Source organism: Astyanax mexicanus, chromosome 16 (genome assembly GCF_023375975.1).
Source record: "Astyanax mexicanus isolate ESR-SI-001 chromosome 16, AstMex3_surface, whole genome shotgun sequence".
Taxonomy (NCBI): domain Eukaryota; kingdom Metazoa; phylum Chordata; class Actinopteri; order Characiformes; family Acestrorhamphidae; genus Astyanax; species Astyanax mexicanus.
The window spans coordinates 18980756-19104914 of NC_064423.1; the positions used below are offsets into that span (position 1 = coordinate 18980756).

The window sequence follows — 124159 nt, forward strand, 5'->3', positions numbered from 1 at the left end:
TGGTTAACCAGCTTGGTAATGCAGGTCACACCGATAAACTAGCATGGTCACGATGGTCATCCAACGTGGTGATACTGGTAATGCTGGTCGACCAATGTGACCATTTGATCATGTTGGTCAACCAGCTTGGTGATGCTGGTAATCTGGGCTATCAGCTTGGTGATGATGGTCATGCTGATCAGCCAGCTTGGGTGCCTACACCTTATCTCTTGCTTACAGGTAGTCTTAAAAACATAATGATGTATAAAAACATTATAATAATGATTGTGTTGTGCAAATAGGGTTATCATTGTAAAGTCATGCCAATCTGCCTTTAAGTGTTTTGTGAAGATACCCTTCTTCCACAACACTGAATTCTCAAAGGAAGACTACAGTAAGATGTGAAGTGCAAGTTTACTTGAGCTTTCAGACTGACATATTTACTCAATCCAATCTCTCAGATCAAGTCTTAAATGTCATAATGTACCCCAGAGTGAGCTTTATCATGGGTATGATCTTTTATTTCTCATAATATAAAGTGGTGGGCAGAAACTTCTTGTCAGTCACATGCACAATCTGTCCTGGAATTTTTAATAAAGCGGTATGACCATACTGACATATTTTGTAACCTTTGTTTTGTAACTCTTGAGAGATTTGAAAGTTTTTGTTATCTATTTTTATATCCTAAATTGTGACTACACCTCAGTCATTGCTATTACTCTCAAGTACATGAGACACATTAAGACTTTTAAATGAGATTAGCATTCTGACCTACTGTCTGCTGCTGATGTGCAGCACTGTATCAACTGGTTTAGTGCAGATCCTACCAGACCTCCAAGTGTATAAGAGCTTTTCTTAGTTTGAGCAATATAATCAACCCCAACCATCTAAATTTAAATTCCCATGCATTCGTGCACCACAGGTTGACAATGCCTGGTTAGATAAGAGCACTGCTCTGTTTTTTACTATCTAATATCTGAGCCTGTGCGCAAGAACTGTATTTCTTGTATCACACTGTGGAGTGAACAGCTTTCCAAAGTAAACAGTACTCCAGTGACCTCAAATCCGTGTTCAGTCAGCCTGGTGTTGCAACTGTGACGGTTCGGTCTGACGCAGATTCCAGTTTATGAGGATGTGAAGACTGCCCTTCAGCTAACTGAGAAAAGAATATAATGTGCCTTACTTCTGTTTGCATAATCTAACCCTTAGGCAGTGTAAGACTGAATGTGTCTGAGGTTCCTCTTTTGTCTGCATGGCCCCTCCCGCTTCCCTATGTTTTCCCTTGCCCATATAAAACACTATAAGCCAAAAATGTTCAATTTCCAAACAATAATTTATTGAAACAGCATTGAATTTGAATTCACATGAGGTTTGATCACACATCATTTATATTACTCTGTTTAAATTATGGCAAATAATTTATAGCCTACAGATTAAAAAAAAACAATGAAGTAGTCCAGTCGTGGTTTTCGTATATATTGAGTACTGAGTCCATAAGACATTATCATCATCATCATCATGATGTCTTGTAACACTGGCCTTCTTCTTTCTCTTCTTGCAGTCACACAAAGCAGATGCTGCAGTCCACGTGCCACATTAAGGCAGCTGAGCCTTCTTAAGTCCAAACATATGAGCATATGATACTGCAAGCACACGTATCTCACAGTTCAGTTCAGTAGAGTACAGTAGAGCACAGCAAGTCAAGAGAGTGACCTGCAGCAGAAAGAAACCGCACACCATCTTCTGCAGCTTGTCTGCCCCTTTTGGGTTTCTGTCCACGGAGAAACCGTCAGAGCGCGCGCCCCCGCGCGGAGCTCCTCCAACACGGTGCGCCTCCATCACGGCTTTTCCTCCTACTCCTCCACCTTTTTCCTCCTCTCCTCTCCTTCTGCTTCTTCTCTTTCCTCCTCCGCCGCTAGCTACCTCCCTCGCGCGGAGGACGGAGTCAGAGCTGCGAAGTGAAGCGCACGCGCCCTCCCTCTCTCTTTCTTCAGCCTCGTTGGCTGATGCAGAGCGGTGACCAAAAACACAAAAAGCCCCCCTTTTGCATTCTCGGGTTTTTGCAATGGCGGTTGATCGCTCGTTTTCATTTTAATCTTGTTCCCACGCGCCGCTCACTCGGCTTTCAGCGCTCGCGCAGGGACAGGCAGGGCACCCACTGGTTCCTGCAGCGGCTCTCGTCGCAGTAGTTGCCCACCTCTTGCAGAGCCTGGCACTTGAGAGGCTGGCATTGAGGATTCTGTATGGAAAGAAATGCAAAGGAAAAGGGCGTTTAGTCAAAATGCTCTTCTTGAACATAATATTGAAACTGTAGCAGCTATTATTCACTAAAAACTAGCTAGAATAGCATATAAACTCCATATTCGTGTTGCTACAATGGCGATGCCAAGGAGTCTAATCACAAACACACTTGCTGCTAACTAAATAATAGTAGTACAAACAGTGCAGTGTGAAGTATGAAGAAAGTCGACACTTACGTTCACTAAGATGCAGTGGAAGTCTCTGGGCTCGCCGTTGCTGTTGTTGCTGCTGCCCCCGGTGCTGTTATTATCCACATCGGCCGGCTCGCCCAAGACCTGCGCCAGGCGCCGCAAGCCGGACACCCGCAGGATGTTGATGTCGTTCTCGCAGCAGAAAGCTTGCAGCAGCGTAAAGTGGATCTGCAGCGCGATGTCGTCCTCGTCCTCCTCGTCCGTGGCGAGCACGCACAACACCACGTTGTCTGGATCACTGTTGTTGAAAAGAGAATAAAGAAAAAAAGGCAGCGAATTAATTGCTGGTCTACAGTGCACACGATTTGTAAATGACGAAATGAAAATGAGTTTCTTATACTAAAGTTAAGACAATGTCTTTTAGGATAAGTATACTTACACATTCATCAGCTTTGCAGACTCGTAAACCCCCACGGTCAGACAGTCTTGTCTCTGGGCTGCTACCAGCAGCTCTTCTAAGGCTTGGCTCACTGTGTCCATTCTAGAAGAAAATGCAAAAACTTGATAAGCAAAACTTGTAGGTTTGGTTGTGGTTGCTTTCAGCAGAAGCATGCACTCACTGACTATTAAACTGCTATAAAAGTATAAAAGCACTGATGTAGCTACAGGCTCCTTTCGAATGCATGCAATGACTAGGCTACGACTATTGTAAGACTATGCAAACTCAAAGCAAGACCAGAACTTACTTCTTGTCAGCCATATCGCATCCAACGACTTCTTCCAGAGTCATGTTGTGTTGAGGTGATGATGAATAATAATAATAATCCAAACGTCTCAAGAAGGACTCCCAAAAAAGTCACAAAATCCAAGCGCGAGAGTGCCGGCGAAAAGGCAAAGTCGATAGTAATCCAATGAGTTCTGCTATAGCTCGAGAGTATCCTGCTTCTTAGTCTTGTTCCTTGCGCTCGTCAAGTGTCTTCTGCCGGGTATCAGCGAAACTCAACGCATATATCTACCCCGAACCAGGCGGGGGTGGTCTGTTCCAACGCACCCTTTTCCCATTGGCCAACGAAATACTCCGCTCTCTGGTCATTGGCTGTTGGTGGAGACTCCTGTTCGGAACCCACGTGGGCCGATCAGTTCCCCCCCCCCTCCACCTCTGTGTGTGTCTGGTTGTTTATACCACTATCGAGTCTGGTGGAATTTCCTAAGTTTCCCTTTCACCTTGAATGCAGACATTGCTGAAAAGAATAATAATTTTTAAAAAGTTTCATCGTGCATATATTGTTATTGAGCGTTGATTATTTACGTAAAACGTCTATCATCGTGTTTATCATACATTAATGTATTATATATTAGATTAAAGGTTCATTATTTAATTCCCATAAAATGCCAATAATCTATAGTTTAGAGATGATTATGAGTAGTAGATTGTGATTAAACGTCAGATGACCTGATTCATGTGATATAGTAATGCATTGCACTGTTACTGCTTCAAGTGTGTCATTATATTAAATAAATCAATAAATCAATAAATAATGTGTATGCTAAACATAATGTGCCATAACATGTTTTGCACTGTTGTACTGTTGTAGATCTCCCCTGCATAGCTATTGCTTGTATTTACACTTCGCGCGAGGCTCAGGCTGTCCCAGTACAGTGCGCATGCAGAGCCTCTAGAAGGTGGTGGAGTTTATCCGTGTTACCTGGAACTTTCATCACTCCTCGTTCTGGTTTCAGCAGCTCTAATTATGGGCGCCTGCTCTACAATGTTGTTGATGGTACAGGTTGTTGTTGTTGCTCTGGTTGCCTCTGCATGGCCATACATAAACAAGGCCAATTTAATAGCACAAGACTTAATACATTAAAATCATTAACTAACTGCACTATTTATTATTATTATTCTTTTTTGTTTTTTCATTCTACACGTTATCAAATCCCATGCAACATTTAAACATAATGTCTTAATTTTGATATTAATTGTAACAATTGCTAGTATGATTTAATAAACACGTTTTAATTTACAAGATAAACAAGCAAGGACACGTTACTTAAGTTTCATGACCTTAATTCATGGCTCCTGATTCCCCCTAGTGACTGTTACATGCCACCTTGCAGCTGCAACTGTTTTATAAAACTGCTAAATATAAATAAGGAAATAAGATCATTTAAAAAAATAACAATAAATGGCTATTTGAAAACTAGACGTTTTTTGCGCGCAAAATAAAAAATATAAGATGTGAGCATTTTTGTCAAATATAAATATAGTTTATATTTCAATTCAGGTGTGGACATTTTTAGTCCGATACTGCCACCTGGCGGCGAAGAAATATTAAGCATTTTCAAATGAACACTAAGTAATTTAGAATTCGGTCTGCACACATTTAATATGACATTGGGAACATATATTCCATTGCACTGGGACCGAATGTGCAAAAATACGATTACTGCTATAACGTTTATTCACCACCACTTGACTGTACTTAGTGGTAAATAAAAGTTCTGCCAGGAACAGAATCAGATGTATTCATTTGGCATCCCAATGGGACAGAATGAACCATCACACTGCTGGTTTTAACGTGTTTAACCCTCATCATTTGCAGTTCAGTCTAACGCTCTTTACATTGTTTTGTCTACAAAGAGCTGCAGACTGCCTCCTACAGCGGGCAGGTCAGGGAGGATTACACAAGTGAGCAGTGCTCACCTCACAGTCAAGGTCTGGAAGCTACGTGAAAAAGTCAGGGGCGGTTGTCTAACTATTGTCGTTTCTGGGACCCCCTGCAGAATCCATTCAGCTGCAATCCACACCATTAAACACCTCCAGAAACTGAGATTCAGCTCGACACCTCAGCTCAGCCCTGAAAAACACTCACATCCTGCAGCAAAGCAGAGTCAAAGAGTTTATTAGGTTTGATTAATGTATTTAACACGGTGAAAATGCGCAGGTTTAACACGTTAATTTCTACGAATCATTAAAATGAATAATTTGTTAATTGTCTTTTAATAATGAATTGTTAAATTGTCATTTCATTCACTTGTTTTCTTTTTGGGTGGTTTTATTATTTTATTTGTATGCTTTTATCACTTTGTTAACTCTGTCTTATACTGTTCTTTATTTTCTAATATATTTTTTTGTGTCTGTTTGGTTATGTTTATCATTGCTCATATATATAGCACATTAATTCATGGCTCCTGATGCCCTCTAGTGACTGTTACATGCCACCTTGCAGCTGCAACTGTTTTATAAAACTGCAAAAAAAAATATATATATATATATATATATATATATATATATATATATATATAAAAAATATATATATATATATATATATAAATATTATGCTAATATTTTTATTGTTCCTTTTTTATTGTTCCTTTTTCCTTTGTCATTTTTACTACCATTTTTGTGTGCGGTAACATTTATTAAATTTTATATTTCTCATTTTCGTCCTCTTTTTATGTGTTTATTTTCCTTTTTTAAAGTGGGGATCATTTAAAAAAATATATATTTTCTAATATTTTTTGTGTCTGATTATATTTATCATTGCTACTATTTTTTTTAAAGTAGAGGTTATTCTTTTCTTCATTTTTCATTTATATCATATATATTTTGTCATTTTTGTTCCTTTTTTAAGAGGGTTTTTTATATATTAACTATTTTTTGTGTCTGGTAATATTTTATTTCATTTCCTGTTTTGACATTTTTTTTCCTGGTATTGTTTTTTGTGGTAATGTTAACCTTTAATTTTTAACATTTAAGGTTTTTTTTCTATTTTTGTGTGTTATTAGTATTAATATATTTATTTGCTGCTGTTTTTGCTCTTTTGTGTGATTTTACCTGTCAAGGCCACCGTAAAGTTTAGTTGGCTGTCGTTTATCCAATAAGCGCTATTGTTCATCAGTGACGTCTGAACTTTTAAAATCAGCGTTCTAAATTAGCTTCACCTGGGCTCGTGTGGCGACACAGGGAGACCCGCCGGGAGGCTCTCCAGGTTGGTTTACAGCAATCGTATTTTAATCTTGTACGTTTAGGTTGTAGTTTAATTATCTAAGGGTTAGGCCTAGTCTTAGACAAGGGAGAAATTGTATTCACAATGTTGTGTGTGTAAGATTTGGCTATATCCTAGTCTGGGGGAAACTGGGCCTAAGCTTTGTAATTAGATCCTCCTTTTTCTGAGCCTGAAAATCTGTTTAATGTCTTTAACTGCAGTATGTCTTCACCCCTGTTCTCGGAGATCTTCCACTGTGAGGAGGGTTCTCACCTGAAGGACTCTTTCTCCTACACTGATGATGGACTGAATGATAGTTTGGATGGGTAAGATATAAGCAGACTTAAAAACAGTCCTGGTACTTTTAACTTGTTTAAATTGTGTTACGAAAGTGTGCCTCTCTGAGTATTTAGCACATGCAAGGTCTCTTTTTTAAAAGCTTAAAATAAACATTTATTTTTAGAAGTTCAGCAGAGCTGACTGATGTATTTGAAGAAGAAGGATGTGAAGGCGAAGCCTGGACTCCACCACCAAGTGAACTGAAACTGAAAATAGCTGCTCAGCTTGAGCACTACCTCTCTGATGAGAATCTGGAAGTCGATGCATTTCTGTTAAAACACATCCAGAGGAACAAGATGGGTTATGTCAGCCTGAAGTTGATGACCTCTTTCAAAAAGGTGAGTTCAGAAAAAGAAGTAAATGCAGGATATTAACTATTATATCTTAACATTGATTCAGGCATTGGCTGTTATGTATATGTACATGAATATATATTGGCATGGTACCACATTTCCTCTTTCTGTGCATTTTTACAAACATAAAAGTAGCATTTAAGTGCTGCAGAGCATTCTACAGCATATATAGCTTGATGTCATTGGTCTGAATTGTTGGGATCATCACTTTTCCTCTCTTTTGGTAGATCCGAGAGCTCACACGTGACTGGCGTACAACTCTGGCAGCAGCATGCACCTCTCATCATCTTGAGGTAAATGAGGCAGGAACCAAGGTGCGACGGAGAACCCCGGTTCCTGAATGGCTGCTGTGCATCCCTACCACCAAACTGCTGTTGGCCTGGAACTTCCAGGACATTATCAGTTCCACAGAAGTAGAGAACAGTGGTTCATCTGGAGCAGAGCAGCTGCAGCAAGACTTCATGGAGACCGCCATGTCTATATTTGGTTCTCATGGTACCATCACTTCCCTGCGCATCCTTCGTCCAGGAAAAGAGATACCTGCTGAGCTCAAGCGCTACACCAAGAAACACACTGAACTTGGGCGTAAACTGTGCGCATTGGTGGAGTATGAGTACCTGGATGGGGCCCGCAAGGCCTATGAAGTTCTCAAAGCAGAGGAGCATCTGAATGGAGGGAAAGGCATTCGGGTGGTGCTCCTTGGTAGCCGTGGCACAAGGAAACCAGGAACCAGCCAGGTTCACACTGAGGAAGAGTCTGAGGAAGGCACTGAGAATGATTATGACGATTCCAAGAAACAAAACAGGAAAGCCAAGAGGCATCTCTGCTCTCTTGAAGATTCAGCTCTGTACAGCTCCTCTGAATCTGACTTTGCCCCAGCATCACCCCGACCTAACCGACGGGTCTCTCGCCCTCAGGCCATGTACGGCAGCCCTCTGGCCATCCCACGGGTGTCTAGCTTTCGCTCAGACCCTTTCAGAAACCCACTTGGTAGCCCTATCGGGAGCCCCCTCATACCGCGTAAGCTGTTCCCTGTAGGCCATGCCAGCTCCCCAGTTGCCACAACACCAATTTTCAGTAGCACTCCTCCCTCGACTGTCAGTTCAGCTTGCAGCAGAAGCCGGAGTTCAGGAGATTACTCCCAAGACAGCGCAGGGTACGCAGGGAGCCCCTGGGTCCAACGCCGAAGAAATGCTGCCCAGGTAATTCAAGCAGAGAAAAGCTGGCCTATGTCTCCCAGTCAGATAAAGAGGCCGCTTGGTGTGCTGGTTGTGCGCCAGCCGATGGGACCCGACGGCACCAAAGGCTTCCACAACAGCATTGGCAGGGGAAAGGTGCTGTTTCCACATTGATGAATTGATTTTCTGCTGATTGTTTGCTTGTAGGTCTAAGATCTGCCATGCATAGCACTTGTTTTCTTTTAAATCAGTGTTTCAGTACTGACCTCCGCATTAATTGCTTATATCAAAGTGTAGAAGCTACTCTTTTATACAAAAAAAGTTTTGTATTTGTTGAACGAATTAATAAATAAAGATGACATTGTAATCAAAATGTTGCAGGCAGTGTGTTGTATTTTTTTTAAAGTTGACTTGATACTTTACTTCATACTTTAAAGGTGTTTTTTTTTCTCAAAGTTTCTATACATTATTTCAAATGTGTGTAAGTAAACAATTCCTCTCCAGAGAACCAAAGTATTCTACTTTCTGTGCAATTAAGAGCACAATTCCTGTTTATTTCCTAAATGTAATAATTCAGCAAACCAATTAAACACTTTAAATGTACAATTACATCTGCATGTCACCTTCAAGTTTATTTTGGGTTTTGTTTTATTCAGTGCGACTATTAAGCAAATACAGGAATTAACAAAAGTGTGTGTGTGCATGTGTGTATGCACATGCGCACACACACCGCTTTGGAAAAAATTAAGAGACCACTTCCGTTTCTAAATTAGTTTCTCTGATTTTTGATATTTATAGGTGAAGTTTGAGTAAAATTAGCATTGTTTTATTCTAGAAACTACAGGCAACATTTCTCCCAAATTCCATTTATTTGCAGGAAATGAGAAATGGCTGAAATAACAAAGATGCAGAGCTTTCAGACCTCAAATAATGTAAAGAAAACAAGTTAAATTATTGGAAAATTATTTGCAACTAACATTTAGAGCCTGATGATTCAAGATCAAAATAACCTTTTTTTTTTCTTTTTTCTTTTAAACTCTGAATACTCTCGCCACTGTGTTTACATACAGACCCATAAAATATACTACCACAATTCCTGTTTTGTCAAACAAAGTGGAGAGCTCAGAAACTGAGCCAACCCAAGCAGCTTTCATACACACACAGTTGCTGTGACTGTAAAGCGACTAGTAACATTAAAACATAATACATGAGCCGTCACAGAATAACAAAATAGTTTATTAGATATATTCAGAATAAATAGACCAACTGACCATGTTTTTTTGAGGCACCAGTTAACTCTGTAAAAAATAAAAGATAGCATACACACACTCCTATACCGAGCAGTAACAAGACGCACGCCCTGATATCACAAGAACTGTGCCATGATGCATTAGCACATTTCACCTTTGCATAAAACAAAGAGGAAGATATTTAACAGTTGTTGTTTTTTTAAGCTGTAATGTTCAAAATAGGACGGTTAAGACACTATCAGAATATGTGCAACAGTTACCCACTTGAATGAGAGAGCCTTTGTGAAGGACTAAATGCAACAATCAATCCTGTATGTATGACTGGACAACCATAATCATTCCATTTCCAGATGATACCTACACACATTAAAAGAAGATTTATACTTGCATAGACTCGGTTCCAAATACTAAATAAAAAAAATAAAATTTTGCAACCCAAATAATTATTCACTGCCACATTCAGGCAAACAAGACTTAAGTGTCCTGTCTTGACATCAAAGTAAGAGAAAAAAAACTGAAATTAGAGAAAGCTCCAGAATTTATTTATGTTTGCAATCAAATCAGCAGTGAGACTATCCCTGCTCAGTGCGACAGTAACTTGTAAGTTGTGGTAAAACTGTAACAGATTTTCTAAGATTTAGCTGACCTGGCATTAGATTTTTTTTAAACAAAATGTAATTGGAAAATGTAACAAAATAAAAGAGTGTTGCTGAAAAACTTACATGTTTACGTCCTTCCCTGGACCACTGTTACTGTTTCTTTGGGAAAGTACACCATGTATAGAAATACTCTATCTTTTTCCAACCCTGATCTTTATCAGTTGTACTATGTGGTTGATTACCATGGATATTAATATGATCATGCCGGATTCAATTATGGCACTCCTGTTTTGGCAACCAGACTCTATAAATAAAATAATAAAAGCATTACTTGACATTGGCATTCATTTTCTATAATGTATTGTATTACTTTTCTGTAACAAAAATGACTTATACTATGGTGAAAAAACAATTATCGTATTCAATTAAATTAGCTTTTGATTGTTTTGTTATTAAAGGGAAGTTAAAGTTATGGTTTGTGGTAATCAATCGAATGCTAGAGATATTGAATTTGGTATAGAAGTTGAAAACACTTGAGTATTCCTTTATATATAAAACTGTAAAATGGTCTCTACAGGTTCCCTTTCCTATCTATCCTAAAGTAACATTTGCTGGAACATTTTTAAAATTTAAGAATTGGTTGGTTTTAGGGTTTGAAACAGAAATAGAACTGTATGAACTAAAAGTGACCAGTCTGTAGTGCATCACATTAAGAAAATAAACTTCACATATAACTGCTCACAGCCTAAGGCCACCCTAGTTAACCATGCTCTTCCACAACTGCTCCATCACAGGCTCTGTCAACAGCTTGGGAACATCATGTTGAATCGCATCTGTGCTTACTGTACTGAAAGGTAGCTGTAAAGTAAAGATACACTGCTGACTGTAAAATATGTACCGAATCAACTGCAGACTAACCGCTTCTTATACAAAGTCACTGTCTGCATTTCTCTTAGAATCTGCTCGGGCCGACAAAGTTGGGAAACATAAAAGCCCTGTTCTGCTTTTCATACTGTAGTTCCAAACACAACACCATCCAGCTCCTGATCGTCCACGTCGTCCTCGCTGAGTGAGAAGTCTTTGTGATTGGAAAGGCCACTAGGGCTGCAATTGGAATCTCCATCAGTGAGCGATGTGTCTGCAGTGGGTTTGCTTAAGTCAATAACAGGTCCCATTCTTTCTGCCTCTGCCATTTGGGCCAGCATGCTGTCTAATAATGGACGGCTTTTGCAGATGTTGTCCAGCAGCTGACAGCGGTGCTGAAGCTGACTGATTAGGGAATCCTTCTCCTTCACCATGTGCTGGAGTTTCTGGATGGATTCTTCTGACTGATAAAGCTTTTCGTGGAGGTAGGAAATTTCCCTTGAAAAAAAAAAAAATGGAAAAACAAAATTAGTTGACATATTTAAAGTGCTGATATGCAGACTGTTTTTCCCCTATAGTCTTTCAGGGTGGTTTTATAACGTGAAATGCACTGTGAACACATACTAAGTAATTACTATTAATGTCGATACATTTCTAAAAATGTTTAGCTTCTTTTGGTGAATCTGAGTAGCTTCTGGTCTAAGTATAGACACACCTCTTCCCATTCAATATTAAAGATAATAAAGCTATACAGAAACACATACAGAATTATTTTGTAAACAAAAATAATGTTTTATACTTTAGATTCTTCTAAGCAGCTTCACACTGTGCTCCAGCTCATCCCAAATCACCCAATTTAGTTAGGTTTAAGTCAGATAATTGTGGAGGCCAAACACTTTTTTTATGTTTACATGTCATTTCTTATGTGCCTCTTAATAGTTTTGGTATCTTTAGCATTAATCTACAATGTCAAAAATACAGAAAGAGATCAATACAGAGATAAAGAAATGCACTGAATGAGAAGGTGTGTCAAAGCTTTGAACTAGTACTGTATCATAGATTTTTTCATAGAAGTCCATTCACAGTGAAGATATACATGCACAACCTAGTTTGGCAAAATATCATCCAAAGATCTCTTTACAGCTAATTTTCCCCATTGTAAGGTTATAACTAGAGCTACTGCTTGTCTTGCACAGTAAATACAGCATAAATTCCTGAGTATGTGTGGGACCCCTAGTTCCTTACACCACCACTGTAAAGAAATGGTGGGTAAGTTTCTAATTGATAAATTATGATTTGTATTTAGTGACTGTACATGACTTAACATCTGAATCCTTTTAGCATTAGAAAACTAATCACATACAGCTCTTGTGATGTGTTTCTTTGATTTTACCAAATTGAAAAACTCTGGAATATAAATCAAGAAGATGATAGATGATAAGTCATCGAATCAAGCTGAACTTATTTTTTTTTTGCACCAGGAGTGGCATAAAGTAATCCAAAAGCAGTGTGTAAAACTGGTGGAGGAGAACGTGCCAAGATGCATAAAAACTTGTTTTCTTTTCATTGAGGTCCGAACGCTTTGCATCTTTTTGTTATTTCAGCCATTTCTCATTTCCTGCAAATAAATGCTCTAAATATAGTTTATAGAATAAAACAACAATGTTCATTTCATTTAAACATATACCTATAAATAGCAACATCAGAGAAATTGATGAAGTGGTCTCTTATTTTTGTTCCAGAGCTGTAAACCACCGAATTCAAACCAACTCTGAAGCTATAAACTACTAAGCTAGCTAGTTTACCACATTGTTTGAATTGTTTAAGAATGTCAAAATTAGGCCCTGGATAGCCACGGGCCTGCAGAGAGAGAGGTTGTACTGCAGATATCTTGTTGGGCTTTGACGTTAGCTAGCTAATCGATTAACCTGCCTGTGTTAAAACTGATATGGCCCTACGGATGCTCTCTTTTAACCTACCGGTCCTTGTTCTCGGTTATCTCTTGTGTAGTAGCCCTCAGCTGCTCGTCTTTCCGAATCAGGCTCTCCGCTTGTTCCCGCACGGTGTTCTCGGCTGCCTCCAGCTTCTGCTCGAGGTCCGCGACTCGCCTGTGCAAAGCGGCCAAATGCGCGTTCGCCTCCCTGATCTGCACCGGCGATGGAGACGACATGTCACAGAACGTGCCGAGCCGTGGTTGGAAACCTCCGGGGGGTCTGTCGATTAACGGCGACTCGCTAGCTAACGCTAGTTCTTTTCCTGGCCGCTGGGAGGAGGATCCGCATCTTCACCAGCACATCTTCTGCTCTTGTGGGTTGACAGCTTGCAGGGTTAGCTAGGCTAAGCTAGGTTAGCTGAAGTAGCTCGAAAGCTAGTTTAACTAGCTATCTCTCAGCATGCATGGTTCCAGTATTTGCAGCAGTTCACCCTGACAGCTGGCCCTGACTCTACCAGCCTCAAGCACGGTAGTTAACTAACTAATTAGGTTTCCTAGCTTGCTAGCCTGCTCAGTTACAGACCCAAGTAAAGCCACATTTACTCCACTTTCATTTACACGAACTTTAACTTAGCTAAGCTAGCACAACAAGCTAAAGCTATCTAACGGTAAGATAAGGCAATTGGCTAGCTGGCTAAATGGCACAGTTCTGCAGCTTTTCCCAATTGGCCTCTGAACACAAAGTCTGACAACTTAGCTCTATCAGTTACGTTAACTGGGAAATACTCTAAACTCTTAGCAGCGGCTAGTCTGTCATGGTTTAGAGTCGCTCTTCTGCTTCTCCTGCTCGCCGCTCCGCTGACGTGTTCATGTCGCTAGGGCTCCCTGGCAACAAGCAAGCAACCTGTGGCTACCGCGGCCCGGAAGTGAAGCCACCCCATCACAAAGCCTACTGTTTATTTTGTGATTGTTTTATTTAGTGTGTGAGTAAAAAGTTAGGATGTATTTTCCTCTTTTATACAGTGCCTCTTACATTAATTTCCTATTAGTTTTAAGCAGTGATATTGACACCAGATTATGACATTAAATGTAATATTGGGTTTAAATAGCTCAAATATGCAACCTCTAATATGGACACATCCAGACAGGCCGGCTACGCATCTCAATAACGTGAGAAATATAGAGGGAGAACAGAGAGGAAGGGAAGAAAGGGGATTAGAATGGTTGTATAAAACACAGGGACTGCAACCATGGATGGACACCTCGAGGCAACAGCTCAGGACATGGGGGAAGAAAGAGAAAAAAGTAATGACAGTCTGTAAGTTTTTTGTAAGAATGTGTAACTGTTCCAAACATGCAAAAAAAAAGTACTTTTAAAACATGCATTGGATTGCATTTTTTCCAGAGTGTATGAATCTGGTGATTTTAGGTTTGTTGCATTCTGTTTCATCTCTTTAGTTCTAATTCTGTTTATTGTTGTTTAAAGATGCATAAATAGGCAGATTAAGGCTGTGTTTGCCGTTTTTATATCTCAATGTTAGCAGTGCTAGGATTGTTCAGGTAACTAGAAAAAGCTGTTCTGGTCAGAAAAAAGGTTCCGCGACCTACCAGACACCCTTTTTTTAATCTTTTTTTTTTTTTTAAAGGGTTTTATGTGTCTTAACCGGGAAATTAGCAGATGTACATTGATGCCATGTATTCTTATACTATGTCTCCTTCCAACTTAGTATTACTACAGCTACTACTATTAATTTAGAAATAAAAAAAACATCTTGAGGACTGCTTCTTTATGGATTTATTTAATGTGAAATAATTTGTTCCTGATCATTAGAATTTAAATAAAGTAAAAGAAATAATAAAAAAACAAAGAGACCACTTAAAAATACTAAGTTTCTTTGATTTTACCAAAAAGAAAACATCTGGAATAAAATAAAGAGGAAGATGGATGATCACAAGCCATTAAACAAAGTGGAACTGCTTGACTTTTTCCACCAGGAGTGGCATAAAGTTATCCAAAAACATTGTGTAAGACGGGTGGATATAAACATGCCAAGATGCATGAAAACTGTGATTAAAAACAGGGTTATTCCACCAAATATTGATTTCTTAAATCCAAAAACTTTATGAATATGAACTTGTTCTTTGCATTATTTCGGCTGATAGATTTGCAACTTTTTTTGGTATTTCAGCCATTTCTCATTTTCTGCAAATAAATGCTTTAAATGACAATATATATTTTTTTAATTTTGGAGAAATGTTGTCCATAGTTCATAGAATAAAACAACAATCTTAATTTTACTTAAATATATACCTATACATAGCAAAATCAGAGAAACTGATTTACGGGCTCCAGGGCGATAGGGGGCGGTATATGCCCGGCGAATACTACTACGACCCGCTCTAGAAGCGGCAGCGCTGAAACCTCGCGAGAACTGAGAGTGTCCTTCTTGTCTCCAAGATGGGTTACTGGGAGCTCGAAGAGGGGAAAGACTGTGTGGAGAAAACATGGATTACCACCAAACTGGGCACAGCCGTGGGTGAGCGAGGCTCTTGTAGATATCTGTCACAGTGTCTCAGTTTAGTTGGTGTGTGTGAACACGTCGGTCGCGGGAGGTTTGTGTATGAACTCTGTGTTCGCTAGCTTTAGCTTAGCTAACTAGCTGGCTAACGTTAGCTTCCCACTGTCAGCCACTGGGGTCAGGTTAGGGTTATTCAGAATATTTACTCAGAATATACTGCAAAGCGACATTACAGAGAGACACTTAGAAAAGACCTACTAACCGCATAATGAAATGAACAACAGTCGGTACAGCTGCTTGGAGGAATATAACGCTAACTAGCTAGCTTACGTTAGCTATTTGACTAACTAAATGTCAAGAACAAACAGTTAGGCTAGCTACCGAGTTAGTTAGCTAATTTGTAAAATAGTTAACCTACACGTGTCTCAGTTGCGAGAAATGCTAATTTAATACCCTGCTGCCCACACTAGCTTAACTATCTTACTTAAAGGTCTTTGTATTTGAATCGAATTACATGAATATCTTGATGTCGTGATAAGGACAGCTGACTGCTGGATTTCACGTGTAAACAGGTTGTCATTAGCTGTTAACCTACCATTTTTGCCCAGTAAAACAAAAGGCTAGATTACTGAACTTTAATCCAGACATAGCTGGGTGCCTTCCTGCCTCAGAACTTCTCTGACTAGGCAACATTTCTTAGGTTTTAAAAAGCTTAAGCTTAGTTGGCTTGGTCTGTCTTTATTTATGAAAGCCAATTTCCGCCCAAATAAAGGGACCTCTGCTAAGTTATAATTATTAGATACTATTTCATAACTGTAAGATAATACCTCCAGACTCAACATATCGTAATTATGACTTAATATCTCACAATTAACTTACTATCTTAAAATGACTTAATATCTCATAATAATGACTTAGAATCTCAATGATGTAGCATCTCATAATTATGATGTATCTTATAATTATGACTAAGTATCTTATAATGACTTTCTATCTCATAATTACATAGTCCCCTCCTAAAGTATTGGAGCATTGAAGTCAGTCCATTTATTTCTACTGTAGACTGAAAACATTTAGGTTTAATATTAAAAGACAAATGTGTCAAAAGATCATAATTAGTATCTCATAGTGTCTCATTAAGACTTAGTATCTCATAATAATGACTTATTTTGTTGGGTGATATTTAAAGACAAATAAGAATCAAAAGGTCAACATTTCAGTTTTAATTTCCAGGTATTTACATCTGGATCTGATACACAGTTCAGAAGTTAGCACCTCCAGTCTGATTCCACTCTTTTTACTCATGAATGAATGCAGACGTTTAGTGATGTGTTACAATTATTACAGTAAAAGGATTTGCACCAAAAAGTATTTTTCACTTTAATCTATTTTAATCTGTTCCAATACTTTTGCTCACAAGAAAAATAGGTGGATTTAGACAAAATGTGCTATCTTCTAAACTGTGTATCAGATCCAGATATAAATACCTAAAAATAAACCTGAAATGTTGATCATTTGTCTCATTTTCATCCTTTAATGACATACCCAAGTGTTTTCAGTCTACATCAAAACTAATGGGTTCAGCCTTACTGTTCCTATACTTTTGGAGAGGACTGTATCACTTGACTTAGCATGTCAAAGCATTTTAAGCAGTAGAAGTACAGTCTTTGAAAGGTCTTTTTTTGAAAAAATATACTATTATTTAAAAAAAAAGAGGCAAAGTAAAAAAGTTTATTCTTATCTTATAAGAACAGGGGCATCTAACAGTCTAGTACACCACTGCTATCTAGTGGGTGGGTTTAAAACACAACACTAAATGATCTGCTGTCTGACACCAATCTTAACATCTTAAAACCTAAGCAAATCTGCTCCTTCCATCACTGACAGAGGAATAATGTGGAACATTTAATTCTGTTTTTCTTTCAGGGCTTGTTGGCTCAGCGTATCATATTTTGGCATTCCAGCCTGATACAGCAGCTGAAGCACTGACGAGGGCAGCAAATGCTACAGCTACAATGGGTATGTAAATATATTATCTCTTTTACCCCAAGACAAAGTTAAATTAATATTACAGTATTAAAACGATACAGTAATGATTTATATAAAGCCTATTGCTGTTTACCTTTTCATTCCATTTCTGTCTGTGTGTTCCCTATCAAGGACGGTTAGTGGTACAATTAATGGGTGCACTATTACATGGTTGAAATAACTGCCATTGTGTTGATTTTACGAAGATATAAAACAGTGTAACAGATTTGTAAAGTGTGCAAGAAGTACTTTGGGTCTTTGGGTCAGGATGGTCTATAAGGGTGAAGAGCAGGAAAACTGTCATGGCGCGAGGCACTAGGGGACCCAAGATATACAGCTCTGGAAAAAAATAAGAGACCAATTAAAAAATGATGAGTAGTTTCTTTGATTTTACCAAATTGAAAACCTCTAGAATATAATCAGGAGGAAAATGGATGATCACAAGCCATCAAACCAAACTGAACAGCTTGAATTTTTGTAAGACTGGTGGAGGAGAACATGCCATGCATGAAAACTGTGATTAAAAACCAGGGTTATTACACCAAATATTGATTTATGAACTCTTAAAACTTTAGAAACTGAAGTGGTCTATACATTTTTTCCAGCGCTGTATTTGTATCAGTCGAGGTGATTGATTACTAAGTAATTAATAGGATGCACTTTCTGTCACCATTTTAGTATGTAGTTCCTGTCTCCTGTCTCGATATTAACAGATTTAACAGAAAATTGGTGTCTCTCACACTTAAAGAGCCTAAATAATACCAAAAAATGAATTTCAGAAAGGTTTTAAAATTTGAAAAAATGGAATGCAACGATAAGCCTTAAAACTAGTTGATTTTATGTCTTGAAAGCAATGTATTTACATATCTGCTTGTCTAGTCTACAGCCCTGCCAATCTGCAGTGCAGAGGCAGCTTGTCATTTAAATAAATCCCTCTTAAACACACAGTAGTACATACAGGCTGTCTAAATCTTGCAGTGATTTATAAAAAAGCCATTGAAAGGCTGCTACACACAGTGTGTGAAGGAGAGATACCGCAGGTCCTTCCTACTGACTGCTGTCGGATTGTGGACAGCAGTTTACTATTTCTTACTATGTGCAATAAAACTGTTTACATATTGCTGCTGTAGTGCTCTACTCTGTGCACCATCACTACGTACAATATTACCACTTATTTTTTATTTATTTACTGTCAACCTAAGTGCAATATCACTGGTCTTACTTACTGGGGAATGTTTCCTGTAATCTTAGTTTTTCTATATTTGTATTTCATTTTATATGTATATATGGATTTCATATATTATTTGTATATTTCCTAACACTTCTTCTGTTCTGTCCTCTGTGTTGCTGTAACATTCAAATTAAATATTTTTAAACAAAGCTGAAAGTAGACTGGATTCAGGAATTTAACAGGAAAGCTTACAATCTGACCTCATATTTGGTCCCAGTTTTGTGAATTAAATTCCAGTCAGTATAATATTGATTATAAATTGTAATGTACACTTGACTTTACAGCAGGACAAAGAACAGATTCAATGTGAACTTATTTCATGCTATGATAATAAGAACAGTTGAAATCTGACATTTTTAGCAACCATGGGGGCGATATTTGGAATGGCCACTTGTCTGAGTGCCCATGCTCGGGATGCTCCTGATGACCCCACTAACTACCTCATTGGTGGATGCGCAGCAGGCGCCTTTCTTGGAGCTCGAAGTGAGTATTTCAGAGATAACATCAGGCCTTTGAGAACTGTTAAGATAGTGCTAAAATATATTCTTTGTAACAAGTTTATCTGCATCAGCTAGGCTTTTTGTTGTGCACTGTAGACTCTTCTCTTGCCTCCCACACTGTCTTGCACTGCTCCTGAAAAGGAAGTGTAGTCGTGTAGCACCTGTATTAAAGTTGCCATAGCTGCAAAACTTGGACTGCATGTGTGCAATTTACTTTGGTTAAACTGTCTGATGCTAAATGAAAAATAATGTCGTGCACTTCTCTCTGTGTGTTCTTTTTCTTCCCTTTATTTATTTTTTATTTTTTTAACAGCCCATAGTGCTATGACTGGCACAACAGCGTGTCTTGGTCTGGGGGTAGCGGCATGGCTCACTAAAGTGGGGAAGATGGAGGGCTGGAGGCTCAGTGGGCCACCCAAACTGTAAAGCCTTTACTTTGTGGTTTTGTGTTAATATTGTATATTACTTAAATAAATCTTTTGAAGGTGTCATTATTTGATTAGTGTGGTCTTGTCAGTTTGTAGCTATGAATGATATTAAGACTCATTTAAAAGCTGGCTAGCTAAAATGATTCTATTAGCTCAAATTATACCAGTAATACATCTGTAAAAATCGACAATTGGCTAAGAAGTGTTATAACATTTTCTAAAAAAAAAAAAAAGAGGACTGATCTGTTTCTGTGCACCGTTTCCAAGTGGCTCATATGAATTTGCACCTTTAAGCTCCCTCTTATTCAGTGTTTTCCCTTTTTTCCCCAAAAAATGTCCTCTCTATGTGGCAAATGCTACTTGTACCTGGGTGATGTGAAGATTTAAAAAAATACTATTTTTTGCTCTGGGATTATGACTGAATTGTAAATGTTTAGTTGATAACATACAAGAATAAATTAGAATATGGGCACTTTAATTGATCAATAGAGGAGTAAATGGTACAGGTTTGTGCACAAGATCCTGTGTACATGCATCTTGAGTATAAGGATTACATTTGGGTATGGCCAAGCCACATAAAACATGCAAGTGTAGTCATAAACCAAGACACATTTAAACAGATTTAAATCCAATCAAACCACTTAGGAGGTATTTTATTATAACATTTTACCAGTGTAAACATATCTCAAATGCATTTGACAACCAAGATACAGGCAATACTTGCATTTAAGTACCAAGTGTAAACGTGTCTGCCGACAGTGTTATTAAGAATCAATCCAGACTAAATTATATGACATGATCAATTGTAAATTAAACAGTTGAGACTGCTTGTATTTTTTTTCTGGTCGCATGGGCAGCTAGTTCATTTTGGACATTATCTATTTTTGCCACAAGATGGAGATACTGCTCAACAGTGAAACACACTCACTTTTCCACACAGTGGTGTTACAGCACAGCCCACAGCAACACACATAGAATAAATCATAATTGTTAACACAATCAAGCATTGCATTTACATGATTTGTAATTTATTAAACCATCCTTGGCACCCTTTGACAGCAGGCATTTTCTTTTTGCACAATGTTTCCAGCTTAGTATTTTATGACTTATTTAGATTTAGAACATGATTCTAATCTTATATGGACATTTACTATCTATACTGTAGCCCATTAAGAAAGTTTATCTATTTATGTGTCTAATTACTTTGTATTACATGTGTGAGGTTTTGGGCTCATCCATTCATATGCACACATTCGGTTCAGGGTGGTCTGGCATACACAGGGTCTTGAGTAGTGCTCTGCAGATGATGTTACATTTGCAGGTGGTTTACATGAGTACAGCAGAGCCTCAGCTCCATTATCAGTTGGTTAGAGGAGTTTCCAAGGTGTTAGATTTTTATTGGCGTGCCATTGAACTTGCTGGACCATTTTTATAGGCAATTACTAAAGCATTTATGGTCGGGCTTGTAAAACCAAATTAATGAATTAGAGAAACAGCTGCTCGCAGTTTACATCGTTTCATCAGGTGGAGAGGGAGGGTACATTTGTGGAGAATTTGATTGGTGTTTTTTGGCTTCCCCCACATAGACCGCCCCAGTGCTTGATGAGAGGTGGGTGGGTGTAGTGTAGAGCTTTAAAGAACTTGGGTACTGTGAGGGCAGTTATTTAATATTTTGAAGTTAAACTAAAAACTGTATGTCCAGTCCACAGCTGTTCCTTGATTCCTAGAATGTATCTGCACAACATCCACTAAGAAGCTTACTCTTAAAACTCGATTAATGCAGCATCATTTCAATTTCAAATATCATAAGGAGTACCATATTTTTCACAATATAAGATGCACAAATTTTTCCAAAAAATGCATCTTGTGTATGACTCTTACCAGTCAGGTTGTAAGGAGCAGTAAATAGCCACTCTGCTAAAGTGCAGCTTTACACAGGGGTTTCAGTTCAGTTCTCCAGCACTGGGACTGGAGTAGTATTAGCATTACCCGCTAACTGCAGCGCTAGCTCTTTCGCCGTTCAGAGGTGAGTATTATCAGACTGCAGCCTGTACGTTTACTGTGCTTAAACGAGCTTCGTGGGACTAACTGCTAGCTAATATCGTCCTGCCTTACCGAAACACTCAGGGTTCCTCATTGTAACGATGTTGGCTAGTTGTTGGCGTTAGTGGTTAGCCGCTAATGCTAGTGCTGCTGCACCCAGCCTTCTAAGAAATCTAATCTTACTGTAAAAAAACTGAATCGTTTTACTCACCCAAATAAACAGTTTTCAGGAGAGAAATCGGTGTAGATTTACATCCAGTGCGCGTTTGGCTTTAAAATAAAATGTTTTTTTTGTTCTTAGTATTGCTTACTTAACTTACTTAACTTAAGTCTCTCTACCCAGCAGCAAGACCTGCTGAACTAGAAGGAAAACATTGTGACAGCCCTGTTCCTTACTAGTGTTGCATAAAGCGCCTTATAATCTGGTGTGCCTTAAAATAGAAAATAGACATTTATTGATAGTGCACCTTATCTGGTGTGGGTTGTAGTGTGAAAATTACAGTAGCTTTTTCCTTTTTTTCCCTGTACAGTTCATGCTCTTATTAAGTTACATTCAGAAGTACATCCTGTAGATTGACAAACAGCAGGTTCCGTCTCTGTATCCGGTTGTATTTAACTCATAAATGAGCATAAATTATCCTTAAAAATAAATAAATAGAAACATAGAACATACAGTCCTTGGGAAATGTGAGTGCCAGTTATTCATAATTTTAGGTTTAACTGAAAACTAAATGTCCAGTCCACAGCTGGGCCTTGATTTCTAGAACATATCTGCACAACAGCATCCGCTAAGAAGCTTACCAGATCTTCTAAGAACTTGATTATGGCACCATAATTTGGGATTGTGGTTCCAAATGTTATTTGGAGTCGCTTAGAAGACACTTTTTTTTTTAGTTTGCATTCTACAGTTTGGCTCCCTCAATCAGTGTTAATCCATTTCCAAGTATTTTAGTGTGTGGAATGTGAGGAACGTAACAACACAGCCGAATGGGTGAAGTCTTGTCATCGCCGCTTTTCAAGAGTTGATTTTAAAGGTGCTGACATTTAGCGGTGATTCATACCTTTCCAGCCAAAGGATTTACATTTATTTGATTATATCAACTTTTGGAAACAAATGGGTGGATGTCTGGATGGTGGAATTTTCCTTATTGTGATATGATTATGTTCTCCATTTTTCACTGGAAATTTCTCTGTTCACATTTTCCCTTCTTGAAAAATGAGGGCACTGGCATCGGTCTAAAATAACCAGCTCGCTTTTGTATCGTACAGCACACACTCCGGTAGTCTGACTCCCATCTTCTCCCATTCTAATGAGTTTGCAGGAATAAAGGGGCTGATGTGGGCTTTCTCCTCGCTTTCCATTCGTTATTGATTAGCTCTCTCTGGCTTGATTTCTCTTTCACAAGGAAGCACTCGTAGACAGAGAGCAAAACACTGCCTCGTTATTTATGATCATCACTGGCTTCGCTGTATTTAGTGAAATATTCTGTGCTAATCTTTCATTAGTTTTTACAAGACTTAATTTCATAGATTGATTAACCAGTCCTAATGATTAGCCAGTTTATGTGTGCATGGGATAAAAGTTGCTGTCTATTTTTGCCTCCATCTGCATTATGTTATTGGCCAGAAATGGCTGGAGATCAGCCAGCTCAGCCTGATCGCCCAAACCTTTTAATCTCGAGAGGCCCTGTGTCTCCCTGGAAGCCCAAACGCAGTTAGCATCGACCCGGAATGTGCGTCAGGATGGCCTGACGCAAGGGCATCATTCTTCGGAGGTTGGCCTCTGCAGTTTTTTATTGTTACTAGATGTTGGGCATTACAGCGTGTACAGCAAGGGAAAGCATGAAACTAACTGCAAGTGCTCTTCATCACTTGAGAGTCTGCGGCTTGTATGCTCGCCTAATGGAGCAAATGCTTAGACACTCGACAAATATCTTTGATATCAGTGGATGCTAAAAGGTTCCTGCATAATGGACAGCATGCTGATAATGCACTCGGCACCCTTCAGGAGAGAGCAGCTGTTAGTGGACTTGCATATACAGGGAACAACTGTTTTCCTGTGCTCTCCAATGACATCACAATGACCAAATATCTGTACCCATCTCTTATGACATCACCATGACCTACAGCTCTGGAAAATTTAAAGAGACCAATTCAGTTTCTGAATCAGTTTCTCTGATTTTGCTATTTATAGGTATATGATTCAGTAAAATGAACATTGTTGTTTTATTCTATGGACAACATTTCTCCCAAATTCCAAATAAAAATATTGTCATTTAGAGCATTTTTGTGCAGAAAATGAGAAATGGCTGGAATAACAAAAAAGATGCAGAGCTTTCAGACCTTAAATAATAATGCAAAAAAAAAACAAGTTCAATATTTGGTGGAATAACCCTGTTTTTTAATCACAGTTTTCATGCATCTTGGCATGTTCTCCTCCACCAGTCTTGCACACTGCTTTTGGATGACTTTGTCACTCCTGGTGCAACAATTCAAGCAGTTCAGCTTGGTTTGATGGCTTGTGATCATCCTTCTTCCTCTTGATTATATTCCAGAGGTTTCAATTTGGTAAAATTAAAGAAACTCATCATTTTTAAGTGGTCTCTTAAATTTTACCAGAGCTGTATATCTATAACTCTCTCTTACTGTATATTATCACAATAAGTGTCTGTAGCCATCCCTTATTACAACACAATACATACTTGGGAATCTCCTAGGACAAACATCCCAATATGAATTTGTAGCATTTTCTTATGACATCACAATGACCATGTTTCTAAACTTGTCTCCTAAGACATCACAATAAGTGCATGTAGAAATCTTTTATAACATCAGAATGACAAAGTATCTTTAAATAATAAATAAAAAATCTATGGCAATAGATTTATTATTTATTATTTAAAGTTAGTCAGCTTCAGACCTATATTGTGATGTCATAAGAAACTGCTACAGGTACTTACTCTGTAGCAGTTTCTTATGACATCACAATATAGATTTGAAGCTGACTCTTATGACATCACAAAGATCAAGTATCTGTAGTTGTCTACTATAGCATCATAAGCATCGCCATCTCTTGTGACCCCACAGTAAATATCTGTGGCAGTCTCCTATGACATCATAATATGTATCTGTGCCCATATCTTATGACATCACAATAAAAAGCTGTAGTTGACTCTTATGACATCCACATTAAATAATAGTCTGTAGATGTTTCATATTGCATCATAATTATCTGTCATCTGTTTAGACCTCAAAATAAATCTGTAGCAGTCTCTTATGACATCACAATGACCAAGTCTCTGTAGTTGTCTCCTATGTCATCACAAAAAGTATATTTAGCCATCACTTATGGCAACATTTGTAGCAGTCTCATATATCCTTTGAGATTATAATACTCTACCTATCTCTTATGACATCACAATAAAAAAATCTGTAGCTGTCTCTTATGACATCAAAAGTATCTGTAGTTATCTCCAATGACATAATAATTATATATTGCCATCTCTTATGTCCTCACAGTATCTATAGCAGTTACTTATGACATCACAATCACCAAGTTTTTAAACCTGTGTCCTATAACATTGCAATAATTGTCTGTAGCCATCTCTGTTGACATCAAAATAATTCTCTTATGGCATCAAAAAACATTTTCTATGATATCACAATAACCACATAACATAAATAACTGTTCTAGTACACAGTTGTATCAATTGCCAGTTGTATTTAACAAGATGATGTTATCAACTTAGATCTTTAAAATGCACTGCATACATTGTCTCAGATTAATTCTGAAGTAGATGATACTAACAAGAACATTTCTAATAGAAATAAAGGTTTTGTATAGCTTTCTACATAAGACACTCTTCAGGAAAATATTATTTTGCTGGTGATATGTTATCAAATAATGTCAATTTTGCATTAAAATAACTGTAATTGTATCTCTTTACTGTAACTCAATATAACAAATCATTTTCTTCTAATACGATAAGCTTGACATTATATTTTGTTAATGTTAAATAAGGTTAAATAAAGGTTAAAGAAAGCTTTGCATGGAAATATTGCTTACACAACCAGAGGCGAAATTAAAGGGACTAAAATCCCCCCCAGCATGCAGTGGGGCTTAAACTATTAAACTTCCATACCAAGAAAATCCCACCACTAAATAATTTACAGTGCTGAGCGTAGGGAATTCAATACACTCCAGCCAAACATCTCAAATTTGTCCGTTTACTCACGCACACTAACCCACACTCTGTCACGCAGACAGAGGCACATTAGGATGTACAGTCAGCAAAAAAAAAAAAGCCATATGCAGCCCTGACAGTAACTGACAGCATGCTTTCTGAAAGGCTTCTGTTCTCACAGGAGGTAGAATATTTTGTAGACGTGCAGGAAGACTTCCTGTACAGTGCTGTGTCTCAACAGCAGTGTGTGATTTAGGCTTTCATTTCCCTAATCAACTGCTGCCATCACATTGCATTGACTCCAGTCATACAGCTCTTGTTCCTTTGATTTTACCAAATTGAAAACCAAGCTGAACTGCTTGATTTTTTGCACCAGAAGTGCCATAAGGTTACCCAAAAGCAGTGTGTTAGACTGGTGGAGGAGAACATGCCAAGATGCATGAAAACTATGATTAAAAACCAGGGTTATTCCACTAAATATTGATTTCTGAACTCTTCTGAAATAAACTTATCTTTGAATTATTTGATGTCTGAAATCTCTGCATCTTTCTTGTTATTTCAGCAATTTCTATTCTTTCTATAGTTCTAAATGACTATTTAGGAAAATTTAGAAAAAATATTGTGTCTATGTCAACCCGTGAATTAGTATCATGGCCTCGCCCATCTCCGTCTCATCCAAAAGGAGCTAACAGCTTTGGGAACAGCATGGCAGTTCGTTTCTGTATTATTTATGCAAATAACACAGCAGTGTTATATGCTTTGCCCAGTAATTCAGAGCTAATGAAGAAATGGTTAGAACTTGTCTATAAACACCACCAGTGAAGTACAATTGAGATTAGGTAGGAGTTTTTTTTAGAACAGTTCTGTTTGCACTAATTAAAAGGAAAAATCCACACCGGGGTTTTGTTCCAACTGTCTGGGCGGCTCTGCTGCAGTTCAGCCAACAAAACCCTGGGGTGGATTTTTACTTTCTGGACATTGACTACCCACCTCTGTGTGTAAGTAACTAGGTTTACATAGGATCTCTGGTGGATTTTGTATTTTACAGAGACTCTAAGACTAGGTCAGTGGCCGAACTGCACTTAGCAGTTCATTACACATGTTGTAATGTAACATATAACATTGCAAAGACTGTTATTAGTGTAAAAATGTCTCTCTGCATTGCAGTGCTGTTTAAAACTTTTAGCTAATTCATGAGCACCTTTAGAATAAAGTCTATGAGTTTACTGCCAGCACACTGCAGGAGCAGAACTATTTCCTCTATTAATTCCAATGTAAAAAAACCAGATAGCTCTGTTCAGATGTCAGTAATTCAGAAAAATATATTAAAAACGAGTATGTTTTTCTTATCTTAAGAGATTCAGATGGGTATTTTCAGTGTATTTTCAGTCCTGGCCTCAGCAAAGAGTCCTAATATAATCACCGCCTGTGAACTGGCAGCTTTAGCAAGTGCTTACTTTGAAAATGCCAAATTGAGCCTCACCGCAAATATAAACATCAGGCTACTATGAACGTAGCAACAAAACATAAATCGCACAATATTTGTCAACTAACAAGAGAGAGAATATGGTAAAAATTGTTCCTCAGCGTAGCAGATGTTCGCTTTCAGTTTATCTTCAGCCGCTACAGTATTTATGTTGTTTCCACATTTTTCTGTCGTTAAAAGGCTTGCTAAAGAATCATTAGGTCTCAGCAGATGTATGATCTCGAGAAGCATTTGTAAAGCTAACTTGTGGTGCTCCTGTGGCGACTGCTGTGCGGCAAGAGAACAAACTCGATAAACGATATACAAATGCATGAGAACCTGGCACGCTTTCTTTTACACAGTTTGAATCTGTTGATTAATTGTTGTGTCTTTATGCTGAAACGTCAGCTCTCATTTCAATCTCAACTTTTGTTGAAAACAAATTTGTGGAACCTTTTTTTTTTTTTTTTTTTTTTACCCAGTGTGGGTCTTTTGGGAGCATTCCACAAGACACTGGAAAGAACAGGGTCTATAATCCCATCCAGCTGTTTCTTTTTCATTTTCATTAATTCACACACATGACCAAGTCCCTTCCATCAAGTTTATCAACAGTTTAAAGTTCACTGCTCTTGGGAATTGTAAGGCATTGATTTATTGCATTTATTCTATTTAAGAAACATGTAATATGCACCTGTTTAAATTGTGTGTAATTTAGAATAAGTACTCAAAATATAATTAAATTTCAGCTTATTAATGTGGCAGTAAACAATTCCACCCAAAAAAAAGGAAAAAGAATGGAAGGCAGAGGGAAGGCAGGATTTTGTACATATTGTACTTTTTATTCCACAAACGCTCAGCATAGTCTTGATATTTACGACCTTTAGAAAGGAAGTTTAATCAAAAACAGAGATTTAGAAGATAGAAGTTTTTTTTTTAAATGTCTTTCTGAATGTTCTTTATTATACATTCATGTCCCTTGTTATTTGGAGAGGGACATTCTGTATTTGCCAATCAAAAAAAAAGAAATGTTATGTGGCGTTTCAGCTGAAAATCAAGAGTTTTAACAAAGATGTCTTTAAATAGTAATTTCTCACAGACTAAAAGGTTATTGGACAATTGACAGTTGACAGCCTCATTCAGACTTGTGGCCAGTTCCTCTCTGTTACATGAAAAAAACTAAAGGTTAAAAGTTTTACATTTAAATAATATTTGCTGTCCAAAGATGTGTTGATAAACTATCAACAATTTGCTCCATTAATAAAAAAGGAATGCGCTGGCAAGCTCAGCCTGATCAGACTGCTAGAAAACATCTTTAAAAAAAAAAAAAAAAAAAAAAAACTTGCCCAGTTCTGGACCAAGATTCCTCAAGCAGCTGCCAGTAGAACTGGGTCAATGATGTTTGTTGATGACATGACAGCTGATGGAAGCAGCAGGATGAAGTTTATAGAGCTTTACTTTCTGTTCAGATTTGGTCAAATCCTGCAAACGTTATAGACTGGTGACCCACAGCACACTGTAAATGTCTTTAGAACGTTTTTTAGTTTCTTGAGCCTATGAAAAATCAGTCAGCTGACCTCATTCTTTCAGCACATACTGTTGCTGAACCCAGACCTGACTGACTGCAGCAACACCAGATCATTTGCTCAGTTAAAGCTCCGGAAAAAAAAATTAAGAGACCACTTTATTTTCTGAATCAGTTTCTCTAATTTTGCTATTTATATGTTCATGTTTGAGAAAAATGAACACTGTTGTTGATTTTTTATATAAACTACAGACAACATTTCTACCAAATTCCAAATTAAAATATCGTAATTTAGAGCATTTATTTGCAGAAAATGAGAAATGACTGAAATAACAAAAAAAGATGCAGAGCTTTTAGGCCTTAAATAATGCAAAAAAGCAAGTTCATATTCATAAAGTTGTAAAAATCGTTTAGAAATCAATATTTGGTGGAATAAACCTGTTTTTTAATTACAGTTCGGCATTCATTCCTCCACCAGTCTTACACACTGCTTTTGGATAACGTTCTGTGGACTTTAGGTTTTTTTCCAAAGCTGTAAATTTTGGTTGACTTTTTTTTTTTTTATTCAGGTAGTGCAGTTAATACAAAACATTTACTAAATCCTTTAAGTCTTAAATTAAATCTCACTTTACTTTCTAGCTTGTTTCTAAGAAAGTTGATGGCCCCCAATTGGATGACACAAAATGCAGCGAGAAGTTCAATAAGAACTTGATGGGGAAGCACCAATGGGAAAACTCTCTCTTCGCCTCAAACTCTGGGTCATTGTGGTTTCGCGTGCCTAAGAATGACTTCACCTCCTTATTTGTACTTTCGGTGTAATTCCAGCAGCATTATTCAGCTGCGATGGTGACTGCTATCTCACTAATAGACCAAACCCAACACTCTGCCTGCAGACGGAAGGCTTCAGGTTCTCAGCCAAGCACAGCTGCAGACCCTTCCTCTCAGCACTGTTTACAGTCAGCGTGATTTGAGGGCAACAGCTTGCTACACAACCCTCTACCTGATCCTTAGTTTTCTGGCTTCAACCCCAATAAGAGTTTGCATAGAGAACGGGTTGTCCTCATTCAGTCTCTTGACCCTAATAATGAATGTATAAACTAAAAACGGGGGGAGAATCGAGTGACTTGGAATAGCGAGAAGGAGAAATCACCATTTTTCCATTCACAGCTGCCTTTTACTGGGATTTTCTTGCCTTAGAACGAATGTTTGGACTGGGAGTTTTCATCCGTCATGTAACAAAGCTCTCTCATTAGCAGCAAGTTAGCAAAGCCTTTTTGGACGGACTGCGTGCCAGGACAAACGCTTCGACCTGGGTGCTGGGTTTACATTTGGGTTGCGCTAAAGCAGACCACACAAAACGAGAGTTTTCATAGCACCCCAGTGAGGCTAAATTAGATCCTTGTTAACACACACTCGCAAAGCAGCCAGAGGCAGCTATTCGCTAAATCCTCGTTGGGCCCCGCTGTTACCTTCTTGCTTGTATAAGCACTAAATAAAAGCTTTTGCTGGCTTTTTAATGTAATAAAAGCAGTCAGCACTTCAGTTTTTAATGCTTAATCTTATTATAAGGCCTTATTTGAGCATATGTCCAGGTTATATGATCTCTCTCTTCAGAGGGCTGCTGGAGTCGAGTGTATACACATTCAGAAGCGCTCACAGCTGTCCAACAGTCAACAAATTACTCTTCAATGTCATTATCAGAAGAAGAGAAAAAATATATACCTGGCTGAGTGCCATGCCCCAGTGTTTTGCCATCCTCTAGACTTATTCTCCATGGGAACCAAACAAATACACTGTTGCACTATAGAATGAGGATAGATGACAAAGATCCAGACTTGTTTGGTCAAGCTTGGCCAAAAGGATAATGATCACCTCCCTTTTACACGTGTTCATCCAAACACAGCCTTCAGAGTAAAAAAAAAAAAAAAAAAAGACCTGGAAAAAAATTACTTTAAATGTATTTAATTCATCTTGAAACTCTGATGGAATTCTTCAGATCGAGCTTCAGTACAGAAACGATCCCAGACTAAACATGAGAATAAATGTTTTTACCTTTGGTTGAGTGCTAGATTGGCATTACAGTCCACCGTGTGCTGAGTTAACAAGCTCTAAATTAACTTCAGCAGACTTTTTCCCCTAACTCAAGAACTGCACATTTAAAGGAACACTTCACTTTATAAAAAGCAGTCCGGTCATTTTAACTCTTACATTTCATCCAGTGATGTAAGTAGTTGGAAGTTATATTCTTTCAGAAATCAAAAATTAAGTAATTTGTTAACATTCAATTAAATTGTGGTACACTGTCCCTTTTTCTATGCTAATTTAATTAGCATCCACTCATTTCTCATTGCCGTTTTCGTTTCATTTTAAATCTCACCTTAAAAAGGTGTGCCAAAGGTCAGATTGTTACAAAGCGCGCTCCTGAAACTATATACAATAACATATGCCTGAACCCACACCCTGGAAACATGATCCCTGGGCCGTCACAAAGCACTCTGCAAACTCCACCTCGAAAAGTAAACTTCTAGCCTTTGCTAATGGTTTAATTTTCTCGCTGAGCAAATGTTAGACAGTGTTAAATTAGCTTATGGAGAGGGGTTCGGATCATCACCTTTAAGAAAAGCGTGTGTTATGTTAAGGTTTTTATTAACCCTTCGTCTTTCATTTTTAACAGTTAGACAAGTCTGGTTGAAGGTGGAACACAAACACAGCAGAGACAACTCAACACATCGTTGGTTATGGAGCTGTAGCCTTGGGTCTTTTTTAATAGCCTCAGGCCTGGCCTATCCTAACCCCAAATCTGCATTATTGGGTGAACTTTGAGTGGGAACGTGTGTTTAACATTTTTTAATGTCTTCTTAATGATAAAACTCTCATATCTAGACAACAATGAAATAAACAAGTTTAGTTATGTATGATTTATGTTGTCACATGATCACATTCACAACGGCTTCAGTCAAATAGTTAAAGAGATGCTGGTTTAACAACAGTTTGATTTTCGTTTTAACTTTTTTTTGTTTAGTGATTTAGAAAGTTTCATAACCACTGGAGGAGCTACAATATGTTTGTCTAAATACAGCACTCAGAAGTAGCCAAAAATGTCTGGTATGAGCCAAACACACCATGCTACTAGGGCTGCAACTAATGATTATTTTGGTAGTTGACTTATCTGATGATTATTTTACCGATTAGTGGATTAGACAATGATTATTTCTGCCATGTCTTTCATCTCTAAAAACGATAGAAACAGCTGAACATGAGATTTAAAAGGCATTTAAATGATTAGATGTTGTTTAAACATGGAAAGTACTGATATTTAGTGATTAAATATGTAATCTGTTGTGCTTGGGCACTTGTGCTTGGAGACACAAACTAAGTTAAGTGTAAACTGTGAGCAAGCCATTTACCCATCTCACATTGCGCTTCTGTCGGTACTGTTACATATTAACAATTAATTGACAATAAAATATATAGTCAACAAATAAAAAAAAATCATTGTCGATTTTATCGACTAAACTTTGCAGTAAGGTGTAGTCCTGTGGTAAGACTCCTAAAATAACATTTGTCAACCTGCTCAGAATGGTTTAAAGGTAAGATGTTCCATATAAGAGGGTCATCCTTTTTTGTTCCTTTGTTTAATTCTCATATGTGTCTCCAAAGTCTCTAAAGTATCACCCATGTTAACTGAAGTTTCCAGTAAATCTCTCCTTTTTTTCAATGCTTAGAGGTCAGTATGTAGCGTGTCTCAGATATATAGTCAATTCATTTGGTTATCATCATAGACCTCTACAGCAGAAGAAGCTATTAAATGTAATGTATTAGGTTCTATAAAGTGGACATTTCAAAGTGGACCATCACAGTTAAGTGTTATGTTTTTATGTCTCGATTCAGTCGAGTTCGGCACAACAAAAAGTATATCCATAATGTAAAGTTTTTTCACATCACTACCAATACTGTGAAGAAATGAAGAAAAAGCTAGAAAATACGGTTTGCTAACATTTTCTATGTATTTCAGAAGAGTCAATATATTAAACACGCCTGTTTGAAGGGTAGTCCACTGTCACATTTGCTTATAAAAAGTCTATTGATTGTAGCGCTTTGGGCACGCAGCCCAGATCAGTAAAGACTGCCAGTGTCGTATTCAGCAGAATGCAGAGCACAAGCTCTGAGTTTTAGCCCCAAACAGCTTATATTTATATATATATATATATATATATATATATATATATATATATATATATATATATATATATATATATATAAGCTGTTATATGTCTCCCAAATTCCAAATAAAAATATTGTCATTTAGAGCATTTATTTGCAGACATAACAAAAAAGATGCAGAGCTTTCAGACCTCAAATAATGCAAAGAAAACATGTTCATATTTATAAAATTTTAATAGTTCAGAAATCAGTATTTGGTGGAATAACCAAATAACAATTGCAGTTTTCATGCATCTTGGCATGTTCTCCTCCACCAGTCTTACACACTGCTTTTGGATAACTTTATGCCGCTCCTGGTGCAAAAATACAAGCAGTTCAGCTTGGTTTGATGGCTTGTGATCATCCATCTTCCTCTTGATTATATTCCAGAGGTTTTCAATTTGGTAAAATCAAAGAAACTCATCATTTTTAATAAAGTACCTTTTTAATTCTGCATCAGCGGGATTGGTTAAAAAATGACTCTCACATTTGTCTCACTTTTTTATTTTCTGACAATCTGAAAAATGATATAATCCTTGACATTAAACTGTGATCTGATCTGAACCACGAGTTTTGTAATTTGTTATGCCATCAAATGTTTTTCCCCTTGAATTTCTCAGTGAGCTGCAAGCTGGAAACCCCTTTAAGTTCAGTGAATAAATAATGTATAATCATTTTGTGGTTACACACTAGATGAGCATCCAATCTGTTCATCTGTGTTTTATATCAGATTGATACACTTCAAATTCAGACAAAATACAACGTCAGTTCTAAATCAGTCTTAAGAAGAAGTTTGAATTAGCTTAATCTAATTCATTTTTTAATCCCTTCTTCTTTTGCTTAACATAATTATTACATATTTCTTATCCTTTTGAATAACTGATAAGAGACTTTAAAATGAATCACAACCCATTAACTTGAAGTCTAAACCATCTGCAAATGTGCAGTTGAGGCAGATTTTGTGCGTATAGACATTTTATAGGCATGTTGTATTCTTTGCACATGCATGATTGTGTATTAAAATAAATGTAATTGTGTAATGTATTTGCCTTTGAAGTGATCTGGTTAATGGCAAATATGTAACGATTCCAGTTTTTCTATTCCATCGTGTATGAGTTTATGGAATTGAAAGTACTGACAGTACTGAAAAAGTAATGTAAATAACTGTTACTTTTTTATATTTTGGGATGTATTTTGAATGTTCTGAATGTGTCAGTTCCATACTAATAATCACAACTACATTTTGATAGCATGCTGTTTAGTTATAACAGAACAAAAACTCACAATACAATAATGAGTCTATTTGGAATTACACTATGCTTTCCTAATGGCTTGCTAATATACATCAAGGTAATTCTGTCAAAATTACTCCTGTAAGTGACTTTGCATACGACATTGAAAGATCTTAAGATATCAGCTGCTGTACAGGACAGGTATAAACATTTATTCACACCTTTCCTAAAGATCATACTGTAATAAATTACTGTAATTTTCTTGGTCACTTGACTGGAGGTGGAGCCTATTAGTCCTGCATGTGTTTGTGAAGGAGGGAGGAGGTAAAGGAAGAGTAAAGAAGCTCTCTCAATCTCTCTCTCTCTCACAACACTCCCCACGTCCCCCCCTCCCATCTCTCCTCCTAAACCATCCCTCTGCACCAGCACTTCAGCACTAAGCCAGCTGGAGACTCGCTTTTTTTTTGCACACCAGTTCCATTCACCCCACGAGAAACTGGTCTGGTCTTGCTGTGGACGGAAATGACTTTCAGCTTTTGTGGAAAGTGTTTTATTTGTTGGGCACCAAGTGGCAGCGGCTCTTCGCTCTTAATCCACTGAGCAGACAGGATCAAAAGGAGAAGGTAACATTCTGGTCTCAGCCCAAAGAAGAGCTCTGGGTTTGTGCGCTTGTGTAATCAAGGCTCGGGATCACGTACCTGAAGACTTGTCCCTGAAGGACTCTTTAAAAAAAAAGAAAAAAAAAAAACACTCAAAAAGTGATGAAGACTTGATGTTTGATTCTGTTTATCGGATCCATCGACTAAGAGGAAGAATCTTTGGAGTTGGTGAGATTTGTTGGAACTTTTTCTTGGAATTTTTTTTTTGTCATGTTTGGATTTTGGAATATTGCTTGTCAGAGATTGTGTGAAGGGACACACGTACGCAAGTGTGCTGCCATCAGCTTTTCCTCATTTTAGTGAATCACTGCGGAGGAATTCTTGCGGAATAAACAACTTTCCCAAGCCACACTGCCATCGTTCTGTATTATATTTCATGGGACATGAGCAGACTGGCTGAAGTTGTATGCATAATTTAGTTTTAGATATCTTCTAATAATACAGATTTAAAGTTCTGCATTAGTTGGCATTTGGTGGATTCACAACATAGTTGTTGCTATCTCACTGTATTATCATCTTCACATTCTAAAATCCTAACATCACAGATCTCAGATCTCTGGTATTCCAGACTATTTGGACTAGAGGGGGGGTGGCACTAAAAGCAAACCATCTGTGCAAAAAAAAAAAAAAAAAAAAAAACTTTTTTTTTTGTTTTTATATTTTTACCCAGAGGAAGACACTATTGATTTAAATGCCTGCGTGACTTATTGCACAATAACTTCTTAGCAGAAAGATGGGGATTTGGGGAGCTTTCTTACACACCCTAAGCCCCTGGACGTCGGATGGTCCTCTGAAGCTAAAAGAATGCAGCACTTTCGGGGGCTAACCCTTGAACGTCCCGCTCCGTAAACTGACTTCTGGACAAGACTGAGAAAAAGAAAACAAGAAAGCAGGAGAGAAACGACTGACTGCGCTCTGTTGTGTCTGTCCCCCTCCTCAAACGAAAGGGCTGGAATATCGATTAATGCCATTTTTACCCAAAGGTCAACTGAAAACATAGACACGCTGACAAGTCTGGATAAGCCGGGCAAACGGTAAGAACACATCCTCTTTTGTCATCTAAGCTGCGGCTTAAGTGCCAATATGTCACTCCAGGATGGGCTGATGTACTGAAATTAAACATCAGACAGTTTGTAGTTAAACACATTCAGTAATACATTTATCAGAACGTTTAATTACATCATGAAATATATAAATGTGATGAGAGCTACTGTTTATTGGGTTGATGATATATATATATCTTATATATATATATATATATATATATATATATATATATATATATATATATATATATATATAATTACAATTTTGCATGTCATTTTACATCTGATAGAAGCAGGTGCTTGTGAAATTCCAGAAAACAAAGATGCAAATCTATGAGGTTCTTTGGAAGAACATATCTATTGTACTTCCTTCTGGCGCTTTGCCAAATTACCATGTCAATATTTACCTTAGAACATATATCCACATGGATGTAATTAATATTTTGGTGCTGTCATGTGAATAAAAAAAAAAAGTAAATATCTTCACTTCCAATGAACAGACCAATAGAAATGCTTCATTTTTTTAATAAAAACGCTAAACATTATTATTATTATTATTAAATATCGAAATTGTCAGTTTTAAGAGAGATAATGTTTTACACAACATTGACAATATGCCAACAAAAAAATATATATATAATAAATAAATCATTAAAAATTGAGTCAAAATACGAATTAAATATGCTGTGGTCAGTCATGAAGATGAAGCTGATCTTGACTGACACTCCTAAAAACAGGGTTCTTCAAGGGTTCTTTAACCCCAAAGACAATAAAAAACCACAACCACTCCATCACACAACCAACCATGTGTTTGTATATATGATTCTGGTGCTGGTTGAACAGATCTAGTTCCCTATGAAGGAAAATCTACTCCACTTGTATCCTATCAGAATGTTTTCCTCTCGTTCGCTCTCAGTGATGGACCAGTGGCACTCTGTAAGTGCTGTAATCTACATGACAGCAGATAAGGGATACGTGTGGCCGCTGTTCTCTCTCACACGCATCACCTCATCTATTTCTGTTGAAGGCGAGAGGAACATGCGGCATATAGGAAGCGAAGGCATAGCTGAAGTCCACCCATGCGAAACCTACTTGGAACGGTCATGGCCCCCCCATTTCAGGCAATTACAAGAAATATGTGTTGAATGTTAAAACAGCTACAGCTGGATTATTCATAAGTGAACTCTCTATATACTGGAGAGATGATTCATAATGCAATTAAGCAGTTCATGATGGATATGGATGCATTTATGTTACATTTTAGATCTAATTTCCTTCAAAATCATAAAGGTTGATTAGAAAACTTGTATAGAATAACTTTACTACAGTGCAGGAAGTTAAATCTATATATATATATATATATGAATGAAATGGGATGCGGAAAGTGAAGGAAGATAAAGTACTCCCTACAGAATGTAGCTAAAATCTGTGAAGAAAGTACAGAATAAGCTGAAATTGTTTATTTCAAAATACAGCCGTTGGTAATAACCAATGTTTAAGAACCCATAAAGATGAACACGACAGTTTTAAAGTCTTAAAGAACCATCTTCAACAAGAGCGGATATCCCATTAGAAAAGAGCAGCTTAATGCCTCCTCCGCTCTTTCAGCAGGGAAGAGTTATGGCGCTATTCAGTTAAGGAGAAAAGATGAATAAAGTCTATACAGGCTTTATGGCCAAACTCCAAACAGTTCCTCCCGTTCCTTCTAGAAGAACAATGACTTGATGGGATGGGGGAGATTGGAAGGGATATGTCAGAGAAAGCAACCTATAGTTCTATATCATCACTGTTCAAATAAACATCTCCAAAAATTCCAAGTTTTAATGGAGGCCAATGTAAAAGAGTTTATTCCAAGTAATTTTGGAGCATTTCACCTTGTCATTTTTGACACAATATGAGGGATTAAAATAAAATAAAAATGTAAAAGTAAAAATGAAGATATATGTTTTATTTGGACTGTGATTATATTGTTGCTAACAGACAAAAACTTTGTTTTTCCATTTTTCTGGTTTGACTTTGCAATGGAAATCATAATGTCACTCTGCCGTTTGTTGCTGACCTTTTTCACTAACTTCCTTTTTTTTGGTAAGATTTTTTTTACAGTAACAATATAGCAATAGCAAAATGTTGTTTAGGAGATTATATATTAACAAACACTCTGCTATTAAATTAAAACAGACACTCTTAAAATCAAAGATGGCAAAAGTTGTTCTACTGAAGTGTTTCCAGAGCAAAACCATTTTAGATTCCCTAAAGATCTCTTTACGGGTTATTTAAAGAGCACATTTTGTAACCAAGGTGTGTGAGAGCTGAAAGACATTTACAAATTTAAAGTTTTTATACCAATTAATGCTTCATCCCTTGCCCTCAACTGTTATTTAGAAAAAATTATATTTGTTGTAAAAAAAAAAAAAAAAAAAAAAGAAGATGGTCCTAATATTTAGATTGTAGTATAGTGCTTGGTCTCAGAATGAAGATGAAGGAAACAAATCTGAACATTAAAATGCTTCCTCTTTAGATAAGCATTCCCTCTGGTATTCATGTTCTAAAATAGTAAAACAAAAAAAAAACTGCTCCAAATTTCTGAATAAAATTCTTTCAGCCTCACTCAGACCTTTGATTCCTCAGAATTTACATTAAAGTAAAAATGTTACTGTTACTACTAAAGAGGTAGCAGTCATCTAAATGGGTTATGATTACCATACATTTATAAAATCTTTAAAAAATGAAATTAAAAATCTGATTTTAAAGAAACAAACTAATTATCAAAAACAAATAGTAAAAAACTCCTGCTGCCATACAGTATTAAAGGTGCGATGACCGGCATTTAGAAAAGAAAGACAGTCTCTGTTCTCTGTTGTTTAAAACGCCCAGGATGTCTTCTTTACAGTACAGGATCTTTACAGTATTTCAATTAAGAAAGAGTAAGAAACACTTTTGTATTTTTACAGAAGAGGGTTTTGCTAAGGATAAGAACCTCTTAAAGGGTCAAAGCACCGCAATATGAAGTAAAGTTATATACCTATTAAAGATTTTTAAAAGCCAAGAATCATTCAGAATCTTGATTGATTGGAGATGAGTTTTTCTATTCATCGAAAAATATCTGCATTTTTTAGTTGATTTTTCTACATCATTAGAATTTTGCAGTTGTTCTTTACACTGTATGAAGAAACCAACATATTTGTTCCAAAATGACTCGGAATAAAGTCTCTGTTTCTTAGAAATTGTCTGGCTTTTTGAGTTTACATGTTCACATCTCTGAACTATCGCTTTAATACAACATTCAAGTCAACTGTAAAAACACTGCACCTGATATGACATTCATTGCACAGTAGTACTGAATACATCACATTGAATACATCACACAAAGACATATGGTGCATAGCATGCTGTCCTTGCAAATCCCATAAATGTTTAATATATTTGCAGTATGTGATGAAGCCCCTGTTATTTACATTCACTCCCCATTTAACCTGACTGCGCGAAAGCAGATGCTGCGACAAAAAGCTAGACATAAACATGTAATATAGCAGTCAGGAAGGCTCGAAATAAATAAACAAAGTTTCGAACGGAACCATTCATCATATGGCCCATAAACAGTGGGAGTGGTGCCTTTCATCCGAGCGACAGCTGTGTTTTTTTCGCTCATTTCTATACGGGCGTCTCCTAGCGGCTGGAAGTAGACATGGAACAGTGTAATAAGCAGCAGTCGGCTGGACCATACAGGGGTTGGACAATGAAACTGAAACACCTGGTTTTAGACCACAATAATTTATTGTCCTGATGGAGAGTTTTGGTGAAAACAGGAAATTTTATGTTTTTTGGATAGCACCTGAACATCCCTTTCAGACAGCTTCCTCTTACAGCGTCCACAGTTAATCCTGTTGGATGTGGTTGGTCCTTCTTGGTGGTATGCTGACATTACCCTGGATACCGTGGCTCTTGATACATTACAAAGAAAAAAAAATATTTTATGTAGTTTTCACAGTACATTGTGCTGTACAATGAACAATTCTTACTGTAGAACTTGTATACAGCATGTTACTGTAATCTGCTAAGCACCATGATCGAAATTCAGTGTATAGAGAATTCTACGGCAAATATATTTCTTCTGTGAATCACAGTAGAGTCATGTTGAGCAGGATTTCTCGAAAACAAACTGATTATCAAAAACAAAAGATCTGCACTTGCCCCTCCTGTTGCCATACAACATTAAGCTGCGATGGCCAGATTCAGAATAAATAAAGACAGTGTCATTTGTTGTCTAAAAAGCCAAGGATGGGGGGCTCTGAGTGGTCCAGAGGGTTAAGCCTTGCCACTATTATAAGGAGATCGCAGGTTCGAATCCTGCTAGCCATCAGTTACCGGAGCCCTGAGAGAGTACAATTGGTCTTGCTCTCTCTAGATGGGTAGATGGCGCTCTCACCCCACATCACTCCAAGGGATGATGTCCGCAGCACAAGGCATCTGTGAGCTGATGTATCGGAACCATGACGCTGTGCTTTCCTCCAAGCTCGCTGTGAATCTAAACTCTAACTTGTTCCCAGTGTTTCTCACTTGTAGGAAAAAAAACATATACAGCACTGCAACCCATTTTCTCTACTGGAATATACACCCTTTGGAACACTGTTTAGTAGGGATGCCACAGAAGGCACTTCATAATAGCACTGTTTTCTATATAAAGGACATAAGACTACCCATATATGGGCACTAATAAGATACATTATCAAATTTTCATAATTGGAAGGCACAAATCATAATTTATTGCAAAAAAGATCACACTAGATTTTCTAAAAATGGCAGCCAAATAAGTGATTCTAAGGCTCTTTAACCACTGGGGCACCAGGTAGGCTGTTGACACCACCCTCCCACACAGTGATATTATCTGACCTGTGAAGTGTCCTGATATGGAAGCTATTATTCTCTGTGCACAGTTTATAAAGAAACCAGCATAGAGATTGACTAAAAGCTCTTCAAATCCTCTCCAGGAATTACCTTGAAACTACACTTCCTGCCCCATGATTGTCAAAGCTGTTTGACGTAATGATCTATTTCCAGATAAGCATTTACAAGAATGTTTAGGGAAGAAAAAAAAAAAAATTATGCAACATTACCTCGCCCCAAACACAGCAGATCAGCCAAGACATGTTTGCTAATGGCTAATGTAGCTTCAAGTAAAGCAAGCTTACAGGCTCTTATTAGCAGTATAAACAGCATTCCTAAATCATCACCCACTTGCCTCAAACCGCATCAACTTGTATTGAATTTTTTTTTTTTTTTTTCTAAAAGCTTACAGCGTTTAACCAAAAACAAACACAGTCCATATTTGTGAGAACATCTTTCAACTCATTCTTAATTAGAATTCTTCGTTCGAATCAGACAGTCTGTTTTTGTTACAGTGTCTAGGAGACTGATAAATGTAGTGACTGTTCATTTCATTTTTGATGCTTTTTTTAACTTTTAACATAGGTTGAATCTGACAGTTGTTCTTTATATTTTGATTGATTTTATAATGTGTAATTTTTTTTTTACAATGAATGGACCAATACAAATGCTACAAATTAAAAGCGTGAATTATTTTATATATTTGTTTAGTTTTTTGCATTCAAACTGAAATTTAAGCATTTTTTTCTTTTTCTGTAAACATGTCGATTGGAGGATACAATTTTTTTTTTATGACAGCAATACTACTACTAAAGCCGCTTAGATTAAAACATTCTTTATAATTTTAGAGTTAATAGTAGAGGCTAAACTACTCTGACTAATGCTTAATAGGTGGCTAAAAGTAAACATGTTGGCTTTAGGATTTAAAATAAGTAAATTGGTAGCTTAGTTTCCATTTCATTAAAATAAATTTTCTAGATATTATATTATATATATAATAAGTTATTTTAAATACACCTGCTTATAAGGCTGCTTGCGCTCTTATCTATAACAAATTGTCAAAATCTAGGCTTTAATCGTAGTTACTATGTTTTGATGTTTTTGAATGGCTGTTAAAAAGTGGAAAGTGAAAGTAAAAAAAAAAAACACAGACTAGTCTATTTGAGATTTGAGATATTGAGCATAAAACTTGCATACAAATGGTTTGAGGGATGCTAGTGGAGGCTCCACTATAATAATTCAATAACTCACTTTCTGTTACTTTGACTGATCTCCAAAAGATATGAAGTTAAATATAAAACATTTGTCTCAACATTTTAAGACTAAGATTTAAGATTAGGATATTAGTATAAAATATATTTTGTATACAATACAATTTAATAGTGGGGAAAAATGAAAGAAACATCATGCAAAAGTTTGAGCGTCCCAAGAGATTTAGCCTCTAATAAATTTTACCAAGGTCTTAAGCCATAACCTCTTATGCCCTGTGACTTTTGTTACACCCTAAGGATTACTGTTCAGTAACTACATGCAAAGCACTGTGCACTGGCTGAGCTGTTCCTAAATTATACCAGTGAGAAAAAAACATAAAGCACTAAGGGCTCCACAGAGTTTAAAAGGGAGAGCCGGGTGATGCAAATTTGAAAAACTTCATAAATTCTTTGACACCTCTAACCTCTAACAATCAGCAGCCACGGTTTCCTCTAAGCAGCTGCCGAGCACTAGAATAATAACTAGAATAATTGATGCCCACAAAGAAGAAGACACAACAAGATCAGTTTCTAACATTATATTACATTACATTACATTTGGCAGACACTTTTGTCCAAAGCGACTTACAATAGTGATGTACACAAGTAATAGAAGTTAAAGGTAAAAAACATCTTTAGACAGGGCCTAAAGGAGGTCGAAGGGAAAGAATGGGATAGAGGAGTAGAGGAGGGGAAGAAGAAAATGAGGTTAGAAGTAGTTAGTGGTGTTAGGGGAGTAAGTGTCTTCAGGAGTTTCTTAAAGATAGCGAGAGATTCTCCTGATCTGGTAGTGGAAGGAAGTTTGTTCCACCATTGGGGAACTCTGTATGAGAACAGTCTGGATGCTCTGATGCTCTAAGACGGCCTGATGCTCTAACCGCTGAGCCACCACTGCCCCTTAATGTAATTTAAGAAATGGCGGTTAAAAGTTAAAGTGTGAAATTCAAGTTGTGGCCTGTAAAACCAATATTTTTTTGAGAGACTTGCTAACAGGATTGTTGTACTGCAAATGTTCTTCTGAAAGATTTAATACACTCTGGAGTGGTGGAGCACTGTTCTGCTGTGCAGCAACACCTGCACAAATACAATCCCCATGCAAGAGTTATCAAAAGAAATCATTTCCTGCATCTTAGTAAAACATTCAGCAATTCATCAGAATTTTTCTTAGAAACATGATTTTTGTCCCATATTTCACAATGTCTAGCAGATCCCATGTGGTACCACCTATCTTACATAGTGCTTCATTTACACATCAAATATAGCTAGATACGTGTTCACAGGTACTAGTTTCATTCATTCATTCAAGTTATAGACTGTTTTTAATTATCCTAATATTTTGTGAAATAATCCTTTTGGTAATGCGAAAAGAAGTCTTTTCATTGTATATATTTTGTAGACACTATCAATCTATTGTTTTTTGTTGGAGGATTATGCTGTATCTATTTTCTAGTTCTTTTAACTGGCTGGTAATTCTAATATTAACCAATGATTTGTCGTTTTTCGTACTGGCTGTGAAACACCTTTACCAGGGCCCGTGACATCGCCAGCCCCGCCCCCACGACAGAGATCCCAACCGACCGACAGCTGAGTCAGTGCTTTAGAGTCAGCTAAGCACTCAAAACCCAGAAAAAACAGCAAAACAACAATAATCAAGAATTTAAATGACCTTTTAAATGGTAAACATAAGCGTTTTTCTGGGATATAAAGCATAATTCTGGCTGTGCGGAACTGAGGTGCACAGCTTTGGACAGGATGTCTGTGCTGCGTTTACATCACGTACCCAGCCATGTGGTTACCTCGTGTTTATGCCCACTCCCCCTCCCCCTCACGCTCCACCTCCTTTCTCAGCAGCAGACAGAAAAAGCGCTGCTCACTTAGAACGCTGTGTATCAATTTCTTGAGTCAAGAATCAAAACACTGCAACATGACATGTTTGTTTTTATTGCCTTAGGTAACATCGCATGTCCCGCGATGTGACGATATAAACGATAAACGATATATCGTGCAGCCCTACTTAAAGGTATACTTTTCAGAACTGTACCCTCATAGGTATAATACTGGTCTTCAGAGTGTCAGCTGTAGTTCCTCTGAAGTACAAAGTCTTTCCTAACAGCAGGAAGTACAGATTTGTACCATTTAACCAGCAAAAAAGGTCGTTTGGTATTCTGTATCACTGTACTAATAAATAATGTATATTTTAAATATATATCACACTTTTTTATTTAAAAGCCAGACAATTTTGGATCATCAAGTTCTTGACACATATTCAGTTGATGATTATGTTTATATTTTTTTACAATCTTTACTGGTACAAATAAAGACTTTTACTGTACCGAAGGTACTCTACATTACCTTAATAGATAAGCATAATATACAGCCCGAGCGACAAGCTCTGTACTCTTTTAAGTACAAATCTGTACTTATATTTCTTAATGGTGATGAATGATTTTCTTCGTCAGTGCTCCTCTCTTCAGAGTGTAAAATCTAACCAAACATTTCCAATTAAATTCTCTTAAAGTCAAGTCCTGTTTAAACATGAAAGAAATGTGTCATGGTGCCCAACCTACTGCTACTGCCAGATATAATCCAGTGCAAAATATTAAACACCAATTTAAAGCTGAAAAGAAAACATGGCTTTTCTGATTGACTATATCTGGAATAAGTTAAATTATTTGGTAAAACTTTACATTACGTGTTGACTAACTAACATGAATTAATACATTAGTTGATGTGAGGTAATACATTGCTTAAAACAATGCTTAGGTAATGTTAATTAAACATGAAACAGCATTGATTAATGTTACTGTCCCGTGAAATTTAGTTGAATTTACGTTACAAGTGAAGCATTTGTTCATATAATTAAGTGTTTAGTAATGGTTAACAGATGTTAATAATGCTTAACAAAGGCATTATTGGCTTTCACTTTACATCAGGTATATTTATTTCACTGTTAAAGCACTGCTTATGTATTACCTCATGTCTTGTTCATGGTAACTAATGCATTAATTCATGTTAGTTAGTCAACACTTAATGTAAAGTGTTACCTATTTTTTCTCAACGGGGTTTATTTTTATTTATAAAGACGTTCCCTGTTAAGGGTTGCCTTTTACTCAGTAGTAGGGATGAAATCAGAGGATTATTGGTATTATGTAGCTCACTGAGGAAGCTCCAGTAGAGCCAGAGAGAAAGAGGGAGTAAGCAGGATATTATTCACCTCTTACACTGATTACATTCTATGGGCTGCACCCAGACAGCCCGTTGTCAGATGAAAAGACCAGCCTGTCACTCAAACAAAACATTTCAACATGTTCTCCTGAGCACAGGATCTCCGCAAACTCACTGTGATGGTTTGGTGCACGCTGATGTTTATTATTCATGATTAACGGTGAGGTAGCATCAGAGGAATGTTTTGAGCGTAATCATTTGTCTGTGAGTAATAAGAGATTGTAAAAGCTAAAAGCCTGACAATCTGTGAGAGAGCATAAACAGTTACGAACACTGACAGAACAATGAGACACAGGCATAGTTACACTTATTCAGGATTCAAAGCCATGTATATGAAATTGTTATTAACATAACCTTTTACTATGGCTAGTTTAAACTGCATGGTTTTGTATTATATTTGGTGACTGATATATAATATTGATTTTTGTCATGCAGTTGTTTCAACACTGAAACAGATTTGTATATAGATGCCAAGCATTGGGTTACAAATTTCACCCTTATTTACAAAACAAAATGAATACAACGCTAATTTTAATTAACTACCTGACAAAACAAATCCAGTTGGTTTGGGATCACATAATGTATTTAATAACATATAAGGATCCATAAGGTGCCGTCTACCCAAAAAACTCCATATTTGGTAATGTAAAGGTAAGTTTGTCAAAAACGCTCTTTAATCTGTTTTCAGTGTTGTTGTGTGGGCAAATAAAACTAATCTATATGAAAAAGCTAACGTGAATCACAAGTTTTTTCCACAAAAACAATATTGCAATTACACATGTTTATTTTCATTTGTGTGTATTGGAACAGCACAAAAAAACAGAGAAAAAAGGCAGATCTGACATAATTCCACACTTAACAATTGGCACCTTTTCAGGATTGTTGGTAAGTAATTTTGAAGCATGTGATGCTTGTTTAAACTCACCTGTAACAAGTGTGGGCAATATAATAAACATCACACCTAAAACCAGATAAAATTGAGAGAAGTTAACTCAATCTTTGTATTGTCTATTTGTCCGTGTGCCACACTAAGCATGGAAAACAGAAAGAGGAGATGAAAACTGCATGAGAATTTGAGAACCAAAATTGTATCAACAAAAAACAAGTCCATCTTAAGAGATCTTAATGTTCCTTTGTGAAATCTAAAAATTACGAAAGGATTCTGGGTCGCAATGTAGGGACCAGTGTCAGAAAGCTGGGTTTGCATCCTATGTCATGGGTCTTCCAGCAGGACAATGACCCCATACATACATCAAAAAGCACCCAGAGATGAATGGAAACAAATCATTGCAGAGATCTGAAGAGGCAAGTAATGAGTATGGATCTGAATCCCATTGAACACCTGTGAAGATATGTTAATGGTACAGCGGGCTCAGCGCTGCCACTACGATCAGGAGATTGCCAGTTTGAATCCTGTTTATGTAGCTGGACATCGGCTACCAGAGCCAGAGACAGCACAATTGGCCTTGCTCTCTCTGGGTGCGTAGATGGCCCTCCCCCCCCTTACATCACTACAAAGGGTGATGTCACTCAGCACAGGGCGTCTGTGAACTGATGTATCGGAACCGAGTCGTTGAGCTTTCCTCCGAGTGTGCTGTGATGCTACTAGGCAATGAGTCCTAGTGAGTGGGTTGGGTAATTGTCCGTGTAAATTGGGAAGAAAATAGGTAAAAAATTAGAAATAAAATGATAAAAAGGTCTCTATGACTAACATTTTACTAAAATTCTACAAAGGCATCCTCAAAGAACCACTCGAGCACCCTTGTGCAGTGTGTACACTATTTTTAGACAATTTTTAGGCCACATGTTTTAAAATCACAGTCTTTCCTACTAAACGAAACACTGTGAACTCTCAGTTTCACACCATCATTCGAACTGAACTGAACTGACAGTCTACGTGACTGACACTGTAAATTGGTCGGCATTAACACTAATCCTCTGAAGCTTACAACAGCACTTCCATCCCACACTCCTTTTATGTTGCACCTGAGTGAACATATATTCTTGAATTAGCACAGTAAGAGCTGTAATGGAATGTAATGAGGGGAAACTGCTCAGTTCTTACTCCCTGATTTAGCGGGAGGACTGTTTCACCACATGACACACACGATTTGACAAACCCAACTCTGCAGTACAGTCACGCAATTATATTGCGGAAAAGTGCGCTTTCCAGTCATTTCTTCAGCCTGAGAAAAAAGTGTGTAAGGAAAGGTTCTGAGGCGCCAAGGTGCCCACTTAACCAGACGATTTGTTTTACTTTTGGTTTTGTTTTGAAATGTTCCATAAATACATATGATGTTCCTTAGATTTGGTCTATAACGGGAAATACACGTATATTTCACCCCACTATTGTGCTGCCTTGTCAAATCGTGCCTCCCTAGTGTTTATTTAAGGTCTCTGTAAAATGTGGAATCAACCGGAGATCCGATTTAAAACCACAGTTACTTACACAAGCTAGCTAAGTTTAACTAGCTCTGTAAACAGAGCTGTTAACAGAAACAGAGCTGTTAGCACCACCTTTGCTATAGCTCCTAATTCTTTAGCCCGGCTGGGCGATCCTGAACTGAGGTGGGCGAGGCCATGAAGTGACTGGTTGACATAGACACCCTAATGTCTCTCTAATCAACTCGTATTTCTGAGGATTTTCTTTTATTAGGTTCTTTCTCTCTGATATAGCAAGAGGACTGTTTTACCACATGACACAAGCGATTTGACAAACCCAACTCTGCAGTACAGTCACGCAATTATATTGCGGAAAAGTGCGCTTTCCAGTCGTTTCTTCAGCCTGAGAAAAAAGTGTGTAAAGAAAGGTTCTGAGGCGCCACTGTGCCCACTTGACCAGACGATTTGTTTTATTTTTGGTCTTGTTTTGAAATGTTCCATAAATACATATGATGTTCTTCAGGTTCGGTCTGTAACGGGAAATACACGTATAGGTTCGTCGGCAGTGCGATATTTTTCGAAAGCACCTTGTGAACAATCGCATGGTTTCCTTATAAGGGGACAAGGCCACTTAATGGTACAATTTATGTGGAGAATATCCTGTCTGGCCTTTTCACAATGTCAGCTTCATGAGCCATCGAAACAAAGGAACTTCACTGCAACTGAAGAGGCAGACCTATTAGTCAGATAGTGTTTAGACAAAACTGAAGGATCAGTCAGTCACATACACACACACACCGCTACACACACACGCATACACATCGCTACACACACAGACGCCAGTGTTAAGTGAGCATTCCCACACTGTGGTATGAAATACTGCCTTTCTGTGGTTTTATGCACTGGGTCCAGACTTCTGTTTCTGATTGAACTGAGATTGGTTGGCACATATTTCATTTTAATACCATTAAATCTACATCTACAAAACACATGTTGGATACAGAGGATTAAATAAATGGACAAAATTAAACAGAACTTGTTTTTTGTTTCCTCAGGGTCAGATTTTACATAGAAAAGTCTATTTACTCAGTGGTCATCTTTGCATCTCAGCCACCAGGCAGTTATTTCAAGAGACACAATCATAAGCTACAAGCTCTGTCAATGAGAAGGTGCCAAAACACTTAAACTGAAGGTCAAATTATCGTTTTAAAAATCACGTTTTATTTTAATGATTAAATACTGCTGATAAACCATGAAAACAAGTTTTAGTTTTAGGCCTCTGCGCTTGTGCAGATCTCCACATGAAAGGGGAGGTTCCTCCACTAGCACCACAATCTGGTCAAACTGTTTGGATCAATTTGTTGAAAGGTGGTACTTGATGCAATGTTGTTTGTCATAAGAACATCCATTCATTTTTAACATAACTGATAATAGGGCTGGGATATATATGGGAGCTGCCGGAGCCCTGAGAGAGCACAATGAGCCTTGCTCTCTCTTAGCCTTGCTCACTCCAAAGGGTGATGTCGATCAGAACAAGGCATCTGTGAGCTGTTGTATCAGTAGGAGTCGCAGTGCTTTCCTCCGAGTGTGCTGTAATGCTACTGAGCAATGCTGCATCAACAGCAGTTCTAAAAGAGATGGTGGCTGAATTCACATATATCAGAGGAGGCATAGTCTTCACCCTTCTGGTGTTGAGGCATCACTAGTGATAGTGGAAGTCCTACTGAGTTTTAGCAGAATGACCTTTAAGGTAATATTAAAGTATTAAAACATTACAAAGTAATAGTATGCTATTAAAATCAAATAAGATTTGATATGATTTTTAAATAATTTAAGTCCTAAACAGCCTTTTTTTAAAGTATGATCTACTACGATAACTATTCAAACATCCTCAATGTGCCCTTTTATGGAAGGATCATGCATGTCTGGTACAAGTCATAAAAATGATCAGTTGTTGGCAAAGGTGGGAAGCCTTTCAGAACTTCAAACAACAGCCGGGAACATCGTTTTATTAACTGTTATCAAATGCAGTAAATTGCAGGATGACATAATTTTTTTTTTTGTCTATCCCACTTAATGTAATTAAGCTTTAAGCTTTGAGCTGTGCTGCGTGACTGTAAAAAAGTTCCATATTCCTTATCTCTCATCATCCTCACACTAGAACAGCATCTTAAAAATGCTTTATTATACTTTGGGAGGTATGATATTGGTTTTAAACTTGGGGAGGAATCTTAATGAATGAGATAAATATCGCTATGAAGAAAGATAAATGTCCATTCCAAGACCTACAATGAATGTAGAGAGCATTAAAAACATCAGGCCAGCTTTAAAGTCTTATAGCATTTGCTTTATGATCATGGGAATGAAAGACCTGAGAGTCCAACATCAGAGAGACCTGGAACCGGACCTCGTCCTATTCAAATATAGCTTTGACCCTGGTTCAGGACATTCGTCTCACAGATGCTTTCTAATGACTAATTCACTTCACAGCACATGAAGTGCTTTTCAGCTGTGACACTTCCTTCAAGGCATCAAGAGCACTAAGCTCCAAAGTGCATCTCCTAAAACGCTGAAAAAAACACTTGTCCAATTCTCTACGGTTACATCTGAGCCACTAATGGAGATAAAACTGTTCCAATCCCGTTTTAAATTAATAAGAATAAATCCCTGCAGTATTTTATATGTCAAAGTTCACTACGTGACAGGTTGTGTAAAATCTTTACAAAGTATGGAAGAACTGAATGATTTCTGCAGCTGTTCTTTAAAGACCTGAACACAAGAGACATTGTCCTCAAACGTATGTCACTCTTCATGCTGCTACTTCCAAGCAACGACATCTGAAACCATTTTTACTCTCAAGTATAGCTAGGACGCTCGCAGGACGCTCATATCTTGTCATCTCTTTGGGTTTTTGGTTGCTTTCCATGCTCTTCTGGTCATGAACCAAATCTTAACTCAAAACAGTATGGATTAATACAGTCTGGCAGAGCACTTTGAGAGGCTCCAGGTCTGGAGAAGTTCTCTGCTGGATGACTTTTTCTCTTTGGTTGAGAGTTTGCCCCAATGAATTCTCCCTTGAAGATATTAAGATGTATTAAGACGTGTTTTCTGCCTAAAATGTGAAGCGCTTGTCAGTTTGCATGGACAATTTTAGCCAGACGCCACCAGTCACAATCCTTACCACTCATTCACTGTATTGTACTGCCTACTGTAGTTGGTATCAAATCCATAAATGGCGTATTCCTGGAACACACATGACACTGTGGATTCCCATAGCCTTACCTCGAGCATGCTGGCCAGTGTTCAGTTTTACTCACAAGAAAACACCTCAAAACTAATTAGAATGTAAGAAATTATCAATATTGTACTGGGTCTCACTTTATAATAAGTGTCTCTAATAACTGTGTAGTAGTTATGCATTAACACTCCATGTTATAACAGTTTTGTGTAGTAATTGGTTAAGTATGGCAGTAATTGGATAAGACATTGCAGAATAGTTTGTCCATCTTTTCATAATGTTAATATTATTTTCAATAACATGCAGAAAAGCTGTTGGAGATTAATATATTTATACACGCCTTATTCTACACACACTCTATGCCTTTTTAAACACAATTTAAAATTGATGCTGACACGTGTGTAATTACATAACCTGTAGAACTGTATTAATCTGTAATAATGCGTAATTTATCAGCAGTTCCAAGGTTATTACATGGATTGTACACAGTTATGAGAGACGCTAATCATAAAGCGGGACCTTGTATTTTCAAAAACACAGTATCGGTTCTTATTTATCAGTTTACATGTATTGGATAAAGTTTGTATTAGTTGAAAAAATATTTCACACTTCTACTCAGGGATAAAAATCTTATGTTTGGACTGCAATTGAAAAAACAGGAGGACCAGTGAGTTTCTTGGCTCCCTCGGTCACATGATATCACGTTCAGTAGCTCCTCCATTTCCACTCGCTATTGTGTTTTAAGGGGATCTCCATGGAAACAAGCACCCAAAGTGTAATTACGGTGCGTAGCAGTGGACAAATGGCTATTTTATTAAATGGGAGGTGATGAAACTCAGAGATGTCAATCCAGACGAGACTTAAATTACCGGAGGACCACAGGGTTTGGTGAATAACAGTAGGTAATTCAGCCTGTAATGCATTCTCGTTCCGAACGGGAATAAAATCACAGAGGACCACCTATAAAAGAGAATATTACCCCAGAACCCCCTGAGAAACTAATCCTGTCCCAATAGGGCAAATGACATTTATTTCAAAAATGTATTTAAACAATCACAATATATCACTTTGTTTACAGCATCGCAATATATTGTGATATATAAAAATGGTCACTACTCTATTATGAGATGTGATATTGAATTGTTTTGTATTGTATTATATTGGCAAGTTCTTAGTGGGGTAATTCTCCTGGGGTAATTTCTGCATTTACACACCACCAGCATTTTATATGTGATTTTGATTATTGTAAAATAGTGATAAATACAGACAAAGAAAGTACACAATTTATTTGGCTACTATATTGGCTTAAGATTCCCTGTATGTACCCATCAACAATAAAAGGCAAATTGTTTTACACACTTTTTGTCTGTGTAAAATTATCTGCAATAAAGTATTTTTCCATTCATTATAACATTATATTTTCTCTAATAAAGTAACCATATCACAGAGATGAGGTCTTGTAATGACATCCACAATATAGAACATATTCATACATGTGTGCTGATGTTTGCAGCAAGTATAAAAAAAAAAAACAGGTTTACAACGCAACAGACCCGTTTAGGAAAAGAGCCATAAATCTGCAAATGCCCCATTCGACAAGAAAACTACCCCCACAAGACTGTGGCACAGCAGACCGACCTGACAGGGGAGACGACTCAAAGAACAGCACTAATATACTTTTCATGTGTGCGCTGACAAGCTGCCAAAGCAGTATTCCATGACTAGGATAACACCATAATAGATTATACAGAGGCTCCATCACGCTTCCTGATTCAGCGTCGCAGAAATAGTGAAGGAGTGCGGCAGTAAATAAGAACATGCTGGGACTACAAGTGTCAGACACTTCATTGGGTGCAAACAGGGGGCTAGGGACACCGCGTCTCCTCCATGAAGCCACACCTGTAAGAATTCAGCAGCTCACGACCGGAACGAGTTCAGAGGAGAAGCAAAATATTTGTGGATGGCAAAACCACTTGTGATAACATCTGTGAATGAAATTGTTGAATGATGAACCTGTCTACACAAAGCCTTTCAGTACAGTGGAGTTCAAATTTTACACTGCACATTTAGCCGGCGCTGTGTTACATAAGTGACAAATGGTCCAATCCATGTTCTTAGTAATAACTGTGAAGCAAATTGTGCAGAATTGTAGTAAAATAAAATATATAATGTAATGAGAAAATGTAGGATACTTTGCTTAGAGTCGCTTAAATGCTTAAAAGTTAAGTTTCCTTTTTTAAACTCATATAAAAACACTGATCTGGACTATGTTAATATAGATAACTGAAATATTATACACCTTGAATACATGACAATGTTTCACAGGCTTGTGAAATAAGTATAAAACATATTCACACAGCTTAGATTTCCCACCATTTTCCTCAGGCCGGGTCGGGCTAAAAAAAATATTCTGTGACATAGGTGTCTGTGTTTTAATGCTATATTTATTTGATATAAATCTATGGTGTGATAATCACCATATAGCAAAGTATTAAATCAATCTATGTTTACAACAAAAAAAGGTGCACAAGTGCACAGTGCACAATTCACTCCATATTACGCACTTGATCTGCAGCGCTGTGTGGATATTGTTCGGAAATTTTTTTATTGCGATATTGTGGTAAATTTTTTATTCAAGTCTGTTCAAATTTTTAGTTCTATTTTAGTAATGTTCTATTCCAGATTTTGGAAAGAATTACTCAACTAAGTGCTTTAAAAAATGAAGGTCAGTCAATCCGAAACATTTCAAGAATTTTTAAAGTATCCTTAAGTGCAGTCGCAAAAACAATCAAATATTATGATGAAACTGGCCCTCATCAGGACCACCCCAGGAAAGGAAGACCAAGAGTTTCCTCACAGGATAAGTTCCTCAGAGTTACCAGCCTCAGAAACAGCAAGTTAACAGCATCCCAGATAAGAGCCACTTAAATGCTTCACGTTTTAGAGTTTTTTGGGTTGTTTAACACTTTTAAGTTACTACATAATCCCTGTATGTGATTTTACATAGTCTGGAATACCTTAATATTAATTAATAATGTAGGAAAAAAAGAAAAACATTGAGTGGCTGAGCCATTTTTAAATCTTCATACACATAGTTTTCAGCAACTAGAGATGGGCAATTAATTTAATTTAAGTTTAATCATTTAGTTTTCAAGTTTCAAGTTTAATACTAAATTATTTTTTTCAAGTTTGTTAGACATATTATTTAAGTTCATTATTTTCATTGTTCATGTACCGTCCCCAAACGAAGTCCTGTCTGAACTCAAACACTGAGAAGATTTTTTTTTAAACAACAGTCATGTTTTTCATTCACAGTCATGGTTTTGTAATATGTGTTGAGTGAAGAGTTTGGCCTCTTACATTTTTTAAGATCAGTTAAGGTAGAAGGCGGTTGGAGAAATGTAGTCAGTAACAACATCGCATTCTCTGATGTGAACTAGGGTTCGAGTCCTTGTCTGGGCAAGCACACCATGATACATCTATAAGAGTCCTTTAGCGAAGACTTCTAATGTTATATTTGCCTTCCTAACATGTGTAACATGACTATATAAGAGTTTCAGACAAATGCCAAAAGTATCCCCTCACTAGGGCGCCAAGTGGTCGGTAAATCGCAGGTTCGAATCCAGGTCGTGTGGCTTGCCATCAGCTGCCAGAGCCCTGAGAGAGCACAATTGGTGTTGCTCTCTCTGGGTGGGTGGATGGTGCTGTTTCCCTTTATCACTCCTAGGGTGATGTTAATCAGCACATGGCGTCTGTGAGCTGGTATATCGGAACTGAGTCGCTGCACTTCCTTCCGAGCACAGGAGACATGTACTAGTCTTCACCCTTCTTGTGTTGTGGCATCACTAGTGATTGGGCATATACAGCTGAGTAGCTGCTGAATGGAAGAGACAATTGGCCTAGCTAAATTGGGAGAAAATGAAAAAATAGAATAGAGGTAAATTTATATAAAAAGTATCAAAAGTATCTATTTGCCTGCACTGAGTTTGGATGGAGCTGCTCAGCCATGGAAACCCAAAAATGCTCTCTATGCTATATCTGTTTAAAGCCAGATGAAACTGAGTCCGCAGAAAGTTGGTGACCTCTGCGCTTCCACTTTGTTATAATATCACTGACAGTTGACTGTGGCATCCATTCTGCGAGCGACCCATTCTTTCATTGCTTGGTTTTATACACCTGTTGCCATGGAAGTGATTGAAACCTGAGTTCAATGATTTGGATGGATGAGCGAATACTTTGGCAATAAAGTGTACATGGAAATAAAAATGAAAATGAGTAATACACTGTTTGCCTTAATCTTAATTACATAAACCTAAGCACATAAGCACGTTTTAGAGAAAAAAAGTACAAATGATAAGCTATTGTTGTAGACATTATGACCCCTGTTTTCTATCTGCACCTCTGTAGAGTTATCACATTTTTGCACACTACATCATTTCACATCAAACAACGCTGAATGACGTGCTTTGCTTCTCAACAGCTGAACTATGTAAAGAGTTTAAAGAAGCGGTGGACTTCCCCACTACATATTTGCCATGTAACAAGTCAAAGGAAATTGTTTCTGAAGCCATGTGTCAGACAGTGGGTTTAGATCACAGACAATAATAGATATCAGATGGTAATTTTTACCTGTATGACGAACATGCCCATGAGTAATCTGTGGCCTGATGCCCTCACAAGCGGTTTTCATGGCTGTCCAAAGAGTGACCAAACGAAAGATACAGCTGGTGTATATATATATATATATATATATATATATATATATATATATATATATATATATATATATATATATATATATGTACACATGCAGGGGTGGTAGGGAACGAGCTGGAGAGCTGGAGCTGCACAATATTTGTAATGCATTACAACATGAACCCCCCTCTATTCTCTGTTGCAGAGTGCCAATGCTCTTACTCATTTTAAGATGAAGTTATGGAAGTGTGCCGCCATCGCCTTGACGCTCTGTGGTGCTGCACTGTCCATGTTCCTCTCTAGAATCCTGCTTCCCCCAAAAGATCCTGCTCCTCTTCGCTTTGAGCTTTCATCTATTTCTTCACCGCCATCACCGCTATCGTCATCACCATCACCCACATCTCCCATGTCCTCAAACAGCTCCTCTTCAGGGATTGGTGGAAAGCTTCGGAGGGTCAGATCAGCGAATGGTGCCAACTCGGTCATCTCGGAATGTAAGTCGTCTGAAGTTTTCTTTTTTTCTCACTGCTCCAGCTTGAATAACAGTATGGCATGTATGATGGTTTGATGTGATAAGTGTCTGTTTACATACTGTTGCTCTCTAAAATCTCGGAATCACATATTCAGTGTTTTTAATTTTTTTAATTGTCATTTAAAAACAGCAATTTCGCTTAATATTACATGTGAACATTTCATTCACATCTATTAGGGATGTAACAGTTCGCAAAATGTATGGTGATGGGCCGTCTCAATACGTACTGATACAGAAAAAAATACAGTACCGGGCAAATTTTTGGACGCACCTCTTATTCAATGTGTTTTCTTTCTTTTTATAATTTTTTAGACTGTAAATTTAATATTGTAGACTACATTAAAGCTATGCAGGAACACATGCAGAATTATTCTCTAAAAGTGTTAAACAAACCAGAATATGTTTGATACTTTAGATTATTCTAAGGACCACATTTAGCTTTGAGGACAGATCTGCACACTCTTGGTATTTATATGTCAATGACTTCATGAGGGAGAGTCACCTGGAAAAGTTTTTTCAGTGTCTTGAAGGACTTATTGGGGGTGCTGAACAATAGTCACTGCTTTTCCTTCATGCTTTGAAGCTTCAGCTCATCTCATATCACCTCAAATCACCCATCTCAGTTGGGTTTAGGTCAGGGTCAGGCCAAACACTTAATTATTAATCTACAGTGTAGAAAATACATTAAATAAAGAAATTAAAAACACATTGAATGAGAGGGTGTGTCCAAATGTTTCATTGGTACTGAATAGGGGTGTGACGAGATATCGTGCCACGAGATCTCGCGAGATTAAATGTGACGATATTTCTTGTCAAGCTTAAACCTGTCTCGCGAGAGAAAAAAAAACAGTTTAATGTGGACTTTTTAAGAGGGATCTGGCAACACAGTAGCAGCGAGTGTGAGAGCAGCTCTCAGCAGAAGAGGAAAATGGGCGGACCGCGGTCCGGACCCAAACGTTGTCCAATGCGGACCCAAACATTGTCCAATGCGGACCCAAACCGATAAACTACTGAGAAGGATTTAATTGTGCGGCGCAGTAAACTCACAGACCAATCACGTGTGGGGTAAGATCACCAAACGCTCTCTTCAGTCAATCAGATCTGTGCAGACGTGGTAAGGAAAAAAAATAAGTGCAAACACACCGCTCCTCACGCAGGATCGAACCCGTGTTGTCAGGTTCGCGGTACCGCGGCCGTAAAAAACTGCCTTTATAAGGAGATAGGGAGCCCGAGAACAGGTGGAAAAACGAGAACGGGCGGAAACTAGTCACGGCGAGCGCGACAGAGAGACAGGGGATAAATGTAAACAAAATCTGTCCAGAGAGGCATTTCTTCTTCTTCTTCTTCTTCTTCTTCTTCTATATTTTTACATCATTCAGTTCAAACAACCTTACAGGATATAGCACTTAATTATTTAATATAATTAAATACCCCTGATATAGAAGATGCTTCTGCTACTTTTTAGTTGTGTGTCTGGCTGCATTTTGGCTCCAGTGGAAACAATAAACGGTAACAGAGTGACCAACAAGACACAAACCATATATAAATACTGTAAGTAAATCCTACATGTGACTGTTTCAAAGGCAGTTGTACTAATCCCTTAGCTCTGTACTGTATTTAAAAACATGTTCTGTCTCTGTTTACACTTCAAGCATAGTCTTAATATGACTGGTTATGGTTATGCATAGTTAAATTACAAGAGATTTAGGAGAAAAAAAAAACACAAACCATAGTCTTGATATGACTGGTTGTGGTTTGCACTTATTGTTTGCACCATATGAGACCTAGAAAAGTTGTATTTTTATTTTTTATTCTTATTTCTATTCCTTATAGAATCAATGTGTGAGAGAAACCAGTCTGTTAAGTTTGCGGTATATGATTTTGTCCAAAAAAAAAAAAAGTTTTCTTTAAAATGTTATTTTTAAATCTCGTCTCGTTATCGTGAACCCAATATCGTGTCTCGTCTCGTCTCATGGTATTAGTGTCTCGTCACACCCCTAGTACTGAATGAAGTAATGAAGTGCCTAAATAAATGTGCATGAAATATTAAATCGCTTAACATATTGACAATACAAGCTGTTATGTTAGCCCACATACTAAAAGATGTTTATTTTTAAGGAAAAGAAGAACAAGTATTCTGATTATTATTCCCTGTGAGTTTCCTTGTTTTTTATTATTACAGGTGAGAGCAGAGTACCAAATAATTCTAATACATTGACTTTTAGTAGTCGAGTCCGAGTCAAGACCAAGGCTGGGAAAAAACGAGACCGAGTCTAAGACCGAGACCAGATTAAGATAAAAAATAAATAAATAAATAAAATTCCACTCATTTTTATTCTAAAATATTTAAAAAACAATCACAATTTCCCCTCAAACAGCTCATCATTAAGGTTAGCTAACTCATTGCTAAGGTTAGCTAGCTCGTTGCTAATGGTAGTTCTCTCCCTGGTAGCATTAGTATTATAGCTAGCTTGTCGCTAAGGTTAGCTAGCTCATCGTTAAGATTAGCTAGCTCGTTGCTAGCTTTAGTTCTCTTCTCAGTAATATTAGTGTGTAATTTAGCTTGTCGCTAAGGTTAGCTAGCTCGTCACTAATGGTAGTCCCCTCCCCGGTAGCATTAGTATTTTAGCTAGCTTGTCACTAAGGTAAGGTAGTCCGTTGCTAAGGTCAGCCAGCTCTTCTACTACCCTCAGTTCACTTCCCGGTAACATTAGTGTGTAATTTAGCCTGCCGCTAAGGTTAGCTAACTCATTGCTAGCTTTACTTCTCTTTCTGGTAACATTAGTGTGTAATTTAGCTTGTCGCTAAGGTTAGCTAGCTCGCTGCTAAATTTAGTTCTCTTTGCGGTAACTTTAATGTGTAATTTAGCTTGTTGCTAAGGTTAGCTAGCTCGTCACTTAGGTTAGCTAGCTTGTCACTAATGGTAGTTTTTTTCTCCGGTAGCATTAGTATTTAGTGAGCTTGGCACTAAGGTTAGCTAGCTCTTCGCTAGCTTTACTTCACTTCCAAGTAACATTAATGTGTAATTTAGCTCGTTGCTAAGGATAGCTAGCTTGTCAATAGCTTAAGTACTATCCCAGGTAACATTAGTATTTTAGTTAGCTCATAGCTACAGTTAGCTAGCCTGCTGCTAACGTTAGTTATCTTACTAGTTTGCACTTACTTCTCCTTGTGCTTTCTTTATAGATGTCTGGAAATATTTATTGTGGTCCCTGAGAACACAATGCTTCACATAAGTAAAGAGTATAACTCCAGCAAGCCGGTTAAAAAGAGTGCTCATTGATTGGATACTGAACGAAGGCAGGAGTAGCTTGTTTTCCTCTGTTAGCCAATCTGTGTACAGAAAAAGTATTGATTCAGTCTGTTTGAATGAATAGTTGATGTTCTGTAACAAAATAAAAAGGTCAATTTTCCAATGAACTTTACCTCAGACAGAGGACTCGGACTCGGCTGCTCTCGTCCACAGTCTCCGAGTCCACCTCACCCCAAGACCAAGACAAGACAGATTCCAAACACTCTCGTATTTGGTCTCGAGACCGGTTTTGAGGACTACAACACTACGGCTAAACTCCTACTATCGATCTGTCTGTCTAGAAGGCTGTAATGCTTAAGTGCAGCATCAGCACACTTAACTATTGTTCTCTCTTCCTTCAATATCAATCTCTATACCCAGTCCAAGTCAATACAATAATGCAAGTGGCTTAAAAGAATGCATTGTATAACTACAATTATGTTTTCTTAATGAAATACAATATATACTTAACATAAATGGATTTTCCAGCCCAATGGTTTAAGAGACTGAACAATGCTTATGCTAATGCCTCTCCTAATATTTATTCGCTTCTGTCTTTCAATAATGAGGCGATATGCTAATGAGCGCACACACAGAGACTCAGGAGTCCACACACTCACACAGCTGAGACGAATTTATGACAATCCAATTGACAAGCATGTCCCCTGAGGCAGAGGAGGGATCAGAGAATTACTGGTGCTAAGTGGGTCAACTGTGGCTCAGTGCGCTCTTTGGCCACCTGTCCGTAGATTCAGGACCATAGCACGACGCTATAACACTACATGCAGGGCTGAATTAATAAATCCTAGGCTTCTGGACACCCCAAATCAAAACCAAGACCAAACCTGGTCTGGCAAAAAAAAAAAAAAATCCAAATCCAAATTAAATAAATTAAATTAAATATAAAACAACAAGTTCCAATAAACTCGTTTTGAGTGAATATGTATGTGTGACCCTCGCATAGACTAGCATAATAATACTCTTCCAGCAATTGCCCTTTCTCACTGAACTCTTTTTAGAAGTTAACACTTTCACTTTACACTTTCCTTCCCAAATACAGTAAACACCAACTTTAAATTTAAGTTAACAATAAAATGCTTTAAAGTTTACTTATTAAGTAAATTCCCACTACATGTGAAAAACTATTCCAGCACTGCAGTCCTTAGCCAGCATAAAGTCCCCCAGCAATTTGCAGTAAAGAAAATGCTAACTTGCTCTTATTACCTACAACATTTTGGCTAGGCAGCCAATCATCATATACAACGAAACTAACCACCCAATGGAAGGTCACCTTGGTGGGCAAGACTACACACTGATGAAGAGCGAGGGTTGGTGGGTTGTTTGATTGGTTTTTGGTGCTCTTCGATGGTCCTCAAACTGTAGTTACTGCTCCGCTACAAGCCACTTATGCTTGTAGTTATTACATATTTTGAAACGGTTCTAAAATCTGATTGGCCACACTGTCAAAAAAATGGTAAACTACTTGATACCCATGTATATTACCTTACATATCACATAATTGTTGTATCATAGTAACAAAAAGTTCATGTTGTGCCAAGGATGAGGAAAATGGGGAGCTGGGGGAGCTGTAGCCTCCTCAGAATTTACGATTGCTAATCTGAAAATAGCATATAATTTTTTCTTCTTGTTTTGCGTTTTTCTTTACAAAGTAACTTTACTTTGTATTTAGTTATATTTTCAAAATCCACTGTATCTAAACATTGTTTTTTTTTGTTTTTTTTAGAGCTCATAGTATGCTATTCTTTCCCATTTGTTGGCTGCTTTTATTAGTGTACTGACACTACACAAGTTGTCGGCTTGTTTTATGTCCCAATGCAGCAGTAATAATACTTCCAAATTTAAGTACCCCAACTCAAAACATCTTCCTCCATCCTTGTGTGATGCCTAAAAGAAAATAAAACTTTTATTGCTTTTAGAACTTGGAAAGTAAATTGGGATATTATAAAATCCTTGTTTGCATGTAAAACTTTGCAACTAACACTCTGTCTCTCTGTGCTGTCACCCAGTTGTGCACATGTTCCAGAGCTTCACCGAGGGCGAGCTGAAGCAGATCGTCTCCACGCTGATGGAGCGCAAATCACGGCGGGACACCAAGCAGGGCAAGAGGACTAAACGCGCCAAGAATGGCAACAAGGCGTGCTCCCTGCAGGAGGAGGAGGTGACGATTAGTCAGCTAGGCCTGGCCTACATCAGCGACGAGACTATCCCTTTCCGCTACTGCAGCGGCAGGTGCGTGGCCAGCCGCCGTAACTATGACCTGACGCTGGCGTCCTTGAAGCGTAAGCACGTGCTGAACCGGGAGAACCTCAAGAAAGCCAGGCACAGCCCCTGCTGCCGGCCTATTGCTTACGAAAAGGAGATCTCCTTTCTAGACAACGAGAGCAAATACCACACCATCTACGATGTTTCAGCAAGTGAGTGCGCTTGCGTATGATCCTGATGGTGGAAGCTCTGTAATGGGGGATGTGAGGGGATGTGAAACTACATCTTTTTTTTTTTTGAGATTGAAGACCTGTAGACCTGTACGATAAAAATAGGTAGAAGAAGAAGAAAAAGAAATAACTTGCATGGAATAAGGAATAAGCAGGGCTACGGTCACCACAGAGAAGGAAAGTGTCTGTAAAATAATGCTTCATTGCCTTTCCTGGACACTGTTCTAAATGGAATTACTCAGTCATTACACTGCAATCAGAAATCCAAACCCTCAAATCCACTGCTCGGTTAATCAGCACTCACCACAACGAGGATAACATCAAAACAAAAATGGAAAGCGTACGGAAAAATAAGAGACTCCAGCACAGAGCAGAGGACAGTAGAGCTCGTCACGAGCTGCTGTTGATCCTGCGATCCTTTTCGAGGTCCAGATCGACTAAATTGAAATATTTAGCGAATCCTAAATATTTTTGGGTTGTATGGTTATAAACACCTGCAGTAAATCCCTAAATCACTCATGTATGAGGGCTATGATCAGCTTAAAGAGTTCTTCTCTCAGATTATGGAGATGCACTCGCCGCAAATTGTCTGTTTGTGTTAAGAGCGGCTATAAGTAGAGGTTTGACACAGCAGCACATTCCAGTAACCACATGCTAACCTTGACAACACCAAGAATACAAAAACAGCAGCACCCGGAGACACATCAGCACCATTCGTGAAGATGGATGATCCTGAGGAACCGTACCCACAAGTAGATATAAACAGTACGTATGGAGGAACTTACTGTAGATATGGAAAAAGAATACCAGAGGTTCTTAGAATCACCTTTAACTGAAAAATCTTCCAATGAGGCAACATTTGAAGAACACTATGAGATTTTCTGACATTGAGGGGGTTCCCAATGCCCAATGTGATCTACAATTATATTTACATTCTTACACTATATTGCCAAAAGTATTTGCTCAGTACTCACCCATTCAAATAATTGAACTCAGGTCTTCCAATCACTTCCATTGTAACAGGAGTTTAAAACCAAGCACCTCATTAGCGACAACATTAGTGAAAGAATTGGTCATTCTCAGGAGCTCAGTGAAGTCCAGCGTGGCACTGTGATAGGACTCCACCTGTGCAACAAGTTCAATGGTGAAATTCATTCAATTCAATCAAAGTCAATTGCTATAGACCTCAAAACCTCACATGGCCTTCAGATTAGCTCAAGAACAGTAGAGCGTAGAGATGAGCTGATACTTTTGGCAATAAGTGTATCTAAAACTCCAGACATCCATGCTCAATATACATTTAAATCGTTTTACACAAGCAGGTGACTGTAGCTAGAAGTTAGGTGTCTTGTCCAATAACTTTAACTGGTGTTGGGCTCACCCAGTCAGGAAATTGAACTCTAGTCTATAACGGGAAAGGTGGGGCTGTTATCCACTATGCTACACCAAATGCCTATGCTTCACATGTATGTTTGCATCACTGACAGAAAGACACGGCAAGCACCAGAGATCTGAATCAGTCAGGAAAGAATAAGAGTTATTATTCACAATTCTACACCAATGATTCACATGTGCACAAGTAAAATGTAGGTGGGAAGCTTTGAAAGCCTACTTGATGTTATCAGAAAGAGTTGATATGGCACAACAAATCATCAATCGTTTTTTTTTTTTTGTGAAACAGATTCACCATTTAGAGCACTTAAAAAATGTTAACACTAATGCTGTTTTCCATTTGGATTTGGATGTTAGTTATACTATATTTTAACACTCCAACAAGTCGAAATCCTTTTTGTTAATTCAGAAAATCAGCTATATTTTAAAGGGGTGAGTTTCCCACAAGGTTCTTAGCATTTAATTAAAATTAATCTTAGATGGTCAAGCAAGTTTCACACTGAGCACTCTTTCTCCTTGTTAAGATGTTCTTGATGCTAAGAAGCTCTGGGGAAACTGGGCCCAGTTTATTAGCACTTTTATCCATATGGGTGTCATTAAGTCATATACACACAGTACTGTACAATTTCTATCGGTGGACACGCTTCCATTCCGTTTCGTTTTGATGCACAAGTTGCCAACAAGTTAGGGTAATGTTGTAAATTCAGGCGTGACACAGGGCTGCACAATATAACTGAATTTATTTATAACTGAATTTATCTGATGCAATTTTTAATTTCAATATTCAGTAATGGTCTGGGCTCTTATGGGTTGATATCGCAATTTAAAGCTCTGGAAAAAAATTAGGAGACCACTTCAGTTTCTGAATCAGTTTCTCTTTGCTATTTATAGGTATATGCAACATTTCTCCCAAATTCCAAATAACATTTTGTCAATTAGAACATTTATTTTTCAGACAATGAGAAATGGCCGAAATAACAAAGAAGATGCAGAGCTTTCAGACCTCAAATAATGTTCAGAAACCAATATTTGGTGGTATAACCCTGTTTTTTAATCACAGTTTTCATGCATCTTGGCATGTTCTCCTCCACCAGTCTTACACACTGCTTTTGGATAACTTTTTTCCACTCTTGGTGCAAAAATTCAAGCAGTTCAGCTTGGTTTGATGGCTTGTGATTATCCATCTTCCTCTTCATTATATTCCAGAGGTTTTAAATTTGGAAAATCTAAGAAATTCATCATTTTAAGTGTTCTCTTATTTTATATATTTTTCCAGAGCTGCATATCACAGAAAAGAAAACTACTGCAACAATTGTCTTTTTTCCCCTTATATTGTGCAGCCCTAGTGTGACATCATTCCCAACAACGACATCCGCTTTCTAAGACACGTGGAACACAGCGTAATGCAGTTTTTACACAATGCAAACAATGTAACAGCATGTAACATGTAACAGTAGCCCTTGGCAGGACGGCTAAACAGGTAGGGAACATAATTTAAACACCTGTAAGAAACATTCACTTACAATCTGTTACCAGTTAATAATGTTCTTTGTTCTAAAACCAATGTACAGCTTTTTTTCATTGGAAAGGAATGAAACTAACAATTTTTGTTTGTTTTACTTTATTATTTTGGGATATTATCCTGAGGTACAAACATAAATGTTGAAATATTGGTTCTGCTCCAAACAAACTGATTGAATGTGTGTTCTGCAAAGCACAGCTACAAATATGGCCTCAAGTCTTTCTGAAGCCTGGCCTAGTAATAGGATTAGCATTTTTTTAGCTGAAAAAATACCAACCGCTGCAGTGTAACCACTCTATGATAACAGAGTATCAGATGATAGACTGATGGGATCCCAGTTCAAAACCAGCACATCGGTTATGTACATTAAAAATATATACAACAAAAATGAAAATAAATAAATAAATAAATAATGGTGCTAGTAGATGTTTCTTTTTTTGGAGTGATGCTGTCGAAGGAACACTTTGGCTTTCATACAGAACAATTTTTCCGTTAAAAATATGAAGAACTCTGTTCTTTTTGGAATCAAAGGTGGTTCTTCTCTGGCATCACTCTAAAAAATCCAACTGAAGCACCATCATTTTGAAGGGTGTAAGATTTCTCTTACAAATTTGACGCCATGCTGTCAGATCTGAGCTGTACCCAGGCTTTAAAAGAATCGTCCAGCTGTGCTCTGAGCCCCACCACATCCGTCTCCCAGCTAAACTGTTCTTCTGAGAGAACTATGAGCTGCGCTTTGCCAATTTTTTACAGCCCTGTCTAATAGAAAACAGAATACAAAAGACATCTCTTTTTCTCATCAAAAGAACACAGTGCTGCTGTTACGCTTTTACCAGAAGAGCATTCACAGGAGATAACAGACTGACACAGGCTTAGAAATATAGACCTGTTCTGCTGACTGCGGCTTTTACAATGCGCTATGGTCACTATATTTATCCCTACACTCTTAAAAACAAAGGTACTTTAGATTCAGGTTTTTTGACTGATGCCAAAGTAGAATAACGTATGCTTCCACAAAGCCTAGGGCTGTAAGAAAATATTGAAGATATATTGAAGAATTGCCATATTGAAGTATTGGCATGGTCTCCTCCACCAGTCTTACACACTGTTTTGAATAACTTTATGCCGCTCCTGGTGCAAAAATTCAAGCAGTTTGGTTTGATGGTTTCTGATCCACCATCTTCCTCTAGATTATATTCCAGAGTTTTTCTTTTATGGACCCAAAGGTGCGTCTTCTGTGGCATCACTAAACAGCTCCAGAAAAAAAATAAGAGACCACTAGAAAGTGTTTCTTTGATTTTACCAAATTGAAAACCTCTGGAATATAATCAAGTAAAAGATATCTGATCACAAGCCATCAAATCAAGCTGAACTGCTTGAATTTTTGCACCTGGAGTGGCATAAAGTTATCCAAAAGCAGTGTGTAAGACTGGTGGAGGAGAACATGCCAAGATGCATGAAAACTGTGATTAAAAAACTGGTTTATTACACCAAATACTGATTAATGTATATGAACTTGTTTTCTTTGCATTATTTGAGGTCTGAAAGCTCTGCATATTTCAGGTTATCTCTCCAATAAATGCACTAAATGACAATATTTTTGTTTGGAATTTGGGAGAAATGTTGTCCGTAGTTTATTGAATAAAACAACAATTTCCAGAGCTGTACAAACAAATAAACTATCTAAGGCACTCTGTCCCAAAAGTGAATTTTATGGATCCAAACCTATTTGTAGGCTATTATATAAGTGTCTGCAAGTTTTCAGTTAAAACAAGCAGGAGTTCACCTGATTCCACTTGTTAAATCAGATCACATGTGCTCCTGCTTGGTTACATTTCTAATCTTTACCACTGACATGCCTTTGGCACAAGCGATAATCCAAAGTTCCAATCCAAAGATACCACCAATACTGATAACGATACAGATTTTTTTAACCAATATTTCTTAAAACACTGAAGACCTGTACGTGGGCCTACATTTAAATGTAGTTACTGAATAATAAATGGATTAAAGTGAAAAGCCTTTAAAATAAGCATCTCCTAACTGAAGCACTTCACTGAAACTAAACATCTAAGACAGTGATCATGCTCAAAACGCAGATTTGAATCACTATTTTTATTGTTCTCAATATATAGTTTTTTTTTTGCTAATGTCAGCATATTGAACCCCATCAATAAAATCAACATGCCTCCTCTAAAATAGACAAAAGTCAAGTGTGCTGTATCTGCGTGTTGTATTTGAGTGGGAAATCAGTGGAGGAGCAGGTGCGAGGAATGTCACAGGAGGATTGTGCCTGAGTTAGCCTCAACAAATCCATTCCATTTGTGTAAATCCTATAACAGACTACTCTAATCCACTTAGCGCCTTTCTAACAGACTTGGCCAAAAACGCTGAACACTGAACGCTGCAGCGGACAGAGCAGAAGAGGTTCACTAGACGAGCAGAAATACACTGAGTATTTAGAGGAGCTGTTCTTTAGCACTGCGCAGTGATTCAAGGTATATACAGACGGTTTTAGTTTTCTATTGAATTTCTTTAGAACTGTCATTTACAGCATTTATTTACAGAAAATGAGAAAAGGCTGAAATAACAAAAAAGATGCAGAGCTTTCAGACCTCAAATAAAGCAAAGAAAACAAGTTTATATTCATAAAGTTTTAAGAGTTCAGAAATAAATATTTGGTGGAATAACCCTGCTTTTAATCACAGTTTTCATGCATCTTGGCATGTTCTCCTCCACCACTCTTATTGTATCTTAGAGTTTTACCAGTCATGGATTGATAAACGGTAAAAGCTGATCTTTGACTTTGAGTTGACAACAAGCCCTATTAATTAATTCAGTTAATGGGTACATTGAGTGTTGTGCTGTTATTCTTAAGATCTGGAATGGAGCCGCTAACATTTTATCATGGGTTAGGTGGGCCACAAAAAAGGTTGCAAAAGGTAGGGGGGACCCCTGGTCTGCGGCATCACTCAAAGAATCCTCGAGGTTCAAACCTTTGTTTTGGAAAGTTTAGCTGTACAGCTTTCATACAGTTTATTATTAACATCCATATATTTAAGTTTGATTATGTTCAACTGATTATGCTTCACTAAATTGCAAAACAGATCCTGAAAATCTAACACCTCCATGTTCAGCTGGTATGTGTTTTAAAAATATTAACCCTTTATGCTCTGTGATTTACAGTACCAGTTAAAAGTCTGGTCACACATTCAAATTCATTCATTCATTATTGTTTTAAAATAAAAATGTCATCCAAAATATGAAAAAAAAACATATGGGATTATTTAGTAAACAAAAAAGTGTTAAACAGACCAGAATATGCTTTATATTTTAGATTATTTCAAATGCTTAGTCATGTTGGTAGAGTCATCTGAAATAAATGTCAGTTAACAGCTGTGCTGAATTGTCAAGAGTTAATTAATTGAGAGCATCAGTTGTGTTGTAAAGAGGTAGAGTTGGTGTACAGAAACATTTCAATAACTTAAAAAAAATGATCAAATGCAGTTGCAAAAACTATCAAACGTTATGATGAAACTGGCTCTCATTAGGACCGCTCCAGAAAAGGAAAAGCAAGAGTTTCCTCTGTTGCACAGGATAAGTTCATCAGAGTTACCAGCCTCAGAAACCATTAAACTTAACCACAAGTTTTATCATATGATTGATTCCTTATGTGTTCCTTCATAGTCTGGATGACTTCAGTATTAATGTATAATGTATAAAAAAAAAAATATATATATATATATATATATATATATATATATATATACATAAAAAAAACACTGAATGAGAAGGTGTGTCCAAATATTTTATTGGTACTGTATATTGCACCCTAAGGATTATTAATTGGTGCAAAACAGTGCAAAGTGATGGAGTTGTTGTGAGAGAAAAACATGAATCACAGGGTGTAAGAGGTAAAGAAACACATGGTAACAAAAACTGTTTTACAGCTTAAACTTTAAAAACGTACAAAAAATATAACAGAAATAACGCATACACTGTATGCTAAACCGACTCTGCCCCTCATCAGCTCACTGACAGCCAAGAAACAGATTCACAGCTACAGAATTTTTTTTTCCACAACTCTAATCAAGGAACGGTTGAGTGACCTCTTAAGTTAAGCCCAATCAATTAATTAGAGTAAGGACGTGATTAAAGAGCACGGATCGAAAGCCAAGCACACAAGACTCAGACTTTAATACCCTGAAGACAATGTGCTCAAAACCCTCAGGATACGACATCCTTAATCACAGGCAATATTAAACTAAGGGCTGCGCATTAAAAAGAACCAGGACTTCATGCTGTATATGCTGTCTGTGCATGAAACAGTGTAGCATGCTGAAATATAAACGTGGCACGGCTAAATCCTAGAATGGGGACGCTAGACCCGTTCACTTCCAGAACTTTGTACTGGCTGTACTGACTGGAACACTACCTATGCTAAAACCTTATTATTATCATTATTATTATTATTATTATTATTATTATTTTAACTCTCTTTTCTGACCAAACCCTATTGGTTTTTAACATAGATAAACAAGCCCCTCCCTTCCTCCTTCCCCTCCTAACCCTTCCAGATACAGCCCTTATTTTCTGGCATTGTTGGACCCTGTTGACCAACTACAATAAAAGTTGATGCAATGCATCTATATAAAGGATTATCTATATTTATTAAAGAGTAAGTTATGGTTTATTTATTTAGATAGCATCACTGACAAAACAGGAGCATTTATTTATTGAATGTATTGGTGCCAAAAAAGAAATCTCATGTATTATATTCAGTATATTATTATGACTGTTTAATAAACTGTACAAGCTTTAAAACAGACTGTGCATTTTTTTTGTCTATGCATTGGTTTACATTTCTGTGTTTAATCATCTTGCTTTAGTAGGTGATCCTGAGGGGAATTCTTTTATTTTCAAGACCCCTAGGTTTTTGTTTTTTTTTGCACTATAAGGCACACCAGATTATTAAGGAACAAGCACTGGATGTTAATCTACACTGAAAGCTGTTTATTTGGGTGAGTAATGTACAGTAAGCTTAGACTTTCAGATTTACACTAAGGCTGGTTGGAGCAGCATTAGCGGCTAACTGCTAGCACTAGCTGCGTGTAGCGCTAGTAAATGCTGCCCGACAGCGATACACTGAGGAACCCTGAGTGTTCTGGTAAGCCAAGGCACTATCGGCTAGTGATTCGTCCCACGTAGCTTGTTTTAGCACGGTAAACATGCAGGCTACAGTCTGATATACTTGCCTCTGAACACTCTGCAGTTAGTGGCTAATGCTAATACTGCTCCATCCTCAATGCTAAAGAAAATTCCCTGAATCTCCTTTTTCAGTGTAGGCATTAATGTGGAGTTGGTCCACACATAAGTGCCCAATAGTGGCAGCTTCCCAAACCCGGGTACTGAACCCACATCCTTGTCATCTACGACCCAGTGCTCTAACCACTGAGCCACCACTGTCCCCAGTCAGGCATACAGAGTTTAACACCACCACAAACATGCACATCACTGAACACCTGCATATATTCACAAGAAACCACCTGACTATAATAAACCAAAACACTAAAACTTCACAGAACCAGTGTACAGTTCTGCATGTGGTCGTATCTGTCAGTGGCTTTTTGAGAAGCACTCATGTGTAGTGCCAGTGGCTGGAGGGCTGAACCCGCAGGGCGGGAAGCGCTTTGTTTTCTCTTTCCTCGTTTGGCCTGATTCCAGGTGACAGGCTCCCTCTATGGCATGATGCATAACCACGAGGAGAGTAATGCTCTGTTTTTCTTAATTCTGGATATCTCAGTCCAAGCAGCCCTGCCAGCAAAGCATCGTTAACGGCAAGAGACGTTTCTGCAGTTCAGTTTCATATAAACTCATTTTAAAGCAGATGTCTGTAAGTTTTTGGGATTTGGGGCCCTCTCTGGTGAGAATGGGTAATTGCACCAAGCATGCGGAAGAATCACTTTAAACTGGAAGGGTGTGATTCGGTCTCTTTTCAGAGTGGATGAATCCGATTCCAGGTTATGTTCAGTCAGAGAGAGAGAAAGAGAAAGAGAGAGCGCTCAGTTAGAAACTTCACTTCAACTACACTTTGTTTTCACTATGAGTGAATGAGCTACTGAGCTCTGAGTTTCCTCTTCTGAAGACTCCATTGCTCCACCAGCTGTTCACATTCAGTAAAACTGACCCGGATCCTCTATTAGAGGTGGTACGGTGACGTAAGTACGTAAAGACGTGTGGCGCGGAGAGAAGAACTCCCGCGATAAGCCACCAGACACCCCAGTTTTTAGAATGAATATATGAGGCTTAGCAGGGATGGTCGTTCCAGTGCACTGGTACCATTAAACACAATATTGTGTCCCTTCTTTACTCAGAAATGCTTCTGCTTTCAGTTTAGAAACAAAATAATAGACTGCCTCTTTAATAGTCTGCTAGTAACAGTAACTTTAACAATGCAGACACAAAGAGCTATTTTCTCCCAAAGAGCTAGTAAGGCCAGATCCATCTGCCAACTTTTTAACAACCCCTAGAGAACATTCAATTATTATGTTTATGTGTATTATGTTGAGGTAAAAAAACAGTCAAATGTGCAGGAATGTGTTGTATTCATTGAATGCATCCATTTATATATATAAAAAAAACTCCAGATAATATCACCCATAAATCTAAACAATTGAAGATAACATACAAATTGTCCACTGTAAGTTGGAGCCTTTTCTGATTCTCACAATTCAAGAAATACAAAACCCCTGCAATGATGTTGAGGTCTGGACTCTGGGATGACCAGGCTAAGAACAGCATCCAAACATCCAGTAGTTTGATTTAAATAAATGCTTATCTTTTTTTGCTTTTCTCAGATCCAAATTAAAAAGTCATTTTCTTAAAGTGGAAGAATGAATAGAAACACTTGATCTGAAGCAAGAGTGGAACTTAAAAAAAAAAAAAGAAAAAAAAAAACCTTTAAGTTCTGTTTACCTGATCAGGTAACTGATTAACAGTTTGGGTGGTCTTCCAATCTTCTGTAAACTCTGTAAACTATTTTTTTCCCCCACTTTTTTGTTTTTGACTCTCCTTATTATGTAAGTCGATTATCTTATATCTTATCTGCTCAGAAATATCCTCCTGAAAACTGAACGACTTGTTGCCATTTTGAACTAGAATTTAAATAAATGAAGGGTGGTCTCCGACTCTACACAGTGCTGTATAAATATAGCAACACACATTAATATACTATAAACAATTTGTGCAACATCTGCTGGCTGGATCTTTCGTAATTGACTCCTTTCGCGATCCTCTTTAAAGCATGGTAAACACAGAGAGCAGGACCAGGCCTCTGTAGCTTTGAAAGGAGACTCATTCATGCGATCACTCTCCACCAGACATGAGCTTACACACTCTTAGTGCCAGGTCCACACGCTCTGCCTTCTGCATTCGGGGAAATGATACAAGTCCGTTTAGCCAGTAAACCGCTCTGACTTGTGTATGTATCACGTTATGTTCGCTACACAAACACCATCTATCACTGTCTCCCACTGTCCCTGTTTGTTTATTTTCGCTGTGTTCACTCATTATGAGGTATGAATATCGTTGACCTCGCAACAAGACAACGTGACGCTACGGTGGACCTAGAAAGACTAAACACGTCTGCAATCTTCATTTCCTGAAGGAGAACTGTAGACACGCTGCTGAGTGCTGGTCACCGACTCCCACTATTTACACGGAATCCGTCTTTCAAATGTGTTTATTCCTTGTTTCATAATCACCACTTCACACCAGACCTATTCTTTCAGTAATTTGTGTGGCAGAAAGCATCACTTCTGGAATTAGGTGTACAAGAATGGTTTACCCAGCATCCCTGAACACTCGTAAAAGAAAAGTATGGAAAAAAAAAAAAACACAATTGCTCGTAGGTCTGTTGATGGTAAAGTGGATTTAGGTACATATTACGGTAAGAAATTAATAGGATTGGTTCTTCTTTCAGGTTCTTGGTGTGCAAAGTATGAATTATACACTGGATAATAAAAAGAGTCAGTGATCAATAGCTAGTGTGCTCCCAACAGGCTTACAATGCTAGCAATCATTAGAATCACTATTTTTACACCATTAACAAGCTCAAAGTAGCTCTACACTTCATTGGTAGAATTCAGAGGGCCCTAACATTTAAAACAAGGCACTGAGAACTTTGAAAGTCCACAGGTAGCTTGTTGAGAAGTTTTTATTATGATATTATTACCGTATTTTTTGTACTATAAGGTGAACCGGATTATAAGGCGCACTATCAATAAATTGTTCATTTGGGTGAGTAAAGCACTTTTGTTTATTTACAGTAAGCTTAGGTTTCCGGATTTCAACTAAGGCAGGAGCATTAGCACTAGCGGCTAACCGCATTAGTGGCTGCCTAACTGCCGCCTGACAACACTATACTGAGGAATCCTGAGTGTTCCTGTAAATCAGGGCGATATTAGCTAGCGGTTCATTCCATGTAGCTTGTTTCAACACAGTAAACGTGCAGGCTACAGTCTGATATACCCACCTCTGAGCGGCCGAATGGCTAGCGCTTAGCGGGTAATGCTAATACTGCTGGAGAATCAAACTGAAGCACAGGACTATAAGGCGCACTGATGATTATTGGGGAAATTAAAGTATTTTAAGTGCATCTTATATTCAGAAAAATACGGTAACAATAGAATAAACAATTCATTTAATGTGTATTTTATCATAGTCCCACATTAATCATACTTAAATACAGTATATACAATACTTCAATAATATTCTAAATACCAGAGTTCTAAGTCGACTCCAGCCACCTGCTCTTTTTACTGCACAGGGAGAGGGGAAACCACTGCTACAGTGCTATAAGATGTAAGTGACCAAATTCGAAATCTGGAAAAGTCTTCTAACACAAGAGCCAAATCTCTGAATATGCTCTTAAAACATCAATAAGAGTACAATTTCACAGCACTTTCTCCGTCACGTACAATACAATACACATGCACTACCCTGGCAGTCCTAAAAACAGATTAAAAGATTTTATTGCATATAGCCGGCGAGTGCACGTACCTCGCCGCCCCATACGATATTCCATATGTTACCCAACACGATAACTTTCTCTAATGAGTCACAGCTCGGTCTGAACGGCTCCAAACTGTAAAAGGCTGCCGCAGGAGTTGAACCACTGCCACGGCTACACTGCAAACATAATGATGGAGGTTGGTAATTAGGAGTTACCACTTTGGACACTTAGGTGACTCATGCACAACACTGTTTTCACTGCACACCGCATTTGCTTACATAGAGGTGGAGTGGAAACCCAAAGTGTGGTTGGGCTGTGGCCACCGCTCGCAAATGTATTTATTATCCTTTTAAGTCATGGTTATCTTCACATATACAACGTTCATTTTAGCTATCAGGATTCATAAACATTTGGAAAGAACAAAATTATAAGAGTGTGTTTTCTGACATGCTCATTGTGCTTGGAATAGCTCGAGAGGGTGTGTTTGGAAAGCTGTGAAATGCATAGTTACCTGATATCTACCGTAAAACACCAGGTTTTCTATTGCAATCAGTTTTTTTTTTATGATGCTGCGAATCTCTATACATGCCGCAGTATATATTAATCACTGGCTTCTATCAACACTCGTCTCTTTGATGGTAGTTCAGCTATTTCAAAAAGGCTCACCTTCAAATTGGCGGGTGTGTATATTGGACTACTTGTCTTGAGTCAAATTCTGCTCAGCTTCAGCTTAGAGCAGGTATGTGCTCTCCAAACACACCCACAGCAACCTCAACCGAATCAAAAATACAAGTGGAATCCTGGTATTTTTTTTCTTTAAAGGGTACACTGATTTTTTTCCATCAATAAAGTAAAATAACATGTGGTGTGGCAACAAATTGGTGCAAAATGTTCCTGGTAAAGCAGGAGAAATAAATGCGAAAATCATAGTCAATAGCAAGATCAAGTGTCATCATACACAGAAATGTGGATCCAAAAGCCAGCTGCCTCAAGGTGCTGCATTTGTGTCTCATAAACAGAACAATTTCTATCGAAAGCCATAAATATTCCATTTACTCACCCATTTAAGTAATTTTCCGATTCTACTTGGTCAGTCGTGCGAAATTTCTGCCTTTGTGCTTAAAGATCGCAAGTAGGCTCTGGACTCACCGCAACCTTGGGAAAATACAAATATATACAGCTTTGTAAAAAAAAATCAGAGACCACCCAAAAATGATGAGTTCCCTTGATTTTACTAAATTTAAAACCTTTGGAATATAATCAAGACTTAGAACTAATACAAGAACTAGTCCAAGCTGACCTAATTGAATTTTTGCCAAATTGAAAGTTATCCAAAAGCAGTGTGTAAGACTGGTGGAGGAAAACATGCCAAAATGCATGAAAACTGTGATTAAAAACCAGGGTTATTCCACCAAATATTGATTTCTGAACTCTTAAAACTTTATGAATATGAACTTGTTTTTTGTGCATTATTTTAGGTCTGAAAGCTCTGCATCTTTTTTGTTATTTCAGCCATTTCTCATTCTCTGCAAATAAATGCTCTAAATTACTATTTTTATTTGGAATTTGGGAGAAAGTTTGTCCATAGTTTATAAAATAAAACAACAATGTTGATTTTACTCAAAAATATACCTATAAATTGCAAAATCAGAGACACTTTTTCAGAAATTAAAGTGGTCTCTTCATTTTTTTCAGAGCTATATATAAATAACCAAATATACTGTTTAACAGACTTGGGCATTTTAGCCCATACTAGAATATTAAAACTATTTGCTTAATTGCCACACCAAAGAGAAAAAAATAGTAAATCTGCCTGTTGTAAAAAATCCAATAATTGTTTATTGAGTACTGGCAAATCTACTGTATACAGGCTAATGGCTGAATTAAAAATGTAATAATACTCACCTCTGAACGACAAAAGAGCTAGCGCTTTTAGTGTGGTTAGCGGCTAATGCTAATACTGCTAGAGAACTAAACTGAAACTCCTGTAAACAACCTGACTGGTGCACCGGATTATAAGGCGCACTTACGGTTTTTGGGAAAATTAATATATTTTAAGTGCGAAAAATACGGTAAGTGAATTAATGCCATATTAACATCTTTATTTATCTATATTTAGTTAATGTTGTTTAATGTTTATTTGGGCAGTTTGGGCAGAAAGGGCCAAACGGGCAGGTGCTCCAGCCCCCTCCGCCCCCCTCTGCCTGGACAGCTACACTGGTGTTCCAGCAGCTCCCAGTTCAAGGCAGGCTTGTGGCTTGGCAGTTCTTGGGTTGTTCCTGACCATCTGAACCAAATGCCTCTCAGCTAAGGGTGAACATTTTGATCTTCTTCCAGACCATGACAAAGTGGCTACACAATACTTTACGTACAGTCATTTAAACTAAAGTTGTTCGTGTTTTACTGTGTGTAGTTCAATCCAATAAGTGCTGACAAACTAACCTGTTCCCAACAAACTGTGTAGAAGTGCAACAATAAAGAAAGAGAAAGAAGAAGGGCATATCCTTGATCTAGATGAAAAAAAAAGCTCTCACAGAAGAATGGAATTACACGACTGAAACGACATGGAAGAAGATAAGATGTTCTTCTGATGGATGCTTTCAGAGAGCTGATACCAGGGGTATGGAGCAGCAAAGGAGCAATCTTCACCTCCCATAGACAAAAGCCTGGTCCATGGGTGCTTGCAATCCTAAACAAGATAAATGAAGCAGCAAGTTGGACAGTAAAGTGATGACATTTGAGATATATAAGTCAGAGCAGTGTGATGCAAGATCATAAGGTTCTGTTAGGTTCTCTCTTCCACCGAGAGCTATTTCTGATAAGCTTTTATAAAAAGTGGCAGTACTAAAAATGCATCTTGTAATAGACCATTTCAGAACAATCAAACAAATCTGCAGCAGAACAGCCTGAAAAAAGAACATAGATATTTATAGGGATGCAATGTCAAAGCCTAGGATTGACTGCTAGGTGACAACATTACATTGTGACAAGTCAATGTAAAACACAAATTTACACAAATTTAAATAAATGTTTTCACTTTTTTGAAACTCATATATAGATGTATTTCACACAGAGTGATCTATTGTAAGTGTTTATTTCTTTTATTGTTGATGATTATGGCTTACAGCCAATAAAAACCCAAAAATCAGTGTCTCAGAAAGTAACAATGTTATATACAGGGGTTAAACAATAAAACTGAAACGCCTGGTTTTGGACCACAATAATTTATTGTCCCGACGGACAGTTCTGGTGGAAACAGGAGAGTTGAGGTGCACATTAAATTCTGCCGTGATTTGGGCAGCCGTGGTTTTATATTTTTTGGATACAATCCGGGTTAGCACCCGAACATCCCTTTCAGACTGCTTCCTCTTGTGTCCACAGTTAATCCTGTTAGATGTGGTTCGTCCTTCTTGGTGGTATGCTGACATTACCCTGGATACCGTGGCTCTTGATACATCACAAAGACTTGCTGTTTTGGTCACAGATGCGCCAGCAAGACGTGCACCAACAATTTGTCCTCTTTGGAACTTATGTCACCCATAATGTTGTGTGCACTGCAATATTATTTATTCAGAATACTTAATCTAATCAAACTTCAAGGGCCTAATATTCGAAATGATTTAAAGTGCATTTCACTTAACCTAATACAAATTATGTCTGGGACAAGATATCGTCCAAATAAATTATTCATACTGACAGGCTGCACTACAAGCTTACATACGTTTCAATAAGGACAAACCTCACTTTCTTATTCAGCACTATAGAACAAGTGGAAGTCATTTCTATGATGGGTTTCTGGCCTAAACTGGGCTGTCACATTAACTTTTTCAAACCTCCATGAAGTGCTTGGAATTGTCAAATTCCATCTGCAACCCAAGCACAGTCATAATGTCTTTCACTGGAAATTCCATGTTGATCTTGGATGTGCTGAAATAACAGCGCTGCCGGTGCCACACACACGAAAGTGCTTTTCAACACTCATGAGGGTCCACAGATCTGAGAATACAGTCGGGCTGTCTGCATCTCAAGCTGCCGCAGTCATTCTTGTTCAAACAAACACGAAAGCAGTTCGTTTGGTTGTGCAGTTTTACACAATGTCAAGAACACAGAGGTGTGTGTCAGGATCTTTCGCTGTTACACTGTTTAACTAAGATTTTTATAAGGTATAACAAATAGATGAAACGAGCAAGATGAGAAAAGTACAGTTCTGGAAAAATTAAGAGACCACTTCAGTTTCTGAATCAGTTTTTCTGATTTTGCTATTTAAAAGTATATGTTTGAATAAAAATAACATTGTTGTTTTATTCTATAAACTAGACAACATTTCTCCCAAATTCCAAATAAAAATATTAGAGCATTTATTTGCAGAAAATGAGATAAGGCTTAAATAACAAATAAAGAAGCAGAGCTTTCAGACCTCAAATAATGCAAAGAAAACAAGATCATATTCATAAAGTTTTAAGAGTTCAGAAATCAATATTTAGTGGAATAATCCTGCTAGTGTCTTACACACTGCTTTTGGATGACTTTATGCCACTTCTGGAGTAAAAATTCAAGTAGTTCAGTTTGGTTTGATGGCTTGTGATCATCCATCTTCCTTTTGATTACATTCCAAAGGTTTTCAATTTGATAAAATAAAAGAAACTCATTTTTTTTTAAAGTGGTCTCTTATTTTTTTCCAGAGCTGTATATTTTAATACCGTATGTCCAGAGAGTACTAAGCTTTTCATCTAGCTGTTCAGAAACAAAGCAGGTTCATTTTACCCACATGTTACATATTAAACGTATTCATTTTTTCATTATTTAACTTAACGATAAATCACAACATTACTCTGACTATTAGTCGTGCACGAAAACAGCAATGTGACACAACTGCCCTTCAAAACCACATGAAATAAAGCTTTGGGAGGCTGAACTGAAAGAAAAAATTACAAGCACGTTTCTAACTGGCCACTTTGCCAAGTGTTCGAACTTTTACAATTGCTCTGTGCGTCGTATAAAAGCTTATTGTTCACTGCCGGTAAAAGTCTGAGATTTGTCAATGTGGAATTATTAGCACGTAACAATAAACAAATGACTATGAGCTTTTAATTTTCACAGCCATTAAGGCTTGATTGTTTCTAAACACACTCACACATGAATCAGGAGTAATCCCATTGCTCTGTTATACATAAATATTCAATACATCCAAACAAGAGGGTAAATCATTAAAGGAACAACAGACCAATTCACAATTGGATATATTTTTAATATATTTTTCAAATAGCCAACATTTCTAATAACATTTTAGCCCCGCCCCTCCCTTTTTCCTTTTTACTAAAGCTAAAAGCAAACAATAATAGGACAAGATGCTCTACATGGATAGTTACACAAAAATAAGGAGGCCACAATTCATCTCCAAAATCATTCTGAACCAACAATTTCTTGTTTTTTTTACACTGGTGAAAGTGAGGTAATAAGATTTTCTTCTCAAATAAAACCTCAACAAGACATTACTGTTCCAAACCAAGGTTTAACACCTCTTAATCAGTGTTAGTATTACTGTAACTCACTGTAACTTTTTGGGGAATTTAGACTAATTTAGACTAAATAACAAAGACAATCACTGATGAACATGAACCACAGAAGCCCAACAGCTTAGAGAAAAAAAAAAAGAACTGATTAAACATGAAGAAGTTTATCGTTTATCCAACAACAAAAAAAAAAACAACACCTTTTGATATCAATAAATATACTGTAAAGGACAGATTTTCTAAATTAGCATATTGCCTGAGACACCGTGGCATTTGACAAATGTAAAAAAAAAATGCCTGATTAATATTTCTTACATTAGTGAGCTGGCACTAACACTAACTAACGTCTGCCCTCGCTCACACTGCAGGCAGAAACCTCCATATTCCAACGGCAAATTGCTAAACTGCAAATCTAAGAAATTCACATTATGCACAGAAATGTGCAAATAATACTCAAAATGAGAAACAAATTTTAACTTCTGAAACTCAAATTCAAATTAAGTAAACTCTAGAAAGCAAAATCACAGCATTAATTTCTTGTAAATTGGTCTCGCTGCAGTGGCAGTTTTCAAATAAGATCATAAAAAAGTGTTAAAATGCCAGATGTTTTAATCGCCGTTACTACACGTTACGAAATGTGACTATTGCTTCATCTATAATCCCAAATATATGGATTACTTTTAAAAACTGCTATAAAAAACTAAAAAACTTTTTTTTTTTTTTGCATATTTTAGACTCCTATATTACAATGTCTCCACGTTTCCTAGAAACCATATCTGTCCTGTCTATTATCAAGCACATTTATAAAATTTCCAAGCCATGAGAAAAAAAAAAAACCCAAAAAAAACAAAATCCAGTAAAATAGTAAAAGTAAAAGAAGATGATGTTCAACAGATGCCCAGTGGCATTGTACTTTAGCAGCTTAGGCTTTGCAGATACTAACCTATGTATGTATACGACCAAAAGATACAGTTAATCTGCTGTAAACAATTCCAGTCTGATAAACCAACCCAATCTCACCGACCAAACATTCACACGTGAACGTCTAGCCCCTCCGGCTCCCTTACACTCTTACGTTCATATTGATGGGAAAATAACTTAAACAGATGGGAAAGTGCTGAAGAACCTTGGCCCTTTAAAATACAGGAAAGCTATACATTCATATCTGTGCCCTGTGAGAGGCTTTATGAGTTTATTTTTAAACAAAAATAATAATATAATGAAAGAAACAAAAAAAAACACTATGCACACAAGATCACATACTGCTACAGAATGCAGGAAAGATTCGAAATATGGTTTCTTATCTTTCAACTTCAAGGCTTTTTGCTCCGATCATCAATTTTCGTTTTTTATTTTCACACACTTTTTGTGGATGTTTTACTAGCTTTTCTTACTTAAAATACATATTTTCACGAAGAGATTTTTGGCAGTACAGGAGTGGTAGTGCACAACAACAATACAATAATGTTCATGTGTCCCATTCTCTAGGTTTGAATATACATAGGTTAAAAAACAGGGGCGCTACTCTTCACTGAAGGATATTAGATAAGAAACATTACTGCATCTTCTTAAAGATCCTTTTCACAAACACAACATATCCCACATCATCACTCACAGAAGCTTGAGCTCTTTAAACAAATGGCAGTGTTGTTTAATCTGAGTCCGTGTTTTCAGTGCTGTCTGCTGATAAACTGTGTCGGGGTGGATGCAATAATACAGACTCTCTCACCAGCCTGCCTTTTAGCATACAGTACAGTGCAGATGTTTTAGGCAACTATGACAATTATTTAAGACTACTTAATCTTTGCTTAAAGACACCAGTTACATTAGAACTGATGCAGGTATCAAGTATTAATAAAAATTTAAATAAAGCCCTATTCAGATAGGATTAGTTGTGAGTGGGGTAAGTGGGATAATTGAGGTATTACCAGAGATTTTAGGTGATTTTAGTCCTGTCTGAATGCACCATGTCAGTCATTTTTATGGAATGTGTGCTCCAACATCAATAAAGATTCCAGAATATTTTATGTTCTTTAAAAGGAGCCGTAAAAATAACTTAAGAATGTCTAAATTAATGCTGTGCAAATACACATATCAATGCTGGCAGTATTAGGCAAGTTGTATGTAGCTTTACCTGTAGTTTAAAAGTTAGTTTGCTAATTTAGCTGCAAATTAATAATATTATAATTAATAATATAATATAATAATATAATAATTAATAACTAAAATTTCATTATTACAGACCATAAAATTAACAGAAGTTACAGAATGCTGTTGGCTGGACATTTTAGTTTGGTGGACTATTTTTAAGCCCTATCCTGATTGGATTAGTTTCTCAGGGGGTCCTGGGGTAATTTTCTCTTTTATGGGGGGTCCTTCGTGATTTTATTCTCGTCCGGAACGACCATGTATGTGTTTTTCTACTCTGAGAAAATTACAGGCTGAATCACCTACTTACCGCCCACATACACACACTATATATTACTTTCGGAGGTGAGGGCAGTGCGTAAATTGAGTAGCCGTTCCCATCTCAGTCATTTATGCTGAGATTTCTTATTCTGTTCAAATTAGTCATACGTTTTCTTGACGCCCTGTAATAAAATTATTTTATCCCTCATCTCTATGTAAAACTAATCCCATTCATAAAGGCTTAAAAATAATTTGCATTTTTCTTCATATGAGCTAGTCTGAAAAACAAAGCCTCCAGCTAGCAGTTGGATATGTTCAATTCCATCACCTGATTTAACATTAATAAACACTGATCAACAAAACCAGGTGTTGGATGATATCTATGAATAACACTTTACTCCCATTAACAGTGTTAATAAATAAGTTAACTGTGTTAATGAACACATTTATAACTTATGTAAAACCCCTTCTTTTAAAGGTTTAACTGAGTAATAAACACACCCAGACAAATAGTTTTACCATTCAAAATTTTACAAGTGCCTAAAACCTTTACACAGTATTGTATATCTGTTTCCTGTGGTAACGTCTCCTTTGGGCATCAATTAAAAACTAATAAAAACAAGTATGAGCATGAGGATCTGATTGCTATGCAGTAAGTGAGGTAAAAGACAGGGTAGCAGTGAATTGATGACTTTGAGACAAGCCAATTTCGTGTCCCACATGAAAAGCAAGATGTATTTTTGTTAGAAATACATGGATATGGGAATTACAGGCCAACCTCCAATATTTTCCCCCTGCAAAGGGTGATATGTACATATTCATTAAATGTAGAAATTGGAGCTATATCTATTTGGAAAAGCAGTATTGAAAAGTGAAAAGCATTCATTTATATATGGTTTAAATATTAAAATGAATAAATTGACAATTTTACACAGAACTTATGCATTGTGATCGTGCTCATCTAGAGTAAAATTAACATAAATCATCAAATATCTGTTAAAAATTTAAACAGTTTAAAATATCAATTAGTCAAGTCTAGGTACCTCACCTGTATGAGATGTTGATCATTTATTTTTTAGCAAATCTCTTCCTATATTAAAAGAATTTTGACATCACTGTGCATCTCTAATAAATTTATAGTTAAAATTCAGTTTGTAGGAACACATTTATCTGTTTTCTATTTTACCATGTTTCTCTGCCTTCTTTTTTATCTGCCAGGTTGTTGTAATTAATATTTCTTATTAAACTGAAAGAAGGAAAAAAAAACAAATTTCAAACAAATTTTCTATAAAAATCATTAGAAGATATTATGATATGGTTAAATATATGAAAAAGACAAAAAAAGCAACACTTAGCAGACGCAGAGAATATGTATCTATAACAGAAACTATAAAAATGTGCGTTTAGTCAATAATATAATAATATAAGTTGCAGTATAATTTGCTCGTCCACATCACAGCAAAACAAATGTGGAAAACAACTAAACAAAGGGTTCCACTTTGGACAATTTGGGATATCAGATTCAAATTTGGTTTCAGGGAATATCAAACACAACATTTATATTAATTAGCTGATAGTCATAGGCTGGTTGGGTCTGAACTACAGATGATTTTTATGTAAACAGGATACTATAATGGTGCCTACTGCAGTAATCCAGAAAGCGACGTAAAAATGCTTGTTAAAACCTTTTTAAAACTGAAATGACTGTACACTTTTTGCTTTGTCTGGTTGCACCGGGGATGGAACAATGCTAGTCTTCTTAAAATAATCTGTTTAACTAATTCAGAACTAATTTACTTATTTAAATCACATTTGATGACACTTCAATTTGGGTATTTCTATGTGGGAAATAACAAGAAAACTAAATCTGCTCAAAAGCCCAGACAACCTCTTACACATCAATGTGATGAGCTTGAGAAGTATAGTACGCTTTTTTTTATTATTATTTAGGTCTACTCTGAACAGAAAAGTGCTATCCACCCCATGTCTGTGAATATGAGTTTAGTGAGAAACACCTGCATAATAATCTCACTGGAACGAGCCTTCAGGCCACAGCGATGGAGGTCTGGGATGTTTCCAGCAGTGCCGGCTGCATGGCTGTGTGCAGTGCTGAGAGAAGTTGCTGCTACGTGCTTTCTGAGGACCGGGTCTCGCCTCCTTCTGGGATACCTGCACATAAAATATTATAATATTACAAGAATGAGATTAAAATTTGATTAGTCCTATCAAACCCGGACACCCACTGGTAAAGAAAAAGTTCATGTCATTGCTAGTAAGTATTGCTTCTAAAATGCTGAGCAGACAAAACATCTCCTGTTAGTTTTACTCGTTTATGGCTTATTTTATGATACAGATGATTATTTTTTATAACATACATAGTTTTCAACCTTCGTTTTAAGTGATGTTTAGACTGCAGTTGTACCACATTTGTTTAACGTTGCTTTCTAACAAGATTTCTTTGGGCAAAAAACACTGATATTCAATAACAAAATTAATTTGATTGACTGGTTGTATTGGAATCTTTAGATTTTCAGCTCAATTATGTAATCACAATGAAACACACAATGCTGCAATTTCTTGTTCAACCACTTAATGGCGATACAGACCTCTCACACAGCTAGAAATTCACTGTTGATTGATTTCATCATATCTGACCATTTCTGACGTTAACATATTTGTAGAATAAATAAAACTAATGTGACTCTTAGAAAAAGAAGAGTTTTAACACCACTAACCAGATACCCCTCTCAAGAAGCCATCATTTAGCTCATACAGTGCGTAACAGCAGAGCTAGCAAAGACCAAGGATACTCTAAACTCTTCAGAACAGTTCTGCTTTGGAATTTTCTGCAGTTGGTGATTGCAAAAAGAAAAGTACATTCCAGCCTGAGAGGCAATGCACAAAACATTACAGATGTATTACCAAATTGACCTGGAAAGGGATACAACTCCTGTCCTATGCCAAGAAATATCATGAAGTAGTCACCCCACTGCTAATTGAGCTCCATTGGCTACCAGTTGATGCTCGCATTAAATTCAAAGCTATTACAATCGCCTACAAGGTGATGACAGAACAGCTCCTTCCTACCTGCACTCGCTCCTGAAGGCTTACGCTACCTCCCGGCCGCTGCGCTCCTCCAATGAACGTCGCCTCGCTTTACCAAACAAACATTCACACAAAGCAATCCAGACTGTTCTCATACAGAGTTCCCCAATGGTGGAACAAACTACCTTCTACTACCAGATCAGGAGAATCTCTCGCTATCTTTAATAAACTCCTGAAGAAAGAGCTCTTCAAAGAGCACTTACTCTCCTAACACCTCTAACAATCTAACTACTTCTAACCTCATTTCCTTCTTCTCCTCCTTCACTCCTCTATCCCATTATTTCCCTTTGACCTCCTTTAGGCCCTGTCTAAACATGTTTTTACCTTTAACTTCCATTACTTTTGTACTTCACTATTGTAAGTCGCTTTGCCAAATGTAATGTAATGTAATGTATTCTGAGATGAAGAAGTGCTTATTGTAGAAAATAAACAAGATCATGACAGATATTGAAATCCCACTATTTTTTTTGTAATCAACAGGCTTTAAAATTGGCTATTTTTAAATGTGGAAATGAGCAATTACAAGGCATACTGCAATATAGATAGAAAAAAAAAACAGTGTGAGTGTGTGCTGTTTATAATTAGCTTTCTTTTAATTAGAATTTAATCAGATCTTTTTTTTTTCTTTCAGATACACTATTAAGCATGTTCCTCTGATATCAGCTTGATAGGTCCCATCATTAGTTTACAGAGCCATAAATTTGAGAATAGAGCCATAGGCTAATATCTGATGTTGCTTTCACTCTTAGTCTGGCACAAACTGAAAGCCTGAATGTTGGCTGAAAAGAGTTAATGCTAAATAATACCTTCAAAGTACTCTTTGCCGACAGCCAATGCCATAATAAGCTGTATGACATGCTCCAAAAGGGCTAGACTGTCCTGTTTAAAAAGCACTTTGAAGATTACCGGTCTATAGGCAGCACAGTACAAATACACACATGGGTAGCATTTCTTCCACAGTGTGGTAAAAGTGAGATTTTATGAAAAACTGCAGTGTCAGCAGTTGGCAGATTCAGGACACAGTATTTCAGACACTAGTGGGCAGACTTTATCCTGCTAAATAGTATTCACGTGGACAGACTGAAAGAGGGCTAGTGTTCCGTTACGTTACCTGAAGCAGGAACAGAAGCAGCAGTAGTAGGGGGGGCGCGAGAGTCGTCCTCGTCGCTGGACCGGCTTGCCTCGCCCTCCGGGAGTGTTGGCTGAGGCTCTGGCTCTTGTTCTGCGTGACTCCGCAGGGCCAGGATGCGGTGATGCAGAGCTGCGAACAGCTGCCCTGAGTCTTTAGAGCTCGCCTGAGGAAGAAGCACGCACAGACCAGAGGCTTAGGCAGGACACAGCTGACAAACCCTCTGTCACTTTTTCCTAGGTCTGCTGCAAATATCGTCAGTAAGACTATTTATCAGTCATAGTGGTCTTGATACTGTCTAATTGCACTAATATACTGATGATTTATGTATTTTTACAGTTAAACAAATCAGGCCATCTCAACAACCCAGAAGGGAAAAATCTGTAGAGTTGTTATATCTCCTTAATTGGGTTTAAATCTCTTTTCTTACTGATATAAGGAAGACTTTAATTCCCTGGTCCTCAGTGTCCATGGCAGTAATGCGAATGCTCTTCTCACTGGCTTTATCCACCTGCATCTGAGCCCACAGCTTTGTGTTCAGAATCAGGCGCAGGCTTCCTTGAGTTCGCATCACTGAAAATAAAAACACACATCCAATCATTACTCATCAATAAGCTTAATGTAATTAAAGTGTGAAGTTTTTAGGCATTTGATTGACATTCAGAATGTGATATATCTGATCATACACAGAAAACTCTTTTCACAGTAACAAATTTAAGAATTATACAGAACCAAATCTAGCTAACACATACATACAAGTTGTAAGGTGTTATCTTGTGAGTAGACAGTCTTACCCAGTCTGGACTGCAGCGTTCCATTTTGCACATCAGTTGACGACATGTCGTTAAGTCTCAGAAGTCCACAACCTCTCTCAACCCACGACTGTGAGCTCTTCTCAAAAACAAACAGCTTGCACTGGATCTAGGCAACAAAAATATATTTTAAATTACAATGTTAACCTGTGTTATCCTCAAAAACTATCAAAAATGTATTGAAGGTTGCATATCATGGAAATCATTATTCTTAAAACTGGTTTCAAATGTGTAATATATATTAAACAAAAAAAAAAAAAAAAAAAATGTGTTTCATCCCGATAAAAGCTTGTCTATCAATGCAAATGCTATCTGTACATGTCACATATGTTTTTGCCCAATCCCATTTTACCCCTCTGTTCTCGGGCGTGCATGCCAAGGGGTAGGGGTGTCCTGATTCTTGTTAGGCTGGAGGGGTAGGGGAAGGGATAGCACTTGTTACTTCTTCATACTGAGATTTTTCAGATACACACTTCAAACTGAGGTGTCTGACAATCGCTGGTAAGAAACCTGAAAATGTAAGTATTTGCCTTTTTAAAAGTGACTATTAGCGCTATATCGCCATAGTTTAAGGTGTAGTTTCAATGTTTTATGGCCAAATTCTTCATATCAAGCATAGAAAAGATCACTAATAGTTTGTTACAGTAGCTAGCTAGTTAGCTAACTTTCTCATTCCACCTTAAATGGTGCAACAGACAGCAGGGGCTGCAGCATTTAACAAGAAACGGAAAAATAAAATAAAAGCTAATTATAGCTCATTCCACCTTCCCATCACAGAGGAATTAAGGAATGGACAATATTTTTTTTTTTTATTAATTTATTAATCTGCACCATCTCCCCCCTTCCTAAAGACATACAATGCCCTAAAGTTAACTAGCATTTAGGTTACTGAACTTTAGTGCTCTAATGTTATCATTGGTGCCTGAAGGGTTGTCCCAGTTCTTAGGGAGAACAATTCTAAAAAGAAGGGAGTAGTGGTAAGTGGTAGAGCCAAGGGGTGAAATAAGATTGGGCCTTTATGAAGGGACACTAACAAAAAGCATGTTCCTAAAGTCCAAAGTTTATTTTATGTTTTTTTATGTTCCCAACACACCTGATTCAACTAATCAGCTAATTAACAGCCCATTATTGAGTGAAAGTAGGTGTGTAAATGCAGAAAAAGCACTAAAATGTGTATGGGAGTGGACCTCTAGAACCAGTGTTAAGAAATATTGTTCAGACTGCTATATAGAAACCTGAATGGAAAAATTCACATTTATATAATTCTTCCATAGAAAATTAATATTAATCCAAGTAATCTAAACATATATTCTAGTTTACAAAAAGTAATACAGTTTAAAGAGCTTCTTATAAACCTTCAAGTGAACCTTCTTGTAGTGATTCCAAGATCTGTCATGGGCAGGGTCAGGCCCCAGCAACTTGACATGAAATAACCTATATGGCCTGGAAGAGAGACTGTGGAAGACTTGTTCTTACCTGTAAAACATTGCTTTCTGACTCTTCTCCAGTCCTCACCTCCACTTTCTCTAGTAAGCACTTCTTGGCAGTAGCTTTTGTGTATGCAGCTGCTGACTCCTCCAGAGAGTCTGCTGTGTTAGCATCTACAAAACACACACACACACACACACACACACACACGTACTATTACATTACAGCTTCAGTATTAACAGAACCACCTTTTAAAACACATACAAATCCACTCAATCTTTATACCATAGTAGTATACCATAAATTAGTGTTTTGGACAGTGAATTCTCCACTTTGTGTGAAGGCATTATATAGTAGGTATTCTAGTTTTCCTAGACAGCTAAAATTGTCAAGGTATGAATGCATTAAGCTGTAGGTTAAAAAAAAAAGCTCTGGAAAGTCCAACTGGCACCTGATTGGGAAAATTTTGTAACAAAATTGCAGTGGATGGATTTCCCTTTTGCGAACATTTAGGATAATGAGAGCACTTATCCCTCTCCGATTACGCTTACATTTTCTACAGCATACCTTTTTCAGAATTGACATCTTGTGAAGAGCAGGGTTCACTGCTTGGACTCTCTGGCTTCGACTCCACCCTGCCCTCTGCTGTTGCTTTACTGCATTTCATCGGGCTCTGAAAGCAAAACCGGACAGTTCAGCACCGTGCCTCAGCAAGACTCTACTGAGGTGAACTGAGGCAAGACCATAGACATGAGGAATAATTTGTCATCTTACCAAAACACGATCTGACATGTTCTGCCCAAAAACAAACTTTGCACCAGCATCACTGCACTCATCCTCTTTCTGGGAGCTGAAAAAGAACAACATCCATGTTAGGAGCTATAAAACAAGTTGCTTGATTACACACAGTGTAAAAAGCTATTGGAAGAAGTCAAACATTTGAGATAATTGTTTTTCGTTTTTTTACCTTGTGTTATTCATGTACTGTAGAAAATAATTTGTCTCTTCTGACTGAGATGTGTCTGGTCTGGAATTACTTTCTTTACTTTCCTGCAGGTATTACAAAGAAACAGTGTTTAATAAAAACTCATCAGTGTGATCATCAGTTTTAAAGCTGAAAAGAAATCTTAAAAGAAATTCATCAACCTTGATTCTCTCTTTGATATTCTGTCCAAAGACAAATGATGACTCCGTGGGATGAACCTTGTCTTTACTTTCGTCCCCATTCTTTTGTTGCTCATCTCCATCTTCACCTTTTGATATCTTTAAAGAATATACAAGAATATAAGAGTATTACAGATATTATTTCACTACACAGATTATAGCTGTGCTCCAAAGCCTGGGCTGCAGCAGAGGTAGATCAAGGACTGCCCTATAAGAACCCCTGCTCAGTAGCTTATTGGTCACACAAATTAAACAGTCTAAAAAAATTTTATTTTGGGCCAGACTTTTATGAAGTAGTGACTGAGAAATGCAGCCTACGTGGGCTGCAGCATATTTTTTAAAACACAGCTTGCATTTGTTTTCTTTTCCAAATTTCTCTGTGCTTACCGGTGACCTGTCAGTCTCATGTGTGCCTCCATCAGAGTTTTCACAGGACTCCTCTGGTCTTGGCTGTGCTTCCAATGGCTTGTTCACTCCATTCGTACCACTGTTAGAATCTACAATATGCCAAAGACAGGGATGTTCCAATATGTGTATATATTTTTTTTCAACTTCTTATATAAAGTATATCTATGTTCCTTTACTTATTTTACAACAAACTTACTGCATGAACTTAAAGACTTGGAGGACGGAGGTGCCTGAAGTACAGCAGGACGAAGCACACTGCGCTGCTCCTCCTTAGGTTTCTGACTTGGTACTCCTGAAATTGAAAAAAAAAAAAAATCAATCAGAACAAAGGGCCAGTTCACAGCAATGTTGCTAATCCTGTGCATAAAGTTGGTACAGAAAGTATTCAGACCCCTTAAAATGTTTAACTCTTTGTTTCATTGCAGTCATTTGCTACAATTAAAAAAATAAACATTTTAAAATTTTAAAATTAAAAAGTCTATTTTACTTTTCTTTAATGTTAACTCAGCACCCCTTCTTCACATAAAAAACCTGAAATTTATATATATATATATATATATAAAAAAAAAATTATATCACATGGTCATAAGTTTTCAGACCCTTTGCTCAGTATTGAGTAGAAGCACCCTTTTGAGCTTCTGGATTCACACCTGGATTTGAGGATCCTTCAGGCTAAATGGTAAACGTTGATTGAAACAAAGAGTGAAAAAGTTAAAGGAGTCTGAATACCTTCTGTACCCACTGTATAGTCAACTACTATCTACGTGGATATTTACAACTAACTGTTGAACAAAGGAACAGAAACAAGAGTAGCTTTAAGATAGATAAAGTAGATAAAGGTATTCTGTGGCTATTAGGAATTCATAATGTGTCACAATCTGCATGAGACAAGACTAAAAACTTAATATTAAACAGGGTTGATTTTAATAAAATTCCAATACCAAACAATGACTCATCATGACACCTAACATCAAAGAATTAGGACGATGGAGAAACGCTGCAACTCTAGCAATTGAAATTGATTGAAATGTCATTTGGTGTAAGGCCAGCGCTAAGTGCATCATTTTAGATGCATGGTCTAAAATGTAGACAAAATACACAAAACGGATATATAAGGACGTATAAAAAAAAAAAACTTATGAAGCTGACTGTATAACCTTAGTGATATCACTTACTAGTAGGAGTGGGCAATATGAACGATATACTGAAGGTAATATTACAATATTTCAGGCTATTTTTGCAATAACAATATTCGTGGCAATATGACAAAACATTTAATTAAAATTAATAATTCATGCATACACTACACTACTTGCAACAAAAAAATATTAACTGTTATTTGGTGTTGATATTGAATACGATATAATATAGCACACTCCTAATTGAGATTTTCATCAGATTAAAACAAGATGTACTCTATATATATTCAGTAAAATAAATTATAATTTGTCTTTAGTAGATATTTAATGGAAAATGATAATAGGAAATAATAGCAAAACATTTTTACCCTTATGGCCCATATGGCACCAAAACAATATGATGATACTTCAGGTAATTTTTGTGATAAAGATATAAAAAGTTGGCAGATATTATTGCAAACTATACTACATGGCACAACCCTACTTACCAGCACTTGGTGCTTGCCCATGTATTAGCGTTGGTGGCCTCAGACGAAAACCCACAACTTTCTCCTCTGCCCAAAAGAACACAAATATTCTAGTTAAATAACCAACAAACCACACACTCATACAGACAGACACACACATATATACAGACAGGGTAGATAATAAAAGCACAGTTATGCTTTATTTGTACTTTGCATGCATGTGCACAGGAATGGCTGCTCCACATAACCTATGGTCACTCAAGATAGCTAGTTCTGCACATCCATAGAAATAAAAGAATGCTGGAAAAATAAGCAAGATACAATCTCCTCAAATGTCTGTTCTTTCAGAGTTGACCTTGTTGTGTGAAAGCAGCTTAAGGCAGGTATTCCTGTGCTGGGCTGAGATGTTTCAGCTCTGACATGACCCATGGTGAATATAGCTTTTAATCCTCCACATAAACCAAAGGTATGCAGACAAGTATGTGAAAAATGCTGTTAAAATATAACGCTAGCCTAACTGCATATTAAAGCAACACATGAATAATAAAAGTCTTAGATTTTAACCTGCATATTAAAGCAACACATGAATAATAAAAGTCTTAGATTTTAACCGTGCACAAGATAATGTTATATAAATCAAACCATATGACTGTAATATGTAATGTAGAATACTCTTTAACAGGGGTTTCCTGTATTAAGTCTTACCGGGCTCCGAATCAGAATTTCCAGTCGGGGACTGGCAGAAATTGGATGGCATGAAAACATTGTTCTTAGACACTGGAAAATTAAAAGAAAAATTTAAATCAATTAAAAACACATTATGCAGTATAGAACTATTATGAAGTTTCTGAATAATCACTAACATCCAAATAAAACCGCTCTTTTACCTGAGTTAGAGGGTGGAAAGTGTGTGAATGATAATGTTTCTCTTTTAGCAGGGGGACAGTAGCTGCTGTCATCTCGATCAGAGTCTGGAAAACATGGGATTGGTACATAAATGTCAATAATAATAATACAAATTAAAGCATTCTTTCATATACTTACTTCTACTAATACTTAAATGTGTAAATTTTTTTTACCAAATTTTATGTTTCACCTTAAATGGGGCAGCAGCTATACTCTGGCTCCACTAGTACCAGTAATAGCACTGCTATACTATTTAAGGTGGAATGGAATTAAAAAAAAAAAAGCTAACATCTGCATTGTACAAAGGGTAGTCTCAATGAACTGTACAGTCTGTACAGATTTTTCTGATCCTATTTTTTCATGATTGACGTCAATAAAGCCATTTTTCTTATTCCTTTTGTTTTCGGTCAGAGCAAATGATAGCGTAACTGACAAGAGCAGCAAGCTGTAGCACTTCCTTGTTTACTCTGCATCTCCTAGATTACGTGAGCTGTGAGTTTTGAGGCACGTTCTGTTCTGCTGTGTATGATCTCTAGTCATTTACTGTGCAAAAATACGTTTTTTTCATTAACCATAAAAATCTGGAAAACTCAGTCAGGAAGTGTAAGACACCCAGTTTGTTTATTATTACAAGAAGTGTAGTGAACACAAACCTATAATCAACAATAAGAGTGTAAGCTACAGTCCGATATACTCTCCTCAGAATGGCTAAAGAGCTAGTGCGGTTAGCAGGTAATGCTAATGCTGCTCCAGCAGTGCTATCCAGGGTTAGGAGCAGATTACAGGCCAATAATACTCACCTCTGGTTATTGGCTAACGCTAATGCTACTCCAGCCCCTGTTCTGGAGAACTTAACTGAAACGCCTAAATAACGCTTCACTTCAGTGGAGCGGCTTTAATGCTCCTTATAACCTGACTGGTAAAACTCATACATTACGTGCACTGTCGATTTTTGGAGAAATTAAAGGATTTTAAGTGAAAGTGAAAAATATGGTACTATATTTGTTTCTAACAGTCAATTGAAAAAACTCACCTTCTCCATCTTCTGCACCGGACCCATCTGCTGACCTCTGAGGACAAAGTGAGTGAGTCAACATTAGAGTCCAGCACTGCATTATTATTACTGCAGCTTTTTACACAGCAAAAACAACACAATCACAACTGCTGCTGCACACAGCCCACTAATGAACTAATGAACTCTTACCTTCTGTGCTCTGTCCTTCTGAAACACAAATGCTGGTGCAGCTATAGCAGGTTTATCTGTAAATGGAAAAAAAGAGAATCTATTATTGGGCAGGATACACAAAACCCACACAATTTCCATTCTACAGGTAGAAAGACTATTAGAGGGCAGCAGAAATAGGCCAAACTTCAACATGCAAACAGTGTCTAGGGCAAATGCTAAAATACATGTCTATAAAACGTAACACTAAAGTGCTTTTTTGCTCAGTAAAACACATATATTAAAAGTATGTTATTAAAACTATATCGTAAGCTGGGCCATTACAATTAGAAACAAATCTCACATTTTACTGACATAATTATAACTTGCATGTTTAGTGTGTGTGTGTGCTTTTTAACATGTTGATCTGGGACTGATATGTACACAATGCTTCTGAATAGGTTTCTCTGATTTTGCTATTTATATGTATATGTTAATGAATAAGTAAAATGAACATTGTTGTTTTATTCTACAATTTACAGACATTTCTCCCACATTTCGAATAAAAAATATTGTAATTTAGAGCATTTATTTGCAGAAAATGAGAAATGACTGAAAAAAAAAGATGTAGGCCTTTTAGACCTCAAATAAAGCACAGAAAACAAGTTCATATTCATAAAGGTTTAAGAGTTTAGAAATCAATAATTGGTGGAATAACCCTGGTTTTTAATCACAGTTGTCATGCATCTTGGCATGTTCTCCTCCACCAGTCTTACACACTGCTTTTGGATAACTTTATGCCTCTTCTGGTGCAAAAAATCAAGCAGTTCAGCTTGGTTTGATGGCTGTGATCATTCATCTTCCTCTTGTTTTTATTTTGGTAAAACCAAATAAACTCATCATTTTTTACTTTTCTCTTATTTTTTTCCAGAGCTGTAAATATTTACAATAATATAAAACACTAAACAACTTTAGTTATGTGTAGTACGCTCTTGACAAATTAGTCACCCAAAAATAATTTATATTTGTAATATTCTGATATTACTCTAGAATTAAAACGATGACGATGTTAACATTGATGACATGGCTCTGATCTGCTCTATTTTTAACTTACTATAAGGCGAGTGCAACATGCAGGATGGCTATCTGTAAATTCACAGTCCACTGATCAGCACATTATATGCTTGTTATTCTGACAATCATGTGATGCATCAAAAGTGACCCATTTAAAACGAGCTCACAACATTAAATGAGAGACAATGAATTATAGCAGGAAAACAAAAAATAATTATCTTTTGCTTTATGTAATTTCCTATTGAATGTAATACTAAAGAATAAATGCATCAAATGGTGCACTAAACAAAACTGCAAAACAATAACAGCATGTCCCACTACATTAATGTCTTTATAAGCAAAAAAATATATTTTTTAAGCTGTTCTAGAATCTGTACCCTATTCACCATATAGTACACTATAGCTTGGTCCGAAAACGTGCTAAATGTTTTTACTGTTTGTGTTTCATCATGAGAGACATAGATCCATCTCTATTTACAATTACTAACAGCTTTTATCACTAAAATTCAAAGGGTGTCATTGTGTAAGGTGTGATAACTTGACAAACAAAGTAATGCACAATATATAATCTATTTTGATTAAATATTTGTGGTTAAATATCTGCATTTGATTAGCATTTACAGAAGTTCTTGTTAAAAGCTCCTGTTCAGAAGTTTTAGAAATATATAATTTATATTCCCTAGGAAAAAGCTTACTTTATTTTTTTGTAAGCCAAAGAGAAGTTTCATTTTGGCTTACTCCAGCAAAGTAGAGAGCTGATTTAGCACATGAGCATAGCTGAGTGATCAAGTTATGAGTTTTGAATGAAGAGCATATGCTATATCTGTTTCGTATTTATGTATGGATGAGTGTAGGCAGTAAAGGACCCATAACTTACATTTTATTGTATTGACATTTTTTTTTTACCTTGATGTCTATTTACAGCAATTGTTTGGCTTTATATGGCAAAACATTCAAATGTATTAAAAAAAAATTAAATGTACAACTGTACATATTTTACAATAAACATCTTAGCACAGAGGTGGTTCATAAATAGTACAGTGACCAACACACTGAACACACTTTCTACCCGTTAAGCGAAACAGAAAAGCTTGTGGGAAACTGGCCATTTGAAAACAAAATATGGATACCTTTGGTAAACCACATAAACCTCATTAGTGAACATGGACTAACCCGTAGTTTTATCCTTTTATGTCTATAACAATACATTTTAAGCTTAAAATCAAACCAGCAATACAAGCATTACCTCAAGCATTTGTTAGCAACAACTCTAAGTCCCATCTCTGTGATGCAGTTTGGTAATATTCTGGTATTTTCATTATAAAAGTGATTTTATAGTTACAGCTGTAGATCTAGCATCATAGCTGATATTTCAAATCTGACATAAGCGTTCGTACTAGCAACTAGAAATTTTAGGCTAAAGCGATTTCCAAGTTCTAGATAGCGATACCTTTCATCATTAATATACCGCATTATATAAGAACAAATCCCACATAATACTCACACAAGCACACTGGCTAACTAGCCCTATCTGGACGGGATTAGATTCTCAGGGGGACATCTGTGAAAAATATTTCATACTAGTGATAAAACTCTTGCGTCCGGACTGCAATTGTAAAAACAGGAGGACCAGTGAATTTTTTGGCTTTCTTGTTCAGTAGCTCCTCCATTTCTACTTGCTGTTGTGTTTATGTGGATCTCCGTGGAAACGTGCACCCAAAGTGTAATTAGGGTGCGTAACAGTGGACAAATAGCTATTTTATTAAACGTGAGGTGACGAAACTCAGAGATGTGAGTCCGGACGAGACTAAAATTACCAGAGGACCATGTAGTTCAGGGAATAATAGTAGGTAATTCAGCCAGAGGAGATCTGAGAAAAACATGTAACTAAATGGTTGTTCCGAATGGGAATAAAATCACAGAGAACCCCCCCAAAAAAGAGAAAATTACCCCAGGACCCCCTGAGAAATAAACCAGTCGGAATAAACCTAAAAATCCAAGACACTGAACACTCTCTTCACTCTCTGAACCAGTTAAGCTTAATGCTTCAGGGGAAATTATCATTTAAAAACAAATTATGAATACCTTTGGTAGCTACATAAATCACATTAAACCTCAACATAAATGAATATGGACTAACTCATAGTTGGATGATTTTGTCTATGACAGACATTTTAACTCTGCTTTTTACTAGCAACAACTCTAAATCATATCACTGTAAAGCAGTTTGGTAGAATTAGCTAATATTCTTTTATATTTTGACAAGTCTAAAGGGCTTTATGCAGCTAGTATCTAAAAAATAATAGTTCCTAGTAGAAGAACTGCATCGCTGAGACCTGAAACTGAGCTTTTTAGTAATAAATAAAGCAGTCGCTTCTGTGGTTTTAGATTTAAACGGCTTGCTATCTTATACATATCTGGGTAGCTTTAGCTAGCTTAAGCAATAATGTAACTTACAGCGTAACGTATGAGGAAACCTCAAACAATACCTGCTTAACTACTTAACTAAGTTAACGCACTGTAGCTACGACTGCAGAGAGGCTCAAGTTAGCTAACTAGTAACTAGCTTAGCTAGGTTGGCTTTATAATAACTAGAGCCTTATTCGAAGTTTCCGTTCCACCTTAAATGCTGTGGAGGTTCCACTGCCGTTATTAGCTACATTCTGGCGCCAGACAACGTTTTTAAGGTGGAACGGGAAAAATCGAATAAGGCTCCAACTTCAGCTTAGCCGATGTGCTGCAGAAATGTGTTAATGATTTAGCTGGTTAATACGTGTGTGTTTCAGGTAAGTTAGCTGCACCAGCAGAATAAAACAGGAGGCGAGCCTGTGTTTTCTGATATAAAGCTATATACCTATGAAGCTATATATCTACTGTAGAGCCACTGTACCGCCGCTCCTCCCCCTGTTTCTCCTCATTAACCACCATTCACCCCGCGCTAGCTTAGCTCCCCGAGCTAACCGCTAACAGCCCTGCCTCTACACTAAACACTGCTGGAGACTCAGCCGGACCAGCGGCGGGTTTGGAGCCACCAGTCTGTTTTTAGAAGCAGCAGCAGAATGCATCAAAGCTTATCTACGTCCCTCTTCCACAATCAGCAGCCAACAAAACACCGGTGTGTGTCTCCCACAGCAAATTACTGCACTCCAGACCCTTACCTTCATTTGACAAGTCCGCCATTTTATTCCTTTACTGTACCCATGATCCTTCAGGACCAGGGCTTTTGTTTTTGTTTTTAATTTGTGAAACCGCGAGACATCAGCGCACAGCTCTCGAAAAAAATGAGACCACTTAAAAATGATGTGTTTCTTTGATTTTACCAAATTAAAAAAAACTCTGGAATATAATTAAGAGGAAGATGGATTATCAAAAGCCATTAAACCAAGATGAACTGCTTGAATTTTTGCACCAGGAGTGGCATAAAGTTATCCAAAAGCAGTGTGTAAGACTGGTGGAGAAGAACATGCCAAGATACACGAAAACTGTGATTAAAAACAGGGTTATACTACCAAATATTGATTTCTGAACTCTTAAAACCTTATGAAAATGAACTTGTTTTCTTTGCATTATTTGAGGTCTGAAAGCCTTGCATCTTTTTTGTTATTTAAGCCTTCTTCTTAGAATTTGAAAGAAATCTTGTGCGTAGTTTATTGAATAAAACAACAAGGTTCATTTTACTCATATACCTATAAACAGCAATATCTGAGAAACTAATTCAGAACCTGAAGTAGTCTCTTAATTTTCTCCAGAGCTGTATTTACCATATTTTACACAAAAGACAAAGGTATATTTTTTCCAGCCAGAGAACACCAATCACCATGTAATAAAAAGGAGCCATTTTATTGGTTTAACAAAACAGCATCAATAAAAACGCTTCCATAAAACAAGTGTAGTTTTCAGATCATAAATTCTAATATTTACAAGATTACAAAAATATAGTCAGCAATACAAGTGCTTCAACTATAGTTCATTAAGAAAAAATAACTATTTTAATCCCTTTCATAGACTTCAGGTTTCGTCAGTAGATGTCTCATAATGCACCTTCAGTTAATAAAACCAAAAAACATTGCTTGCATAAAGACAGTGTAATAAAAAGGTTTTTTTTGTTTGTTTAAATATGTTGTGGTGTTACCAACATGCCCTCATTGTCCATTGCAGAACTGTAGGAGAGGTAGCTTATTATAAAGATCATGTTACTGTAAGGCACGGTCCACTGTACAGGAACTGCATCTCACCTGGTCTATTCTTCAGTACTTAGTACCTGATACTCAGGGCCTTTATTGCGGTACAGGCAATAATGCTGAATTATAAATATCACGTCAAAAAATATTGAGAAGAGGCCCAATCCGAACTTTGTGGGGTCTCCAAATATGAGCTTCCATTCATCTGCAAAGAAAATGCAATTCAGAGTTATAAAGAATGAGTTATCAATATTTTTCAAACAAGGTGGTTACTGTGAAAGAGTTACTAAGCAGGGAAATGTGTCATTACCGTTGTTATAAGACTGTAGGAACATCTGAAGCATGCTGAAACTGCCTCCTGTAAAATCCAGCAGCACATTTCCAATGCTCCAGCCCTCTGTGCTTTTTCTCTTGTAGTTCATGTAAGCCTAAAAACAGAGAATCAAGGAAGTGATGTAGAACATTCGTTGTAAACCTGAGCCATTTCTAAACCAACTGCACAATACCTACAGGAAATCTGCCCATGTTCAATCAAGAGTATTAGTAATGATTGTGGGTGTTACATTTTAACTCTGTAAGTGATTACTGTACACTAAAGGAATTGAACACAAAATCTACTATAGATATTAAAAAAAAAATAGTGCTGAACTTGCCAATGCAAAAAAATATTTTGATACTGTCAGTTGCTTCTACCAAATTATAATTCCTCATCAGCCTGTTGTATCACAGTACAAGCTATAGTTTAGCAACATGATGAAGTTTGATCCGTAAAGCACTTCTCCACCAATCAGACTGGCAAAAAATAACTTTTAGAATAATACTGTGCTGTGATTATAAAATAATGTTTATTATAATGCAGAACTAACAACCATTCCTTTAATTAACACACAGTTCTGAATACATCTAGAGTCATCTTTTCCAAAATCTGTAAGATTAAGATAATGTAAGTGAGAGTCTTACCTGGGGGATGTATTTAACCAGTGTGACGCCCAATTTAATGTAGGAGAAATAGTACAGGTAGGTCAGCCATGTGATCTTTTTACCAACAGCTATAAAGAGCGTGACAAAGGCAAACGTCCAACCAATCGCCAGTAAACACATGGCCACCCTGGACACTCGTTGTCCTCCTCTCTAGACAATTGCAAATAAATACAATGCTTCATTTGAGATGTAATATTATAACAAAGTGTAACATTACATAATAATTCAAAATGCAAATTGTATGTGCGATGCATGCATTAATGACAATTCTCAGTCATTATTAATATTGTATTAGTCGGTACATCAGCATTCACAAAAACAATTTTTTACTAACCTCATACAAAACACACTGGCAGATATAGACAAGAGTAAGAGCCAGTGCATGTACACTAAAGAACACATCATTGGCATCCACAGGATTGACTCCATTTGGTTCAGTTTGTATGAATTCCTCCTGTAGATGTATAAACACACATATGTTCAAGATACATTTAAAATCAATTCAAATAATATATTCAACTATCTGTGTACAACATCCCTTTCAATAATGGAGAAAATATATTTTATATTTACTTTTATGTAAGGAATCCAAAAGAGGCCAATGTTGAAGACACTGTATGCAATAAATCCGGTGAAATTCAATGCAAGGAAGTCAAAGTTCAGACCCACCACACTGTAAAATAATCACAGTTGGCAATGAATAGAGTATAACTGAAGTGAAAGAGGAGAACTTTAGCAATTTCCAGTAGTTATGTGGAATACTATTTTACCTCTTTCTTCTCCAGTTCTCATACGCCTGAGGATAGAAGGAAATAGACCAGGCCAGGAAGTAGATCCAGCCAATAATTTGGTTGATGACAGCAAGAGTATTGCTTCTTACCACCAGAAATCTTATTCGAGTTCTCATGCTAAAGAGAAAAGTAATAAAGAATAATATAAACATAAACAATGAATAATAAAAAATGAAATGTGTGATGTATTATGAACAATCATGTTTTTCATTTACAACAGGTAACTTAAACTGTATTAAGCTAAGACAATTTCCAGCTCATTGGATTAAGCTAATTAAGCACAGCAATGCACCTGTAAACCTAAATTCTGACCTAAACATTGGAATAAATTTATTTCATGTTAAAAAGATAATCAGTGTTCTTATAGTAAAATATAGTGCAATCATTAACAACCTCAAACAGGCTTCTCTGTAGCAAAATGGTCACCAAAATTGTGTCAATTATTAATCATGAATATGGAATATAGTTAATATTAATATTTATTATCCAAATGCTGATTAACTCTTAGCTTAGTAAATATTGTTTATGTATGTAAATTGTAGTAAAATAACTAAGGACATCAGCATACATCATACCTTTCGATGTCAGTGGTGTTGCTGAACAGATATGCAGTCACTTGACCAACTTTCTTTGCTTGCACTTCAAATGTGACTGATGTGTTTCCTGCTGACAGAATTACCTGTAAACAAGGAGAAGAGTTCATTAGGAAATCATCAGAATGTAATACCTAGAGCTTAAAATTTAGAAAAAGTGTTTATGCAACTTTTAATTTGAGTGAACAACAATATAAATCAAATCTCACCTCTTCTGGAAGGTGAATGAGTGACGAGGAGTCATTGTTAGAGGAAAATGTTACATTAAAGTAGATGTTTGCAGTAATGTTCAGGGGAGAGCTATAAAACAAAACACATAAATTGGTACATTGGTGTCAATGTAACAAATAAAAAAATATATATATATTATCAAGTAGAATTGTAGGCACACCTTGCTGTGATGGTGATGTTTTTAGAAAACCTCTCCTCTAAATTCACTGAAGTTGGAGCACTTAGAATCACGTCTGCATCTGTGAATGAAGAAGAATAAAATTATACTAGTATTCTGTATCAAATCATTATACACTTTTATACACACATTAACAGAACAGAATCCAGTCTGCTTAGAACAACTTAGTGTTGATATCTTACCATGTAAAATAGACATAGATAGATAGATAGATAGATAGATAGATAGATAGATAGATAGATAGATAGATAGATAGATAGATAGATAGATAACATCAGAGAGAAAGAGACAGAGACAAAGGCAGAGAAAGAGACAGAGAGAGAAAGAAAAAGACAGAGGGAGAAAGAGAAAGAGAGACAAAGACAGAGAGAAAGGGAGGGAGAGAGAGACAGAGAGACCAAGAAAAAGACAGAGGGAGAAAGAGAAAGAAAAACAGAGAGAGAGAGACAGAGAGATAGAGTTTGCTCAATAATCTGTGATTTATGGTGCTTTTAGAGAACCCCAGCTCAGACCACAGAGGCTAATCTGAGAAGAACTGAAAGGAGGACTGAACTCACCACAAAGGGTCAACAGTGCATAAAGTGAGAGGAGAAGAGCTTTTAGAAAACCCGTGTCCGTCATCTTGAGCGTGGACCCCACGGCCTGTGAAAAGAGGAAATAAAAAAAAAGGAAACGTTAAAGTAAAATTCTGAAACTGAAGTTAAATTAAGATTTTCTCAATGAAATTCAGTTGTTAACATTATATTTCCTGTTCTGTCAACCGTGCTGATTTCTAGAATACACCAATGTAAATCTGTATTAGAGATTTTAGAAGTAAAGTAAAAGCTAAAGTGTAAAAAGTATAAAGTAAATCAGTTCTTTACCCGCAGCTCGTTTGTTTATTGGAGCAGAGCCGCAGCTCTTCCTGGTCACATGAGCGCAGTCAGCTGACTGCCGACGCTCAGCCTGGGGGAGGAGGGGGGGAGGGAGGAGCACCGGGGACCACCAGTGAGCTGAGAGCTGGAAAACTTTAGCCAAGCATAAGGCTATATATATATATATATATATATATATATATATATATATATATATATATATATATATATATATATATATATATATATTTATTTATTTATTTTTTAACTCATAAATTAATTAAATCAACAAGTACATGAGACTTAAATGAATAGCATATATGAAGTGAATAAAATAAAAACAAAAGGGCAGTCAGCCCTACTCCTCCAGAGGCGAGTTATAGTTATAGTGGATGAGTTGATCACATGCAAAACAAATGAATTAATGTACCTTTGTGTATTTTACATTTATAAGAAAGGTTAGAGATGTCAAGGACAATTCTCTGGAGGTGAACAGGGGTATAAGTTCGGTAGCAAAATTTAAAGTTCTGCTCATGTATTAAATCACCTCCAGAATTAAATGTTCAATAATTCTTTAAATTTAAATAATGACTAACACAAGTATAGTCAAACTGATCATCTCCTTATTTGTTCAGCAAATAATATTGGAATACATAAAATAAGGATTTTTTTTTCTTTTATTATTATTATTATTATTATTATTATTATTATTATTATTAGTATTAGTAGTAGTAGTAGTAGTAGTAGTAGTAGTAGTAGTAGGAGTGGTAGAAGTAGTAGTAGTCGTAATAGTAGTAGTCACAGTAGTAGTAGTTTTTGTCTTAAATATTTGTTTTATAAATACGCTTTCATAAGTTCGCCTAAATTCGCTCCTCATTTGTAAGCAGGTAATGTTGAAAATGAGCATTATATTACTTTTGGTAATATTAGTAGTAGTAAGAGCAGATGGCATTAACTTTGTCATGTTAACATATTAACATATTATTAAAATACACTGCTCAAAAAAATAAAGGGAACACTTAAACAACACAATATAACTCGAAGTCAACCACATTATTAATGGATAATATAATTTTTATGTTATTTTGTTCTCAATGCATTCCACTTTGTAATAAATAAAGATCTTCACCCGAAATATTTTATTCATGGATATCTAGGATGTGTTATTTTAGTGTTCCCTTTATTTCTTTTAGCAGTGTAGTATTGCTATTTTCCACAAGTTAATTCATATTTGCTCCACATTTGTTTAAATATAATGACCCACAGGTAAATCTTACACATTTAAAAAAAAGATTTTCAGAGATGTTAAAAACTCCAACATGTCTTCACCAAATGTTATTAAGCACATTTGCATCATAACGTGTTTGCCTTTTAATAAATTCTGTGCTCTGAATTTATATTTAAACCTGTCATTTTATTTATTTAATTTAATTTAGAGTATTTAATCCTGATGTCAAAATTCGACTTTAGAAAGCACTTTAGAAGTCTGTGATGAATCTATAAATGTACACCAGCAGGAGGCGATATGAACCCGCCTGTTTAAATCCATGACTCATCTAATCAGAGTGAAAACAGATCTTGATTAGTTTATGAAAGTCTACACTGTAGGTGGCCCACAGAGGGAGCGCTAAAGTGTTCAGAACCAACAGTGAGAAATTATTTAGTCTGAGCAGCTAAGATTTTAAATTGAATACAAAAAAGACTTGTGAAAAAAGCTTATATTGTCTTAAAAAAACATTTTTAATCATTTCTGTGGGAAATATGTCTAATAATTTGAGCTTGAGATGCAAGCATGGTCTTGCTCATTTTTTGTTACGAAAAGTTAACCTTGCACAAGATTTTGGCAAAATGCCACTCTCAATTTAACCTCTGATCTTAAGTATGAATTTAGGCTAAGCTGTTTGTGCACTGTACTGACTGATACTGTATTGCCATTTAAATCATTTTAATATCCTGTAATTAGTAACAAATGTGGGTAGAAACAATTTTTCTACTGATTTCCTGTTTAATATACTGATCACAAAAAATGTTTAAATATTACTTAATATTGTCTTTAATAAGTTATTACTTATTGCATCCAGAGGCTTTGGAATTTGGCATTTACATAGTTGAAAGACTAATACAGAAAACAAATACATTCAGACAGATCAAAACAGAAAGAGGTGGATAAAGTAGAAAATGTCCATTCCCGCAAAAGGGGAAACAGTTTTAAGTCGAAAAGGAAGTAAAAGTAAAAGCTGGATTTGTACTAGATTAAATGCACTCCCTTGTGAATGCACAGTACACCATTTCCCAATATTTTCATGACTTTTTACATTGTAAATCTAATACTGAAGACATTAAAGCTTTACAGGAACACATGTGGAACTTTTTTGTACACCAAAAAAAGTGTTAAACAACCAAAATATATTCTATACTTTGAGTAATTTCATTTAGGAAAAATTACCTGGAATAGTTTTCTCAGCATCTTGAAGGAGTTCCTGGAGGTGCTGAACAATAGTTGCTGTTTTTTCTTCATGCTGTGAAGCTCCAGCTCATCCTAAATCACCTCAAATCATATTAAACAAGTGTTTAATATTAATCTACAATGTAGAAAATAAATTAAAGAAATAAAGGAAAAGATTGAATAAGAAGGTGTCTCCAAACTTTTGACTGATACTGTATATCAAAAATAAAAAAGAGTACTAAAAGAAACTTAAAAGTAAGTAAAACGTATTTTAATAAACAAAAATAATTAATGACTGCAGACAAATGTTGCACCAACTAACATTTTACGTTAGTAGTCATATTCACCTGACTGCAGATGTGAAAAAATCATTTTTTAATGAAAGCAGAACTTTATTAAAATAGTATATTAAAATGTGTTAAATAAGTACATTTATTCTTACATTTTGCCCCATGTCAAAATGTAAATAGAAAAAAATATTTTAAAGGTTTTCCCTTGAAAATATTTAATGTAATGTAATGTTCGCTTTTAAGTTAATAATACAAAAATAAAAGTGAAACCTTCTGGATCATTGTTTTCCAACTCTGGTCCTACAAGACCCCCTACCCTGCATATTTTAGTGGTTACACAGCTACCATGAAACCTGATCCAGGTAATCAGCTAAACAGCAAGACCTTCGTGCGGCGAGAAAAACTAAAATGTGCAGAACAGGAGGTCCTCCAGGACCAGACTTGAGACTCACTGTTCTAGACCCTGTTTTTTTCAGTGCTGACAAAAATGAAGAAGAAATGAAATAAAGAATGGCAGTTAACACAAACAATGGAGGTCAAGTTGAGGTCTGAAAATCCAAAAGAACAGCATGTTGGATTCCTACAAAATCAAATCAAAACCCTGTTTGATTGCAAAATACTTTCAGGAACATTTCTACTGTGCATTGAGACGAGTTTATATATAAAGTGGTGACTGGCGCTAAGTAAGCAATTACTGTGAGTAATTCAGCCTGTGTAAATATGATTAAGATGGTGCAGGGAGGAGGGGCTGCAGGGCATGGGTCTATTCAATTAAGTGCAGTTTAATTTTATTTATATAGCGCAGTGATGCCAATAATTGTGGTAACAACTGTGACAATGAAAAACTCCATAACAATAATGTCATGTGTGACAAACTATATAATAAATATTATCTATAAAGGTGACTTCTATTTAAGGGGGACTTTTATTTTTTTCTTAAAGGTAGCGAGGGACACTCCTTGTGATTTGTGAAATTGAAAAAAAAAACGGGGTGATATAAGTGTGCTGTGGTGTGCAAGAGGGAAAACTTGTGCTAGTCTGTAAAAATACATTCATTTATTTTTTGTTGTGTTTTTGCTGGTTTAATTTTCAGCTAAATTCCAATTATTACTAATACCAAGGACTGAATTCTGCAGAATTCTGCAGTTTTTCTTAATCTCTTTTAAATTGATACTTGTTTTATTGTTCAATAAATGATTGTGAAAATGGTATCCTCTCATTTGCATTACTGTTGACTCGGCCGTGACATAAAGAGAAGGAAACCTTAGGAGAAACCAAGACTCAGTCAGAGAAATCTATCCCACTCAGGTCGACCTGCTCAGTACAAACAAATAACAGAATAAAAACAACAGTACAGAGAGATAATGTGTAGCTATAGCTAATGTAAAAACAGTACTATTTAGATTGAGAATGTGTCTGAGTCCCGTATATTAACAGGGTGGTTGGGAAGCTTTATAAAAGAAAGCTCTTCCTCCTGCATAAATTTTTCTAATACGTGGGACTGATAATAGGCCAGCTTCTTGGGAGTGGAGTGTATTTGGCAGTACATGTAAGGTGTAAGAAGTTCCTCCAGATAATGCGAGGCCAGACCATTAAGGGATTTATATATCAGTATATGACATTTAAATCTATCTATCCATATATGCACCGCTGATCTATTCTCTAACCTAGAGGTGCAAATAATAATTAAGCAATAATACACTCAAGGTTCGTGCTATAACGTGTAATATTGGCACTGCTGTGCTGCACAGCAGTTTTTTCTTAATTTCAGTCAATTTTCAATTTTTCTCAATTTTCAGTCTCTGCATGGCGCAAGCAGATTCTCCTCCAAATCTGCTGTGCATGCAGCACAGTTTGATACCCACTCCAATTTCTTGCACAGGAGATGTATCCTTTTCTTGAGGAAATATGTTACTTTTGTACTGCTTATATCTGTTAACATGCTTTATATATTTTTATTTTAAATATGTCATTGTTATGATTACTATTACTATGATAAGATATGTTCACAAGCCTGATTTTCGGTGCCCTGCGTGCAGTTCATGATCCGCATGGGTGGGGTGCTGGCATTGTATGTTATGCATAACAAAACTGTACTCATTTAAATGTGCTTTACTGCACATTTTAGCTTAAAGTTAGCCGAAATTTCATTGGAATTGTTCTTCAGCAGGTTGTGCTGCAAACAACAAGGCCAAAACATGTTGGTCTGTGCCTCCTCTTTCCTATTAAAAAGAGTCAGCTTTGTTTCTTTTTTCATTTTTATTCATATCTTCATTCACTCCCTTTGTATTATTTTATTCTCTTCCAAGTTTCCTAAGTTTCCTAAGAATTTTCGGGACACCCAGCAATTCGTTTATATTTTCTTCCAGTCATAAATATGTTGTGACTTGAGTGTCTCTCATTAGAGAACTCATCTATCAACGTGGAGGTCAATAAAAATAGGTACACATGCAATAAATAATGAGTTTAAGACCACTGCCAATGGGAGCGAGCTATGTGAGCCTGTGCTGTTGGCCCCCAGAGGGAGGAAGAGGAGGGTTCAAAAGGCAAAGACTGTTCTTCATGATTCACAGTTGGAGAAATGCAGATGTTCACTGAGCTCAATGTGATTTCCCTTAACAAAAAACAGCTGTGTACCAGCGAGCAACATGAGCCCTCCATTTATCAAACTATACAAATAAGAGGAGTTCATGAAAAGTCGCTGAAACTTTGACGCTTCCCGGGCTCTGCTGTCAGAAAGTTTTATTTGGCCACAAACACCATGTGTGAGTTTTGACATAAACACATGATGGAAATGCACACAAAAGAAACGTCTGCTTTGCGAGGCATGCCAGTATGTGTGTGTGTGTGTGTGTGTGCGTGGTGTTGATAAAACGTTGTTCTTCCCAGAAGTCTTGGGAATCTTGTTAAAGTACACGCCACCAGAGAGTTTCAGCATGTTCTGGAGAAGAATCTGCTGCCAAAAAAGGCTTCTGCCAAAATGCAATAGAATAGTGTTGCATCTATGAGCAGAACAATGGTCCAAAGCATTTAATCAGAAAATACAAACAACATGCGCAAACTAAACCTCAAAGGACCAGAACACTTCTATTCTAATTCCAATGTATTCATCTAAATGGTTGTGGGCACCCCTTGTAATAATGTATGCAAAAAAATGCACACCCACAGCTTGTGTACTCTCTGTAGAGAAGTATTGCAAATATACTACCATTTTCTGAAGCAGATGAACAAGAACCAATTGGCTCCAGGTGGGCTAAATCTGGAACTAACTCTGGAACTCGGGAATGTTCTCTGGAACGATAGTACTCCATCCAATAATTGGAGTTGGGAATGAGGTGGGAGGGGTAGTGATCATCCAACATCCTGACATCATGATGACTTTTACTGGCTCTTAAACATCTCAGCAATGATCCAGAATGTCGCAAAAAGCCTTTTCTGCACAGTAGAGACAGTTACTCTAACAAAAGCAGGATGAACTGCTATATCAGAAGAACCAGTAAATTAGTTGAGTGAGTGTAAATGTGTTGGTTTTTGCCAGAGCAGTCAACAAGCTGCACCTAAATAGGTGTGTTATTTTCACACAGATTTTATACAGCGACGGTTTTTGGGATGCCTCACTGTAGTATAGATGTCCATGGTGATGTCAGCCACAGCCAACTGTGCCCAGGACTCCCAGAAAGCACAGTTGGCCTCAGTCTCCCTCAGAACCAAGTAACTCAAGACCATTGTGAGTCAGGTCAGATGTAACAGAACATACAAAAATTGGCATTTTCTAGCAAGTGCCTGAATAGCAGAGTTGTCGGATGGTTTCCTGTGACTTTAGAAAGCACATGTTAGTTTTCACCACCCGAGCACTGAGTGATACAGTGTGGAAATTGGAAATGACTATACTGGGAAGACAACTGGGGCAAGAAAACAACAGCCAGCAGCCCACAGGATGGAAATCACTGATCTAATACATGCTTAACTGTGCGAGCATGTTAGCTTATTCATTTCACATTCAGAAGAAGTAATCTACCAAGCCTGTGTTCTTCTATCCAATATATTAACTATATATACTGTCATTTGTATATTTATATTTGTATAAATATTTGTGTTAGTATAAGTACAGCTCTGAAAAACAACATTTCTCCCAAATTCCAAATACAAATATTGTCATTCAGAGCATTGATTGGCAGAAAATGAGAAATGGCTGAAATAACAAAAAGATCCAGAGCTTTCAGACCTCAAATGATGCAAAGAAAACAAGTTCATATTCATAAATTTTTAAAAGTTCAATATTTGGTGGAATAACCCTGGTTTTATCACAGTTTTCTCGCAAGTTGGTATGTTCTCCTCCACCAGTCTTACACACTGCTTTTGGATAACTTTACGCCGTTCCTGGTGCAAAAATTCAAGCAGTTCAGCTTGGTTTGATGGCTTGTGATCATCCATCTTCCTCTTGATTATATTCCATAGATTTCTCATCATGTTTAAGTGATCTCTTTTTTTTCCAGAGCTGTATATTTGTACTGTATAAATATATATTTTTACATTGTATCAATAGGTAAAACACACACTTACTCCAAATAAACAGAGTTGTAAAGAATATAAAGAATATTTTTTAAACTGCCTCAGACTTTAGAACATATGGTCTTAATCAGGGTGTGATGGGTGTAACAGTTGTAAAAGTGCTCAAGACGAGAATGAGGGTTAGCCAAAAACCACAAAAAACACTTGAAACTTGAACATGAAAGTTGATTCTCACCATGGCCCTTCAGCATGTAAATATAAACACACACATTCACTCTCACACACGCTTACCAACAGAATGGTTCTATTGGTTTTAAATGAAAATATATTACATGCCATGCTGTATCTGGATTGAGGCTATATATTTACTCCCTTTATGTTCAGGACTGCATTCACCCTCCACTGACCTTCACCCCCCACTGCTGTTACTGTTGCTACATCATAGAAGCTCCCTAGAACAAAATGTCAGTATTGTTTTTTCTCATTGTTCTCATCATTTAAAAAAAGAAGAAGTGGAAAAAGTATATTATACAGTATTAAGCAATGCCGTTCAGCAAGTTACAACTCTTAATAAACAAAATTTATTAAATATAGGTCATATACTGTGTTGTAAATGAGTAAAATGCAACATATGAACACAACCTGAATACTACAATCCTCCAAAAGAGCCATTTGGGTTTATTCTTTTATATAGGACCTATGTCCAGTGTGTGTCTGAGGTGACTGATGGAGAAGCTTCTCCGGTCAGGGCAAGATTGTTACGGTGCAACAATCCATAGATTTTACTACGTGAGTTGAAATCATTTTCCTCGTGGAATTCTTTTCTGCATTATTTCATTAATGTTTTTAGGAAACGTGTTTGGACAGGTTGCTGCAGAGAGCTCAGAGAGCTACTACACAAAAGATCTTACTCAGAACATCCTGACACCACACGGCGTCCCCACATAAATTACATCTGTCTATCAGTGATCTTGAGGTCAATGGCAGGTGAATAAACAATGGGTCCCGCACAGGCTTAAAGCCATGATGCAAAAATCAAATATATAGATTAGGAACACTCATGCTTACACAACATGATTACAAAATGTGTTTTGTAAAATTGGTGTGAGTAAAAGTACATTGCTTATTTAGGTATTTATAGTTACCTATAAAAATACAGTGGTAATTGTATGTATTCTAAATTGGTCAGCTTTCATTTTTTCATTCTAAACAAATGTAGAATTTTCATGTAGAAATAGATTATAGCTTTGTTTACAAATTACTAGGTAGCTAAAAAATAAATGTATCAAAAATAAATGTTCACACTATAAGGCGCACTTAAAATCCTTTAGTTTTCCCAAAAATCGTCAGAGCACCTTATAATCCGGTGCGCCTTATGTATGAAATCTATCAAAGTATTAGCCTCTTCGCTGAAGTGCAGCGTTTTACAGGAGTTTCAGTTTAGTTCTCCAGCACCAGGATTAGCATTAGCTGCTAACCACAGCGCTAGCTAGCTTTTTTTCACCTGTACACAGGTGAGTATACCGGACTGTAGTCTGTGTTTACCATGTTAAAACAAGCTACATGGGACAAACCTCTATCTGATAGCGCCCTGGCTTACTGGAACACTCAGGGTTCCTCAGTGAAGCTCTGTCAGGCAGTGTTTACTAGCGCTAAGCACTGCTAACCGCACGTAGCGCTACTGCTAACCATGCTGTTAAAAATGTAGGAAATCTAAGCTTACTGTAAACAAACAGAACCACTTTACTCACTCAAATAAACTGTTTTCAAGAGAGAAATCTGCTTAGATTACTGTGCGACACCTTTGTTTCTTTACTATTGACGCTTAATATGCGCCTTATGATCCGGTGCGCCTTATGTATAAAAAATAGACCAGAAAATAGTCTGTAAATTATGGTACTCTAATTCATCTTTCTAACCTGGGTTTAAACCAAACAAACAATTAAACCTCTTACAAAAAACAAAGTTAGATACAATGAGTAACAGGTAAACAACTATTAGATTAATGCTAATAATTATGTAATGCAAGAGATGAATGTAATTATCTAATGTAAACTGGCCACACAAAAACAGCATTTAAACAGCTTGACCCCTCAGTTTCTCCTGACAGGTCTCTCACTGTGCAGCTGGATTTCACCAGTTAAGAACAAATAAGCAAGCTACCTGTGGAGGGAGAGCCAGAGCCAGGAAGAGAGAGAAAAAGACCTACTAAACAAAGGGCTTTACATAACACTCAGTCCAGAGTAACCACTGGTCAGTGATGCTTCACCACTGAAAAAGTTTTTTCCAGCCTTAAGTTTATTTTGGGTCTGAGAAACTGGACCTGAGAAGCTGAGAAAAAGAAAAGGGTGAAGCAAACAAAAAATGTACAGTCCTGAAGACTGACTGCCCTCGAGAAACTATTTTTAATGGTTTGAGGAACCACATTTAAAAAAAGAGATTTCTCTAAAGAATATACAGCTCTGGAAAAAATAAGAGACCACTTAAAAATTATGCGTATCTTTGATTTTACCAAATTGAAAACCTCTAAAATATAATCAAGAGAAAGATGGATGATCACAAGCCATCAAACCAACTGAACTGCTTGAAGTTTTGCACCAGAAGTGGCAGAAAGTTATCTAAAGTCAGTGTGTAAGACTGGTGGAGGAGAACATGCTAAGATGGATAAAAACTGTGATTAAAAAACAGGGTTATTCCACCAAATATTGATTTCTGAAAACTTTATAAATATGAATTTATTTTCTTTGCATTATTTGATTTCTGAAAACAATGTTAATTTTACTCAAACATATACCTATAAATAGCAAAATCAGAGAAAGTTGTCTTTTATTGTTTCAGAGATGTATGAAAATAAGAACATTAAATATATAAGCTTTTTCCTAAATGTTTCCATAAAGTGGAGCTTCTTTAAACATATTTTAAATAGGCACATACAAACCAAATATATTTCATTCTATGAAATAAAAAAAAAGCATTTTAGCTCTTTTATGTGTTAATAGCTCAGTATTATTCTATACAGACCTATGAACTTTAACAACCCAAACTTCATATTTAAATGATTCTTTGCCTTAGTCCTTTTCTTAGTCCTATGTAGAACCATTGTTGTTTACAGTGCACACTCTTAAAATAGCTTTATTGAGTCCTATCAAGATTTTTTTTACTTCACAGTGAAAAATTGAAAGGATATTTAAATAACCATAAACTGTTACTAATAATAACAATGATAACTGTTATAACTGGGACTCATTGTCAACAGTAACTTCACTGTAAAGGGAAAACAATTTTATTGTACACATAACTACGAGTCTGAATAGGTAACAATAGGTCATATTCTCCTGAAGTGACTCGAGGTGTAAAGACTGTATGTAAATATACCGAGTGTAAATAAAATGAAGCAAAATGACCCGTTATATAAGAGTCTTTTGGGTTTTGTAATTTTACAGCCCTGTTTTACAGCTGTTATGACCCTGTCTAAAGTCAGTCTTTAACAGAAAATAAGAATAGGCTCCCTCCTCAGACTCTCGGCCAGACCAAACACCGGACACCGTGTAACTGGATAAATAAGGAAGGATTTATTGTTAGTCAGTCAATGGAGGAAATACTACTTCAGGGGTGAGCAAATCCCAAAATAACAAATAAAATGTTCTATGATATTGTTAATAGTAATTCATATTTCTGATATATCTGATAACGCCTATTATTTCAATTCTATTTGATCTTATTACATACAGTACCAGTATCACAATTTTGGACACTTAAATTCTGTGGTTTAATTTTTCTGCATTGTGGATTAATACTGAAGTCATTCAAACTATGAAGAAAAAAAATAATATTTAGTAAAATAAAAAAAATGTTAAACCAGAATATGTTTTATATTTTAAATTCTCCAAAGATGACAGTTTTGCACATCTTGGCTAAATTTTCTCAGTCAGCTTTATGAGGTAGAGTCACCTGGAATGGCTTTCAGTTAACAGCTATATTTGAATTTCTTGCCTCTTAATGTGTTTGAGAGCATCAGTTGTAAAGTTGTGAAGAGGTAGAGTTGGTATACAGTGGATAGCCCTATTTGAGTAATGTCCTAATCCATATTATGGCAAAAACGTTTTAACCAAGTAAAGGAATAAAAATGACTTAAAGATATGAAGGTCAGTAAATCCGAAACATTTCAAGTATTTCAACTTTGTGCCGTCACAAAGAACATCAAAAACATTTTGATGAAACCTCATCAGGACCACCCCAGGAAAGGAGGACCAAGAGTCGCCTCTGTTTCACAGGATAAGTTCATCAGAGTTACCAGCCTCAGAAACCGCAAAGTAAACAGCACCCCAAATATAAGAGACACCTAAATCCTCGGACTCTGTGTGAAAGGGCCTTTAGACTGCTCTATTTGTTTAATTTATACGTTTCTGAGAAGGAGAATCTTACCTGTAAACAAAACTAACCAAGCTAGCAGAGATAAAGGGCCTTATTTTAACTTGATTAATTGATTTGATTTGGTCAGTGTCTTTTTGCTATCGTAAGGGCCGAAAAAGTACATCTTGTGTGGCTTGAAATGCACATAAGGCATGTACTTATTCTCTTTTATGGATGTGTTTTGGGCCTAAGTGTCACTTGCTATTCCCTTTAAAATGCAGGTGCGCTTTGACTTTGGCAGATTGCTATTTTAATGGCGTAGCGATTCTATGCATTCACTGTGTATAGGCAGGTATTTTACAGAAATAGATTGAGATTGTGCAACGTTCCTGCGAACGTGACATTTGAGGGTTGACTGTTGACGAGGTAAAATTTCAGTCTGTGGCACACCTGTGTTTTCCATTGCCAAGATAGCAATACGCAGTGGAAACAATATTAGCACCAGGGGTTCTAAGACAGCACTGTTTTAAATATGTGGGATTTTCCTTTCAACAAAGACACAGCTATGTTTGAGGTTCATGGTACAATATGTCACTTGAATGTACAGAACTTATATTATTCAACTATGAAAAGATAAACACAGTTTCTAGGGCACACTTAAGCCAGTCAGACTAGTCTAAGCTCCTTTTTGTGCATGGAAATAGATGCTTATATGAATTGAAGAAGGGCTTTAAAGTACACATGGGATTTACCGCCTGCTTGCTTTGTATTAGAGTTGCTTTTTACACTGGGCCTCTGCAATAAAAGTTTTTTTAACAAGAAAGGACTTACAGCTCATACGTTTCTTGTACTTCAGCCAATATTTTAAAAAAGAACACACGGGCATGTTCGTAGCTGTATGCGGCCTTATGTGAATCTCATTGCACAATATTAGTTTTTTGTTTTTATTGGCATGTATATGGTGTGAAGTGGTGGGATGTCAAGTGCCAGGAATGTTGCACAATACTTATACGGGTAGATTAGCTGAACATGGACAAAAGAAGACTACTTCCTTTTTCCTCCCAAAAGTGAGCTCTTATCACTTTTACTAGGTAAGTTCTTGTGAAAGTGATCTATAAGCATGTAGCATGACTGAAATCCTAATGGAGGCAGCATAAAATTCATCGTACCTCACTGGGCGCTCGTTCAAGGTGTCGTGGCAAGGACAGCTGTCCTCAGCCCGCTCCTTATCCACTGGGGTTCCCCAAGGTTCGGTACTGGGACCCCTTCTCTTCTCCATATACACCACCTCTCTTGGTCAGGTTGTCCGCTCACACGGATTTTCCTACCATTGCTTTGCGGATGACACCCAGCTATACCTGTCATTCTCACCTGAAGATCACTCAATCTCTGCACGGATATCGCAGTGTCTCTCTGACATATCCTCATGGATGAAGGAGCATCACCTTCAATTAAATCTCTCAAAGACTGAACTTCTGGTTATACCAGCAAAACCATCTTTTCAACACAACTTCTCTATAAGTATCGACTCTCTCTCTCTCTCACCGACAAAGGTTGCTAGGAACCTGGGTGTTCTGGTTGATGACCAACTCTCCTTCACGCACCATGTGGCCTCGGTTGCTCGGTCCTGCCGCTTTGCGCTCTATAACATCCGAAAAATTAGACCGTTCTTGACGCAACAGGCCACCCAACTCCTGGTGCAAGCGGTCGTCATCTCACGCCTCGACTACTGCAATGCCCTGCTAACTGGCCTCCCGGCCTGTGTAGTAAAACCACTCCAGATGATCCAGAACGCAGCAGCACGTCTGGTCTTCAACCAGCCAAAACGGGCACATGTCACCCCGCTGCTCATTGAGCTCCATTGGCTACCAGTTGATGCTCGCATCAAATTCAAAGCTCTTACAATCGCCTACAAGGTGATGACAGAACAGGCTCCTTCCTACCTGCACTCGCTCCTGAAGGCTTACGCTACCTCCCGGCCGCTGCGCTCCTCCAATGAACGTCGCCTCGCTTTACCAAACATTCACACAAAGCAATCCAGACTGTTCTCATACAGAGTTCCCCAATGGTGGAACAAACTACCTTCCACTACCAGATCAGGAGAATCTCTCGCTATCTTTAAGAAACTCCTGAAGACAGAGCTCTTCAAAGAGCACTTACTCTCTTAACACCTCTAACACACTAACTACTTCTAACCTCATTTCCTTCTTCCCCTCCTTCACTCCTCTATCCTATTATTCCCCTTTGACCTCCTTTTATCCCTATCCAAAGATGTTTTACCTTTAAACTTATTTTACATTGTACTTGACTATTGTAAGTCGCTTTGGACAAAAGCGTCTGCCAAATGTAATGTAATGTAATGTAATGTAATCATCCAGTCATTGTTTCCAAAAAAAAAAAAATCTTATCTTTTTGCCCCAATGTTCCAAATCAGTCTTATCTGTCTCTCTTGCAGGATCTGAGTTGAGTAAAGGGGAGGGGTGGGCTGCCATAAATGGGAAGAAGCTCCCCCAAACGGAGCAGAAGTGCAGTGGATCCTCAAAGTGAACAGAAGCAACAGCAGCAGAACTCCTACTGGCTCTCTCTCACGGTACGTATTCCCACCTGACTCAGCCTAGCTCTTCATTCCAGGCACATTTTACACACAATCCATAAAAAGGATCAGAGCCATTTACTGCTGGCTTGTGAGAAGATCTCATCTGTGCATATTATCTTCATTATCTCCTAAGACTTCCTAAGACAAGAAAGATCAGAGGATAAAGCCAAGCCATGAAGACTCATGCTCTCTTCTTCCTCCTGCTCCTGGCTTGCATGTACCCAAGCTTGGCACAAGGTAAGAGCTTATTATGCTGTCACTTCTTTACACAGAGATCCAAACTTTTCTTTCAATGCTCATTATCTAAATGATGCTTGTTCAGGAGTGAGTAGGATATACCGTTTGTTTTGTATTAGTTAATGTGAAATATAAATGCAGAACTACAGACGGCACTGAAAACAATGGTAGTATATGATTGGTTGGCTATTTGGTTGGATATTTGGTACATTATCATATTTGCACTTTTGCATAAAACAGTGTGTGCCAAAGCCTGTGTGGCATATTTGATTGATATAATTTTAATTGTAAGTATAATTTTGGAGCATCGTTTTACAGTAGATCAGCTGTTTTTACTAGGAAGTCTAGGAAAGTCCTTTATTTTTTGGACCTTAACTTGTGCATTCAAGAAGGTTTAGCCAATTACATGAAACAATCCATGAAAAAGGAAGCAAACTGGCTTTAGTACAGTTCTTTTATCTTGCGCAATAAAAAAAAAACGTGATACCACATTTCCTCACAGTTTCTTGCTGACTCAACTTAAACTAATTGTTTTGTTGCTTAGACTTTTGTTTAGGCTTTTTTTTCTAAATTAGCTGCTCAGTTGGTCTTTTAATAGATAGATTACATTTGATTAGATTAGATATGTTTATTTTTATTGCGCAGTACAATGGGGCAGAAATAAAGAGAACATACGTATACTAAAAAAACATTCATATAAAAAAACTCATAAATAAGAATATAGTACAAACAAAAACAAAACAAAAAAATAATTCCTATTTTTTAATGTGCAATATTTAATCTATACTAAAGGTACAGCTGGATGGTGTTTGATTTTTACAGTGTTGGTTTTACTGTTTAAAGCTTGCAATAGATGTAACATTGATTTTGATTCTGTGAAATGTGCATGTAAACTTCAGCAAACTCTTGAAAATAAATCTAATCACTGTTATTATGTAACAAATTACATAATATTACTTGATACATTCACTTGTAGCTAAATGTCCATTTTACTCTCTTTGCTACAGGTACTTATGAAAACTGCTGCTTAAAGTATGCTAACGAGGTGAAAGCCAACGTGAAGAAAAGGATTGTGAGCTACAAAGTTCAGCAAACTGACGGGGGGTGCAACATCGCTGCTGTTGTGTAAGTTCTGGCTATTCTCCCAAGCTCTTCTAAGAATTAAAAAAAAAAACTACCTGCTTTTCCAGTGGGAATCTGGTATTTTCTCATCGTCTGGAAATGCGGCTTGCCAGCACTTCTGTCCCTGAGTCATTAAAACCTCAATGCATTTACTACACGTACAGTAATGATAGCATCTGCTGTTTTACGCAACAGTTTAAAAGTATGCTTTTAAAAAAACATTTATAGCTAAATTATGGGATCCATGAGTGGATATGGATGCCTTTACTGAACTTTCTTGTGTCTAAAATGTCTTGTGTCGTCTGTTTCCAATAAAGATTCAAGCTGAAGAGAGGGAAAACATTCTGCGGTGACCCCCAACAGCCATGGGTGAAGGATCTGATGAAAAAAAACAAACGTATCTAAAATCACCACTCTGGGAGCCATAATGATATTTTGAGACCTAGTCTTTCCTACGGTCTTCACACTGTGGCATGATCACCATGAGCAATGTCACCAAGATCCTGCGCTATGACTGAGCATCTACAGCTCATATCCTTAATGTAGCCTATTACTCACTGTAAGGAATGTAGAGCCATGTGGAGAAATGTGGAGAAATGTGGAGGAATGTGGAGGAATGTGTGAGGTGGGTTGTAAGTGCACAAGTTTCTTTAAGCTTCACTCTGAGCCTTGTATTCATAATCAAAAACCGTGAATAATGATATGAAATTAATTTAATACCTACGCCACACATTTCCACTCAAGCTGCGCAGAGAGCAAAGGCAGTGTATGCAGACTTCATGTCTTTTGAATGTCTGTACTGCAGTTCACTGTGCACATATAGTGTTTTTATGTGTTTTTAAAATGATCATGTTTTATATGCTGCCGCTCTGAATGTCGTGCTACTGCACTGCCAGTGTTTAGTCCTGTCTGTTTTGTTTTCTAAGATATGTTTGAATCTTTTTGAGACAGATGTTGTTGAGCCTTTATACATTTTTTACAGAACAATTTTTTTTACCATTTAAATTTTTTCTTATGCATTAAATGACATATAATATTGTGCCATAAGTGTCACAAGTCTAAATGTGAAAGAGACAAAGAAAGAGATGTCGAGAGAAGTCTGTAATGAGTCTGTTTGTAATAAAATACTAAAATCACAATGATCTTTTGTATCATTTTCTCTCTTTATAAATCTCTTTAAAAAATGATTTTGACCTGTCTGTAGTAGAGCTTCTTGTGTTATGCTGAACAGTTTTTAAAGTAAAACAAAGCTGAACACTTTAAAAAGAAGAAAAACATTTTTCAAATGGAAGTAAATGGTGTAAAATTAATTGAATGTATTTATTTTGGAGCATTTCTATTGGTATAATCATAATTGCAATTTAAAAAAAATGTTTAAGGTTTTTCTGTTTCCTAAATGGAGAAATCCAGTGTAAAAAGGGCAGAACACTATTTAGCATTTACAAATACAAAACTTTTAGCCAATGCTTTCAACAGGCTTACAATTCTAGCAATAGGGGCATAGCATTACCCATGTAAAGAAATCACAATTTTTTACACCGTTAACAAGCTCCGTGCTTCATTGGTAGAATTCCGAGAGCCCTAACATTTAAATCATTCTGTGGAAATGAATCAATTCCAGCTGTAGCTGAAAATATGTTTATAATATTCCTGCATTTCCACATAATTTATTTTGCAATCAGTTCCCCTATTCTGCATATTTATTCATGCTCGTCATTATTAGACTTATTGTGACTTCAAGAGGTTCAAGATGCCGGTGCTCTGAGAACTACTTGAGGGTACTGTGTGTATAAACAACTACCTGTGCACTTTCAAAGTTCACAGTGCTTTGTTTTAAATGTCACTTCCCTCTGAATTCTATCAATGAAGTTTGGAGCTACTTTGAGCTTGTTAATTATATAAAAATAGAAATTTGTTCACATGGGCAATGATATAGCGCTATCTCTAGCATTGTATGCCTGTTAGAAGCATCTGGTGGCAAATGGAGGTGGGCTATTTGACAAACGTTTTTATTGGTTATCATGTTTCACTAAAGGCCAAGTACATTCCACACCGGAGTTCTCAGTGTGACAAATCCTTTACAGAAAATGTAAACATTCAAATGGTTTGTTGGGTTGCCACAGTTAATACACTAAAAACGCTATAAAACAATTGCTTATACTATAGAACCTCTGAGAATTATTTATAAGGAAGTCTAAATAATGAACAGAAACTGCCTAAAGACATTCTGTTCCAGTCAAAGCTGTCAATCACTTTGTTAAATGTAACTCAGCCTTCTTACAATAATAACAGAATAACTCTTTTAACAACAAGTCATTTCAGGGTGCTTATAAAAATAATGGATCGATATTAGCATGTGGAATATTAGCATGGGAAAGCTAACTGCTGGAATTAGACTCTGAGGAGAAAATGAGATGAACAGAGGGATGTTTTATCATTTACAGATATGAGTTACTGTGTGTCATTGGTTCCGTCATTACAGCCCATAACAATGTGTTTAATATGACCAGAGACATTCAGAGCTAATTAACACAATATGCTAAAGCATTTAGCATTATTGGCTTGTTGGGTATTAACTGTTTTATTGTGGTTTGGGGAACCAAAAGCCAGACAAGACGGTGTAGATAAGGAATAACTGTCTAAAGGAGTCTCCATTATCTCAAATAAACAAAGCAGAGTAACCCGGGGCTTGGGTTTAATGAACAGAGCTTGAGAATGTTGGGCTGGTGTGTGTGTGTGTGTGTGTGTGTGTGTGTTTTAGTGAGAGGGGCAGCAGTTTCATTCATTCCTTTACAACATCAGTATCTTCTGATATGCTTATACAGTACAATGAATCATTTCTGTAATCATAATCGTTCCACAGGAGTGTATATGTATGAAGCCCAACGTTTATCACAGGAAATAACTCACTTTATCTGGAACAGTCTGTCTAAATAAATGCTTGTCTAAAATATTGTTATGCCAAATTCTTCTTCTTTGTTGTGCAATGCTGCAATATATGCATTACAGTCAGTGATCTTGTCACTGAACAGACTCCTGGTTGGGAAATCACGATCTGATGTTCATCTGTGCGTCCCATATTAATACCCATCATTGCCTGCAGTCAAAACTGACTCTGAAAAAGCCTATCTCTGCAATCTACGATATGTGAGACTCTTACTCATTGAAAGTCGCTCTGCATGTTAGTTCACGCCGCTCAGGCTCTCCTGCTCATGTTGTTCTATGAGGAGTGTGGCCCTACCAGTTTATCTTTCTATCAGTCAGTGATATACGCTGTTTGTCTTTGTGAAGGCTGACAAAAAGTGGAGCTTTCCACAAAGGGATTGGATTACTGTTATTTTTTCCTTCTTTTAGCTTTAATGCTCTCATTCAGATTCCCGGAATCCAAATCCATCTTCAAACCCATCTGGTCATACTTAGGGGGATAATACCTTAGGCTGTGGTCCAAACACTAATAAGCAACACTGTTTATGTTTAGTTTGCAATTCAAGAATGCTGCATATTAAAAACGAGAAAGATTTCCACAGAAACTCATTACATTTCTGCAGTGTTCTCATAGAAACGTATAGCTGACCTTTCTTATCCCCTTAAAAGGCCAGGATTTTTGTCAATTGTCTGACTGACAATACACCACTAAATCTTAAGGATTTCTATTTAAGCATTATGTTAAAAGCTTTCATGTTTTATAAGGAACGTTACTGAAAATCATAATTGTAATTGTAATAGAAAATATTAAAAAATATATATTTAAGTAAATCTGCTGATGTCAAAATATAATTAATAAATTAAACAAATTGGCTCTTTTCTGAACTTAATTTTAAAATCAATATTTTCCTGAATACAAATCAAACCGTTCATGTCCTCCTTTAGTTTCCTTATGTTTGTATAGTTTTTAAGGTTATTTTCAAACATTCAGAATTTGGGGTTGATTCCTGTTAATGATCTGAAATTATTAAGTTTCCTGTAGCCCGCAATTTTTCAGAATGTAAACACAGTATTTTACTGAAAAAAAAAGGTTTTGTATCACCTACACCTGTAGCCTGTATGTCAAAATATCGGACAAGGCATTTTTAAAGAAAGTTCCAAATGGGCTTTTAGGTAGAGGTACCACAGAAGTAAACTAGTAGTACAAGAACCTATTGTGAACAACCTATTGAAATGTTAAAAGAACACCACATAATATACAGTATCAGTCACTTTTTGGATACACCAATTGGACAGTTGTTTTAAACTATGTAGGAAAAAAAACATATGGAATTATTTAGTAAAGAAAAAAGTGTTAAACAAGCCAAAATATGTTTTATATTTAAGATTCTTCAAAGTAGGACCACTATTTCTTTCCATTTTCTCAGTCAGCTTTATGAGCTAGAGTCATCTGGAACGGCTTTCAGGCTTTAACAGCTGTGCTGAACTTATCAAGAGTTAATTACTCAATTTCTTCCCTCTTAATGTGTTTGAGAGCATCAGTTGCAAAGTTAAGATGTAGAGTTGGTATGCAGTGAATAGCCCTATCTAATCCATATAAAGGCAAGAAAAACTAAATTAATATTAAAAGTCAAGAACTTTTTAAAGTATCCCCAAGTGCAGTTCGTAAGACCATCAAAAATGTTATGATGGAACTGGCTATCATCAGGACCGCCCCAGGAAAGAAGGACCAAGAATTACCTCTGTTGCACAAGATAAATTCTTCAGAGTTACCAGCCTCAGAAACCGCGAGTTAACAGCCTAACCCCAGATAAGAACCCACCTGAATTTTGGTTTGTTTAAAGCTTTTTTGTTTCCCACATGATTCCTTATGTTTTGCTTCATAGTCTCATTCATTTACAATATAGGGAAAAAAATAAAAAAATTGAATGCGAAGGGATGTTCAAACTTTTGACTGGTATTGTAATCTAAAACAGGTTTTAGCGATTGAAGGTTTTTAATACCAATCTAATCCGGGTCCTATTAAGAAGCTTACTTGGAAAAGTCACAATAAAACAGGTTTATTGTGGGGGATAATGAGTAATCCTGAGACTGATGTTCTGATCGTGGCAGTTAAGATAAATCACTCTCACTTTTATAGGGGTAGTTGTGTCATCTTTACAAATGTCTTTGAAATCACTCATGACTCAAACAATAACAATGAGTGTGTTTTATGACAGCCATGGGAAAATGACTCTATAAATTAACTCGACAGCTGATTGCTTTTGAACAGTGTACAGTTTCAACATAATGGTTGAATACTTAAATATTAAATATAGATTTTTTTTTTCTTAAAGAAGGTTCCAAAAGTGCTTTTAGGCAGAAGTACCACAGAGGTAAATTAGAAGTACAAGAATCTATTGTGAAGAACCTATTAAAATGTTTAAAGAACATCCATTTGATTTGAAGTACCAGTCACCATTTGGACACTCATTAAATTTAGTGGTTTGAACTATGAAGAAAAAGTAAAAGACAAGAAAAGAGACAAACCAGAATATGTTTTATATTTTAGATTCTTCAAAGTAGCACCTCTAGTTCTTGGCATTTTCTCAGTCACCTGGAATGGCTTTCATTTAACAGCTGTACCTGTCAAGAGTTAATTACGTGAATGTGTTTGAGATCATCAGTTGTGTTTTAAAGAGGTATTTGAATAATGTTCTAATCCATATTATGGCAAGAATATAAAAAATCCAAAAAAAATAAGGAACTTTGAAATCATCCTCAAGCACAGTTGCTAATCTTAGCATCAAGGCTACCCTGCTCCAACGCTGTGGATCCTGGCTGCTGTCCTTGATAGCGCCGTGGCTATCTTGCTCCAAACTTCCAAACTTTTTAACATTGTATTGTTTCAATATATAGGTAGAAGGCTTTATCAATAAAATATATTTTTTTCAGTATACAGATATTTTCACCTGAAAGTTTCATACTGCACTCTGATGTCCTGCATGCACAGTAGTGTGTGGGTGGTCACTGTTTTGCTTCTTGTGAAGGAAGAGCTATGAACACAAAGAGCAGAGAACAACAAACACAAATGTTTTTTATTTAATTCTCTGCTCAACACGTCTTTACTTCATTAATGTTTAAATGTACTAATATTTAAAAATAATAATACATTTGCATCTTTATTTGAATTGAAGCCAGGTGACAGACTCCTGACAGACATCCGTCCACTCTTATCAGTTTTAAAACATTTGCTTAATATGAGTAGAAACTATCACTTTACACCACTCCAAACTCATCCATCTAGTTTTACCAAATGT

The 124159-nt window shown here is 36.9% G+C and overlaps 8 protein-coding genes across 10 annotated transcripts; 4 read left to right on the top strand and 4 right to left on the bottom strand.

Annotated features, from left to right (window-relative positions):
• Window positions 1–1293: 1293 nt before the first annotated feature.
• On the bottom strand, window positions 1294–3406 carry gadd45ba (growth arrest and DNA-damage-inducible, beta a). Its single transcript, XM_007240216.4, has 4 exons — window positions 3158–3406; window positions 2851–2952; window positions 2457–2709; window positions 1294–2218 (listed from the first exon to the last, which is right to left on the bottom strand). Exons 1-4 carry the CDS (start codon window positions 3199–3201, stop codon window positions 2105–2107), a joined length of 513 nt encoding a protein of 170 aa, XP_007240278.1. The 5' UTR covers window positions 3202–3406; the 3' UTR covers window positions 1294–2104.
• A 2896-nt stretch (window positions 3407–6302) lies between these two features.
• Window positions 6303–8647, top strand: larp6b (La ribonucleoprotein 6, translational regulator b). 3 transcript variants are annotated; one of them, XM_007240214.4, is made up of 4 exons: window positions 6303–6403; window positions 6622–6726; window positions 6864–7077; window positions 7320–8647. In XM_007240214.4, exons 2-4 carry the CDS (start codon window positions 6623–6625, stop codon window positions 8442–8444), a joined length of 1443 nt encoding a protein of 480 aa, XP_007240276.3. In that variant the 5' UTR covers window positions 6303–6403; window position 6622; the 3' UTR covers window positions 8445–8647. The 3 variants fall into 3 exon arrangements, with proteins under 3 accessions (XP_007240276.3, XP_007240277.3, XP_049321487.1); XM_007240215.4 differs by having other exon boundaries at window positions 6867–7077; XM_049465530.1 differs by lacking the exon at window positions 6303–6403 and adding an exon at window positions 6410–6433.
• Window positions 8648–9488: 841 nt separating this feature from the next.
• LOC103041728 (vimentin type intermediate filament associated coiled-coil protein) lies at window positions 9489–13822 on the bottom strand. Its single transcript, XM_007240213.4, has 2 exons — window positions 12963–13822; window positions 9489–11481 (listed from the first exon to the last, which is right to left on the bottom strand). Exons 1-2 carry the CDS (start codon window positions 13151–13153, stop codon window positions 11127–11129), a joined length of 546 nt encoding a protein of 181 aa, XP_007240275.1. The 5' UTR covers window positions 13154–13822; the 3' UTR covers window positions 9489–11126.
• Window positions 13823–15311: 1489 nt separating this feature from the next.
• On the top strand, window positions 15312–19688 carry ndufa11 (NADH:ubiquinone oxidoreductase subunit A11). Its single transcript, XM_007240217.4, has 4 exons — window positions 15312–15453; window positions 17362–17454; window positions 19055–19177; window positions 19508–19688. The coding sequence occupies exons 1-4, from the start codon at window positions 15375–15377 to the stop codon at window positions 19618–19620; spliced, it is 408 nt and encodes a 135-aa protein (XP_007240279.2). The 5' UTR covers window positions 15312–15374; the 3' UTR covers window positions 19621–19688.
• Window positions 19689–34612: 14924 nt separating this feature from the next.
• Window positions 34613–68556, top strand: nrtn (neurturin). The gene is made up of 3 exons (XM_007240218.4): window positions 34613–35964; window positions 55856–56144; window positions 61502–68556. Exons 2-3 carry the CDS (start codon window positions 55883–55885, stop codon window positions 61927–61929), a joined length of 690 nt encoding a protein of 229 aa, XP_007240280.2. The 5' UTR covers window positions 34613–35964; window positions 55856–55882; the 3' UTR covers window positions 61930–68556.
• A 10525-nt stretch (window positions 68557–79081) lies between these two features.
• On the bottom strand, window positions 79082–97791 carry ranbp3a (RAN binding protein 3a). The gene is made up of 17 exons (XM_007240219.4): window positions 97729–97791; window positions 93539–93594; window positions 93368–93404; window positions 92316–92399; window positions 92134–92205; window positions 91450–91515; window positions 90019–90114; window positions 89802–89911; window positions 89397–89513; window positions 89218–89300; window positions 89025–89100; window positions 88818–88923; window positions 88299–88423; window positions 86805–86931; window positions 86441–86583; window positions 85993–86176; window positions 79082–83945 (listed from the first exon to the last, which is right to left on the bottom strand). Exons 1-17 carry the CDS (start codon window positions 97748–97750, stop codon window positions 83902–83904), a joined length of 1548 nt encoding a protein of 515 aa, XP_007240281.3. The 5' UTR covers window positions 97751–97791; the 3' UTR covers window positions 79082–83901.
• Window positions 97792–98391: 600 nt separating this feature from the next.
• Window positions 98392–102474, bottom strand: ctns (cystinosin, lysosomal cystine transporter). Its single transcript, XM_007240220.4, has 11 exons — window positions 102389–102474; window positions 102083–102167; window positions 101508–101586; window positions 101326–101416; window positions 101099–101202; window positions 100503–100640; window positions 100306–100405; window positions 100067–100186; window positions 99712–99882; window positions 99062–99179; window positions 98392–98956 (listed from the first exon to the last, which is right to left on the bottom strand). Exons 2-11 carry the CDS (start codon window positions 102144–102146, stop codon window positions 98811–98813), a joined length of 1131 nt encoding a protein of 376 aa, XP_007240282.3. The 5' UTR covers window positions 102147–102167; window positions 102389–102474; the 3' UTR covers window positions 98392–98810.
• A 13961-nt stretch (window positions 102475–116435) lies between these two features.
• Window positions 116436–118340, top strand: ccl25b (chemokine (C-C motif) ligand 25b). Its single transcript, XM_007240221.4, has 4 exons — window positions 116436–116570; window positions 116710–116813; window positions 117821–117938; window positions 118253–118340. The coding sequence occupies exons 2-4, from the start codon at window positions 116750–116752 to the stop codon at window positions 118338–118340; spliced, it is 270 nt and encodes an 89-aa protein (XP_007240283.3). The 5' UTR covers window positions 116436–116570; window positions 116710–116749.
• Window positions 118341–124159: the final 5819 nt, after the last annotated feature.

Coding starts and splice junctions, on each gene's coding strand:
- ndufa11 (XM_007240217.4), top strand. CDS start 15,375: ATGGGTTACTGGGAGCTCGAAGAGGGGAAAGACTGTGTGGAGAAAACA. Junction 17,455..19,054: donor AAATGCTACAGCTACAATGG/GTATGTAAATAT, acceptor TGACATTTTTAG/CAACCATGGGGGCGATATTT. Junction 19,178..19,507: donor CGCCTTTCTTGGAGCTCGAA/GTGAGTATTTCA, acceptor TTTTTTTAACAG/CCCATAGTGCTATGACTGGC.
- ctns (XM_007240220.4), bottom strand. CDS start 102,146: ATGACGGACACGGGTTTTCTAAAAGCTCTTCTCCTCTCACTTTATGCA. Junction 101,587..102,082: donor TGCACTGTTGACCCTTTGTG/GTGAGTTCAGTC, acceptor CTTCATTCACAG/ATGCAGACGTGATTCTAAGT. Junction 101,417..101,507: donor AACATCACCATCACAGCAAG/GTGTGCCTACAA, acceptor TTTGTTTTATAG/CTCTCCCCTGAACATTACTG.
- ccl25b (XM_007240221.4), top strand. CDS start 116,750: ATGAAGACTCATGCTCTCTTCTTCCTCCTGCTCCTGGCTTGCATGTAC. Junction 116,814..117,820: donor GTACCCAAGCTTGGCACAAG/GTAAGAGCTTAT, acceptor TCTTTGCTACAG/GTACTTATGAAAACTGCTGC. Junction 117,939..118,252: donor TGCAACATCGCTGCTGTTGT/GTAAGTTCTGGC, acceptor TTTCCAATAAAG/ATTCAAGCTGAAGAGAGGGA.
- nrtn (XM_007240218.4), top strand. CDS start 55,883: ATGAAGTTATGGAAGTGTGCCGCCATCGCCTTGACGCTCTGTGGTGCT. Junction 56,145..61,501: donor CAACTCGGTCATCTCGGAAT/GTAAGTCGTCTG, acceptor GCTGTCACCCAG/TTGTGCACATGTTCCAGAGC.
- ranbp3a (XM_007240219.4), bottom strand. CDS start 97,750: ATGGCGGACTTGTCAAATGAAG. Junction 90,115..91,449: donor TGGGCAAGCACCAAGTGCTG/GTAAGTAGGGTT, acceptor TTTCAATTTCAG/GAGTACCAAGTCAGAAACCT. Junction 88,424..88,817: donor AGATGTCAATTCTGAAAAAG/GTATGCTGTAGA, acceptor TGTGTTTTGTAG/ATGCTAACACAGCAGACTCT.
- larp6b (XM_007240214.4), top strand. CDS start 6,623: ATGTCTTCACCCCTGTTCTCGGAGATCTTCCACTGTGAGGAGGGTTCT. Junction 6,727..6,863: donor CTGAATGATAGTTTGGATGG/GTAAGATATAAG, acceptor ATTTATTTTTAG/AAGTTCAGCAGAGCTGACTG. Junction 7,078..7,319: donor TGATGACCTCTTTCAAAAAG/GTGAGTTCAGAA, acceptor CTCTTTTGGTAG/ATCCGAGAGCTCACACGTGA.
- gadd45ba (XM_007240216.4), bottom strand. CDS start 3,201: ATGACTCTGGAAGAAGTCGTTGGATGCGATATGGCTGACAAGAA. Junction 2,953..3,157: donor TGCGATATGGCTGACAAGAA/GTAAGTTCTGGT, acceptor ATTTTCTTCTAG/AATGGACACAGTGAGCCAAG. Junction 2,219..2,456: donor TCCACTGCATCTTAGTGAAC/GTAAGTGTCGAC, acceptor CTTTCCATACAG/AATCCTCAATGCCAGCCTCT.
- LOC103041728 (XM_007240213.4), bottom strand. CDS start 13,153: ATGTCGTCTCCATCGCCGGTGCAGATCAGGGAGGCGAACGCGCATTTG. Junction 11,482..12,962: donor ATAACCGAGAACAAGGACCG/GTAGGTTAAAAG, acceptor TTTTTTTTCAAG/GGAAATTTCCTACCTCCACG.